The 137,725-nt window shown below is 38.9% G+C and overlaps 1 protein-coding gene across 1 annotated transcript; it reads left to right on the forward strand.

The window, feature by feature from the left end:
* Positions 1 to 37,855: 37,855 nt before the first annotated feature.
* LOC128659242 (oocyte zinc finger protein XlCOF6-like) lies at positions 37,856 to 101,677 on the forward strand. Its single transcript, XM_053712917.1, has 2 exons — positions 37,856 to 37,869; positions 99,519 to 101,677. Exon 2 carries the CDS (start codon positions 99,527 to 99,529, stop codon positions 101,627 to 101,629), a length of 2,103 nt encoding a protein of 700 aa, XP_053568892.1. The 5' UTR covers positions 37,856 to 37,869; positions 99,519 to 99,526; the 3' UTR covers positions 101,630 to 101,677.
* Positions 101,678 to 137,725: the final 36,048 nt, after the last annotated feature.

The raw sequence follows: 137,725 nt of genomic DNA on the forward strand, positions 1-137,725 counted from the left end.
TATAAGTGATTGCCGAGCTATCAATATTGTATGCGTCACTTTAAAATCGCAATAATAATTCAGAACTTCCCGTCTGCCATCTGTAGTATTGTATATATAAGTGATTGCCGAGATGTCAATATTGTATGCGTCCCTTTCAAATCGCAATAATAATTCCGAACTTCCCGTCTGCCATCTGTAGTATTGTATATATAAGTGATTGCCGAGCTGTCAATATTGTATGCGTCCCTTTCAAATCGCAATAATAATTCCGAACTTCCCGTCTGCCATCTGTAGTATTGTATATATAAGTGATTGCCGAGCTGTCAATATTGTATGCGTCCATTTCAAATCGCAATAATAATTCCGAACTTCCCGTCTGCCATCTGTAGTATTGTATATATAAGTGATTGCCGAGCTATCAATATTGTATGCGTCACTTTAAAATCGCAATAATAATTCAGAACTTCCCGTCTGCCATCTGTAGTATTGTATATATAAGTGATTGCCGAGATGTCAATATTGTATGCGTCCCTTTCAAATCGCAATAATAATTCCGAACTTCCCGTCTGCCATCTGTAGTATTGTATATATAAGTGATTGCCGAGCTGTCAATATTGTATGCGTCCCTTTCAAATCGCAATAATAATTCCGAACTTCCCGTCTGCCATCTGTAGTATTGTATATATAAGTGATTGCCGAGCTGTCAATATTGTATGCGTCCCATTCAAATCGCACTAATGCTGAATAACTTCCGGCTGTCATCTGTAGTATTGTATATATAAGTGATTGCCGAGCTGTCAATATTGTATGCGTCCCTTTCAAATCGCAATAATAATTCCGAACTTCCCGTCTGCCATCTGTAGTATTGTATATATAAGTGATTGCCGAGCTGTCAATATTGTATGCGTCCCATTCAAATCGCACTAATGCTGAATAACTTCCGGCTGTCATCTGTAGTATTGTATATATAAGTGATTGCCGAGATGTCAATATTGTATGCGTCCCATTGAAATGGCACTAATACTGAATAACTTCCGGCTGTCATCTGTAGTATTATATATATAAGTGATTTGCGATCTGACAATATTTATTAATTGTCCCACTGAAATCGCCCTAATAATGCTGTTCCAAACTGTTCTTTACGTATATGTTGTATTGTAGTATTGCGTGTTAAAGTTCAGAAAGGGGCGGTACAGTCGTGAATCTGTGATGTGTATGGTTGAATCTTCTAATGACGTCATGATATTATTAACCTGCCTATGTAGTTCTGAAATCCTCATTGTGCTGTTGTATTTGACTACATTGTTATTGTGTGCTGAATAAAATCTAAATGTGTGCTTTGTGGTTGCGTGATGGGTGATGCGTGTTATGTACATATACGTATATGTTGTGATTGTGTCCCACATATGCTGACTTCTATATAGCGGTCTGGCATTGTTCTTCCTTCCCATAAAGTGACATCTGTAATCTGGTGTAATGATGTTCTTGTTGTACGTAATTCCTAATGGTTTATTGTGATGGAATCATGATGTTAAAAGTACAGTAAAATCCATATGTTCTGTTTTGTGATTCCTATAGAGAATGTAATGTGTTTCTTTCATGTAATTAGCAAGAGTCCATGAGCTAGTGACGTATGGGATATACATTCCTACCAGGAGGGGCAAAGTTTCCCAAACCTCAAAATGCCTATAAATACACCCCTCACCACACCCACAATTCAGTTTTACAAACTTTGCCTCCGATGGAGGTGGTGAAGTAAGTTTGTGCTAGATTCTACGTTGATATGCGCTCCGCAGCAAGTTGGAGCCCGGTTTTCCTCTCAGCGTGCAGTGAATGTCAGAGGGATGTGAGGAGAGTATTGCCTATTTGAATGCAGTGATCTCCTTCTAAGGGGTCTATTTCATAGGTTCTCTGTTATCGGTCGTAGAGATTCATCTCTTACCTCCCTTTTCAGATCGACGATATACTCTTATATATACCATTACCTCTGCTGATTCTCGTTTCAGTACTGGTTTGGCTATCTGCTATATGTAGATGAGTGTCCTGGGGTAAGTAAGTCTTATTTTCTGTGACACTCCTAGCTATGGTTGGGCACTTTGTTTATAAAGTTCTAAATATATGTATTCAAACATTTATTTGCCTTGACTCAGAATGTTCAACTTTCCTTATTTTCAGACAGTCAGTTTCATATTTGGGATAATGCATTTTAATTTAACATTTTTCTTACCTTAAAATTTGACTTTTTCCCTGTGGGCTGTTAGGCTCGCAGGGGCTGAAAATGCTTCATTTTATTGCATCATTCTTGGCGCGGACTTTTTTGGCGCAAAAAATTCTATTTCCGTTTCCGGCGTCATACTTGTCGCCGGAAGTTGCGTCATTTTTTTGACGTTATTTTGCGCCAAAAAATGTCGGCGTTCCGGATTTGGCGTAATTTTTGGCGCCAAAAAGCATTTAGGCGCCAAATAATGTGGGCGTCTTATTTGGCGCGAAAAAATATGGGCGTCACTTTTGTCTCCACATTATTTAAGTCTCATTTTTTCTTGCTTCTGGTTGCTAGAAGCTTGTTCTTTGGCATTTTTTCCCATTCCTGAAACTGTCATTTAAGGAATTTGATCAATTTTGCTTTATATATATGTTGTTTTTTTTTTTCTCTTACATATTGCAAGATGTCTCACGTTGCATCTGAGTCAGAAGATACTACAGGAAAATCGCTGTCAAGTGCTGAATCTACCAAAGCTAAGTGTATCTGCTGTAAACTTTTGGTAGCTATTCCTCCAGCTGTTGTTTGTATTGATTGTCATGACAAACTTGTTAAAGCAGATAATATTTCCTTTAGTAAAGTACCATTGCCTGTTGCAGTTCCTTCAACATCTAAGGTGCAGAATGTTCCTGATAATATAAGAGATTTTGTTTCTGAATCCATAAGAAGGCTATGTCTGTTATTTCTCCTTCTAGTAAACGTAAAAAATCTTTTAAAACTTCTCTCCCTACAGATGAATTTTTAACTGAACATCATCATTCTGATTCTGATGATTCCTCTGGTTCAGAGGATTCTGTCTCAGAGGTTGATGCTGATAAATCTTCATATTTATTTAAAATGGAATTTATTCGTTCTTTACTTAAAGAAGTCCTAATTGCTTTAGAAATAGAGGATTCTGGTCCTCTTGATACTAAATCTAAACGTTTAAATAAGGTTTTTAAATCTCCTGTAGTTATTCCAGAAGTTTTTTCCTGTCCCTGATGCTATTTCTGCAGTAATTTCCAAAGAATGGGATAATTTGGGTAATTCATTTACTCCTTCTAAACGTTTTAAGCAATTATATCCTGTGCCGTCTGACAGATTAGAATTTTGGGACAAGATCCCTAAAGTTGATGGGGCTATTTCTACCCTTGCTAAACGTACTACTATTCCTACGTCAGATGGTACTTCGTTTAAGGATCCTCTAGATAGGAAAATTGAGTCCTTTCTAAGAAAAGCTTATCTGTGTTCAGGTAATCTTCTTAGACCTGCTATATCTTTGGCTGATGTTGCTGCAGCTTCAACTTTTTGGTTGGAAACTTTAGCGCAACAAGTAACACATCGTGATTCTCATGATATTATTATTCTTCTTCAACATGCTAATAATTTTATCTGTGATGCCATTTTTGATATTATCAGAGTTGATGTCAGGTTTATGTCTCTAGCTATTTTAGCTAGAAGAGCTTTATGGCTTAAAACTTGGAATGCTGATATGGCTTCTAAATCAACTTTACTTTCCATTTCTTTCCAGGGTAACAAATTATTTGGTTCTCAGTTGGATTCCATTATTTCAACTGTTACTGGTGGGAAAGGAACTTTTTTACCACAGGATAAAAAATCTAAAGGTAAAAACAGGGCTAATAATCGTTTTCGTTCCTTTCGTTTCAACAAAGAACAAAAGCCTGATCCTTCATCCTCAGGAGCAGTTTCAGTTTGGAGACCATCTCCAGTCTGGAATAAATCCAAGCCAGCTAGAAAGGCAAAGCCTGCTTCTAAGTCCACATGAAGGTGCGGCCCTCATTCCAGCTCAACTGGTAGGGGGCAGGTTACGTTTTTTCAAGGAAATTTGGATCAATTCTGTTCACAATCTTTGGATTCAGAGCATTGTTTCAGAAGGGTACAGAATTGGTTTCAAGTTGAGACCTCCTGCAAAGAGATTTTTTCTTTCCCGTGTCCCAGTAAATCCAGTAAAAGCTCAAGCATTTCTGAAATGTGTTTCAGATCTAGAGTTGACTGGAGTAATTATGCCAGTTCCAGTTCCGGAACAGGGGATGGGGTTTTATTCAAATCTCTTCATTGTACCAAAGAAGGAGAATTCTTTCAGACCAGTTCTGGATCTAAAAATATTGAATCGTTATGTAAGGATACCAACGTTCAAGATGGTAACTGTAAGGACTATCTTACCTTTTGTTCAGCAAGGGAATTATATGTCCACAATAGATTTACAGGATGCATATCTGCATATTCCGATTCATCCAGATCATTATCAGTTCCTGAGATTCTCGTTTCTGGACAAGCATTACCAGTTTGTGGCTCTGCCGTTTGGCCTAGCTACAGCTCCAAGAATTTTTACAAAGGTTCTCGGTGCCCTGCTGTCTGTAATCAGAGAACAGGGTATTGTGGTATTTCCTTATTTGGACGATATCTTGGTACTTGCTCAGTCTTTACATTTAGCAGAATCTCATACGAATCGACTTGTGTTGTTTCTTCAAGATCATGGTTGGAGAATCAATTTACAAAAAAGTTCTTTGATTCCTCAGACAAGGGTAATCTTTCTGGGTTTCCAGATGGATTCAGTGTCCATGACTCTGTCTTTAACAGACAAGAGACGTCTAAAGTTGATTACAGCTTGTCGAAACCTTCAGTCACAATCATTCCCTTCGGTAGCCTTATGCATGGAAATTCTAGGTCTTATGACTGCTGCATCGGACGCGATCCCCTTTGCTCGTTTTCACATGCGACCTCTTCAGCTCTGTATGCTGAAGCAATGGTGCAAGGATTACACGAAGATATCTCAATTAATATCTTTAAAACCGATTGTTCGACACTCTCTAACATGGTGGACAGATCACCATCGTTTAATTCAGGGGGCTTCTTTTGTGCTTCCGACCTGGACTGTAATTTCAACAGATGCAAGTCTCACAGGTTGGGGAGCTGTGTGGGGATCTCTGACGGCACAAGGAGTTTGGGAATCTCAGGAGGTGAGATTACCGATCAATATTTTGGAACTCCGTGCAATTTTCAGAGCTCTTCAGTTTTGGCCTCTTCTGAAGAGAGAATCGTTCATTTGTTTTCAGACAGACAATGTCACAACTGTGGCATACATCAATCATCAAGGAGGGACTCACAGTCCTCTGGCTATGAAAGAAGTATCTCGAATTTTGGTTTGGGCGGAATCCAGCTCCTGTCTAATCTCTGCGGTTCATATCCCAGGTGTAGACAATTGGGAAGCGGATTATCTCAGTCGCCAAACGTTGCATCCGGGCGAATGGTCTCTTCACCCAGAGGTATTTCTTCAGATTGTTCAAATGTGGGAACTTCCAGAAATAGATCTGATGGCGTCCCATCTAAACAAGAAACTTCCCAGGTATCTGTCCAGATCCCGGGATCCTCAGGCGGAGGCAGTGGATGCATTATCACTTCCTTGGAAGTATCATCCTGCCTATATCTTTCCGCCTCTAGTTCTTCTTCCAAGGGTAATCTCCAAGATTCTGAAGGAATGCTCGTTTGTTCTGCTGGTAGCTCCGGCATGGCCTCACAGGTTTTGGTATGCGGATCTTGTCCGGATGGCCTCTTGCCAACCGTGGACTCTTCCGTTAAGACCAGACCTTCTGTCACAAGGTCCTTTTTTCCATCAGGATCTGAAATTCTTAAATTTAAAGGTATGGAGATTGAACGCTTGATTCTTGGTCAAAGAGGTTTCTCTGACTCTGTGATTAATACTATGTTACAGGCTCGTAAATCTGTATCTCGAGAGATATATTATAGAGTCTGGAAGACTTATATTTCTTGGTGTCTTTCTCATCATTTTTCCTGGCATTCTTTTAGAATACCGAGAATTTTACAGTTCCTTCAGGATGGTTTAGATAAGGGTTTGTCCGCAAGTTCTTTGAAGGGACAAATCTCTGCTCTTTCTGTTCTTTTTCACAGAAAGATTGCTATTCTTCCTGATATTCATTGTTTTGTACAAGCTTTGGTTCGTATAAAACCTGTCATTAAGTCAATTTCTCCTCCTTGGAGTTTGAATTTGGTTCTGGGAGCTCTTCAAGCTCCTCCGTTTGAACCTATGCATTCATTGGACATTAAATTACTTTCTTGGAAAGTTTTGTTCCTTTTGGCCATCTCTTCTGCCAGAAGAGTTTCTGAATTATCTGCTCTTTCTTGTGAGTCTCCTTTTCTGATTTTTCATCAGGATAAGGCGGTGTTGCGAACTTCTTTTGAATTTTTACCTAAAGTTGTGAATTCCAACAACATTACTAGAGAAATTGTGGTTCCTTCATTATGTCCTAATCCTAAGAATTCTAAGGAGAAATCGTTACATTCTTTGGATGTTGTTAGAGCTTTGAAATATTATGTTGAAGCTACTAAGTCTTTCCGAAAGACTTCTAGTTTATTTGTTATCTTTTCCGGTTCTAGAAAAGGCCAGAAAGCTTCTGCCATTTCTTTGGCATCTTGGTTGAAATCTTTAATTCATCTTGCCTATGTTGAGTCGGGTAAAACTCCGCCTCAGAGAATTACAGCTCATTCTACTAGGTCAGTTTCTACTTCCTGGGCGTTTAGGAATGAAGCTTCGGTTGACCAGATCTGCAAAGCAGCAACTTGGTCCTCTTTGCATACTTTTACTAAATTCTATCATTTTGATGTATTTTCTTCTTCTGAAGCAGTTTTTGGTAGAAAAGTACTTCAGGCAGCGGTTTCAGTTTGAATCTTCTGCTTATGTTTTTCGTTAAACTTTATTTTGGGTGTGGATTATTTTCAGCAGGAATTGGCTGTCTTTATTTTATCCCTCCCTCTCTAGTGACTCTTGTGTGGAAAGATCCACATCTTGGGTAGTCATTATCCCATACGTCACTAGCTCATGGACTCTTGCTAATTACATGAAAGAAAACATAATTTATGTAAGAACTTACCTGATAAATTCATTTCTTTCATATTAGCAAGAGTCCATGAGGCCCGCCCTTTTTTGGGGTGGTTATGATTTTTGTATAAAGCACAATTATTCCAATTCCTTATTTTATATGCTTTCGCACTTTTTTATCACCCCACTTCTTGGCTATTCGTTAAACTGAATTGTGGGTGTGGTGAGGGGTGTATTTATAGGCATTTTGAGGTTTGGGAAACTTTGCCCCTCCTGGTAGGAATGTATATCCCATACGTCACTAGCTCATGGACTCTTGCTAATATGAAAGAAATGAATTTATCAGGTAAGTTCTTACATAAATTATGTTTTTTCCCCCATCATTTGAATGCACATGTATGAGTGAATGTTAAAAGTAATGTATGTGCATCCATGAGTGATCATGTGTTAAGCCTATGTAGATATGCTGTTGCTTCAAGCATATGAGTTGAATAACTGAAATGCAATAATAAAGGTAAATGAGAATTGTTTCCCATTGTGTAGTGTTTGTGAATCCTGAAAAGTTGGTAGTGAGAAAGATGAGGCGCTGGAGAATTGACCCTGCTAGACTAATGTATTCCCCTCTAAGAAAACAGTGGTTGATATGTAGTGAATGTAGTCCAGCGCTAGATTAGCACGGGTAGAGTATTTAGTTAAATTCTATAATTCGAATATATTGTATTTTGTGATTGGATAAATGTTTAATGTATGTACTGCAATGTTGTTATTATATATTTATTGTAGGTAATCCTAAGTATTTATCAACATTCAGTTAATAAAAAGATATAAACAGGTATATACAACTGATATATATAAACTTGTTGTCTAATGTGAACTTCTTATCTATATATATAAAAACTAATAAAACATTTGTATAATTAGACAGAAATTTAATAACTTGTTAAAAGCATACATAAAATAAAAAGGGACGTCTCCCTTATAACATCGATTTCATCAGAGAAAACAATTGAATAACTGTAGTATATATTTCAGCTATTTGATAATCAGGTACCTGTTATATAGTGTAACAAATGATAATGTCCAGAAATTGGATTAAAAAAACTTAAAGATCCAAACGAGATGACCTCCCCGCTATTGTGGCGGGTGTGTGTTACCGGTCCGTTAGTGAGAGACTGGTATTTAAAAATATGTCATGTGACTTTTCCTACGTCACGTCACACTTGTGATCGTAGCTGTTTCAATATAGTTGTAATGTGACCAGTGATCCTTGATATTCTGTCAAGTGCTTATTATGTTGCAATTTTTTTAAACTTTAATCTGTATGTGTATCAGAAGGTGTATTCCCCTATTCCGTGTGTAATTAGGGAGTCTTGGGGGAGATTGCAACTTACGCTGGTCTCTTGGCACACCTGATTTCTCTTTTAGTGTGGTCTTTGCGGTCACATTCAGTGACTTGGATGTTAAACTTTGCGGTCACGTGCAGTGACTATAATGCAATCCTCGCAGTGTGGACTTGGCGGTCACTTGTAGTGGTGGGAATTGAACTTGTGACCTTTAGGGTAAGAGATGGAGATCTTAACCATTAGGCTATGTGTATCTCACTTTCTGTGTTAGCTTAGTGGACTTGGCGGTCACTTGTAGTGACTGTAATGAGGTCTTTGCGGTCACGGAGGTGACTAGTGGTGGGGTCTTTGCGGTCACAAGTGGTGACTAGGAGTAGAATCTTTAGCGGACATCAGTGATGTTATACAGCAAGGTCTTTGCAGTCACAGATTGTGACTTGCATGTATTAACTTGCGGTTGTATCTTTGCGGTCACAGATTGTGACTTAAAAGTGGTCTTTGCGGTCACTAACAGTGGTGACTTAGAGGAAATCTTTGCGGTCACTAGTAGTGACTAACAGAATGATCTGTATCGTTGGAGATCAAAGTAAAACTTGGCAATCTCTCTGTGCAACTTAGTAGAGCTGATTAGAAACAAATGCAGGTTGTAACAACGTCCAGCTGCAATGTTGCAGGAGGTAATCAGCAAAGGAAGTCTTGTAGTAGTTTTCTTTCCTTTCTTGGCAATTATAACAGCAATCAAAATAAAAACATAAAGTGCAGAGTGACAACAGTGTCAAGGTCAACGCGTTTCGCCCTTAGGCTTTATCAAGACATGTTTGTCTGTGTCACCTGAGTCTATATATAGGGCTTAACTGGTTTGGATTGGCTATTCTATGTAATTTAATTAAAGGTGGAAAGTATAGATATATGGAAATTCAATATAAAGGTGGAATTATATAGTTGTGTGTGTCTACAAGAAGCTTATTGTTCTTCATTTGTTTTTGTTCTTTGTGTTGTAATAAATGAAAGAGAATGAATAGATCCTAGAAAGGTTCTTGTAAGAATGCAATAAACATTATTTAGAGAGTTCTAAATATATCTATATAATGTATGTATTTGTATTGATTTTGATGTGCTTATAGTTGCTTGAATATTGAGCATATGTTAATTTTTAAATATATAAAACAAATAGAAATTATAAGTAAAGATTTTTTTAAAATAAAAAAGTTATGACTTAATGAGTAATTTTTCAAAAAAAAATAAAAAAATAATAATAAAAATTTTTTAAAACTGTTTTCAGTATTCCCTTTTGTGATTGAACTCATGACCTTTTGGTAATTGAGCCGAGGGTATTATCCACTAAACCACATCTACCTCAACATTGTATATAGTGAAATACATGTATTAGTGAAAGTATATGTATATACACACATATATGTTTATATACATTTATATTTACAAAATGGTTTTGTTTGTATAAATGAAGACCATAGAGAAAGAAGTGATGATATTCATAAGAGACTAAAATCTATATAGATAGTTTTTAGTGGTAGTAAAGGATGTTTAGTAGCATTTACCTGAACCAACAAAGGAATGTGGTGGGAATTGAACTCATGACCTTTAGGGTTAGAGAGAGAGAGATCTTAACCATTAGGCTATGTGTATCTCACTTTCTGTGTTAGCATAGAATGGAGGTATTTATATATATTAGTATGATGTAAAATTATTATAAGAAAGGGGAAATATCTAGCTCTGAATTTAAGCCAGTTGGAAATAGTGTGTCCATATTGTAGATCATTTTTGCTTCTAACTTCAATAATTGATTTTCTAAATTACCCCCTCTCCAATTAAGTTTTATCTTGGCTAGACCCCAGAATTTAAAATGTTTGAGATTGTTATTGTGAATGTCCCTAAAATGAGAATAGAGATGTGTGTCAAGAGTGCCTCTATCAATGCATGACAGATGTTCCCTAATTCTATCGCGGAGGGTTCTTGTCGTTTCACCTATATAGTACTTTTTACATGAACATTCAATTATGTATATAATTCCTTTGTCTTGACATCTGATTGTTTCATCAATTCTGTATTTAAAGTTATTCACTTCTATTTCTTTTAGTTTGCTGCTGTATTTACAGGATCGGCATCCAAAGCATGGAAAGAAGCCTTTTATTTTATTTCCTTCTAAGCTTATATCTTGATTTCTTGTTTTTAGTGGTTTCAATTCGCTTGGCGCTAGTTTATTTTTTAAATTTTTTGCTCTTCTGTATATGATTTTTGGAAATTGTGTTACTTTATCCCCTATTATGGGATCCGTCTGTACTATGTGCCAGTGTTTTTTAAGTATTTTGTTTATTAATTTGTTATTGCAGTTGTAATCTGTAATAAATGACACATTTACCTCATTCTTTGTATCACCATGGCCTCTACTTTGTTTATTTCTATAAGATAGTAGATCTTTGCGGTCTATTTTATCTACCTCTTCCCTTGCTTGGTGTATTATTTTATCCTCATACCCTCTTTCTTTAAATTTATTTTCTAAGATTGTTATTTGTCTTTCATAGTCTAATTGTTTTGAACAATTCCTTTTAATACGCAGATATTGACCTTTGGGTATGTTATTTTTCCACCTTTCTAGGTGGCAGCTTTTGTAGTGTATGAAATTATTAGCGTCTACTTCTTTGAAATGGGTAGACGTATTTAATTGGTTATCAATAATTTCTATATCTAGATCTAGGAAGACAATTTTGTGTTTACTGAAAGTATATGTAAAGTTAATATTCATATCATTATTGTTCATGTCATTGATTAACATTTCTAATTCTGACAGTTCCCCTTTCCATATAAAAATAACATCGTCTATGTACCTCTTGTAGAGTACAAGATTTGCACCCAGCTCATGCCTAGGGAAGAAAGATTCTTCCCAATATCCCATAAAGAGATTGGCATAGCTGGGTGCAAATCTTGTACCCATAGCTGTCCCAGTCCTTTGTCTATAGAACTTGCCCTCAAAAGAGAAATAATTTTGTTCAAGTATAAATCTGATACCATTTAATATGAACTCTTGTTGTTCTTTCTTTAGAGTGGTATCTTTATCAAGATATTTTCTAACAGATTCTATGCCCAATTCATGATTAATTATCGTATATAAGGAGGTCACATCACATGTTACTAGAGTGTAGTTGTGTTCCCATTTAATATTATTTAAAATTTGAAGTATTTCTGTAGTATCTTTGAGGTATGAAGGTAATTCTTTAACATATGTTTGGAGATATCCGTCTATATATTTTGATAAGTTAGAGGTTAGGGAGTCAATACCTGATATTATTGGTCTACCTGGGGGATTGGTGGAATTTTTATGTACCTTAGGTAGGTAATAGAACACAGGGATTTTAGTTATTTTTGGTAGCAGGAAGCCATATTCTTTATCATTTAGTATATCTTTATCTTTAGCTTCATCGATTAATTTCATGAATTTAAGTGAGTACTTCTTTGTAGGATCAAGTTTTAGTATTTCATATGTGTTGGTATCACCCAATAGTCGATGTGCTTCTTCTGTGTATTGGGATCTGTTCATTATTACAACTCCTCCCCCCTTGTCTGCAGGTTTTATGATTATGTTAGGGTCTGACTGTAAATTTTTTAAAGTTTTTCTTTCTGTGAAAGTTAAATTGTTAGATCTATTTTTTGTATTTGCTTTTTTAATGTCTCTTTGTACCAATCTCTCAAACATTTCTAAGTTTCTCCCTTTCTCATTCACCGGATAAAAGGTTGACTTAGGTTTTAAGTTAGAGTGTTTAAATGTGGTTGATGTTGGGGTTGAATTGATAGATTGTGTTTGCCAATTTCTTTCTATTGGATTCTTGAGGAAATACCTCTTAAGTGTAAGTTTTCTAACAAATTGACTCACATTGATGTGAGTATTAAATTTGTTCATTGTAGCTGAGGGGGCAAAGCTTAAACCTAAGTTGAGGACTCTTTTTTCTTCCTCTGTTAAAACTTTATTACTTATATTAAAGATTCCATTAGTAGGTGTTATTTGACTCTCTTTGTGTCCCTTTCTCTTTCGCCCTCCTCTAGACCCTCTCTGTTTCTTTTTCTTTCCCTTTGTGGTGGGCCTATATTGTACTCTGTGTCTTTTGAAGTCCCTGGTGTCGGATGGCGTAACTCTAAAAAATCACTCTCATTTGTCTGGTTCTCATTTTTATATGTATCTGTATTTAATGGTTCAAATCGATTTGATGTTCTAATTCTCCATTCGTTATTTTGTTGATCATATGAGTTATAGTGTCTAGGTCTTTCCCACTCATCATCTCTTCTATCATAATATTGTCTTTGTCTGTCTGAATGTGATCTTTCGTTATATCTTCTATCCCATTGTTCCCAAGAGTTGTATCTGTTATAGTTTCTATATTCAGATCTATCTTGGGTTTGTTTGTAATATTGGTCATTTTGTGATATACTTCTATTTTGTCCAAATTGTCTGTCTCTGGTATGGTTGTATTGTGATCTTATTTGATTGGGTCTGTTATATGTTCTCAAATTATAGTGTATATTAGATGAATATTGATCATCATATCTATTTCTGGACCGATGATTAGGTCTATAATTTGTCCTTTCTCTAAGTTTTGTGTTTTCTTTTGGTTTTATATTCTCTCTTGTGTTTTGTATTTCAGTGTTAGGGTTCTCATCTATGTGTATTGGCTCTGTGTCTGAATAATCATCCTTATCCCTGTTTAGTTTTCTCCATTTTACCTCTTGTAATTCATTGTTTAGACTAATTAGTTTAGCCATGATTTCCCTTTGTCTATTTTTATATTCTTGGTGTTCTTTTTTATCAATCAATTTATTTTTTAACAGTGCAATATTTTTCTCAATTAATTCTAGTGATTCCTCACGTGATTTTTTTAAAATATTTAAAAAAGTGAGTGATGCTGTTTCAAGTGCCCCCTCCCATTCTTTTCTTAAACTATCCCTTAGTTCAAAAGTGCAAATCTTTTTTAGTCTCAAACCTCTCGGTATTATTTTCATATTTATATATTTTTCTAGGAAACTAAGTTCAGTCTTTTGTTTTAGTTCGCTAGTTAAATTTTTTTCTAGTTCACCCATGATTGTGTTTAGGTCATAATATTCAGTGTGTGTGTTATGACTTTCTTTTTCAGTTATTTCTTTAAGTATTTTATCCCTCCACATAAAAATATCATCTTCCATTCTGAAGCTGCCTCAAACTTTAGTGTAATGGAACACTTGAGAGGATAGGAGATTAAACTGGTAGTGAGAAAGATGAGGCGCTGGAGAATTGACCCTGCTAGACTAATGTATTCCCCTCTAAGAAAACAGTGGTTGATATGTAGTGAATGTAGTCCAGCGCTAGATTAGCACGGGTAGAGTATTTAGTTAAATTCTATAATTCGAATATATTGTATTTTGTGATTGGATAAATGTTTAATGTATGTACTGCAATGTTGTTATTATATATTTATTGTAGGTAATCCTAAGTATTTATCAACATTCAGTTAATAAAAAGATATAAACAGGTATATACAACTGATATATATAAACTTGTTGTCTAATGTGAACTTCTTATCTATATATATAAAAACTAATAAAACATTTGTATAATTAGACAGAAATTTAATAACTTGTTAAAAGCATACATAAAATAAAAAGGGACGTCTCCCTTATAACATCGATTTCATCAGAGAAAACAATTGAATAACTGTAGTATATATTTCAGCTATTTGATAATCAGGTACCTGTTATATAGTGTAACAAATGATAATGTCCAGAAATTGGATTAAAAAAACTTAAAGATCCAAACGAGATGACCTCCCCGCTATTGTGGCGGGTGTGTGTTACCGGTCCGTTAGTGAGAGACTGGTATTTAAAAATATGTCATGTGACTTTTCCTACGTCACGTCACACTTGTGATCGTAGCTGTTTCAATATAGTTGTAATGTGACCAGTGATCCTTGATATTCTGTCAAGTGCTTATTATGTTGCAATTTTTTTAAACTTTAATCTGTATGTGTATCAGAAGGTGTATTCCCCTATTCCGTGTGTAATTAGGGAGTCTTGGGGGAGATTGCAACTTACGCTGGTCTCTTGGCACACCTGATTTCTCTTTTAGTGTGGTCTTTGCGGTCACATTCAGTGACTTGGATGTTAAACTTTGCGGTCACGTGCAGTGACTATAATGCAATCCTCGCAGTGTGGACTTGGCGGTCACTTGTAGTGGTGGGAATTGAACTTGTGACCTTTAGGGTAAGAGATGGAGATCTTAACCATTAGGCTATGTGTATCTCACTTTCTGTGTTAGCTTAGTGGACTTGGCGGTCACTTGTAGTGACTGTAATGAGGTCTTTGCGGTCACGGAGGTGACTAGTGGTGGGGTCTTTGCGGTCACAAGTGGTGACTAGGAGTAGAATCTTTAGCGGACATCAGTGATGTTATACAGCAAGGTCTTTGCAGTCACAGATTGTGACTTGCATGTATTAACTTGCGGTTGTATCTTTGCGGTCACAGATTGTGACTTAAAAGTGGTCTTTGCGGTCACTAACAGTGGTGACTTAGAGGAAATCTTTGCGGTCACTAGTAGTGACTAACAGAATGATCTGTATCGTTGGAGATCAAAGTAAAACTTGGCAATCTCTCTGTGCAACTTAGTAGAGCTGATTAGAAACAAATGCAGGTTGTAACAACGTCCAGCTGCAATGTTGCAGGAGGTAATCAGCAAAGGAAGTCTTGTAGTAGTTTTCTTTCCTTTCTTGGCAATTATAACAGCAATCAAAATAAAAACATAAAGTGCAGAGTGACAACAGTGTCAAGGTCAACGCGTTTCGCCCTTAGGCTTTATCAAGACATGTTTGTCTGTGTCACCTGAGTCTATATATAGGGCTTAACTGGTTTGGATTGGCTATTCTATGTAATTTAATTAAAGGTGGAAAGTATAGATATATGGAAATTCAATATAAAGGTGGAATTATATAGTTGTGTGTGTCTACAAGAAGCTTATTGTTCTTCATTTGTTTTTGTTCTTTGTGTTGTAATAAATGAAAGAGAATGAATAGATCCTAGAAAGGTTCTTGTAAGAATGCAATAAACATTATTTAGAGAGTTCTAAATATATCTATATAATGTATGTATTTGTATTGATTTTGATGTGCTTATAGTTGCTTGAATATTGAGCATATGTTAATTTTTAAATATATAAAACAAATAGAAATTATAAGTAAAGATTTTTTTAAAATAAAAAAGTTATGACTTAATGAGTAATTTTTCAAAAAAAAATAAAAAAATAATAATAAAAAAATTTTAAAACTGTTTTCAGTATTCCCTTTTGTGATTGAACTCATGACCTTTTGGTAATTGAGCCGAGGGTATTATCCACTAAACCACATCTACCTCAACATTGTATATAGTGAAATACATGTATTAGTGAAAGTATATGTATATACACACACATATATGTTTATATACATTTATATTTACAAAATGGTTTTGTTTGTATAAATGAAGACCATAGAGAAAGAAGTGATGATATTCATAAGAGACTAAAATCTATATAGATAGTTTTTAGTGGTAGTAAAGGATGTTTAGTAGCATTTACCTGAACCAACAAAGGAATGTGGTGGGAATTGAACTCATGACCTTTAGGGTTAGAGAGAGAGAGATCTTAACCATTAGGCTATGTGTATCTCACTTTCTGTGTTAGCATAGAATGGAGGTATTTATATATATTAGTATGATGTAAAATTATTATAAGAAAGGGGAAATATCTAGCTCTGAATTTAAGCCAGTTGGAAATAGTGTGTCCATATTGTAGATCATTTTTGCTTCTAACTTCAATAATTGATTTTCTAAATTACCCCCTCTCCAATTAAGTTTTATCTTGGCTAGACCCCAGAATTTAAAATGTTTGAGATTGTTATTGTGAATGTCCCTAAAATGAGAATAGAGATGTGTGTCAAGAGTGCCTCTATCAATGCATGACAGATGTTCCCTAATTCTATCGCGGAGGGTTCTTGTCGTTTCACCTATATAGTACTTTTTACATGAACATTCAATTATGTATATAATTCCTTTGTCTTGACATCTGATTGTTTCATCAATTCTGTATTTAAAGTTATTCACTTCTATTTCTTTTAGTTTGCTGCTGTATTTACAGGATCGGCATCCAAAGCATGGAAAGAAGCCTTTTATTTTATTTCCTTCTAAGCTTATATCTTGATTTCTTGTTTTTAGTGGTTTCAATTCGCTTGGCGCTAGTTTATTTTTTAAATTTTTTGCTCTTCTGTATATGATTTTTGGAAATTGTGTTACTTTATCCCCTATTATGGGATCCGTCTGTACTATGTGCCAGTGTTTTTTAAGTATTTTGTTTATTAATTTGTTATTGCAGTTGTAATCTGTAATAAATGACACATTTACCTCATTCTTTGTATCACCATGGCCTCTACTTTGTTTATTTCTATAAGATAGTAGATCTTTGCGGTCTATTTTATCTACCTCTTCCCTTGCTTGGTGTATTATTTTATCCTCATACCCTCTTTCTTTAAATTTATTTTCTAAGATTGTTATTTGTCTTTCATAGTCTAATTGTTTTGAACAATTCCTTTTAATACGCAGATATTGACCTTTGGGTATGTTATTTTTCCACCTTTCTAGGTGGCAGCTTTTGTAGTGTATGAAATTATTAGCGTCTACTTCTTTGAAATGGGTAGACGTATTTAATTGGTTATCAATAATTTCTATATCTAGATCTAGGAAGACAATTTTTTGTTTACTGAAAGTATATGTAAAGTTAATATTCATATCATTATTGTTCATGTCATTGATTAACATTTCTAATTCTGACAGTTCCCCTTTCCATATAAAAATAACATCGTCTATGTACCTCTTGTAGAGTACAAGATTTGCACCCAGCTCATGCCTAGGGAAGAAAGATTCTTCCCAATATCCCATAAAGAGATTGGCATAGCTGGGTGCAAATCTTGTACCCATAGCTGTCCCAGTCCTTTGTCTATAGAACTTGCCCTCAAAAGAGAAATAATTTTGTTCAAGTATAAATCTGATACCATTTAATATGAACTCTTGTTGTTCTTTCTTTAGAGTGGTATCTTTATCAAGATATTTTCTAACAGATTCTATGCCCAATTCATGATTAATTATCGTATATAAGGAGGTCACATCACATGTTACAAGAGTGTAGTTGTGTTCCCATTTAATATTATTTAAAATTTGAAGTATTTCTGTAGTATCTTTGAGGTATGAAGGTAATTCTTTAACATATGTTTGGAGATATCCGTCTATATATTTTGATAAGTTAGAGGTTAGGGAGTCAATACCTGATATTATTGGTCTACCTGGGGGATTGGTGGAATTTTTATGTACCTTAGGTAGGTAATAGAACACAGGGATTTTAGTTATTTTTGGTAGCAGGAAGCCATATTCTTTATCATTTAGTATATCTTTATCTTTAGCTTCATCGATTAATTTCATGAATTTAAGTGAGTACTTCTTTGTAGGATCAAGTTTTAGTATTTCATATGTGTTGGTATCACCCAATAGTCGATGTGCTTCTTCTGTGTATTGGGATCTGTTCATTATTACAACTCCTCCCCCCTTGTCTGCAGGTTTTATGATTATGTTAGGGTCTGACTGTAAATTTTTTAAAGTTTTTCTTTCTGTGAAAGTTAAATTGTTAGATCTATTTTTTGTATTTGCTTTTTTAATGTCTCTTTGTACCAATCTCTCAAACATTTCTAAGTTTCTCCCTTTCTCATTCACCGGATAAAAGGTTGACTTAGGTTTTAAGTTAGAGTGTTTAAATGTGGTTGATGTTGGGGTTGAATTGATAGATTGTGTTTGCCAATTTCTTTCTATTGGATTCTTGAGGAAATACCTCTTAAGTGTAAGTTTTCTAACAAATTGACTCACATTGATGTGAGTATTAAATTTGTTCATTGTAGCTGAGGGGGCAAAGCTTAAACCTAAGTTGAGGACTCTTTTTTCTTCCTCTGTTAAAACTTTATTACTTATATTAAAGATTCCATTAGTAGGTGTTATTTGACTCTCTTTGTGTCCCTTTCTCTTTCGCCCTCCTCTAGACCCTCTCTGTTTCTTTTTCTTTCCCTTTGTGGTGGGCCTATATTGTACTCTGTATCTTTTGAAGTCCCTGGTGTCGGATGGCGTAACTCTAAAAAATCACTCTCATTTGTCTGGTTCTCATTTTTATATGTATCTGTATTTAATGGTTCAAATCGATTTGATGTTCTAATTCTCCATTCGTTATTTTGTTGATCATATGAGTTATAGTGTCTAGGTCTTTCCCACTCATCATCTCTTCTATCATAATATTGTCTTTGTCTGTCTGAATGTGATCTTTCGTTATATCTTCTATCCCATTGTTCCCAAGAGTTGTATCTGTTATAGTTTCTATATTCAGATCTATCTTGGGTTTGTTTGTAATATTGGTCATTTTGTGATATACTTCTATTTTGTCCAAATTGTCTGTCTCTGGTATGGTTGTATTGTGATCTTATTTGATTGGGTCTGTTATATGTTCTCAAATTATAGTGTATATTAGATGAATATTGATCATCATATCTATTTCTGGACCGATGATTAGGTCTATAATTTGTCCTTTCTCTAAGTTTTGTATTTTCTTTTGGTTTTATATTCTCTCTTGTGTTTTGTATTTCAGTGTTAGGGTTCTTATCTATGTGTATTGGCTCTGTGTCTGAATAATCATCCTTATCCCTGTTTAGTTTTCTCCATTTTACCTCTTGTAATTCATTGTTTAGACTAATTAGTTTAGCCATGATTTCCCTTTGTCTATTTTTATATTCTTGGTGTTCTTTTTTATCAATCAATTTATTTTTTAACAGTGCAATATTTTTCTCAATTAATTCTAGTGATTCCTCACGTGATTTTTTTAAAATATTTAAAAAAGTGAGTGATGCTGTTTCAAGTGCCCCCTCCCATTCTTTTCTTAAACTATCCCTTAGTTCAAAAGTGCAATTCTTTTTTAGTCTCAAACCTCTCAGTATTATTTTCATATTTATATATTTTTCTAGGAAACTAAGTTCAGTCTTTTGTTTTAGTTCGCTAGTTAAATTTTTTTCTAGTTCACCCATGATTGTGTTTAGGTCATAATATTCAGTGTGTGTGTTATGACTTTCTTTTTCAGTTATTTCTTTAAGTATTTTATCCCTCCACATAAAAATATCATCTTCCATTCTGAAGCTGCCTCAAACTTTAGTGTAATGGAACACTTGAGAGGATAGGAGATTAAACTGGTAGTGAGAAAGATGAGGCGCTGGAGAATTGACCCTGCTAGACTAATGTATTCCCCTCTAAGAAAACAGTGGTTGATATGTAGTGAATGTAGTCCAGCGCTAGATTAGCACGGGTAGAGTATTTAGTTAAATTCTATAATTCGAATATATTGTATTTTGTGATTGGATAAATGTTTAATGTATGTACTGCAATGTTGTTATTATATATTTATTGTAGGTAATCCTAAGTATTTATCAACATTCAGTTAATAAAAAGATATAAACAGGTATATACAACTGATATATATAAACTTGTTGTCTAATGTGAACTTCTTATCTATATATATAAAAACTAATAAAACATTTGTATAATTAGACAGAAATTTAATAACTTGTTAAAAGCATACATAAAATAAAAAGGGACGTCTCCCTTATAACATCGATTTCATCAGAGAAAACAATTGAATAACTGTAGTATATATTTCAGCTATTTGATAATCAGGTACCTGTTATATAGTGTAACAAATGATAACTATCTATATAGATTTTAGTCTCTTATGAATATCATCACTTCTTTCTCTATGGTCTTCATTTATACAAACAAAACCATTTTGTAAATATAAATGTATATAAACATATATGTGTGTGTATATACATATACTTTCACTAATACATGTATTTCACTATATACAATGTTGAGGTAGATGTGGTTTAGTGGATAATACCCTCGGCTCAATTACCAAAAGGTCATGAGTTCAATCACAAAAGGGAATACTGAAAACAGTTTTAAAATTTTTTTATTATTATTTTTTTATTTTTTTTGAAAAATTACTCATTAAGTCATAACTTTTTTATTTTAAAAAAATCTTTACTTATAATTTCTATTTGTTTTATATATTTAAAAATTAACATATGCTCAATATTCAAGCAACTATAAGCACATCAAAATCAATACAAATACATACATTATATAGATATATTTAGAACTCTCTAAATAATGTTTATTGCATTCTTACAAGAACCTTTCTAGGATCTATTCATTCTCTTTCATTTATTACAACACAAAGAACAAAAACAAATGAAGAACAATAAGCTTCTTGTAGACACACACAACTATATAATTCCACCTTTATATTGAATTTCCATATATCTATACTTTCCACCTTTAATTAAATTACATAGAATAGCCAATCCAAACCAGTTAAGCCCTATATATAGACTCAGGTGACACAGACAAACATGTCTTGATAAAGCCTAAGGGCGAAACGCGTTGACCTTGACACTGTTGTCACTCTGCACTTTATGTTTTTATTTTGATTGCTGTTATAATTGCCAAGAAAGGAAAGAAAACTACTACAAGACTTCCTTTGCTGATTACCTCCTGCAACATTGCAGCTGGACGTTGTTACAACCTGCATTTGTTTCTAATCAGCTCTACTAAGTTGCACAGAGAGATTGCCAAGTTTTACTTTGATCTCCAACGATACAGATCATTCTGTTAGTCACTACTAGTGACCGCAAAGATTTCCTCTAAGTCACCACTGTTAGTGACCGCAAAGACCACTTTTAAGTCACAATCTGTGACCGCAAAGATACAACCGCAAGTTAATACATGCAAGTCACAATCTGTGACTGCAAAGACCTTGCTGTATAACATCACTGATGTCCGCTAAAGATTCTACTCCTAGTCACCACTTGTGACCGCAAAGACCCCACCACTAGTCACCTCCGTGACCGCAAAGACCTCATTACAGTCACTACAAGTGACCGCCAAGTCCACTAAGCTAACACAGAAAGTGAGATACACATAGCCTAATGGTTAAGATCTCCATCTCTTACCCTAAAGGTCACAAGTTCAATTCCCACCACTACAAGTGACCGCCAAGTCCACACTGCGAGGATTGCATTATAGTCACTGCACGTGACCGCAAAGTTTAACATCCAAGTCACTGAATGTGACCGCAAAGACCACACTAAAAGAGAAATCAGGTGTGCCAAGAGACCAGCGTAAGTTGCAATCTCCCCCAAGACTCCCTAATTACACACGGAATAGGGGAATACACCTTCTGATACACATACAGATTAAAGTTTAAAAAAATTGCAACATAATAAGCACTTGACAGAATATCAAGGATCACTGGTCACATTACAACTATATTGAAACAGCTACGATCACAAGTGTGACGTGACGTAGGAAAAGTCACATGACATATTTTTAAATACCAGTCTCTCACTAACGGACCGGTAACACACACCCGCCACAATAGCGGGGAGGTCATCTCGTTTGGATCTTTAAGTTTTTTTAATCCAATTTCTGGACATTATCATTTGTTACACTATATAACAGGTACCTGATTATCAAATAGCTGAAATATATACTACAGTTATTCAATTGTTTTCTCTGATGAAATCGATGTTATAAGGGAGACGTCCCTTTTTATTTTATGTATGCTTTTAACAAGTTATTAAATTTCTGTCTAATTATACAAATGTTTTATTAGTTTTTATATATATAGATAAGAAGTTCACATTAGACAACAAGTTTATATATATCAGTTGTATATACCTGTTTATATCTTTTTATTAACTGAATGTTGATAAATACTTAGGATTACCTACAATAAATATATAATAACAACATTGCAGTACATACATTAAACATTTATCCAATCACAAAATACAATATATTCGAATTATAGAATTTAACTAAATACTCTACCCGTGCTAATCTAGCGCTGGACTACATTCACTACATATCAACCACTGTTTTCTTAGAGGGGAATACATTAGTCTAGCAGGGTCAATTCTCCAGCGCCTCATCTTTCTCACTACCAGTTTAATCTCCTATCCTCTCAAGTGTTCCATTACACTAAAGTTTGAGGCAGCTTCAGAATGGAAGATGATATTTTTATGTGGAGGGATAAAATACTTAAAGAAATAACTGAAAAAGAAAGTCATAACACACACACTGAATATTATGACCTAAACACAATCATGGGTGAACTAGAAAAAAATTTAACTAGCGAACTAAAACAAAAGACTGAACTTAGTTTCCTAGAAAAATATATAAATATGAAAATAATACCGAGAGGTTTGAGACTAAAAAAGAATTGCACTTTTGAACTAAGGGATAGTTTAAGAAAAGAATGGGAGGGGGCACTTGAAACAGCATCACTCACTTTTTTAAATATTTTAAAAAAATCACGTGAGGAATCACTAGAATTAATTGAGAAAAATATTGCACTGTTAAAAAATAAATTGATTGATAAAAAAGAACACCAAGAATATAAAAATAGACAAAGGGAAATCATGGCTAAACTAATTAGTCTAAACAATGAATTACAAGAGGTAAAATGGAGAAAACTAAACAGGGATAAGGATGATTATTCAGACACAGAGCCAATACACATAGATGAGAACCCTAACACTGAAATACAAAACACAAGAGAGAATATAAAACCAAAAGAAAATACAAAACTTAGAGAAAGGACAAATTATAGACCTAATCATCGGTCCAGAAATAGATATGATGATCAATATTCATCTAATATACACTATAATTTGAGAACATATAACAGACCCAATCAAATAAGATCACAATACAACCATACCAGAGACAGACAATTTGGACAAAATAGAAGTATATCACAAAATGACCAATATTACAAACAAACCCAAGATAGATCTGAATATAGAAACTATAACAGATACAACTCTTGGGAACAATGGGATAGAAGATATAACGAAAGATCACATTCAGACAGACAAAGACAATATTATGATAGAAGAGATGATGAGTGGGAAAGACCTAGACACTATAACTCATATGATCAACAAAATAACGAATGGAGAATTAGAACATCAAATCGATTTGAACCATTAAATACAGATACATATAAAAATGAGAACCAGACAAATGAGAGTGATTTTTTAGAGTTACGCCATCCGACACCAGGGACTTCAAAAGATACAGAGTACAATATAGGCCCACCACAAAGGGAAAGAAAAAGAAACAGAGAGGGTCTAGAGGAGGGCGAAAGAGAAAGGGACACAAAGAGAGTCAAATAACACCTACTAATGGAATCTTTAATATAAGTAATAAAGTTTTAACAGAGGAAGAAAAAAAGAGTCCTCAACTTAGGTTTAAGCTTTGCCCCCTCAGCTACAATGAACAAATTTAATACTCACATCAATGTGAGTCAATTTGTTAGAAAACTTACACTTAAGAGGTATTTCCTCAAGAATCCAATAGAAAGAAATTGGCAAACACAATCTATCAATTCAACCCCAACATCAACCACATTTAAACACTCTAACTTAAAACCTAAGTCAACCTTTTATCCGGTGAATGAGAAAGGGAGAAACTTAGAAATGTTTGAGAGATTGGTACAAAGAGACATTAAAAAAGCAAATACAAAAAATAGATCTAACAATTTAACTTTCACAGAAAGAAAAACTTTAAAAAATTTACAGTCAGACCCTAACATAATCATAAAACCTGCAGACAAGGGGGGAGGAGTTGTAATAATGAACAGATCCCAATACACAGAAGAAGCACATCGACTATTGGGTGATACCAACACATATGAAATACTAAAACTTGATCCTACAAAGAAGTACTCACTTAAATTCATGAAATTAATCGATGAAGCTAAAGATAAAGATATACTAAATGATAAAGAATATGGCTTCCTGCTACCAAAAATAACTAAAATCCCTGTGTTCTATTACCTACCTAAGGTACATAAAAATTCCACCAATCCCCCAGGTAGACCAATAATATCAGGTATTGACTCCCTAACCTCTAACTTATCAAAATATATAGACGGATATCTCCAAACATATGTTAAAGAATTACCTTCATACCTCAAAGATACTACAGAAATACTTCAAATTTTAAATAATATTAAATGGGAACACAACTACACTCTTGTAACATGTGATGTGACCTCCTTATATACGATAATTAATCATGAATTGGGCATAGAATCTGTTAGAAAATATCTTGATAAAGATACCACTCTAAAGAAAGAACAACAAGAGTTCATATTAAATGGTATCAGATTTATACTTGAACAAAATTATTTCTCTTTTGAGGGCAAGTTCTATAGACAAAGGACTGGGACAGCTATGGGTACAAGATTTGCACCCAGCTATGCCAATCTCTTTATGGGATATTGGGAAGAATCTTTCTTCCCTAGGCATGAGCTGGGTGCAAATCTTGTACTCTACAAGAGGTACATAGACGATGTTATTTTTATATGGAAAGGGGAACTGTCAGAATTAGAAATGTTAATCAATGACATGAACAATAATGATATGAATATTAACTTTACATATACTTTCAGTAAACAAAAAATTGTCTTCCTAGATCTAGATATAGAAATTATTGATAACCAATTAAATACGTCTACCCATTTCAAAGAAGTAGACGCTAATAATTTCATACACTACAAAAGCTGCCACCTAGAAAGGTGGAAAAATAACATACCCAAAGGTCAATATCTGCGTATTAAAAGGAATTGTTCAAAACAATTAGACTATGAAAGACAAATAACAATCTTAGAAAATAAATTTAAAGAAAGAGGGTATGAGGATAAAATAATACACCAAGCAAGGGAAGAGGTAGATAAAATAGACCGCAAAGATCTACTATCTTATAGAAATAAACAAAGTAGAGGCCATGGTGATACAAAGAATGAGGTAAATGTGTCATTTATTACAGATTACAACTGCAATAACAAATTAATAAACAAAATACTTAAAAAACACTGGCACATAGTACAGACGGATCCCATAATAGGGGATAAAGTAACACAATTTCCAAAAATCATATACAGAAGAGCAAAAAATTTAAAAAATAAACTAGCGCCAAGCGAATTGAAACCACTAAAAACAAGAAATCAAGATATAAGCTTAGAAGGAAATAAAATAAAAGGCTTCTTTCCATGCTTTGGATGCCGATCCTGTAAATACAGCAGCAAACTAAAAGAAATAGAAGTGAATAACTTTAAATACAGAATTGATGAAACAATCAGATGTCAAGACAAAGGAATTATATACATAATTGAATGTTCATGTAAAAAGTACTATATAGGTGAAACGACAAGAACCCTCCGCGATAGAATTAGGGAACATCTGTCATGCATTGATAGAGGCACTCTTGACACACATCTCTATTCTCATTTTAGGGACATTCACAATAACAATCTCAAACATTTTAAATTCTGGGGTCTAGCCAAGATAAAACTTAATTGGAGAGGGGGTAATTTAGAAAATCAATTATTGAAGTTAGAAGCAAAAATGATCTACAATATGGACACACTATTTCCAACTGGCTTAAATTCAGAGCTAGATATTTCCCCTTTCTTATAATAATTTTACATCATACTAATATATATAAATACCTCCATTCTATGCTAACACAGAAAGTGAGATACACATAGCCTAATGGTTAAGATCTCTCTCTCTCTAACCCTAAAGGTCATGAGTTCAATTCCCACCACATTCCTTTGTTGGTTCAGGTAAATGCTACTAAACATCCTTTACTACCACTAAAAACTATCTATATAGATTTTAGTCTCTTATGAATATCATCACTTCTTTCTCTATGGTCTTCATTTATACAAACAAAACCATTTTGTAAATATAAATGTATATAAACATATATGTGTGTGTATATACATATACTTTCACTAATACATGTATTTCACTATATACAATGTTGAGGTAGATGTGGTTTAGTGGATAATACCCTCGGCTCAATTACCAAAAGGTCATGAGTTCAATCACAAAAGGGAATACTGAAAACAGTTTTAAAATTTTTTTATTATTATTTTTTTATTTTTTTTTGAAAAATTACTCATTAAGTCATAACTTTTTTATTTTAAAAAAATCTTTACTTATAATTTCTATTTGTTTTATATATTTAAAAATTAACATATGCTCAATATTCAAGCAACTATAAGCACATCAAAATCAATACAAATACATACATTATATAGATATATTTAGAACTCTCTAAATAATGTTTTTTGCATTCTTACAAGAACCTTTCTAGGATCTATTCATTCTCTTTCATTTATTACAACACAAAGAACAAAAACAAATGAAGAACAATAAGCTTCTTGTAGACACACACAACTATATAATTCCACCTTTATATTGAATTTCCATATATCTATACTTTCCACCTTTAATTAAATTACATAGAATAGCCAATCCAAACCAGTTAAGCCCTATATATAGACTCAGGTGACACAGACAAACATGTCTTGATAAAGCCTAAGGGCGAAACGCGTTGACCTTGACACTGTTGTCACTCTGCACTTTATGTTTTTATTTTGATTGCTGTTATAATTGCCAAGAAAGGAAAGAAAACTACTACAAGACTTCCTTTGCTGATTACCTCCTGCAACATTGCAGCTGGACGTTGTTACAACCTGCATTTGTTTCTAATCAGCTCTACTAAGTTGCACAGAGAGATTGCCAAGTTTTACTTTGATCTCCAACGATACAGATCATTCTGTTAGTCACTACTAGTGACCGCAAAGATTTCCTCTAAGTCACCACTGTTAGTGACCGCAAAGACCACTTTTAAGTCACAATCTGTGACCGCAAAGATACAACCGCAAGTTAATACATGCAAGTCACAATCTGTGACTGCAAAGACCTTGCTGTATAACATCACTGATGTCCGCTAAAGATTCTACTCCTAGTCACCACTTGTGACCGCAAAGACCCCACCACTAGTCACCTCCGTGACCGCAAAGACCTCATTACAGTCACTACAAGTGACCGCCAAGTCCACTAAGCTAACACAGAAAGTGAGATACACATAGCCTAATGGTTAAGATCTCCATCTCTTACCCTAAAGGTCACAAGTTCAATTCCCACCACTACAAGTGACCGCCAAGTCCACACTGCGAGGATTGCATTATAGTCACTGCACGTGACCGCAAAGTTTAACATCCAAGTCACTGAATGTGACCGCAAAGACCACACTAAAAGAGAAATCAGGTGTGCCAAGAGACCAGCGTAAGTTGCAATCTCCCCCAAGACTCCCTAATTACACACGGAATAGGGGAATACACCTTCTGATACACATACAGATTAAAGTTTAAAAAAATTGCAACATAATAAGCACTTGACAGAATATCAAGGATCACTGGTCACATTACAACTATATTGAAACAGCTACGATCACAAGTGTGACGTGACGTAGGAAAAGTCACATGACATATTTTTAAATACCAGTCTCTCACTAACGGACCGGTAACACACACCCGCCACAATAGCGGGGAGGTCATCTCGTTTGGATCTTTAAGTTTTTTTAATCCAATTTCTGGACATTATCATTTGTTACACTATATAACAGGTACCTGATTATCAAATAGCTGAAATATATACTACAGTTATTCAATTGTTTTCTCTGATGAAATCGATGTTATAAGGGAGACGTCCCTTTTTATTTTATGTATGCTTTTAACAAGTTATTAAATTTCTGTCTAATTATACAAATGTTTTATTAGTTTTTATATATATAGATAAGAAGTTCACATTAGACAACAAGTTTATATATATCAGTTGTATATACCTGTTTATATCTTTTTATTAACTGAATGTTGATAAATACTTAGGATTACCTACAATAAATATATAATAACAACATTGCAGTACATACATTAAACATTTATCCAATCACAAAATACAATATATTCGAATTATAGAATTTAACTAAATACTCTACCCGTGCTAATCTAGCGCTGGACTACATTCACTACATATCAATCCTGAAAAGTTGACATTATTTTTGTGTCCGTTTAAATGTAATATTTTTTTAAATAAAAGTTTGTTACTAGTGATGTTGATTTGTAGTTGATGTAATATAAAAGTTTTAAACAATTTAATGGTGTTGTGAATATTCAAACAGTAAAATCCATAAATCCACCATAGGGAAATAGTCATTTCTTGATCTATTTATCATAGCTGGGTCTAACGCATGAAATCATGTCTTTTCTAGCGCTGGTATTTGGAGTTTTTCTGTCTACGCTATTTGCGTGCGTTAGGGAAATGAGGGTTTCCCGTGCACAAGCACGTCTTCCCAATAGAAGTCAATGGAGGCTCTAAAAATTGGTAAATTGGTAAAAGACTGGTTTTCCTCGTAAAGTGAGTGACGTCATGAGCTTGTGTGAAAAAGTAACTAAATCGTGTTCTTTTTGTGATAAATAAATATTTTGGGTATGTCATGTGGTGTATATTGTTTGTATGCATCGATGAGTGTATGTTTGTGATAATGTTATTAGTTAGATGTAGGTATATGAGGGTCTTTTCCCGTGTGTCAATGTAAGTCAATGGGAAAATGGATTTGTGTTGTTTTTTTTCTAACACCCGAGATCTCGCAACTTTAATCCTTTGTATTTTGATGAAAAATTATTAAATCTTAAAAATAAATATAGTGTAGTGTTTGTATGAGTGTAAGTGTAGTTTGTGTAATATTTGTTTTGTGATTCGTGGATGTTTATTTTGTCGGTATATGTTTACTACTGGGTCTGAGGTGTCGGTAGATATTTGAGCGTTAGGTGATTTTGGAGTGTCGGTAACTGAACTCGAAATACCAGAGTCCGTAAGAAACCAGCGTTAGGGGCCTCTAACGCGGGTTTTCACGGCTAATGCCAAACTCCAAATCTAGGCCTTAGTATTTTGTAGTGTAATCTACCTTTACCTGAGCCCAGCTTGTGTTCCTATTGCAAGCCTCTATTTGGATTACAATTTAAAGTTTCTATCTATTCTCAGTGGAAGTGGACTTTAACCTTTTATCACCTACTACTGAATTTATTTGCCAGTTTTCAGAAAAGGAAGTCAGTGTGAATTTTTCGCTACAGTTTCCTAATATCCACTAAACCTTTCTCACCTGCACTACTACTTGTGCTGAATCAGCACTGAATCTGCAGCAGCAGCTGCAAACTGCCACTTCTCCCTCTGCTGCAGCTAGTTTCAGCTTACAGAGCCTCAAGCATCAGACAGGAGTTTGCTGCACAGATCTGCTCACTTCTCAATACTCTCCCCCTGCTTTGTTTGCAAGTACCGTTCAGGAGTAACGGCTATCATTTTCAGCTGACCGGAGGGCGGATTAATCAACCTGAACCGCAAGTATCTTTTGTTGCTTTTCTTACAAAGTATCATTTCCATACTTAGTTGAATAACTGCAAGCAAGTCTAATCCTCTTAAAGTGATACTCCACAGTTAAATGTTACCATACTAAGAGGTGCTGTAAGACTTTGTGTTATAAAATCCTATTGGAGTTATAAGGATTACCAATTTCCTGAATTGACATTCTCAGCGCTCTGTATCTTTGTATCTGTTTTCAGGCTGCAACATATTAATTGAAGTATTCGATAAACTGTTTATGCTACTATTTTACACATACCATATGTGTTTTCAGTGTTCTTAATTAAGGAACATTTGAATCAATCCTCATAGGGATATTTGATCATCATATTGATTTGCACTATTCTTACTGGGATTTCACTCCTCAATAGTGAACTCTTATTTGAAACAGTGATACATTTAAACATTGTTTCTCTGCAATTGAGTTCCAGAATCTAAAGTCAATTAAGTTTGAGATAACCTCACAGTATGAGATAGAGATTGTGTCAGATTGTGAATATCTATGTGTGAGTTTGTGCTTATGTGCTATTATACATAGTGTGCTGTGCTATTATACATAGTGTGCTGTGCCTGGGTTATTATACATAGTGTGCTGTGTTATTATACATAGTGTGCTGTGTTATTATACATAGTGTGCTGTGCTATTATACATAGTGTGCTGTGTTATTATACATAGTGTGCTGTGCTATTATACATAGTGTGCTGTGCTATTATACATAGTGTGCTGTGCCTGGGTTATTATACATAGTGTGCTGTGTTATTATACATAGTGTGCTGTGTTATTATACATAGTGTGCTGTGCTATTATACATAGTGTGCTGTGTTATTATACATAGTGTGCTGTGCTATTATACATAGTGTGCTGTGCTATTATACATAGTGTGCTGTGTTATTATACATAGTGTGCTGTGTTATACATAGTGTGCTGTGCTATTATACATAGTGTGCTGTGCTATTATACATAGTGTGCTGTGCCTGGGTTATTATACATAGTGTGCTGTGCTATTATACATAGTGTGCTGTGTTATTATACATAGTGTGCTGTGTTATTATACATAGTGTGCTGTGTTATTATACATAGTGTGCTGTGTTATTATACATAGTGTGCTGTGTTATTATACATAGTGTGCTGTGTTATTATACATAGTGTGCTGTGTTATTATACATAGTGTGCCTGTGCTATTATACATAGTGTGCTGTGTTATTATACATAGTATGCTGTGTTATTATACATAGTGTGCTGTGTTATTATACATAGTGTGCTGTGTTATTATACATAGTGTGCTGTGCTATTATACATAGTGTGCTGTGTTATTATACATAGTGTGCTGTGTTATTATACATAGTGTGCTAGCAGACATAACAACTAAATTACAGTAGTTGTTATGTCTGCTAGCTTTTTTTAAATTTATTACTCACTATGCCCCAAAAATATTTTAACACTTTGGAACTAAATATCTCCAAAGCTACTGAATACATGCACATAGGCTGAATTTTTTTTCAAGAAACCCTAGAAGGTTGATAGGTTTTACCTCAGATTTGAAAGTTTTTTTTGGCTACAAATAACATATTGATCATGTTACCCAGAGTTTTTTAGGGATTTTGAAAAGTTGGCTTACAGTAATTTGTTTTACAAGAAAACCTTATGCTATTTTTAGCAGAAGACCAGCTCCTGACATATAGCTTCTTATAATCCTCAGTTTCATATATTTTAAAATACAAATTAAATTAAAAGCAAAAACAAACAAAACTTAAATGCATAAGTTTCAAACAATACACAGATTTTTTTTATTTTTTTTTACTACTATGCAGGTTATGGCACAATAAGTAAATTATTACAGTGCTAGATCCACATCTCTGACAGTGGGCAAGACTTATCAGAGAAGTTAAAGCAGATTTACTGGTTGACCAACTATATGCTGGGACTTAACATGCACCCTCTTTATTACATTGTCATGTGTGTAAATCTGACCTCATGACACTATAAGTGCAAAGTCCAGAGTCGCTGGATAAAAGCATATTTTACTGGCTGACAGGTTGGGGAAAAAAACACAGAAGCTGGCTTACCCTTCTCTCCGGAACCCTTCCAGCTGCAACAGATGTCACATGATTATGCAGGGAGAGAAGAATTTGCACTAGAATAAGATTTGTAGTTGTAGAACTGTTTTAACTGTTAGTGACACTAATAGGTTAAAACAGTTCTACAACAACAACTACAAATCATATTATAGTGTAAATTCTTCTCTCCCTGCATAACTTAATTGTGAGCTGCTTTAGACCAAATGTTTAATTAGCAACTCTCTCAGGGACACCTTACCCCCCTCCATCTGTCCTGGCAGGTTTCAAAGAGTTACATATGTACAGGGCTAGCTGTCTGGACAAGGATAGAAGCTTTGGTTTTGGTTTTCCTGTCCTGTGCTATTTCTAAATAAGCAGACAAGTAGTGTTACTGACAATGGAGGGTGGGGGGTCAAACACCACTGGCTCTATTTTAACCCTGATACTAATCAGCCTGCTTTTACACTGCACGATGCTGGGCAGAGAGAGACTGTAGATTAGATGCACAGGGACTGTGCTGCTAACTCTCACTGTGGGCTGACAAATGTAATGAGCATAGGAGTAGGACATATAAAAATCATGTGACCGGGCTACTTGTTAACACTCACAGTTTCAGCAGCTAGAAGTTCAATCTGTTCAGGCAACGCATCTACCTGCATTAAACATCTACTTCTCGTTCTCTGGGCCAGTTCACACAATTCTAACTGCAGCTACACAAGGCATCCTTGCGGCAAGCTCCTCCCCCCCCCCTTTCAAAGCCCTCTCATAAAATTTAATACTGCTTGAGCGCGGGAATTAAAATGTAAAAATAAATAAAATGGGGAGAATAGATTAAAAAAAATCAAACCATCTTAAGCTCATTTTTCCTATCCTTTGATGTAATGGGTCATGGGTGAAGGGCAGTTGGCTGGCCTACCTTACCATGCGGCAGCTCCACAATCTAGCCCACTGTCTCCCGCACAATCCCAGGATGCACAGTCTCAGAGTCTCAAAGACACAGTCACAGTGTCACACGTTACCTTCCCGCCAGGCTGAGGCTCCGGCAGCCGCAGTACTAGGAAGGAAGTGGAACACGCCTCCAGGCCAGTCAATCCAGAGTGCACCAATCACTTCTCTTCATGTGCTGACACTCTGGACCTGATTGGTTCCCCAAGTCCCGAGGCTGCTTGAAGAAAAGCCTCCGGGAGCATAATGGGACGGGCGAGGAGCTAGCTATAAGCAGTAACACTTGGTGGCGCTAGTTCCCTCTGCTCACTGATATGCAAATCCATGTAGCGCGATGGAGGGCAGCTGAACGTCTCACAGCCTCTCCATTGCGCAACATGGTGTGTAAATTTATGCAACTTTCCCAAAAAATATGAGATTTTCTTCTTTTTTTTTTAATATTATTAAAAATCTTTTCCTCTTACATTTGCAGGTGCGGCACTGACTCACCTGCCTCCTATGAGGGCACGTCACTGGTTATTATACATAGTTTGCCGTGTTATTATACATAGTGTGCTGTGCTATTATACATAGTGTGCTGTGCTATTATACATAGTGTGCTGTGTTATTATACATAGTGTGTTGTGTTATTATACATAGTGTGCTGTGCTATTATACATAGTGTGTTGTGTTATTATACATAGTGTGTTGTGTTATTATACATAGTGTGCTGTGCTATTATACATAGTGTGCTGTGCTATTATACAGTGTGCTGTGTTATTATACATAGTGTGCTGTGCTATTATACAGTGTGTTGTGTTATTATACATAGTGTGCTGTGTTATTATACATAGTGTGTTGTGTTATTATACATAGTGTGTTGTGTTATTATACATAGTGTGCTGTGCTATTATACATAGTGTGCTGTGCTATTATACATAGTGTGTTGTGTTATTATACATAGTGTGCTATGTTATTATACATAGTGTGCTGTGTTATTATACATAGTGTGCTGTGCTATTATACATAGTGTGCTGTGCTATTATACATAGTGTGCTGTGTTATTATACATAGTGTGCTGTGTTATTATACATAGTGTGCTGTGTTATTATACATAGTGTGCTGTGTTATTATACATAGTGTGTTGTGTTATTATACATAGTGTGCTGTGTTATTATACATAGTGTGCTGTGTTATTATACATAGTGTGTTGTGCTATTATACATAGTGTGCTGTGTTATTATACATAGTGTGCTGTGTTATTATACATAGTGTGCTGTGTTATTATACATAGTGTGCTGTGTTATTATACATAGTGTGCTGTGTTATTATACATAGTGTGCTGTGCTATGATACATAGGGTGCTGTGTTATTATACATAGTGTGCTGTGCTATTATACATAGTGTGCTGTGTTATTATACATAGTGTGCTGTGCCTGTGCTATTATACATAGTGTGCTGTGCTATTATACATAGTGTGCTGTGTTATTATACATAGTGTGCTGTGTTATTATACATAGTGTGCTGTGCTATTATACATAGTGTGCTGTGCCTGTGTTATTATACATAGTGTGCTGTGCTATTATACATAGTGTGCTGTGCCTGTGTTATTATACATAGTGTACTGTGTTATTATACATAGTGTGCTGTGTTATTATACATAGTGTGCTGTGCTATTATACATAGTGTGCTGTGTTATTATACATAGTGTGCTGTGTTATTATACATAGTGTGCTGTGTTATTATACATAGTGTGCTGTGCTATTATACATAGTGTGCTGTGTTATTATACATAGTGTGCTGTGTTATTATACATAGTGTGCTGTGCTATTATACATAGTGTGCTGTGTTATTATACATAGTGTGCTGTGCCTGTGTTATTATACATAGTGTGCTGTGCTATTATACATAGTGTGCTGTGCCTGGGTTATTATACATAGTGTGCTGTGTTATTATACATAGTGTGATGTGTTATTATACATAGTGTGACGTGTTATTATACATAGTGTCTTGTGCTATTATACATAGTGTGCTGTGTTATTATACATAGTGTGCCGTGTTATTATACATAGTGTGCTGTGCTATTATACATAGTGTGCTGTGTTATTATACATAGTGTACTGTGCCTGTGTTATTATACATAGTGTGCTGTGTTATTATACATAGTGTGCTGTGCCTGTGTTATTATACATAGTGTGCTGTGTTATTATACATAGTGTGCTGTGCTATTATACATAGTGTGCTGTGCTATTATACATAGTGTCCTGTGCTATTATACATAGTGTGCTGTGTTATTATACATAGTGTGCTGTGCTATTATACATAGTGTGCTGTGCCTGTGCTATTATGCATAGAGTGCTGTGCTATTATACATAGTGTGCTGTGCTATTATACATAGTGTGCTGTGCTATTATACATAGTGTGCTGTGCTATTATACATAGTGTGCTGTGCTATTATACATAGTGTGCTGTGTTATTATACATAGTGTGCTGTGCTATTATACATAGTGTGCCGTGTTATTATACATAGTGTGCCGTGTTATTATACATAGTGTGCAGTGTTATTATACATAGTGTGCCGTGCTATTATACATAGTGTGCCGTGTTATTATACATAGTGTGCTGTGTTATTATACATAGTGTGCTGTGCTATTATACATAGTGTGCTGTGTTATTATACATAGTTTGCTGTGTTATTATACATAGTGTGCTGTGTTATTATACATAGTGTGCTGTGCTATTATACATAGTGTGCTGTGCTATTATACATAGTGTGCTGTGTTATTATACATAGTGTGCTGTGCTATTATACATAGTGTGCTGTGTTATTATACATAGTGTGCTGTGTTATTATACATAGTGTGCTGTGCTATTATACATAGTGTGCTGTGTTATTATACATAGTGTGCTGTGTTATTATACATAGTGTGCTGTGCTATTATACATAGTGTGCTGTGCTAATATACATAGTGTGCTGTGCTATTATACATAGTGTGCTGTGTTATTATACATAGTGTGCTGTGTTATTATACATAGTGTGCTGTGTTATTATACATAGTGTGCTGTGTTATTATACATAGTGTGCTGTGCTAATATACATAGTGTGCTGTGCTATTATACATAGTGTGCTGTGTTATTATACATAGTGTGCTGTGTTATTATACATAGTGTGCTGTGCTATTATACGTAGTGTGCTGTGTTATTATACATAGTGTGCTGTGTTATTATACATAGTGTGCTGTGCCTGGGTTATTATACATAGTGTGCTGTGTTATTATACATAGTGTGCTGTGCACGGCGCATGAATGTTTGGGTTTGGTCTGAACTAAATGGGGCAACCCTAGTCTTACTCTATATAAGCTTTCTCTCTCTTTAAAGTGCGGTGTAAAGAAAAAACAACTTGAGGACACTGTACAAATGCACAGATATCCTTATATAGTATTAAAGGGTCACTACAGTTTTATATTTTGTATAGTTTTCCACTTTTAAATAACATTTATTTATGATTTTTTTATTTGCTGTGATTTTGGTAACTTTTTTTATTTATATTAGTTATTGTAACAAATATTTTATTTTAAGAACTGTCTATAAAAAATCTACATAATCAAGAAGGGTTATAAATGAAAAAATAGAGAGATAAGGTAATTAGGTCTGCTCTCCTTGGAAGCTCAGCCCATTGCATTGGGTTGTGGGTTCAGTTAACAGAAACAGCTATTACATATTAAAAATAAACCTAAAAGTACACTTTCTCACACATTTTATACTCTGCAGCTGGTATAAGAAGTCATTAGGAACACTTCTAATGGAGACCATTTTACACTGCACTGCCCCTTTAGTTGATTATATACACTTTACATAGATACAATGTAGCAGTCTGTACCAGGTAATGTGATAATAAGCTCTGTGTTAATCCCTGTGCTACTGAAGGGGTTAATAAATACTATGCATTTATCTGTGATCAGTAAAAAAACACAAAACTACAATAAGAAATGAATGCCCTATTGCTTACATATAACTTAGTTAAAATCAGCTCCAGAGCAGTTATGCACAACTAGCAGTTAGCTAAACACATATGTGTGTACCCACCAATCCCCAGCTAGCCCCCAATAGTGTAGGATATTTACATATTAATGTCAACAAAGGATACAAAGAAAAACAGTTAATTTGAAAATAGAAGTTAATTTAAAGGTACAGTCTACTCCAGAAAGTTTATTGTTTTAAAAAAAAAAAGATAATCCCTTTATTACCCATTCACCAGTTTTGCATAACCAACACAGTTATATTAATACACTTTTTACCTCTGTGATTACCTTGTATCTAAGCCTTTGTAAACTGCCCCCTATCTCAGTGCTTTTGTGATAGAATTGCATTTTAGCCAATCTACGGGAGTGAGCACAATGTTATCTATATTGCACATATGAATTAGCACTGTGTAGCTGTGAAAAAAATGTCAAAATACACTAAGATAAGAGGCGGCCTTCAAGGGCTTAGAAAATAGCATATGAGCCTACCTAGCTTTAGTTTTCAACAAAGAATACCAAGAGGACAAAGCAAATTTAATGATAAAAGTAAATTGGAAATGTGTTTATAAAAATTACATCCTCTACCTGACTCATGTGCTTTGTCTTTCTTATCCCTTTAAAGAGTTAACTCCATGTGCACCTCACTCTGTTGGTGAAGGGGTTAAATATGAGCACTGAGAAGCTTTCTGTGCTAGTGAAGGGGTTAATATAAAGTGCAGCTCTCAGTACTAGTGAAAGTGCTAATATATATTGTGTAGCTTTATGTATATAGTGTAGCTGTAATGTACTAGTAGAGGATATGACTGTGACAATGGGCTCAGTTACTAAATTTTATGAATTTACAGATTTAAACAATGTTAAAAAGCGTCCAATTTGTCTTTGAAATGGTTGCATATTTTCTTTTGTCTGATTGGCTGCTGATTAACATGTGACTTTTAAGCATGTATTCTGGGAGATGTAGTCCAGTATTGAATATTGTTCTCCTCCCATTTTCTTCCTGTGGAGCTGTAGCTGGGTGAGTGAGGCAGGCTGTGTGTGATTAAACGTTTTTGTCACATTCTAGTCTTCTTAAAAAGTTTATAATTGTTATAAATGTTGTCCTTTTAGTGCATGTTATTCATCTGCTTGTGCCAGTCAATGGGATACTTAGTGCTGTTCAACTCTTTGTGTTAGTGAAGGGTTAATACACACAGTGTAGCTCTCTATGCTAGTGAAGGGTTAATACACACTGTGCAGCTCTCTGTGCTAGTGAAGGGTTAATACACACTGTGCAGCTCTCTGTGCTAGTGAAGGGTTAATACACACTGTGCTGCTCTCTGTGCTTGTGAAGGGTTAATACACACTGTGCTGCTCTCTGTGTTAGTGAAGGGTTAATGCACACTGTGCTGCTCTCTGTGTTAGTGAAGGGTTAATACACACTGTGCTGCTCTCTGTGCTAGCGAAGGGTTAATACACACTGTGCTGCTCTCTGTGCTAGTGAAGGGTTAATACACACTGTACACCTCTCTTTGCTGGTGAAGGGTCAATATACACTGCGCTGCTCTCTGTGCTAGTGAAGGGTTTATACACACTGTGCAGCTCTCTGTGCTAGTGAAGGGTTAATACACACTGTGCAGCTATTTGTGCTAGTGAAGGGTTTATACCCACAGTGCTGTTCTCTGTGCTAGTGAAGGGTTAATACACACTGTGCTGTACTCTGTGGTGTTAGTGAAGGGTTAATATACACTGTGCTGCTCTCTTTGCTAGTGAAGGGTTAATATACACTGTGCAGCTCTCTGTGCTAGTGAAGGGTTGATACACACTGTGCAGCTCTCTGTGCTAGTGAAGGGGTTAATACACACTGTGCTGCTCTATTTGCTAGTGAAGGGTTAATACACACTGTACTGCTCTCTGTGCTAGTGAAGGGTTAAAACACACTGTACTGCTCTCTATTCTAGTGAAGGGTTAATATACACTGTGCTGCTCTCTTTGCTAATGAAAGGTTAATACACACTGTGCTGCTCTCTTTGCTAGTGAAGGGTTAATACACACTGTGCTGTACTCTGTGTTAGTGAAGGGTTAATACACACTGTGCAGCTCTCTGTGCTAGTGAGAGGTTATTACTCTGTGCTAGTGAAGGGTAAATACACACGGTGCAGCTATTTGTGCTAGTGAAGGATTAATATACACTGTGCTGCTCTCTGTGCTACTGATGGGTTAATACCCACAGTGCTGTTCTCTGTGCTAGTGAAGGGTTAATATACACTGTGCTGCTCTCTGTGCTAGTGAAGGGTTAATACACATTGTGCTGTACTCTGTGTTAGTGAAGGGTTAATATACACTGTGCAGCTCTCTGTGCTAGTGAAGGGTTAATACACACTGTGCTGTACTCTGTTAGTGAAGGGTTAATACACACTGTGCTGCTCTCTGTGCTAGTGAAGGGTTAATACACACTGTGCAGCTCTCTGTGCTAGTGAAGGGTTAATATACACTATGCTGCTCTCTGTGCTAGTGAGAGGTTAATACCCACAGTGCTGTTCTCTGTGCTAGTGAAGGGTTAGTATACACTGTGCTGCTCCCTTTGCTAGTGAAGGGTTAATATACACTGTGCTGCTCTCTTTGCTAATGAAGGGTTAATACACACTGTGCTGTTCTCTGTGCTAGTGAAGGGTTAATACACACTGTGCTGCTCTCTGTGCTAGTGAAGGGTTAATACACACCGCTCTGCTCTGTGCTAGTGAAGGGTTAATACACACTGTGCTGCTCTCCGTGCTAGTGAAGGGTTGATACACACTGTGCTGCTCTCTGTGCTAGTGAAGGGTTAATACACACTGTGCTGCTCTCTGTGCTAGTGAAGGGTTAATACACACTGTGCTGCTCTCCGTGCTAGTGAAGGGTTGATACACACTGTGCTGCTCTCCGTGCTAGTGAAGGGTTGATACACACTGTGCTGCTCTCTGTGCTAGTGAAGGGTTAATACACACTGTGCTGCTCTCTGTGCTAGTGAAGGGTTAATACACACTGTGCAGCTCTCTGTGCTAGTGAAGGGTTAATACACACTTTGCAGCTCTCTGTGCTAGTGAAGGGTTAATACACACTGTGCTGCTCTCTGTGCTAGTGAGAGGTTATTACCCACAGTTCTGTTCTCTGTACTAGTGAAGGGTTACTATACACTGTGCTGCTCTCTTTGCTAGTGAAGGGTTAATACACACTGTTCTGCTCTCTGTGCTAGTGAAGGGTTAATACACACTGTGCAGCTCTCTGTGCTAGTGAAGGGTTAATACACACTGTGCTGCTCTCTGTGCTAGTGAAGGGTTAATACACACTGTGCAGCTCTCTGTGCTAGTGAAGGGTTAATACACACTGTGCTGCTCTCTGTGCTAGTGAAGGGTTAATACACACTGTGCTGCTTTCTGTGCTAGTGAAGGGTTAATACACACTGTGCTGCTCTCTGTGCTAGTGAAGGGTTAATACACTCTGTGCTAGTGAAGGGTTAATACACACTGTCCTGCTTTCTGTGCTAGTGAAGGGTTAATACACACTGTGCTGCTCTCTGTGCTAGTGAAGGGTTAATACACACCGTGCTGCTCTCTGTTCTAGTGAAGGGTTAATACACACTGTGCTGCTCTCTGTGCTAATGAAGGGTTAATACACACTGTGCTGCTCTCTATGCTAATGAAGGGTTAATACACGTGCTGCTCTCTGTGCTAGTGAAGGGTTAATACACACTGTGCTGCTCTCTGTACTAGTGAAGGGTTAATACACACTGTGCTGCTCTTTGTGCTAGCGAAGGGTTAATACACAGTGTGCAGCTCTCTGTGCTAGTGAAGGGTTAATACACACTGTGGTAGGGAAGGGTTAATACACACTGTGCTAGTGAAGGGTTAATACACACTGTGCTGCTCTCTGTGCTAGTGAAGGGTTAATACACACTGTGCTAGTGAAGGGTTAATACACACTGTGCTGCTCTCTGTGCTAGTGAAGGGTTAATACACACTGTGCTGCTCTCTGTTCTAGTGAAGGGTTAATACACACTGTGCTGCTCTTTGTGCTAGTGAAGGGTTAATACACACTGTGCTGCTCTTTGTGCTAGTGAAGGGTTAATACACACTGTGCTGCTCTCTGTGCTAGTGAAGGGTTAATACACACTGTGCAGCTTTCTGTGTTAGTGAAGGGTTAATACACACTGTGCTGCTCTCTGTGCTAGTGAAGGGTTAATCTACACTGTGCTGCTCTCTTTGCTAATGAAGGGTTAATACATACAGCTCTGCTCTCTGTGCTAGTGAGAGGTTATTACCCACAGTTCTGTTCTCTGTACTAGTGAAGGATTAATATACACTGTGCTGCTCTCTTTGCTAGTGAAGGGTTAATATACACTGTGCTGCTCTCTTTGCTAGTGAAGGGTTAATACACACTGTGCAGCTCTCTGTGCTAGTGAAGGGTTAATACACACTGTGCTGCTCTCTGTGCTAGTGAAGGGTTAATACACACTGTGCTGCTCTCTGTGCTAGTGAAGGGTTAATACACACTGTGCTGCTCTCTGTGCTAGTGAAGGGTTAATACACACTGTACAGCTCTCTGTACTAGTGAAGGGTTAATACACACTGTGCAGCTCTCTGTGCTAGTGAAGGGTTAATACACACTGTGCTGCTCTCTGTGCTAGTGAGGGATTAATACACACTGTGCTGCTCTCTGTGCTAGTGAAGGGTTAATACACACTGTGCTGCTCTCTGTGCTAGTGAAGGGTTAATAAACTCTTTGCTAGTGAAGGGTTAATACACTCTGTGCTGCTCTCTGTGCTAATGAAGGGTTAATACACACTGTGCTGCTCTCTGTGCTAGTGAAGGGTTAATACACTCTTTGCTAGTGAAGGGTTAATACACACTGTGCTGCTCTCTGTGCTAGTGAAGGGTTAATACACTCTTTGCTAGTGAAGGTTTAATACACACTGTGCTGCTCTCGGTGCTAGTGAAGGGTTAGTACACACTGTGCTGATTTATGTGCTAGTGAAGGGTTAATACACACTGTGCTGCTCTCTGTGCTAGTGAGAGGTTAATACCCACAGTGCTGTTCTCTGTGCTAGTGAAGGGTTAATACACACCGTGCTGCTCTCTGTGCTAGTGAAGGGTTAATACACACTGTGCTGCTCTCTGTGCTAGTGAAGGGTTAATACACACTGTGCTGCTCTCTGTACTAGTGAAGGGTTAATACACACCACCTTATGCTGATTGTCACATTCTCTGTGGTTTTGTGTATTCTCAGATAGTATTGTCATTTGTTTTATATTCTGTCTGTTATTTGTTTTATATCTCTTGTTACTTTACTGGTCTGTGTTTTATTAATATCTCTCTGTTTCCTATTGTCATGTGTTTGTATATGTGAATATATAATCCATTAGCAAAAAAACTTACTTTAACCCCTTAAGAAACGGGGAATTCAGACTTAAAGGGACATGAAACCCAAAAAAAATTCTGTCATGATTCAGATAGAGAATCAATTCACTTCTAGTAATTAATTTGCTTCTTTCTCTTGTTATCCTTTGCTGAAAGCTTTTTCTAGGAAAGCTCAAGAGCAGCTTAGAGCAGTGTTTTTCAACCAGTGTGCCGTGAGAGATCCTCAGGTGTGCCACAGCAGACTGACAACAGTGTGACATATTTTTAAAATTTTGCTTGTTTTTTACTCTGGGCCGTTTTTTTTATTTTGTGAGATGATGACTGAGCAGCGGCAGCTCGCCTATATATATATATATAGTGAAACAAAAAAATTATGAGCAGCAAACTTTGCTCACAAACACAAAGTCCAGGTTAGTATAGTGTGCTAAGGGAGGCTGTCACCTTCGCGACATGCAGTGTTAACAGGTCCAAAGTGTATGTGTAGATGTTGATACCATCCCCTAATAGAACAAGGCAACGATTATCCTCTGTTATGTAGTGCTGATCATAGGCTTTATAAGCAGAGAAACGTTTTCACATAACTGTTTAAGGCATAGATTGTTATGTAAATCCAGTAGTTTACTTCCAACCACAGAATAAAATTCACCTTTGCTGTTAATTCCACACACACTGCCTGCTTCTGCAGTTAACAACAGGGAGACAAATAAGGAACACAATTGCCGATTTTTTCAGAATAAACCGCTTCTGCAATTAACAACAGGGTGATTAGTATATCATACCCTCCTGTCAGCTACTGTGTAAGCTGCAAAGCAGATAGCGGTAGACAGATTAGAAAGCTGCAAAGTCCTTGGCTCCAGTAAGCCGGATCAGTCATATAGAAAATAACAGAATAACAGTGCCAATAGTGCAAATTCGTACTCACAGTACCGGGGATCTGTTGTTAGGTGATTCCGGATAGTAATCCTCAATGCCGGGTGCATGACATGCAACTAGATGCCGGGAAAACACTGCTCAGCCTCTCACGATAGCACACTCCTCCTCCTCCAATCAATCAAAGTCAGCAGGGTCAACTGGAGCCCAAATCGGCCCGGAGAAGCCAGCGGAAGTGGAGTCCCAGTACTCCACAAAGTAAGATTAGGAAAAAAAAGAGTATCCAATGCTAATCCAAGGAAAGGGATAAAAAGTTACTCCAGTTCCATATTAAAAAATGTAAAAAAGCCTTTATTTAGAAATTTCCAAGTGGTAAAACAAGTCACAAAATCATATTAGCATAGAGAACATAAAAGAAGGTCTGACCGGTTTCGGCACCAAGTGGCCGTAGTCATAGACTGATAACAGGTGTTCAGAACAGAGCACCTGATATACCTGTTAACCACTCCCCAAGTGGGAGTGGTATAGTGAAACATAGTTAAAAACAGAATTGTATCTCTAAGCATTAGAGAAGAGGGATGTAACATGTATAGAAAACATGTAAGTGGAGATAAATAGAACACATGTGAGAAAAGAGATAACAAACAGATGAATCATCCTTCCACTAAGTTTAAACCCACCCTAGTCACAGCCTTCTCTAACCAGTTCAATAAAGTTTGTAAGGTAATAGAGAAAAATTTGCCTATTCTTCGTGGTGACACTGTATTAAGGGAAATTATGGATGATGGCTGTAATTTTATTTACAAACGTAATTTGACCTTGGGTAACATACTGTCCCCTAGTATGCTGCCACAAAAGGATAGTGGTAGCTCCTGGCTTAAGGTAAAGGGGACATACAAGTGTGGTAAAAGAACATGTAAGTCATGTGACCACATGTATGTCTCTAAAACATTTACCTCAGCCCGTACGTCAGAAGCTTTTGACACTAGAGGTTGCATTAAATGTGGCAGTAAATATGTCATATATTTAATCGAGTGTACCCAGTGTAACAGACAATACGTGGGAAGAACCACTAGGCCTGTGGGCAAGCGGATCAGGGAGCATCTTTCATATGTTTCACAAGAAAGGGCTGTCTCTGCCTTGTCTAAGCATTTTTTAGATGTCCATTCGGGAGATGTTGGAAGCCTCAGGTGGCAGGCTATAGAGCAGGTGTCCAGACCGCCAAGAGGGGGCAATGTATTCCATATTCTCTCTAGTCAGAAGATCTACTGGATACACAGGCTCGGTAGCCTGCTACCTGGGGGTTTCAACTCCGAATTTGACATCATTAATTTCTGGCACAGATAGTGTTTGTTTCAGTTAAATACCACTGTCCGATGGAAACAAATATGTATATACAGATAATATTGGGTTCCTCTTAGCTGGAGAATATGGTGACCAGTGAGATTGTCTATACCCATCACGCCTTTAATAAAGTTCAAATTGTATAATAAGTTTAGTTAAGGAGTATTTATTAATTCCTTACAGACATCGAATAGTTTAAAATATATATGTGTATTTTTTACTGTCTTTATCTATTAGGTATTTTACAGTTTGATCAAGTATGCTTATTTAAAATTGTATATGTATATTTGCCTCTGTAATATCGCTGATATCTTTAGTAACTGTTTAGCATATTGCTGTAGTTGCTTATTTGTTTAATTATATATATATTTTTTTTTTCTCACATGTGTTCTATTTATCTCCACTTACATGTTTTCTATACATGTTACATCCCTCTTCTCTAATGCTTAGAGATACAATTGTGTTTTTAACTATGTTTCACTATACCACTCCCACTTGGGGAGTGGTTAACAGGTATATCAGGTGCTCTGTTCTGAACACCTGTTATCAGTCTATGACTACGGCCACTTGGTGCCGAAACCGGTCAGACCTTCTTTTATGTTCTCTATGCTAATATGATTTTGTGACTTGTTTTACCTCTTGGAAATTTCTAAATAAAGGCTTTTTTACATTTTTTAATATGGAACTGGAGTAACTTTTTATCCCTTTCCTTGGATTAGCATTGGATAATCATTTTTTTCCTAATATATATATAGTGTTCCACATATAACACTTTTCCCAGTTTGCGGAGGGGGGGGGGGGTAGGGAAGTGCGGAGGTGTCGCTCTTTCAAATTTTTAAATATTGGAAGGTATGGGACAGGCTCATCAGGCAGACAGGCAGGCATCATTTACAACCATAACATATTGACATTCATTCACAGACAATCATTATGATTGTTTGTGAATGAATGTCAATAAGTCACGTATAGTTTGTAGATGGCATGACAGCACAGTACAGTGTGTGTGTGTGTGTGTATATATATATATATACTGTATTAGGCTACAATGTGTGATTTTGTAAAATTTTGGGATGGTGGTGTGCCGCAGGATTTTTTAATGTAAAAAAGTGTGCCACGGCAAAAAAAAGGTTGAAAATCACTGGCTTAGAGCCTAGGTTCTAGCTGTTGATTGGTAGCTGCATATATATATTGATTGTGATTGGCTTACCCATAAGTTAAGTTAGAAACCATTAGTGCATTGCTACTAATTCAACAAATGATACCAAGAGAAGGAAACAAATGAGTTAATAGAAGTAAATTAGAAAGTTGTTTAAAATTGTATTTTCTATTTGAATCATGAAAGAAAAAAATTTGGGTTTCATAAGTGCTGTTCCCGGCCAGCCTGAAGGCTCGTGCGGAATGGAGTTTGATAATTCGGCCCCTAAAACTTCCCCAAAAGACCAGAGCATTTTTGCCATTTAAACAGAAATAGAGCCTTGTTTTTTTTTTTTCTTTACCTATTAAAACTATATATTTATTTTTAGTAGACAACCCAGAGTATTGATCTAGGCCCATTTTGCTATATTTATTTCCACAATTTCATCCCCAAATGAGATCAAATAAAAAATTGTTAACTTTTTCACAAACTTCATAGTTAAGGTTTTTATTAAAAAGTATTGCTACTCCTTTTTTCCTAGATTTGCGGGGGTTGCAATATCATCTCCCACCCATTTCATCTTAAGTTTCTCCATTTCTTGTAAATTAAGATGGCTCTCTTGGATACCAGCAATATCTGGATTATTTTTACCTAGGTGTTTGATAATAAGATTCCTCTTAAATGGGGACGTAATACCCCCCACATTCCATGATAAGATGTTTACTCCTCTGGATATCTGACCTTGAATTTAACAAGACAATAGGTGAAAAGGGAAGAGAGCGCGTGTGAGGGGGAGAAGGAGGAGAAAGAAAGATAATCCCACCCTCCAAAACTGATGATCCCAGACATTCCATTATAGCTGAAGGTCCCTCATGCAGCCTAATATTCACACTAGCATTGGCCATTCTAGCTATGTGCTGTGATAATATTGTATAGGGCTAAATACATTTTGATTATTGTTCTTAAAATGATCTGCTATACATTAATGTATTTTATTAACCTATTGAATCAGCTAGTGCTATTGGGCTTATGAAGATTCTTTTAACCCTTTCACTACCGGGACTTCCAGACAAAACTTGCCCAAAATACCAGAGAATTTTTAGCATTTTTGCTATCACTCCATTTAAACAGAAATAGAGCCTTGTTTTCTTTTATTTACCTATCAAATCTATATATATTTTAAGTAGACAACCCAAGGTCTTGATCTATGCCCATTTTGGTATATTTCATGCCACCATTTCACCGCCAAATGCCATCAAATAAAAGAAATTGGTACTTTTTTCACAAACTTTGGGTTTCTCACATAAATTATTTATATTCTGCTTGTGCAATTATGGCACAAATGTTTGTAAAAGTTTCTCTGGGATCCTTTAAAAGCAGACATATATGGCTTTGTCATTGCTTTTTGGTAATTAGAAGACCGCTAATTGCAGCTGTGCCCCACACTTCTATTATTCCCGGCAGTGAAAGGGTTAATTAGGTAGCTTAAAAGGTTAATGTTAGCTTTAGTGTAGAGATTAGCCTCCTACCTGACACTCCCCACCCCCTGATCCCTACCTGAACCCTCCCAAACGGACACTTCCCTCTCCCATCCCCCACTGGTAACCCCCATCTTAGGTACTAGCAGACAGTCTGCCAGTATGAAAAAATATGTTTTTTTTTTATATTTCTCCAGTGTAGGATCTTCCCTTATCCCCCAACCTCCCTGACCCCCCCTGAAACAGCTCTCTAAACCTCCCCCCTCTTACTGTTAGGCGCCATTTTAGGTACTGGCAGCTGTCTGTCATTCCATATAAAACCATTTATTTTAATTATTTTTTTTTCTGTTTATTAGGCTTTTTTTTAATATTTGTTGTAGGTAGTTTTTAGCCAGCTCCCGCCCCATCTGGGATTTTTAGTTAGGGGATCCCCCCACACCCCCAGATCACATTTTCAGTAGCAAAGCTGCCCCATCCCTAACTGTCTCTACTTCCTTTGCTTAAAGGGACAGTTAAGTCCAAAAAAACTTTCATGATTTAAATAGGGCATGCAATTTTAAACAACTTCCCAATTTACTTTTATCACCAATTTTGCTTTGTTCTCTTGGTATTCTTAGTTGAAAGCTAAACCTAGGAGGTTCATATGCTAATTTCTTAGACCTTGAAGACTGCCTCTAATCTGAATACATTTTGACCACTAGAGGGCATTAGTTCACATGTTTCATATAGATAACATTGAGCTCATGCACGTAAAGTGACCTAGGAGTGAGCACTGATTGGCTAAACTGCATGTCTGTCAAAAGAACTGGAATAAGGGGGCAGTCAGCAGAGGCTTAGATACAAGATAATTACAGAGGTAAAATGTGTATTATTATAACTGTGTTGGCTATGCAAAACTGGGGAATGGGTAATAAAGGGATTATCTTTCTTTTTAAACATCAAAAATGCTGGTGTTGACTGTCCCTTTTAAATGTTTCCACAATGTAGGGACCCTCTCACTTCCTCCCGTCCCCTTCCCACCTCTCCTGCTGGGCCACCCACCCGACTTCCTCCCGCAGGCTCCAGCAGAAGATCGTTACAGACGGTGACACACGCAGTGTCACCGTCTTTAATGATCAGGCATCTGCCCTCATATGGAGGCGATGCACTGATCGCGCTCTGGCTGCATATGCGGGAGATGCCTGCATCTTCAGGAGCTCCAGATCTTGGCTGTAGCTTAACAGCCATGATTGCTGGAGCCTCCTGAAGCAACAAAGTATATATACATTGTGCGGTACGATAGCCAAAGTACCGCACAACGTAACTATATATGGCGTATTGGGTGAAGGGGTTAAAAGAAATAGTGATGCTTCATTAAAATAGTCAAATATTAAGGTTTCATATTTAGTAAATATTTTTAATTTAGCAGGGTATAAAACTGTAGCTTGAAAGCTAGATTCAATGAATTTAGAACAAAAGGGTGCCATCTCCCGTCTTTTATTTGACATCTCTGCAGAGAAGTCTAGAAATACCCTGCCTGATCAATAAAAAACGATTTGTCTATACATTCTCATCTGTATTTTCTCTAAAAAAACAATATACATTCCTTAATAAATATATATATATATATATATATATATATATATATATATATATATATATATATATATATATAATTGTGTGTGTGTCTGTGTTAGTATGTGTATATACACAAACGCGTAAATATTAAAATATATATATATATATATATATATAAAAAATTATTATTTATTTTTTGGTTGTAGCATTTCAAACCATTTTTTTTACTTTATATTTTATTGATTTTAAAATTAGGGATACATCTGTGTACCATTCGGTACACAACATCACAGACAATAAGCAACATACAAAAAATAAGATAACATTTAGATCTCACGTATATCAACTCCATAAAGGAGTTATATATTAACACAGTAGGTTAAGTATTCTGTACCAAAAAACAAAAAAGGGGGGAAAGTCGGTGGGAAGCTGGGACAGAAAGGGTGATGGAAAAATCTGCTGCATAAGGTAGGTGTGGGTTCTTGGAGGGTGGTATTATCAAGAGAGGAGTTTGATGAGGAAAAGAAGGGCCAGGGGGGTTGGGGGATGCCTCCTTAGGTGTCTAAGCTAGGTAGCCAATGAGTGTTGAACATGGTTTGCCAGTCGGTCCATATCATTTCAAACAGGTCTGAGTTTTCTAAGGAGTAGAACACATTTTTTTCCATGTAGTAAAAATACACCATAACTTTAATTATTTTTGGCCAGGAGGGGGGGTTTAGTTTTTTCCATGATCTGGAAATGGAAAGTTTTTTTAGCTGAAAAGAGGTATATGCATAAGTATCCATGGTGCTTAGGTAGTTTGTAGGAACCTAAATGAAAGAGGGCCACTTCCGGAGACTTAGGAAGGGGGATCCCTAGTCTGGATAGTGTAATGAAACAAGTGTCCGAAAGTGGTTTGAGTTTCTGGCAACCCCACCAAATCTGTATCATATCACCTATGTGGTCGCAGTTTCTCCAACATTTAGGAGAAGCAGTAGGAAACAATTTAGCTAATCTGGCTGGAACATAATACCAGTGTGGGGGTAACTTAAAATTTGTCTCATATATGGTAATACAGTGGATTGTTTATTTAGTTAGAGTGTATGTTGCCAGACCTGAGTGGGAACAGATATATTCAATTTTTGTTCCCATTTCAATATGTGTGGAGCTTTATCAATAGGCGACAACCCTTCCATTAAACTATAGTGAATTGACATAGGTTTGCCTAGACTAAACCCCTGCTGCCATCTAGATTCCCACAATGTTAGCTGAAGGGGAGGAATGGGCTTAAATCCCCAACTAGTTAATAGGTTAATTACTTGATATTCAAAAACCAAATACGGTGGCACCTGTGTGGATTGCCTAATTTGGTCTAGTTTAACAAAATGCCCCTGTGAAGAGGTGGACCATAGGTCTCATACCCTTTTTGAAGCCCAAACAGACCCACATTGCAGTGTGAGAGTCAGGAAGGCCTGTGAGAAGGCCTGATAAAGTAGTTATGGGAGAGGGATGGGGAGCTATCAGTTTATAATGCCAAATCTGATCCCATGATGAGAGGCATTCTTTAATTATTAGGTTGTTGATAGACAAATTTCTACGGCAATGTGGCGGGGTCCAAATGAGATCATGTAAGTAAATGTTAAATGGTAGTGGGGCCTGCTCAATTCCATTTACTATGAAAGTCTTTGACTCCCCATTGAGAAATATGAGTGAGCATCGCCGCCTCAAAATATTTAGAGATAGATATGGAGGCAACCCCTCCATGTAGTCTAGGGTACTGCAACATTTTGTGGACTATATGTGGAGGTTTCCCCTGCCATATGTACTTCGTATATTCACTTTGGAACTGTAACACCATTTTTTTGGGTACCCGAATTGGGAGGCACCGGAATAAATAGGTTAGTTTAGGAAGATAGCTAATTTTAAGGGCTGCAATGCATCCCAGCCAGGAAATGGAGTTTGAGTGCCAAATTTGCTTAAAGGCACAGTCTACACCAGAATTTTTATTGTTTTAAAAGATAGATAATCCCTTTATTACCCATTCCCCAGTTTTGCATAACCAACACAGTTATATTAATATACTTTTTGTAATTATCTTGTATCTAAGCCTCTGCAAACTACCCCTTTATTACAGTTCTTTTGACAGACTTGCAGTTTAGCCAATCAGTGCCTGCTCCCAGATAACTTCACGTGCAGGAGCACAGGGTTATCTATATGAAATACATGAACTAACACCCTCTAGTGGTGAAAAACTGTTAAAATGCATTCTAAAAATAGGTGGCTTTCAAGGTTTAAGAAATTAGCATATGAAAGAAAGAAACTGAAAGTTAAATGGGTTGCAGAAATTGTAGCGACACCTTGCAATAAGCGTAAGCGTTGTGTGGCCATCATCATAAATAGCTTACATATAAAATTTTGAAGCAAGAATGCGATCCTCAGGGTAGGTTTATAGTCCTGCAGATGCAGATAGAGGGTGTAAAGTGGACTCTTTGTAGCATATATGGCCCCAATAAATTTGAGAAATATTTCTGGCAAAAGATTCAACAGAAACTTATGCCCCATCTGGATCAGAACCTGATTATAGCTGGGGACATGAACTTTACTCTGTATCCGGAGATGGATAGGTCTAGAGTCAGATGCCGCCAGTCAAATAACTGAGAAGCCAAGTTCTTTAGGAATTATGTTAAAACATTAAAACTGAAAGACATTTGGTGGTTACAACACCTGGATGATCGGGAATATACTTGTGAGTCTAAGACTCACAGGAGCTTTTCGTGTATTGATTTATTCTTGATAGGTGCACAAGTAGCTAGGTTTGAGATGGAAACCAAGATTTCTGACATTATTCTTTCTGACCACGCTATTATCAGCCTCAAGGTCTGGGCGGACACAAAAATTAGAAGCCCGGGGAACTCGTTCCGTTTCCCAGCATATATGAGTCAAAATATCCACTTTTCAAATTGGCTGAAATCAAGGTGGCATGAGTACTGTGATCAGAATGCAGAATATAAGAATAAATCAGAAATTTTTTGGGAGGCAGGGAAAGCAGTCATGCGAGGAGAAATCAAGGCATACATGGTCAAATTAACGCATAAATATAGAGCGAGAGAGGCACAGCTGGCTAATCAGCTCAGAAATGCATACAGGGAGTGCAGAATTATTAGGCAAATGAGTATTTTGACCACATCATCCTCTTTATGCATGTTGTCTTACTCCAAGCTGTATAGGCTCGAAAGCCTACTACCAATTAAGCATATTAGGTGATGTGCATCTCTGTAATGAGAAGGGGTGTGGTCTAATGACATCAACACCCTATATCAGGTGTGCATAATTATTAGGCAACTTCCTTTCCTTTGGCAAAATGGGTCAAAAGAAGGACTTGACAGGCTCAGAAAAGTCAAAAATAGTGAGATATCTTGCAGAGGGATGCAGCACTCTTAAAATTGCAAAGCTTCTGAAGCGTGATCATCGAACAATCAAGCGTTTCAAAATAGTCAACAGGGTCGCAAGAAGCGTGTGGAAAAACCAAGGCGCAAAATAACTGCCCATGAACTGAGAAAAGTCAAGCGTGCAGCTGCCAAGATGCCACTTGCCACCAGTTTGGCCATATTTCAGAGCTGCAACATCACTGGAGTGCCCAAAAGCACAAGGTGTGCAATACTCAGAGACATGGCCAAGGTAAGAAAGGCTGAAAGACGACCACCACTGAACAAGACACACAAGCTGAAACGTCAAGACTGAGCCAAGAAATATCTCAAGACTGATTTTTCTAAGGTTTTATGGACTGATGAAATGAGAGTGAGTCTTGATGGGCCAGATGGATGGGCCGTGGCTGGATTGGTAAAGGGCAGAGAGCTCCAGTCCAACTCAGACGCCAGCTAGGTGGAGGTGGAGTACTGGTTTGGGCTGGTATCATCAAAGATGAGCTTGTGGGGCCTTTTCGGGTTGAGGATGGAGTCAAGCTCAACTCCCAGTCGTACTGCCAGTTTCTGGAAGACACCTTCTTCAAGCAGTGGTACAGGAAGACGTCTGCATCCTTCAAGAAAAACATGATTTTCATGCAGGACAATGCTCCATCACACGCGTCCAAGTACTCCACAGCGTGGCTGGCAAGAAAGGGTATAAAAGAAGAAAATCTAATGACATGGCCTCCTTGTTCACCTGATCTGAACCCCATTGAGAACCTGTGGTCCATCATCAAATGTGAGATTTACAAGGAGGGAAAACAGTACACCTCTCTGAACAGTGTCTGGGAGGCTGTGGTTACTGCTGCACGCAATGTTGATGGTGAACAGATCAAAACACTGACAGAATCCATGGATGGCAGGCTTTTGAGTGTCCTTGCAAAGAAAGGTGGCTATATTGGTCACTGATTTGTTTTTGTTTTGTTTTTGAATGTCAGAAATGTATATTTGTGAATGTTGAGATGTTATATTGGTTTCATTGGTAAAAATAAATAATCGAAATGGGTATATATTTGTTTTTTGTTAAGTTGCCTAATAATTATGCACAGTAATAGTCACCTGCACACACAGATATCCCCCTAAAATAGCTATAACTAAAAACAAACTAAAAACTACTTCCAAAACTATTCAGCTTTGATATTAATGAGTTTTTTGGGTTCATTGAGAACATGGTTGTTGTTCAATAATAAAATTAATCCTCAAAAATACAACTTGCCTAATAATTCTGCACTCCCTGTATAATATATATCTTCAGTCCCCGAGTAAAGATACCTGGAGCAAATATATATTATCCAAAACAGAACGAGAGGATTTCTTCAGAGAAAAATGGGCAGGGGAGGATCTCAAGGCTAGGGCTATGTACCAAGGGTATCGGGGGGTTTCCGCCAAACACCTGGTAAAGATAACAAAGTTTCGGAAAAAGAAAAATTTTATATCAGCAATTAAAGACGGGACTAAAATTATCACCCAAACTACAGACATCAGAGAGGCATTCTTAAAATATTATCATAATATCTATACTAGTGGGGGAATAAATGAGAGCGCAAAGGCGCAATTTTGGGATAAAATCAAATTACCTCACATATCTCTTGAGGAACTGAATCAAATTAATGCAGCGATAACGGAGGCAGAGATAGTTAAGGTAATACAAAAGACAAAAACAGGCAAAGCCCCAGGCCCGGATGGCCTTTCAATCGAAATTCTATAAAATCTTATCAGAAACAGTAGGTGCCACATTAGAGAATCTATACAATGACTAATTTTTAAGACATGCTCTGAAGTCCCCTTATTTCTCTGATTCAGTTGTTACCCTCATTCACAAGAAGGGGAAAAGCCCAGACAAATTATCAGCTTACCACCCAATCTCCCTGTTAAACCAGGATTATAAAATTATTATGTCAATCATTGCCGATAGACTAAAAAGAGTTGTAAGTAAATTGATACACACAGATCAGGTGGGCTTTATTCCGAACAGGAATTCTGTCCGCAATATGAGAAGAGTCTTAACAGTGTTGGACCACTTTCACCGGGTCGGCCAGCTGGGCAGTGAGGACTATCTTAATATTAGGAACAAGGATTTAGCGTTAATCACCGTAGATGCTGAAAAAGCCTTTGATTCTATTGAGTGGGACCATCTCATAACCTCCCTTGAAAACTTTGGTTTTTCTGGCCAGTTGGTTGATCTGGTGAAGGTGGTCTATAACAAACCAAGATCGCAGCTCCTGGTGAATGGGGAACTAACGCAACATATTACTCTAGAAAAAGGAACACGTCAAGGCTGCCCATTATCTTCACTGCTATTTGATCTTGCCCTGGAGCCTTTGGCGGTATATATTAGACAAACATTACAACTAGTTAAGATAGGCAGGGAGAGTTTACTCATATCACTGTATGCAGACAATATACTCCTTTATCTGCAGAACACTATAGAATCTATTCCACGATTTATTAAAATCATCACGGAGTTCATCGCTTTTTCAGGGTATAAAGTTAATTCTAAAAAATCGGAGTTATTATGGGTTAATAAAACAAGGCAAAGTGCAAATCATATCTTTAGAGAAGTTAAAGTCATTAATTATCTAGGGATTAAGATTGCTAGAAACCCTAGTGATTGGTACCGATTAAATTATAGTGAACTCTTTGATAATATCCAATTTGATTTAAACAAATAGAATCTACATTATTTGCATGATAATCAAAACAATCTTATTTCCGAAAATCTTGTTTTTCATACAAAATCTTCCCATATTTGTCACCAGGAAAGATATAGACAAATATAATAAAGCTTGCACCTTTTTATTTGGGGGAAAAAGAGACCAAGAATATCTCTTGATAAAATGAGTAATTCAAAACAATATGCAGGGTTCTCTATCCCCAATATTAAGTACTACGATCTAACAGCGCTGGCAAAATTTGGTATAGATTGGCTTACCAAATCAGACTATGTAACGTATTACAATCTAGACACTGAGCTGATTAGGCCTTTTAGCCCACAAGGCATGTTACACTGCCCGTATAGGAAGCTACCACAGAATGTAAGCGTGATGTTAACATTTGCCAACATCATCAAAGGGTGGCAGCAATATTGTACCCTAGTTGGGCAGGAATTTCGTGTGTCTCTGTATCTACCTATTATTGGCTGCGTTGATTTTTCCACCAGGTCTTAACTATAGACTGTTTTCTGAATGGGGAGAGAAAGGCCTGAGTCAATTTGTTCAGTTGAAAGATGATAGGGACGGGCAGACTCTAACCTTTCAGAGCCTGGCAGAGCAATACCATCTTTCAGCTAATAATTTTTATGCATATCTGCAGGCGCGCCATTATATTGAAAAACTCAATAGAGAAGTGGACATTGTAATATTTTAGTTCAACTGTAAATTTCATTATCTAATAAAATGTTATGGATTGTAAAAAAAAAAAAAAAAAAAAAGAAATTAGCATATGAACCTCCTAGGTTAAGCTTTCAACTAAGAATACCAAGAGCACAAAGCAAAATTGTTGATAAAAGTAAATTGGAAAATTGTTTAAAATGACATGCCCTATCTGAATCATGAAAGTTTATTTTGGCCTAGACTGTCACTTTAAGTGTTCTCAGCTCAGTTAGCAAGGGGCGGTAATTTGAGTTTTTAATTTGGGGAATATATTTAGGATTTGGGGAATATATTTAGGAATAATTTAATTCCTAAATGTGTTATATGGTTTTCTTTTGCTATAAAATTGTATTTATAGTGTAAGTATTTAGGTAGGTCTACCCTCTAGTAAAGATTTCAGTTTTGTTATGATTCGATTTGTAATAAAAGAGGTTACTAAATGTCTCAAGGATCTCTAGCAATCTAGGTATAATCTGTAGTGGCTTAGTGGAGAGGATCGTAGTGTCGTTGGCAAACAGTGCAATCTTATGTACCGTGCCATGCAATGTGAATTTCCTGATTTGTGCTGCTAAGGGCTCTATTGCTAAAGTTAATAGCAAGGAAGACAAGGGACAGCCATGCCAAGTACCGTTGGTAATAGGAATATTTTTAATGTGCTGCCTAAAACTGTGGAATTACCCCCTGCACTGTGCTAGGTTCTTTGCTGTGTCTCATGGCATCAGAACAAGGCTCCCATTGGAGCCTATGGAAGCTCACTCTCGTGAGGACAAGGCTTCCAGGCAATGTGAACGGGAGGTTGCGTTTGCATTGCACCTAATTTGTAATTTGCGTATGCTGGTATTACTCACAAAAGCGCAAATTTGCACTCCACTCATTATCTAAGCCAAAGTTTGATGCCTAGGATTCTACTTCATTAGATTAGTGGAATTGGGATGACTCTGCTGAGGAGTGTTGAGCTGTCATTGTAAAGGGAGCATTGTAATTGTAATGTTACATGTATGTGACTTTGTATGTGTGTTTATGTTTGTGTGTGACTGTGTACGTGTGTTTATATTTGTATGTGTATTCCTCTGTATCCTACTAGCTCCCCAGAAAGGCAAGACACCTAGTATGTCTTGAGGTTCAAATATAATAAGAGAAAGATAAAGATCTAGGGAGCGCCTCAGAGGTGGGCAGGGATAATACTGGAATGACACTATACTGATTAAAGGTTAATAATAGTGATAATACACAAATTTATTAATGCATACACAATGGTAAAAAATTAAAAGAGGTAAAAATGACCAATGGGATAGTTCCTCAGCATAAAAATTATACATAAAAATACATACAAGAAAATATTCATGGATCCATGTATACAATAAATTAAAAACATATGGCCATCATAGATAAAATGTGCAGTCTTAGATAAATATATATATGATTACCTCGGTTAGGAGGAATATAGCACCATCAGAGAAATCTTATAGAGTTGTTCTCAAATAACATTCTAAAATAACAATCTTAAATGGCTAATATAAAGAATATAAAATATATAAAATATCAATAGTCAATAAATTAGTGTTTCCACATATGGTGTGTGATCCCTGAATGACAGGGTGTGAATAATATTCCAAGTTCCTTCAGGACGATCAAGTCCTATAACAAGTCTGTCCTGTGAGGGAAAGATGATGTGAAGGTGTCCAAACCGATGATAAAACTGTGTCTTTTAAAATGTTGATGATAAAACTGTGTTTTAAAGTGTAGCAAAAAATAGTGAAAAAAGGATGAGGTATGTAGTGAAAAAATTAAAAATATAAAAACGTAGTAAAAATATAAATCCAAAGTGATCACTCTAAAGCGCAATTGTAAACACAATTGAAAAATTGAAAGGAGTTGATGAAGTGCTCGTGTTAGTGTCCTAAGATCCAAAAGTTAGAATCCTTAAATCCAAAAGACAAAAAAATCCCCAGTGTACATGTGGAATACAAATAACAAATAGTGCAATATTGCTGAGATAGACCTATAACTAAATGAAATAAGGCTTACCATAAATAGCCAACACGTTTCGGCCCTTCCTTGGGCCTTTTTCAAGACTGTATTTTACTACTTTTTTTAATTTTTTCACTACATACCTCGTCTTTTTTTTTCACTATTTTTTGCTACACTATTTTTTTTGCTACACTTTAAAACACAGTTTTATCATCAACATTTTAAAAGACACAGTTTTATCATCGGTTTGGACACCTTCACATCATCTTTCCCTCACAGGACAGACTTGTTATAGGACTTGATCGTCCTGAAGGAACTTGGAATATTATTCACACCCTGTCATTCAGGGATCACACACCATATGTGGAAACACTAATTTATTGACTATTGATATTTTATATTTTATATATTTTATATTCTTTATATTAGCCATTTAAGATTGTTATTTTAGAATGTTATTTGGGAACAACTCTATAAGATTTCTCTGATGGTGCTATATTCCTCCTAACTGAGGTAATCATATATATATTTATCTAAGACTGCACATTTTATCTATGACGGCCATATGTTTTTAATTTATTGTATACATGGATCCATGAATATTTTCTTGTATGTATTTTTATGTATAATTTTTATGCTGAGGAACTATCCCATTGGTCATTTTTACCTCTTTTCATTTTTTACCATTGTGTATGCATTAATAAATTTGTGTATTATCACTATTATTAACCTTTAATCAGTATAGTGTCATTCCAGTATTATCCCTGCCCACCTCTGAGGCGCTCCCTAGATCTTTCTCTTTCTCTTATTATATTTGTATGTGTGTAAGCATGTGTGTGTATATGTGCATGTGTTTTTGTACATATGTGTATCTTTGTATATGTGCATGTGTGTATATATTATGTGGGTGTGTGTGTGTGTGTGTATATGTATATATATATATATATATATATATATATATATATATATATATATATATATATATATATATATATATATATATATATATACAAAGTCAAAATTAAAGGACCACTCAATGCAGTAGAACTGCATAATTAACAAGTGCACAATAAAAAGACAATTACACCTACTCTGAATTTCAAATAAGCAGTAGAGTTATTTTTCGGACAAATTTATTTTTTCTCCCATTTTCCAGCCCCCTATCATGTGACAGACATCAACCAATCACAGACTTGTATATGTATAGCCTGTGAGCTTGTGCACATGCTCAGTAGCATTTTTTTCCCTAGAAGGTGTATATAAAAATATTGTGCAAAATTTGATAATGGAAGTAAAGTGTCTATAAACTGTATGTTCTTTCTGAATCATAAAAGTTTATTTCGATTTGAGTGTCCCTTTAAACATGCATGATTCAGATAGAGCATTTCTTTTTAGGACACTTTAAATTAACTTCTTTTGGATGTGCTTTGTCTTCTTTGTATCCCTTGTTTAAATAGAATATACACATAGCCTACACTAGTGGGAGCAAGCTGCTGATTGGGGCCTGCACACATTTATCTCTTGTGATTGACTAACTAGATGTGTTCAGCTAGCTCCCAGGAGTGTATTGCTGCTCCTATATATGTATCTCATATGTATCTAGTAACAGGTTAATATTATACATCTGATTGCAACTAAATTATGTTAAAATAACAATTCCCATCAATAAAAACATAATATAATGCTGTATCCTGAGATATTTTGGATATTTTAGGACACAGCACAACATTTAAATAAACCTTTTGTTTCCTCCTTTCTTATCCATATGATAATCACAACCTGAGTGGGAGGCAGGGACTCTGTATTCATGTGACACCAGAGGGGACAATAAACATCTATATGAGAACAAAAGTCCAGGTGTGACCCTCTCATTGTCTCCCAACTGACAAGTTGTACTCATGTGAGTCACACAGAGAAAGGTGACACTCCCACATTAGTATAAATATCTGTGTAACACTCAGTGATATCACAGGAGGAACCAGAGAGACTTCATACTTACAGAGCTTCTGCTAAACGGTAATATGCAAAACCTGACATAAATCTTTATTAACAGCCTCACACTGTGTTTTATATAATGACTAGTCCTAAAGCCCGTTACACATGCCATTTTTTGCAGTACAGCGGTCCCACCCTTTGCTCTCTCTCCCCCTCTTTTGCTTACTCTCCCCCCTCTCTTTTGCTCACTCTCCCCCCTCTCTTTTGCTCACTCTCCCCCCTGTCTTTTGCTCACTCTCCCCCCTCTCTTTTTCTCACTCTCCCTCCTCTCCTTTGCGCTCTCTCTCTCCCCCCTCTTTTTTACGCTCTCTCTCCCCCCCTCTCTTTTGCGCTCTCTCTCTCCCCCCTCTTTTTTACGCTCTCTCTCCCCCCTCTCTTTCTTTCATGTAATTAGCAAGAGTCCATGAGCTAGTGACGTATGGGATATACATTCCTACCAGGAGGGGCAAAGTTTCCCAAACCTTAAAATGCCTATAAATACACCCCTCACCACACCCACAATTCAGTTTTATAAACTTTGCCTCCTATGGAGGTGGTGAAGTAAGTTTGTGCTAGATTCTACGTTGATATGCGCTCCGCAGCAGGTTGGAGCCCGGTTTTCCTCTCAGCGTGCAGTGAATGTCAGAGGGATGTGAGGAGAGTATTGCCTATTTTGAATGCAGTGATCTCCTTCTACGGGGTCTGTTTCATAGGTTCTCTGTTATCGGTCGTAGAGATTCATCTCTTACCTCCCTTTTCAGATCGACGATATACTCTTATTTATATACCATTACCTCTGCTGATTTTCGTTTCAGTACTGGTTTGGCTTTCTACAAACATGTAGATGATGTGTCCTGGAGTAAGTAAGTCGTATTTTCTGTGACACTCTAAGCTATGGTTGGGCACTTTGTTTATAAAGTTCTAAATATATGTATTCAAACATTTATTTGCCTTGACTCAGGATGTTCAACATTCCTTATTTTCAGACAGTCAGTTTCATATTTGGGATAATGCACTTGAATCAATTATTTTTCTTACCTTAAAAATTTGACTTTTTTTCCCTGTGGGCTGTTAGGCTCGCGGGGGCTGAAAATGCTTCATTTTATTGCGTCATTCTTGGCGCAGACTTTTTTGGCGCAAAAAATCTTTTCCGTTTCCGGCGTCATACGTGTCGCCGGAAGTTGCGTCATTTTTGACGTTCTTTTGCGCCAAAGATGTCGGCGTCCCGTATGTGGCATCATTTTTGGCGCCAAAAAGCATTTAGGCGCCAAATAATGTGGGCGTCTTATTTGGCGCTAAAAAATATGGGCGTCGCTTTTGTCTCCACATTATTTAAGTCTCATTTTTTCTTTGCTTCTGGTTGCTAGAAGCTTGTTCATTGGCATTTTTTTCCCATTCCTGAAACTGTCATTTAAGGAATTTGATCAATTTTGCTTTATATGTTGTTTTTTCTCTTACATATTGCAAGATGTCTCACGTTGCATCTGAGTCAGAAGATACTACAGGAAAATCGCTGTCTGGTGCTGGAACTACCAAAGCTAAGTGTATCTGCTGTAAACTTTTGGTAGCTATTCCTCCAGCTGTTGTTTGTATTAATTGTCATGACAAACTTGTTAATGCAGATAATATTTCCTTTAGTAATGTACCATTACCTGTTGCAGTTCCATCAACATCTAATGTTCAGAATGTTCCTGATAACATAAGAGATTTTGTTTCTGAATCCATCAAGAAGGCTATGTCTGTTATTCCTCCTTCTAGTAAACATAAAAAATCTTTTAAAACTTCTCTTTATACAGATGAATTTTTAAATGAACATCATCATTCTGATTCTGATGACTCTTCTGGTTCAGAGGATTCTGTCTCAGAGATTGATGCTGATAAATCTTCATATTTATTTAAAATGGAATTTATTCGTTCTTTACTTAAAGAAGTACTAATTGCTTTAGAAATTGAGGATTCTGGTCCTCTTGATACTAATTCTAAACGTTTAGATAAGGTCTTTAAATCTCCTGTGGTTATTCCAGAAGTTTTTCCTGTTCCTAGTGCCTCTTGCCATCCGTGGACTCTTCCGCTAAGATCAGACCTTCTGTCACAAGGTCCTTTTTTCCATCAGGATCTCAAATCCTTAAATTTAAAGGTATGGAGATTGAACGCTTGATTCTTGGTCAAAGAGGTTTCTCTGACTCTGTGATTAATACTATGTTACAGGCTCGTAAATCTGTATCCAGAAAGATATATTATAGAGTCTGGAAGACTTATATTTCTTGGTGTCTTTCTCATCATTTTTCTTGGCATTCTTTTAGAATTCCGAGAATTTTACAGTTTCTTCAGGATGGTTTAGATAAAGGTTTATCCGCAAGTTCTTTGAAAGGACAAATCTCTGCTCTTTCTGTTCTTTTTCACAGAAAGATTGCTAATCTTCCTGATATTCATTGTTTTGTACAAGCTTTGGTTCGTATAAAACCTGTCATTAAGTCAATTTCTCCTCCTTGGAGTTTGAATTTGGTTCTGGGGGCTCTTCAAGCTCCTCCGTTTGAACCTATGCATTCATTGGACATTAAATTACTTTCTTGGAAAGTTTTGTTCCTTTTGGCGATCTCTTCTGCCAGAAGAGTCTCTGAATTATCTGCTCTTTCTTGTGAGTCTCCTTTTCTGATTTCTTTCATGTAATTAGCAAGAGTCCATGAGCTAGTGACGTATGGGATATACATTCCTACCAGGAGGGGCAAAGTTTCCCAAACCTCAAAATGCCTATAAATACACCCCTCACCACACCCACAAATCAGTTTTTACAAACTTTGCCTCCTATGGAGGTGGTGAAGTAAGTTTGTGCTAGATTCTACGTTGATATGCGCTCCGCAGCAGGTTGGAGCCCGGTTTTCCTCTCAGCGTGCAGTGAATGTCAGAGGGATGTGAGGAGAGTATTGCCTATTTGAATGCAATGATCTCCTTCTACGGGGTCTATTTCATAGGTTCTCTGTTATCGGTCGTAGAGATTCATCTCTTACCTCCCTTTTCAGATCGACGATATACTCTTATATATACCATTACCTCTGCTGATTTTCGTTTCAGTACTGGTTTGGCTTTCTACAAACATGTAGATGAGTGTCCTGGGGTAAGTAAGTCTTATTTTCTGTGACACTCTAAGCTATGGTTGGGCACTTTTTTATAAAGTTCTAAATATATGTATTCAAACTTTATTTGCCTTGACTCAGGATGTTCAACATTCCTTATTTTCAGACAGTCAGTTTCATATTTGGGATAATGCATTGAATCAATCTTTTTTTCTTACCTTAAAAATTTGACTTTTTCCCTGTGGGCTGTTAGGCTCGCAGGGGCTGAAAATGCTTCATTTTATTGCGTCATTCTTGGCGCAGACTTTTTTGGCGCAAAAAATCTTTTCTGTTTCCGGCGTCATACGTGTCGCCGGAAGTTGCGTCATTTTTTGACGTTCTTTTGTGCCAAAAATATCGGCGTTCCTGATGTGGCGTCATTTTTGGCGCCAAAGGCATTTAGGCACCAAATAATGTGGGCGTCTTATTTGGCGCTAAAAAATATGGGCGTCGCTTTTTGTCTCCACATTATTTAAGTCTTATTTTTCATTGCTTCTGGTTGCTAGAAGCTTGTTTCTTGGCATTTTTTCCCATTCCTGAAACTGTCATTTAAGGAATTTGATCAATTTTGCTTTATATGTTGTTTTTTCTCTTACATATTGCAAGATGTCTCACGTTGCATCTGAGTCAGAAGATACTTCAGGAAAATCGCTGCCTAGTGCTGGAACTACCAAAGCTAAGTGTATCTGCTGTAAACTTTTGGTAGCTATTCCTCCAGCTGTTGTTTGTATTAATTGTCATGACAAACTTGTTAATGCAGATAATATTTCCTTTAGTAATGTACCATTACCTGTTGCAGTTCCATCAACATCTAATGTTCAGAGTGTTCCTGATAACATAAGAGATTTTGTTTCTGAATCCATTAAGAAGGCTATGTCTGTTATTCCTCCTTCTAGTAAACATAAAAAATCTTTTAAAACTTCTCTTTATACAGATGAATTTTTAAATGAACATCATCATTCTGATTCTAATGACTCTTCTGGTTCAGAGGATTCTGTCTCAGAGGTTGATGCTGATAAATCTTCATATTTATTTAAAATGGAATTTATTCGTTCTTTGCTTAAAGAAGTACTAATTGCTTTAGAAATTGAGGATTCTGGTCCTCTTGATACTAAATCTAAACGTTTAGATAAGGTCTTTAAATCTCCTGTGGTTATTCCAGAAGTTTTTCCTGTTCCTGGTGCTATTTCTGAAGTAATTTCCAGAGAATGGAATAATTTGGGTAATTCATTTACTCCTTCTAAACGTTTTAAGCAATTATATCCTGTGCCGTCTGATAGATTAGAATTTTGGGACAAAATCCCTAAGGTTGATGGGGCTATTTCTACCCTTGCTAAACGTACTACTATTCCTACGTCAGATGGTACTTCGTTTAAGGATCCTTTAGATAGGAAAATTGAATCCTTTCTAAGAAAAGCTTATCTGTGTTCAGGTAATCTTCTTAGACCTGCTATATCATTGGCTGATGTTGCTGCAGCTTCAACTTTTTGGTTGGAATCTTTAGCGCAACAAGTAACAGATCATGATTCTCATAATATTATTATTCTTCCGCAACATGCTAATAATTTTATCTGTGATGCCATTTTTGATATTATCAGAGTTGATGTCAGGTTTATGTCTCTAGCTATTTTAGCTAGAAGAGCTTTATGGCTTAAAACTTGGAATGCTGATATGTCTTCTAAATCGACTCTACTTTCCATTTCTTTCCAGGGTAACAAATTATTTGGTTCTCAATTGGATTCTATTATCTCAACTGTTACTGGTGGGAAAGGAACTTTTTTACCACAGGATAAAAAATCTAAAGGTAAAAACAGGGCTAATAATCGTTTTCGTTCCTTTCGTTTCAACAAAGAACAAAAGCCTGATCCTTCTTCCTCAGGAGCAGTTTCAGTTTGGAAACCATCTCCAGTCTGGAATAAATCCAAGCCTTCTAGAAAAGCAAAGCCAGCTTCTAAGTCCACATGAAGGTGCGGCCCTCATTCCAGCTCAGCTGGTAGGGGGCAGGTTACGTTTTTTCAAAGAAATTTGGATCAATTCTGTTCACAATCTTTATATTCAGAACATTGTTTCAGAAGGGTACAGAATTGGTTTCAAGATAAGACCTCCTGCAAAGAGATTTTTTCTTTCCCATGTCCCAGTAAATCCAGTGAAAGCTCAAGCATTTCTGAAATGTGTTTCAGATCTAGAGTTGGCTGGAGTAATTATGCCAGTTCCAGTTCTGGAACAGGGACTGGGGTTTTATTCGAATCTCTTCATTGTACCAAAGAAGGAGAATTCCTTCAGACCAGTTCTGGATCTAAAAATATTGAATCGCTATGTAAGGATACCAACATTCAAAATGGTAACTGTAAGGACTATCTTGCCTTTTGTTCAGCAAGGGCATTATATGTCCACGATAGATTTACAGGATGCATATCTACATATTCCGATTCATCCAGTTCACTATCAGTTCCTGAGATTCTCTTTCCTGGACAAGCATTACCAGTTTGTGGCTCTGCCGTTTGGCCTAGCTACAGCCCCAAGAATTTTTACAAAGGTTCTCGGTGCCCTTCTGTCTGTAATCAGAGAACAGGGTATTGTGGTATTTCCTTATTTGGACGATATCTTGGTACTTGCTCAGTCTTTACATTTAGCAGAATCTCATACGAATCGACTTGTGTTGTTTCTTCAAGATCATGGTTGGAGGATCAATTCACTAAAAAGTTCATTGATTCCTCAGACAAGGGTAACCTTTCTGGGTTTCCAGATAGATTCAGTGTCCATGACTCTGTCTTTGACAGACAAGAGACGTCTAAAATTGATTTCAGCTTGTCGAAACCTTCAGTCACAATCATTCCCTTCGGTAGCCTTATGCATGGAAATTCTAGGTCTTATGACTGCTGCATCGGACGCGATCCCCTTTGCTCGTTTTCACATGCGACCTCTTCAGCTCTGTATGCTGAATCAATGGTGCAGGGATTACACAAAGATATCTCAATTAATATCTTTAAAACCGATTATACGACACTCTCTGACGTGGTGGACAGATCACCATTGTTTAATTCAGGGGGCTTCTTTTGTTCTTCCGACCTGGACTGTAATTTCAACAGATGCAAGTCTTACAGGTTGGGGAGCTGTGTGGGGATCTCTGACGGCACAAGGAGTTTGGGAATCTCAGGAGGTGAGATTACCGATCAATATTTTGGAACTCTGTGCAATTTTCAGAGCTCTTCAGTCTTGGCCTCTTCTGAAGAGAGAATCGTTCATTTGTTTTCAGACAGACAATGTCACAACTGTGGCATACATCAATCATCAAGGAGGGACTCGCAGTCCTCTGGCTATGAAAGAAGTATCTCGAATTCTGGTTTGGGCGGAATCCAGCTCCTGTCTAATCTCTGCAGTTCATATCCCAGGTATAGACAATTGGGAAGCGGATTATCTCAGTCGCCAAACGTTGCATCCGGGCGAATGGTCTCTTCACCCAGAGGTATTTCTTCAGATTGTTCAAATGTGGGAACTTCCAGAAATAGATCTGATGGCGTCTCATCTAAACAAGAAACTTCCCAGGTATCTGTCCAGATCCCGGGATCCTCAGGTGGAGGCAGTGGATGCATTATCACTTCCTTGGAAGTATCATCCTGCCTATATCTTTCCGCCTCTAGTTCTTCTTCCAAGAGTAATCTCCAAGATTCTGAAGGAATGCTCGTTTGTTCTGCTGGTAGCTCTGGCATGGCCTCACAGGTTTTGGTATGCGGATCTTGTCCGGATGGCCTCTTGCCAACCGTGGACTCTTCCGTTAAGACCAGACCTTCTGTCGCAAGGTCCTTTTTTCCATCAGGATCTCAAATCCTTAAATTTAAAGGTATGGAGATTGAACGCTTGATTCTTGGTCAAAGAGGTTTCTCTGACTCTGTGATTAATACTATGTTACAGGCTCGTAAATCTGTTTCTAGAGAGATATATTATAGAGTCTGGAAGACTTATATTTCTTGGTGTCTTTCTCATCATTTTTCTTGGCATTCTTTTAGAATTCCGAGAATTTTACAGTTTCTTCAGGATGGTTTAGATAAAGGTTTGTCCGCAAGTTCCTTGAAAGGAAAAATCTCTGCTCTTTCTGTTCTTTTTCACAGAAAGATTGCTAATCTTCCTGATATTCATTGTTTTGTACAAGCTTTGGTTCGTATAAAACCTGTCATTAAGTCAATTTCTCCTCCTTGGAGTTTGAATTTGGTTCTGGGGACTCTTCAAGCTCCTCCTTTTGAACCCATGCATTCATTGGACATTAAATTACTTTCTTGGAAAGTTTTGTTCCTTTTGGCGATCTCTTCTGCCAGAAGAGTCTCTGAATTATCTGCTCTTTCTTGTGAGTCTCCTTTTCTGATTTTTCATCAGGATAAGGCGGTGTTGCGAACTTCTTTTGAATTTTTACCTAAGGTTGTGAATTCCAACAACATTAGTAGAGAAATTGTGGTTCCTTCATTATGTCCTAATCCTAAGAATTCTAAGGAGAAATCGTTGCATTCTTTGGATGTTGTTAAAGCTTTGAAATATTATGTTGAAGCTACTAAGTCTTTTCGAAAGACTTCTAGTCTATTTGTTATCTTTTCCGGTTCTAGAAAAGGCCAGAAAGCTTCTGCCATTTCTTTGGCATCTTGGTTGAAATCTTTAATTCATCATGCCTATGTTGAGTCGGGTAAAACTCAGCCTCAAAGGATTACAGCTCATTCTACTAGGTCAGTTTCTACTTCCTGGGCGTTTAGGAATGAAGCTTCGGTTGATCAGATTTGCAAAGCAGCAACTTGGTCCTCTTTGCATACTTTTACTAAATTCTACCATTTTGATGTGTTTTCTTCTTCTGAAGCAGTTTTTGGTAGAAAAGTACTTCAGGCAGCGGTTTCAGTTTGAATCTTCTGCTTATGTTTTTCATTAAACTTTATTTTGGGTGTGGATTATTTTCAGCAGGAATTGGCTGTCTTTATTTTATCCCTCCCTCTCTAGTGACTCTTGCGTGGAAAGATCCACATCTTTGGTAGTCATTATCCCATACGTCACTAGCTCATGGACTCTTGCTAATTACATGAAAGAAAACATAATTTAAGAACTTACCTGGTAAATTCATTTCTTTCATATTAGCAAGAGTCCATGAGGCCCACCCTTTTTGTGGTGGTTATGATTTTTTTGTATAAAGCACAATTATTCCAATTCCTTATTTTATATGCTTTCGCACTTTTTTCTTATCACCCCACTTCTTGGCTATTCGTTAAACTGATTTGTGGGTGTGGTGAGGGGTGTATTTATAGGCATTTTGAGGTTTGGGAAACTTTGCTCCTCCTGGTAGGAATGTATATCCCATACGTCACTAGCTCATGGACTCTTGCTAATATGAAAGAAATGAATTTATCAGGTAAGTTCTTACATAATTTTTCATCAGGATAAGGCGGTGTTGCGAACTTCTTTTGAATTTTTTTTTTTTTTTTTTAAATATTCTTTTTATTGAAGACAAAGAAAAAGCAATAAGGTTACATGCATATTATCACGAAGCCATATAGACATGAGAATATACAGGGATGTAAAATTATACATAAGCTAGATCTGTAGGAATGTTTATGATACACAAACTTGCCAGTGAAATATATTCAAAATTCTCAAAGTAAGTCAAGTATAAACAATAGTTATGGCATATATTTCACAATATGTAAATAGCAAATGGTCTTCATGTGTCTTCCTTATTTTTTTTTTTTTTTAATAACACAGCAAAACAAGTTTTTGTAATATATAAGTAGTGTGGTAAAATTGAACATACTAAACTTAAAACTTGTAATTCAATTTGTAAGTGAAGCTTAACAGTTTCGCTTGACAAGGTAGTAGAAATAGTCAATTTTATAGTAAAGTGAAAAGCTACACATAGAAACATAGAAAATAGATGGGATAGGTTGCGGTACTGGTTAGAAAGACTGCATAGTTAGGCCTCCTTACCTAGGAGGAACATTATAAGATGGGGGGGGGGGGAGGAGGTGGTCATTGGAATGTGAATTGAAATTTAGACTAAAAACCATGTCTAGAGGATAATTGTTAATAGTAAGGATTAACAAAGGAGTAGCTGGGCGTTTGATTAAGGTGTGTATGATAGAATATGCTTCACATTATTATAATATCTGGTAAGAGACTAGTAGTCAAAGGAAGCGTATAAAATATAGGGCATCCATTAGATAGAAAAGCTGCATAGTTGTCCCTCTTAGTATAGAGGGTGCATTATATTATAGTGGGGGGGGGGGGTAGGGGGTATTTTGTTAAATAGGAGATATATTAAGGAGGGGGAGGAGGGGGGGGAGGTGGTAAGTTGAGTATGTTGGGCCAAATATTTAAGTAAAGCGCCATATTACATAAAAGGGAATAACAATGGTGCAGGACCTGCCTGCTCTAACAACTGTGTAAGGGAAACTGTGTATATGACTTCTAGGCCTTTTTACTGAATTGTTGACATCATTTAGGCAAGGGCTATATGTAAGTTGGAGCGCTAAACAAATGGGCCAAAGGTAATAGACTTAGTAGGGCACGGGGTATGGTTGCAATTGTGGGAATCATGTAAAGGTGATATATTTAGAGTGGATCATGCTCTGGAACAGAAAAAATTGGGACATTTACATAGATTGTATGCTAGGGCACAAATAGACTATAGTAGTTAGGATGGGACCAGCTTAAAGTGCAATACATATAGCTATGCATAATTGTCCCCAGAGCAACGTGGAATCTAAAGTTGAAGTTGAGGCAGAATGAACTGCAAGGTGGAGCATACCAAATGTTAGGACGCAGCCTCGGCCGCTGGCTACGTCTGTACTGTATAGAAATAAATAAACCCACTATATAGCTGCACTAATGTAGTGTGTAGACTTTATAAGTATTCTACATGTCCCCATTCACAATTCTGCCAGATTAAGAAGTATATACAACAGCAGGACCCATCTAATAAAACATATAGCATCTCTGAACACTTCAGTACAGTAACAGCAGGAGGGATGCACTGAGAAAACACACATTGCATACATATGTCATATTAAAAACAAACATAACTCTATAAGCAGCGATTGTGATATAACGTGTGCAGCACACCAAACCTTCACATAGACCTAACGTGCAAGACATAGCTTAAGCTGTCATGTGGTGCCACAATGCCCAGGGTATCACAACAAGTAGAAATGTATTTGTATGATAAACTATAGCAGGCCATAGCTCCATAGTGAACACAATAAATAGCAGGTCAATATACACATGTGAATCTATAGCGGTATTCCATTGTGACATCCTAATATAACAAGTGAAAGACACAGGACACTGAAATAATTATGGAGGACTTGATGACCTAAGGCAGCGATGCAAGTCAAAATGGTTATATGATGGTGTTAACTATATCAAGGTGAGGAACACAGACACCATGCAACCTTGTAGTAATCAGTAGTAGCATCGCTGCCCTTCAAGATCATGGTCAGTTTTTTGTTAGGCAATGTGATCAAAGTCGTTAGACATGAGTCCCATGCGTAAGTAAAGTTCACCTCCAGCTCACTGCAAGAGTCTCCGCGACCCGAGCCCACACTGTCATGGCCAAAAAGAAGGGAAAGCAAAGAGCCTCCAGGGTCCCACTGTGGTTCCGACTTATAGATGCAGCCAACTTTAAGCAGATGAGGAGAGCCTCTCCAGCTCTCCCAATGTTGAAGCAACCAAACTCCACAGCCATCCGATGTAAGTATCGGGAGAAGGTCCCATAACTGTTTAGCTGTGCGGTAAGTAAGTGATCCGGTGTCGGGAACCGAGATTCCAGATCTCGCCAGCTCCGCTGTGACTGCAGCTCTGAGTGTCACTCCTCCGTTAGGCGCAGACTCGCCTTCTGTAGCTCGCATTGCTGTGTGCTCTGTTATCCGATGCTCAGTCTCTTGACATGCCGAGCTTTCAGCCGGATTCCTAGCAAGGTCCGGGGTGCACAGCAAGCATTGAAGCTCCGGCTCAGCTCGGCTAGTCACCGCTCCGCCCGCTGTGTGTAAGCTTTCTTCCGTCCAAGCACCTTCCTCAATTGTAGGTCCGAGCGACTCGTGGGAAGTGGCGGTAAACGCCTGTTGATATGAGTCTAGGAGTTTGCGGATTTCAGCTAGGATCCAGAGGGTGTTTGCCATTAGAAACTATGTAGTTGGTCCACGTGGTCACAAATATGGCTGCTGTCTGCGTGTAGGAGTTACAGTCAGACCATTAATCACTGTCGTATGAGCTTACAAAGATGGTCTCCTCTCCTTTTCTTAGTCATGCTATTAGTGCATAGTAACATAGGGCATAATTTGTATTAAATTAGCACCATTTTACAGAGTTTGAAGTATTTAGAAGTAATTAAAGTCGGAGCTCTGAAAACATGCGTCTATTCCTCTAGGCTGTTGGCTCCGCCCCCCTTCTTTTGAATTTTTACCTAAAGTTGTGAATTCCAACAACATTAGTAGAGAAATTGTGGTTCCTTCATTATGTCCTAATCCTAAGAATTCTAAGGAGAAATCGTTGCATTCTTTGGATGTTGTTAGAGCTTTGAAATATTATGTTGAAGCTTCTAAGTCTTTCCGAAAGACTTCTAGTCTATTTGTTATCTTTTCCGGTTCTAGAAAAGGCCAGAAAGCTTCTGCCATTTCTTTGGCATCTTGGTTGAAATCTTTAATTCATCATGCCTATGTCGAGTCGGGTAAAACTCCGCCTCAAAGGATTACAGCTCATTCTACTAGGTCAGTTTCTACTTCCTGGGCGTTTAGGAATGAAGCTTCGGTTGATCAGATTTGCAAAGCAGCAACTTGGTCCTCTTTGCATACTTTTACTAAATTCTAACATTTTGATGTATTTTCTTCTTCTGAAGCAGTTTTTGGTAGAAAAGTACTTCAGGCAGCGGTTTCAGTTTGAATCTTCTGTTTATGTTTTTCATTAAACTTTATTTTGGGTGTGGATTATTTTCAGCAGGAATTGGCTGTCTTTATTTTATCCCTCCCTCTCTAGTGACTCTTGCGTGGAAAGATCCACATCTTGGGTAGTCATTATCCCATACGTCACTAGCTCATGGACTCTTGCTAATTACATGAAAGAAAACATAATTTATGTAAGAACTTACCTGATAAATTCATTTCTTTCATATTAGCAAGAGTCCATGAGGCCCGCCCTTTTTTGTGGTGGTTATGATTTTTTTGTATAAAGCACAATTATTCCAATTCCTTATTTTATATGCTTTCACACTTTTTTCTTATCACCCCACTTCTTGGCTATTCGTTAAACTGAATTGTGGGTGTGGTGAGGGGTGTATTTATAGGCATTTTAAGGTTTGGGAAACTTTGCCCCTCCTGGTAGGAATGTATATCCCATACGTCACTAGCTCATGGACTCTTGCTAATATGAAAGAAATGAATTTATCAGGTAAGTTCTTACATAAATTATGTTTTTGCGCTCTCTCTCCCCCCTCTCTTTTGTGCTCTCTCTCCCCCCTCTCTTTTGTGCTCTCTCTCCCCCCTCTTTTGTGCTCTCTCTCCCCCCTCTTTTGTGCTCTCTCTCCCCCCTCTTTTGTGCTCTCTCTACCCCCTCTCTTTTGCGCGCTCTCTCCCCCCTCTCTTTTGCGCTCTCTCTTCCCCTCTCTTTTGCTCTCTCTCCCCCCCTCTCTTTTCCGCTCTCCCCCCTCTCTTTTTCGCTCTCTCTCCCCCTCTCTTTTGCGCTCTCTCTCCCCCTCTCTATTGCTCTCTCTCCCCCTCTCTATTGCTCTCTCTCCCCCCTCTCTATTGCTCTCTCACCCCCTCTCTATTGCTCTCTCTCCCCCTCTCTATTGTTCTCTCTCACCCCCTCTCTATTTTTCTCTCTTCGCCCTCTCTATTGTTCTCTCTCCGCCCTCTCTATCGTTCTCTCTCCGCCCTCTCTATTGTTCTCTCTCCGCCCTCTCTATTGCTCTCTCTCCCCCCTCTCTATTGCTCTCTCTCCCCCCTCTCTATTGCTCTCTCTCCCCCCTCTCTATTGCTCTCTCTCCCCCCTCTCTATTGCTCTCTCTCCCCCCCCTCTCTATTGCTCTCTCTCCCCCCTCTCTATTGCTCTCTCTCCCCCCTCTCTATTGCTCTCTCTCCCCCCTCTCTATTGCTCTCTCTCCCCCCTCTCTATTGCTCTCTCTCCCCCTCTCTTTTGCGCTCTCTCTCTTACCCTCTCTTTTGATCTCTCTCTATCCCCTCTCTTTTCCACACTCTCTCCCCCCTCTCTTTGCACGCTCTCTCTCCCCCTCTCTTTTGCACTCTCCCCCCTCTCTTTTGCGCTCTCCCCCCTCTCTTTTGCGATCTCCCCCCTCTCTTTTGCGCTCTCTCCCCCTCTCTTTTGCAATCTCTCCCCCTCTCTTTTGCGCTTTCTCTCCATCCCTCTCTTTTGCTCTCTCTCTCTCCCCCTTACTTTTGCTCTCTCTCTCTCCCCCCCTCTCTATTGTTCTCTCTCTCCGCCCTCTCTCGTGCCAGCCCCGCCCCTGCCACATCTGGTCACGCCACTTCCGGCCATGCCAACTTTTGCTGCACCGTGCTGCAAACAGCACATCAGGTAAGGCCAGGTGTGTTTGTCCTTGCACTGTCTCTACTGCACATGACAGCTTCGGACAAACACACTTGGCCTTTTATATTATAGGATGAGAAAATATTATGTATTTTGTTATGATAAAGATAAATGATTTTACGTCATATAAAAAACTGAGTTTGTGTAAAACAAAAACTCAACTGTACTTATTTAATTTGTTTTCTATATGTTTCATGCTGTGCTGATGAATTTATTGTTAGTTCTTTGATTCAAAAAGCTAATTTAATACTTAATGATTAATAGCAGTTTTCAAGCTTGAGGAGGTCTGTCCAATACTACTGTGATGAGACCAATCTCGCCACTGTGCATTGGAGGAGCCTGGTTGCCCGCCTGCTGCCTTTAGACTATGGCCCCATGTTGAAACACTTGCTTTTCCCCTGCAAAGACACGAAAGCAGGGTCATTCAGTACTTGCCCTATTTGAACAGTGATACCCAAGATAGCTATGCCATGTAGCCCATTTGTATAATGAAAGACTATGTGAAAGACTTTGGCTCCATGGCAATTGAACTGTATTTCTCTGCCTGTGATAATTACATCAACCATTGTGTAAGGTAATTGTATCAACCATTGTGTAAGGTAATTGTATCCCAGGCAGAGGTGAGGATTTTGTGTGGGAGGGTCTGAGTGTATTGTATATGCTTATCGATTGTTTTACAAAACCTTGTGGGTGGTACTAATGTGTAAGAATGTGTATTTAAGAACAATAAACACACAGCTGTGGCTGATATCTGCTTGACCCTCACCACGGAGCTTTGACTCGTGCTTGGGGGGAGGGAGAGGGGAAATTTACTGTATGCTGTTAGAGACTGATTGCCAGGAGTGTAAGCCGCTGGAGTGCTTTTTCTGTTCAGCTGCTAGCAGCTATTCGTGAGGTTCTGGTTCGGGAGTTTGGTGTTCTGCGGTAGCTGCCTGTGCCTCTGGAAGGGAAGATCTACTAAACAGCGGTTTAACCCTTTTATGCTTGGGGGTGCCGTAACAATTGGTGGCAGCGACGGGATCATTCCCACAGCCAGAAGGACAGCTACAGGAGACACCATTCGTGGATTTACAAGTTGGGGGCAACACATGTCCCAGTACAGCGACCCTAAAAGCAACAGAATGGAACCAGCAGTGTTATACAAGGAGGACCTGGATGGCCGGGATGCATTAAGGAAAGGCATCTGGTACTAGGCCCTGGATAATGTACAATACCAGCGGGGTGAGAGCCTCCCCAGTGAAGAGCAGCGGTGACAGAAGTGGCCCTGTGGATGCCCTTCCTGGGAGAGCAGCCCCTGGAGGAATGGGTGAAGGAACTAGAGCACCGGGTATGGCAGGAGCTATGGCTGGAGGATGCCTACCAGGTCGCTCTGGTGGTATATGGCACAGTATATACCCTGGACAGCCAAGCATGACAAACCAGAGGGAGAGGAGTTTGATGGTCCTGGCTTGTTATGGGAGTCCTTTGCAGAGCCTGACTTCGGGAGCCCTGCGCAGACCAGACTTCAAGACATTTTCTACGGGAGGAACGCTAGGCATGACTGGGATGACCCCCATGAGGTAGTACAAGACCTGGCTCACTTAGCAGCCCTGGAGTGGGAACTGGAGCAGGACTACCGAGATCTCTTCCACTCCATTGGGAAGGCTCAGCAGGACAGCAAGGTGAAAGACCCAGATCCAGACCCATTCAGCTGGGAAGATATTGTGGAGATTTACTGGGAAGGACCCCAGGTGGCCAGTGGAGATGGGACCGAGGTCTCTCCACCGGTTCTGCAGGGAATTGGGAGCCCAGTCTCCATTCCCCAGCGGCAGGCTGAGTTGCAGGGGGCAGAGACAGTTGGTCTTGTCCCCCAGCAGCAGAGGGATATGCAGGTAATTGGGAGCCCAGTCTCCATTCCCCAGCGGCAGGCTGAGTAACAGGGGGCAGAGACAGTTGGTCCTGTCCCCCAGCAGCAGAGTGATATGCAGGGAATTGGGAGCCCAGTCTCCATTCCCCAGTGGCTGGAAGTAAGTATGAGAGAGGAGCTTGATACCCCTTCTCGCCAGCGGCAGCTTAATGCACCAGGGGGAGACAGTAAGCCCCACAACCGTGCAGATGGGACCGTGGTCTCTGCTCTTACAGCACAGGGGGTAGGAACAGTTGGTCCTGTCCCTCAGCAACAGGGCTGGTTAGCCAGAGGAGAGACAGTCGGTCTCCCCCCACAGCAGCATGGTACTTTGTCCAAAGGGGAGATGATCGGTCTCCCCCTCCAGCAGCACAGCTATGTATCCAAAGGGGAGACAGTCGGTCTCCTCCAGCAAACAGGCTCCCACCAGGCTACTTTCGCGGTAGTGCTGGCACCCGGGTAGAGTACTGCTGGTCTGCCCACCTCTTATGGATTGTTTTACAAAACCCTGTGGGTGGTACCAATGTGTAAGAATGTGTATTTAAGAACAATAAACACACAGCTCTGGCTGATATCTTCTTGACCCTCACCACAGAGCTTTGACTCGTGCTTGGGGGGAGGGAGAGGGGAAATTTACTGTATGCTGTTAGAGACTGATTGCCAGGAGTGTAAGCCGCTGGAGTGCTTTTTCTGTTCAGCTGCTAGCAGCTATTCGTGAGGTTCCGGTTCGGGAGTTTGGTGTTCTGCGGTAGCAGCCTGTGCCTCTGGAAGGGAAGATCTACTAAACAGCGGTTTAACCCTTTTATGCTTGGGGGTGCCGTAACAACTACAGTTGTGGGGGTTGCTTTGATCCTGTTATCCAATGAGTAATAGATTTTTAAGTATCAGCCAATTAGAATCCTGTATTTCCCTATAGGTTTATAGTTAACTGTAGAGCCCAGATAAACCATTTTCATTTAATATTAGTGTGAAGCTGCTATTTGCTGCAGTAATAAATATCACTCAGCTTATGGCCCTGTTGTATCAGTCTCATCACATATACTGATCTAATCATAAATATCTTGTGATCTGCATATTATTTTATTTCTAATGAGGTTATTTTATAATACATTTCTTATTTCTATTAGCTGCACCTGTTTATCATCAGAACTTGTATCCCACTAATCTGTGACTGGTTCTTGTTGTTAGTAAAGACCTTAGTAAGTGTATTCTGCACCTTCAGCTGCTGTTTGTGTCACATGATCACAGACTTAAAGGGACAGTGTCCTGTATATTTGGTTTTCACTTAAAAGAACAAGAAACCCCTAATGTTTTTCATCACTTAAATAAATAATACAATTTTAAACAACTTTCCAATTTACTTCTATTATGATATTTGCTTAATTCTCTAGATATCTTGTATTGAAGCAGCAGCAATGCACTACTGGGAGCTAGCTGAGCACAAAAAGTGAGCCAATAGCAAGAGGCTTGTATGTAGTGCCACTAATCAGCAGCTAGCGCACCATAGTGCATTATATGCTTTGTCACAAAGGTCCTCAAGTTAAGCAGATTTGGTAATAGAAGGAAATTGGAAAGTTGTTTAAATTTGAATAATAAAAGTGTAATTGTGACTTTGCTGTCCCTTTAATGTGTTTCTAATGACTTGTTTTACCGGTGTATAAAATAGTATAAAGTGTATGGGAAATGTCACCTTTAGGTTTAGTTTTTATGTGAAATAACTGTTTGCTGTTTGTAATTTATTTTCATTATTAAATTTTACACAGCCTTTTAAATGACCTGAGGCTCCGGCTCCTACTTAGCATATGCAGGAGTTTACATTATATAAAAACATGAGTCTGTTATTGGCTGATAGCTGTCACATGGTACAGGTGCAGAACTACATTTATCAGAAAACAATCTTTGCTCTTTTTAAATTCATAGTAAGTTTTATTGCATTGTATTTTTATTATGCACCTGTGGTTTTGTAATTCTCTATTTTATGATCCTTTTTAAATGGACTGAACTTGTCAAAAAACATCTCATCATATTATCACTCTATGTAAACACAAACACTTCCTTTTCTTTTCTATATCTAATATAGCAATTGAAATGAACATTTTAGTGCCTATCTCTCTCATACCCAATTGCAGTGTGATTTAAGACAGCACAGTATTGACCAAGAGAAGTTAAAGGACAGGGGGTGGAGCACATGACAAATACAAAATGTCTGACTGAGAAATAGTAGGAAGTAAAATACCAATACTGCAGTATCCAATTTAACTTATATTTAAACAAATTATATTTAACATTTATTTCAGGAGAAAATATTGTTTCATATAAATGACAGAAAACAAAGATTATAATATACAGGTATACCCCGCTCATACAGTGGGTTAGGGACCGGAGCGCCGCTGTAAAGTGAAAACCGCCTTAAAGTGAAACAAGGCAGTTTTAGCTTTCTTTTCACTTGCCAGTGTGTTTAAAAACTTGAAAACACAATTGAACTAACATATATTAGGGGTGCAATAGTGCTACGTTTAGTTTAACACTAGCACAGCACAGTATTCAATAAATGCGGTACCTGTGACTATTACTGTAGTAAAATTTGCAGACTATAGCACTGAGACACAGATTGCACTGTAATGCTGTAAACAAAGTGAACTAAGCATAGGAAAATGGTGCCAGTCACTTTTCTCGCAATCTCACAATATTTACAGCACTGTTTCAAAATCCTTGGAGGTTGAACTTCAGCTCCACAAAGTGCTGTATTAGCGAAGCGCTGTAAAGTGAAGCGCTGTAAAGTGAGGTATACCTGTATTTGTAAAGTTGTGCTATGGCCTCACTCATAAATAGATTTTCTACCATTATGTTGTATAGATCTGGGAAGATTCATATTTAAAGTGATAGTAAACACCCAACATGTTATTGTTTGATAAAATAGATCATCCCTTTATTTACTATTCCCTAGTTTTGCATAACCAACACTGTTATAGAAATATACTTTTTACCTCTGTAATTACCTTGAATCTAAGTTTCTGCAGACTGCCTCCTTATCTCAGACCTTTTGACAGACTTACATTTCAGGCAATTTGTGCTGACTCTTAAATACCTCCATGTGCATGAGCACAATGTTATTTATATGAAACACATGAACTAACACCCTCTAGCTGTGAAAACATGTTCTAGGGCTTAGAAATTAGCATAGGAGCCTCCTAGGATTAGCTTTCAACTAAGAATACCAAGAGAACAAAGCAAATTTGATGATAAAAGTAAATGAGAAAGTTGTTTAAAATTACATGCCCTGGTATTCTCGAGTTCCGGAGGAGGAGCGTAGGTGTGTGGTCACTTGTAACACCTGCTCTGTTTTTTCTCCTCAAGCTATTGGCAAGATGCCTCGCGCCTAAACCCTCAGACCTAGGACGGCTTGGGTTGTTCATACTCCATCAGTCCTGGAACTCCACAAAGTGCCAGAACATAGCACTGAGCTGCGGGCTGCAGCAGCTGTAAAGGACTGGTTTTTACCTGGTAGAGGTGTACCATACAATAAAGGTGTCTCCTTCATAAAAAAAAAACTCTCTCTACCTTCAAAGATAATACAAATTTGCCTCTCTCTCCCCCCTCCCACGATTGCTGTGTGAGGGGGGTTAATCTCCACCTCATTGCCATTCCTAACTACAAGGCTAAGATAAGGAGGGTATCTGTCAGCTCTGTAAACCCCTTTCGGGCTGTAACCCTCTACGGGCCATCTCTAGCAGGTCTGATAAGCTCCTGGCAAATGGCGCTTACGTTGAAGCTGTATTCTCCCCTGTCCTGGATGCTTCTTTGGCTTTTTCCCGTCCCTTGTTCTGCGGACGTGAACTAGGGACCTGTGTGTCTTTCGCCGGCACTGCAAGGAAAACTGAAAGGAGGAAGAAGGCTGTGAGGTATATTTTACTATGGCTCCTCTGCTCCCTCCCACTGGTGCTGCGTGAGGGTTGGGGGACCGACCTCAGTCTACAGACTGTTTCTACAACTTTTGCCGGTACTCTCACACCTGGCTTACCTGCCGGTTATCTGTGCCAACAGCCCTGAACGACGCTGACTTTTTCTCCTTGTTTTATTCAACCTCCCCTCCCACCGGTGCTGCGTGAGGGGAGTGGACTGGTTTCAGTCTTCCAGCTGTTTCTTCAACTCCGGCTGTTACTCTCTCAACTGGCCTTTCATCCGGGTGATCTCTGGCCTCAATCCTGTACGACGCTGACCTCCTTGTTCTGTCTGGTTCCAGTTTCCCATCTGGCTGAGGCTGCTCAAGGGGAGGGTTGCTTCTGAACACGAACCTTGGGACTTGATATGGTATTGTACTGAACTTCCTTTTTTTTCAGACTTATTGGTTCTTCCTTGCCCTCACTATCTATTTTTTTTGTGGTCATATGGACTATTACCCCCCTCTTTTACTAAAAGCTAAGTTTGATAAAGACTATCCCCTGAATCCCCCTTCAGGCTTAAACTGCACTGGATTTCCCTACTAATTAATTAGGATGTTTCATTAAGATGGCAGTACCTGGAGGAAGGGGTTAGAAGGACAGAACAAGAGGTGGGGTATATGGTAAAAAGGGATAAGGAGAAACTTGAAGAGTATAGCATTAGGCTATAATCCCACAACTCACTGTGCATTTTGATTGCTGTTTTTGAATACTCTATAAAATCATTAGGCTACTCAATTGTTGGTCTGCTGGAACACTGTATTAGGAAAACTAATCTCTATGTCTTTTCTGTCCGATAAGACTCAGCTGTTTACCTTATTAACATTGTTAAAATTGTATTTTAGCTAACTATGTTTACTTCTAACTTTTTTAGGGGTATAGGGTAAAAAGGGATAAGGAGAAACTTGAAGAGTACAGCATTAGGCTATAATCCCACAACTTACTCTGTATCTTGATTGCTGTTCCTGAATATTCTTTAAAATCATTAGGCTACTCAATTGTCGGTCTGTTGGAACATTGTATAAGGAAAACTAATTTCTCTCTCTTTTCTGTCAGATAAGGCTTAGCTGTTTACCTCATTAACATTGTTAAAATGGTATTTTAGCTAACTATGTTTATTTCTAACTTTTATATTTATATACTGCTTTAATATTGCTAAATACTGAAAGGTCCTTGCTATATTTGCAACTCCTTATCTCGGTGCAATTCTATCTTGCTATTTGTTAAAGGGCCTAAATGTGATATCCCTAATACATACATACCTGCATGATCAGTCCTGGTGTTCCTATATTTCTATTTGCCCTAGAGATCTCAAATTGTTAACTTAAATCTTTTAAGATTAGTATTATATAATGTAACCTAGGTCAAGACTCTGATCTTAGAGTTACCTTCCAGGGCTGACCCGGTCAGCCCTGATTGGGTACTGCTACCTCAGTGGGGGTTCTACTTCATTGGCCTCATAACGGTTTTCTTTGCCTACCTCCATAACCGCTTTTCTTAACCTATTCACGCCGGTTTGCTCTGACTTTTCGGTAATTCACGATTATTCACTTTTTTTTTCTTTCCTTTCACATATCACAGACATCCTCCCTTTCCTTCCACTTTATTCCTGAGAGGGTTAATCTCCCCTCTCTCCAACTCACTCTATATTCACTAGGATACTTAATCCCTTTCTTTTTTTTCCTTTTCCTTTAACCATTACACAATTTCATTGCTTCTGCACTGACATCACCCTGTTAACTCACGAGCACATGGACAAATTTTTGCACTCTCACCCTAAAATGTCACCTTCCATCATGGCGGCTAGACAGAGAGACAAGAGGAATAAGAGTACCTTTGATGTCCCCATTGAGGTGCAGACACCTTCTGGCAATCCTCAGATTCCAATGGAACCTACTGATATTCATTCCTTAGTTCTTAATATTTCTGAACCTCTTTCACCTAAGTTTGAAACTCTTAAAAATGACATTAAACTAGATATTGCACATTTAGCTACAGAAATCAAACAATTTGCGGGTAGGCTCACGGAAGTAGAGCAAAGAATATCCGATCTTGAAGATATCACTATAGGACAGAATGCCAAGCTTGAAGCTTCAACTAGTACTCTTGTTACGTTGCAGAATAAAATAGAAGACTTAGAGAATCGTGCACGAAGAAATAATCTCAGAATAATAGGGGTCCCTGAAGAGAAACAGTTTGAGGATTTACATAAATTACTTACAATCACACTTCCTCAGCTCCTCAAGATTCCTGAAGCTTTTCCTAAAATGGCTATAGAAAGAGCACATAGAATAGGACCAATGGCCCTGACTAAAACTAATTTGAGGCCCAGACCAGTTACTGCTAAATTTTTGAATTACCAAGACAAGGTTACTTTTTTACAATCTTTTCATAAACACCAACTTATCTTTTTGGGGGAAGCCAAAATCCTTTTATTTCAGGATTATTCAGCAGAAACGGCCATGAAAAGAAGGGAATTAGCCCCAATATGCACAAAATTCATTTGGCAGGGACTACGAGCAACTATATTGCACCCTGTGAGACTTAAAGTGCTCTTAGATAATAATATACTTTTTTTTTATACAGCTACAGAAGCAGGAAGCTTCTATGCTGAAAAGTTTGCTTCAGATTAATTATGGATACAGTTGGTACAAATGGTATAATTGATTTTTTTTGTTTTCTAAGTGTATTCCTATGATAGGGGCCTTTGAGCATAGGGTATTAGAGGGCTTTGGTGGTATAGCTTCTCTGATTATCATTATTTTTTTTCTCTCCCCCCCCTAAAGGATGGCTATGAGAAGTAGAGTTAAATTTACCTCCTGGAATATAGGAGGTCCTACGTCACCTATTAAAAGGAAAACAATAATATCATATTTAAAGAAAATTAACACTTCCATCGCCTTTTCACAAGAAACCCACTTGAAAGCTGAAGAGGTTCTTAAGCTTAAATCCTCCTTGGTCAAATATTTTTTTTTTCTCTCCTAGTATTAAGAGGAAGGGGGGTGGCTATTCTTATTGGAAAAAATATTTATTATGAGATCTTGCAGGTCGACCCACATCATGAGGGGAGATTAATTTTGCTAAAAATTAAAATTGCTAATATCCTTTTTACGCTCTGTAATATATATGCTCCTAAGGTCTTCAATCCATCCTTTTGGGGAAACATTACAGGCTAGGCTCATGACATGTGCAGAGGGTTATTTAATCATGGGAGGTGATTTTAATATGGCTCCACAGTATCCTTTAGATAGACTTGGACAAGATCCTGTTTCTAAAAAAACTAAGAGATAAAATAGAATCTAAATTTTCTCCAGGATCTTTAGTAACTTGAAAGTTTGTGATGTATGGAGATCACAAAATCCTGATAATTGCGATTTTACTTGCCTCGCAAAAGCACACAAGTCACTTTGAAGGATAGATCTATTCTTACTTGATGAAAGGTTATGTAAATCAAAAGTTCTTGCCCAAATACTACCTATCGGTATCTCTGATCATGCCCCTATTTGTCTGGATTTCCAGTCTCTTGACTCAATACGAATGAATAATCGATTCTCATTTCCCATATTTCTTGCTACAGATATTAAATTTAAAAACTGTCTGGAAGACAAATTTAAGGAGTTTGCCTATTTCAATGATGAATACATGTCTCGTCCTGCACTATTCTGGGAAAATGCTAAAGCAGTTCTAAGGGGGGAAATACTAGCTTATAGCGTGTTGAGGACTAAAAAACTTAAGCGGAGGGAGGGGGAGCTACTGCGAGCAGTCTCAAATGCATATAACCATTACTTAATTGAAAAAACATCACGGCATTGGGAGACAGAGATTCCTTCTTATTACACAAATCAGCACAGAAGGATATTAGGGTTCAAGCAAAATTTTACCGGTATGGAAATAAGACCGGGAAACTTAGCAAAACTTGTTAAATGTGAGAAAGGCTTTCAGCTGATAGATTCTATATATGCGGAAGGTCAAACTCTTAAAAGGTCTGAAGAACTTCTACAAGTCTTTTCCAATTACTATACTGACCTATATTCTTTAGAACCTCAAATACCCAGGAACGGGAGGAATTCTGGTGCAAAATCTCTTTCCCTTCATTAGAACTTGATGTGTTGAAAGATCTTTACGCTCCTATAACTGAGATAGAAGTGTTTAAAGCAATCCAAAAACTGCCTCATAACAAAGCACCAGGCCCAGATGCACTTCCTAACAAATTTTATAAAATGACACATTCCACTATAACACCTTATCTAACCTCGCTATTTAACTATATATACATAGAGGGTAATGAACCTACAGTTAACTTTGCCGCTTCTTATACTACCCTGATATTAAAACAAGGGAAAGACCCGACAAAGAAGGAGTCCTATAGGCCCATTGCTCTGCTGAACACAGATTACAAACTGTTAACTTCTATATTAGCACAAAGGCTTCAATCTATTCTTCCTTCTATTATTCATACAGATCAAGCCGGTTTCCTGAAGAATAGAAATTCCGCTGCTAAAATAAGGGAACTCCTTCTTGCTATAGATTATTTTAAAACAATGGGGGATCACGATCAGGAGGGGAGAGAGGATTCCCCTGACATGGCAATAATATCCATAGATGCTGAAAAAGCCTTTGATTCAGTTCACTATGATCATCTTCTATTTACTCTGGATCAATTTGGTCTGAGAGGAAATTTTATTAAATTTATTAGTAACCTCTATTAAAAGGCCGCTACGAAGATGCTGGTGAATGGGTATATGTCACAGGATATAAAACTGCAGCGAGGAACCAGGCAGGGATGCCCTCTCTCTCCGCTCTTTTTCGACATTTCCATTGAACCACTTGCCATAATAGTAAGGCAGCAACTTGAGGGAATTAAAATAGGCAAGAAGGAGCTGAAGATTGTGCTTTATGCGGATGATGTTATCATATACATGGCTAACACCCGTATAAATATACCCAAGCTCCTGTTAATAATACAACAGTTTGGATCTTTCTCGGGTATAAGGTTAACAACACAAACTCTGAATTATTTTGGATTAAGCAGACAGAGGATTCTTTGGTGAATTTGCCTTTTTCTATAGTTCAGGACTCTTTTCGGTATCTGGGCATCATTATTTCTTCTAGTCCTGATACTTGGTATTCCTTTAACATCACTCCAATTTCAAATAAAATTAAAGACACTCTTAAAAACTGGCAAAATCTATCTCTCTCCTTGTCTGGGCGAAGAGCCGCTTATAAGATGATTATCCTCCCCAAAGTGCTGTATATTCTTCAAAATATCCAGCTGTTTCTAAAGCGGAAGGATATTGATCATCTCAACTCTATCTTGAGATAATTTATTTGGCAAAAAAGAAGGCCCAGAATATCTTAAACTCTCGCTCCCCTTGAAACATGGCGGCTAAGCCTTTCCGGATTTTAGGGTTTACAATCAAGTTTTCTTAGCACATATAGTAACCGATTGGTTATCTTCTCAGAACTATGTTACAAATAATGATCTTGGAAAAACTTAACCTACCCTTTTTATCCAGAGGCACTTATACATTGTGACATTAGTCTTATTCCGTCTAAAATAAAAAACCTGAAATCTATATATAACCCAATCCTCGCTTGGAAAAAGATCTGTAACTCATTGGCTCTAGAACACTGTGTCTCAAGGTATATCCCATTTCTGGGTAATCCTCAGTTCCAAGCAGGATTGCATACAATAATTTACTCAGATTGGAAATCAGTAGGCCTATGCAATATACATCAGATATTAGACTTTGATAGAAGATGTGTTAAATCATTTGATTTTCTCAGAATGGAATTTAACCTCCCACATAAAAATTTCTTCGCATACTTACAGGCGAGACACTATGCTCTTAAACTCACAAATGATTTTGGCTGGAATTGGTCTTTGGGGAGTATTGGGAACTGGCTTGCCCTAGCCAAAACTGGACATATGTCAATCACCCCTGGTTACTATACTTGGGTGTCTGCCGGGGGTATAACTAACCTTGAAAAGATCCAGACAAACTGGGCTGTACTGATAAAGCAAAACTTGGACCCTAAATTACCCTATCTTTCAATTCAAGAGACTGCTCGAGTAGCTCTCTCCTCCTCATGGAGGGAATCTCATTTGAAATTACTTTACATGTCTTATTTTACCTCAGATAAGGGACTTAAATGCGGAAATAGCAGCTTTATTGTATGCCCAAAATGTTCCTTTCCCTCGGCAGATCTTCTGCACATGTTATGGGCCTGTCCAAAAATTAGGAATTTCTGGATTAAACTTCAATTTTGGCTGAATAAAATAATGGATACTCGCTGCCTGACTTTGTCGCCAATAACTATAGTCTTTCTTTTGTGCAACACAGGGAATAAGAAAGTTAAAACTAAAATTATCAACATGACCATACTAGCTGCCAGATACCTAATTTTCAAGAAATGGAAATTAAGAACAATCCCTAGCATATTAGAAATTAAGAATTGTTTAAAGAAACAATGCATTCTTGAACAAGTTGATACCAACTTAGACAATGAGCAGGATTTTAGGAGATTTTTTGCTAAATGGTCGTTATTTATAAAAGCTCTCCCCCCCCAGCGAAATTGACTATTTAATATATCCTTTCAGAAATTTAGAACTGATTGTGTTGGATCTGTGGTAACATACTTTTCATTACAATAGTCTTCTCCCCCCCCCCCCTTTTTTTTTTTTTCTCATTCTGTTTTGTTTTTGTTTTGGTGTGGTTCTGTTTGTCCCAAATAGGTCATAAATATGGAAAAAACCCAATTCAGATACAGAAAATGATTCTCGCTTATTTAGGTATTAAGTGGACGAGCCCGTATCTTGTTTTAACTTTGGTTCTGTTTACTACTTGTTATTATGGCCTGGCGTGTTGTATATACATATTACATAGTGGTGGCGGTTTCGGGGTGATCCCGGTGGAGCGGAGGCACTTCCAGAGTGTCATTTTAAAGCTCTCGGTCCCCAGATTTCACAGTCCAAAAATCAGCATGATTCGTTACTGGGGACTGGAGTTACAGTCCGTTGAAGTTACGGGGTTAGGGGTGTCCAAAACTCCCGGTTCCGAAAGGAGCTTCCCTCCGGTAATTTACCCACCTCTTGTCCTCCCTAGGGGCTACTAATCCCCAAAAGAGTGGAGCTCTGGGGCACATGGTTGCTGGAGAGACCAGGGGTAAAGTTAGCGGGTGTCCTGCTGTCCTGTAGCCGACCGGGAGCTCCAGGAGCCTGGACAGCCTGAGAGGGGTTAGGCAGGTGTCTGTTGTGAGGTGGCCGACCGGGAGTTCCAGGAGCCCGGACCTGCCTAGGAGGGTTTTCCTGGTCATACACCAGCTCTTTTCTAAAGAAGTTTGGAACACAAATCCATGCAACCAAAAGCTTCCAGAGATTGTGGTTGCTCTGAGGAGCCCAGAATCACTGAGAAACAACAGGGGTGAGGTTGTAGGGGGGGGGGTGGGTAGCCTTAGCCATCTGGTATCCGTGACATCTCCCCCCCTCCAGTTCGGCAGACCCGGCTAGACCCTTAACGGGTCGGCCTAGGGCTGTCCGACGGTGGCCCTCCACTTCTCGGTTGCTGAGAGAGGTTATACCATCTCCCCTGATCTTGGGGCATCCTGGGGGGTTCCTGGAGGTGTTTATACCCTGCGCCCTGGGCGCAGGGATAGTCACATAATGCAAAGTCCCAAACAAGTTTGCTAAGGCCGGCTCCCAAACAATTGCTGTTCCACACGTTCCAGTGTCCTTAAATTCCATGGCCAAACTGTCTCCCTCTGTGACACTCTGTTGAGTACTGGCTGACCCACCCACAAACAAAGCCAGTACCGGTTTCCCGCTGGTATACCCACCCCAGAATGTAGGTTGAGGTTGCTCCTTGGTGGGGCAGGCAAGACTCGGGTGCCCAAACTGGTGGCACCAACTGCATGAGCGGGTACCCCCCTGGCCTGCCCCCTGTGAGATATACTCCAGGACAAGAAAAGGGTATATAGACTCTGCCAAGCTACTGAGGGGAGAGACCGTCTGTCTCTTCTCACGGGAAGGAGATCTACTGCTGGGGAGGGAGATCTGCTACCTCTGCTCCATGGGAAACTGTGCTGCCGCTGGGGAGGGAGACCGGCTGTCTTTGCTCCCTGTACGGGGTTCTTCCGCTGGGGAGAGAGACCAACTGTCTCCTCTCCCAGAAAGGGATTCGGCTGCTGGGGAGAGAAATCGATGCCCGTCTCTCCCTGAAAGGGCTTCTCTGAAAGGCGAGGGAGGACGACTACCTCCACTCCCAGGGGATGGCTCTGCCGCTGGGGAGAGAGGCCGGCTGTCTCCTCTGCCAGGAAGGGGTTCTCTTTACGGGGAGGGAGGACAACTACCTCCACTCCCAGGGGATGGCTCTGCCGCTTGGGAGAGAGGCCGACTGTCTCCTCTCCCAGGAAGGTGTTCTCTTTACGAGGAGGGAGGATGAATACCTCCGCTCCCAGGGGATGGCTCTGCCACTGGGGAGAGAGACCGAAGGTCTCCTCTCCCGGCTCCTGGCTCTGCCGCTGGGGAGAGAGACCGATTGTCTCCTCTCCCAGGAAGGGGCTCTGTTTACGGGGAGGGAGGATGACTACCTCTGCTCCCAGGGGATGGCTCTGCCACTGGGGAGAGAGACCAACTGTCTCCTCTCCCGGGAAGGGGTTCTGTTTACGGGGAGGGAGGATGACTACCTCTGCTCCCAGGGGATGGCTCTGCCGCTGGGGAGAGAGACTGACTGTCTCCTCTCCCGGCTCCTGGCTCTGCCGCTGGGGAGAGAGACCGACTGTCTCCACGGGAAGGGGTTCTGCTGCTGGGGAGAGTTATTGACATCCATCTCTACCTGCAAGGGGTTCTCTGTAAGGGGAGGGAGGACGACTACCTCCGCTCCCAGGTCTCCTGGAGCTGTTACAGGTGCTGGGCAGAGGCCGGCGGCTCTCTGCCCTGTTGTCAGCACTTCTGCTGGGGTGGCTCCCTTGTCCAAGTCTATAAGCTCAGAGCCAGACTGCTGATCAGGATCCCTCAGCCCTGGTTCCCTTTTTCTTTGCTGCCACTCCTCCACGGTCGATCTCCATGAATCCCAGAGGGCTGCACCACAGATCTGTATGCCCCTGGCACGCTGCTTTGCGAGATCGAGCAGCCTCTTGTATTCCTTGACCAGTGCCTCTTCCTGGTCAATTATAAAATCCAGATCGTCCAGCAGCCAGGTCTCCTCCAAGAAATCCAGCAGTTCCTCTTGGAGCCCAGAGATATCCTCCAGACCCTGGTCTGTCTCACTCCCAAACTGTGGGTCCTCTGTCCTTTTTGTAAACAGTAATCCAGGGCCGCCAAAGCCCTCTGTGGGGGAGCCTTCCTCCAGCCATGGCTGCGCTTGCATAGCGAGGCATTGGAGGGCCCGATAGCCGTCCTCCACCCACATCTCTTGCTGGATCAGTCTATGTAGAACAGCTAGCCATTCCTTCTTTGGCTGTTCTCCCAGGAAAGGCAGTCTCACGGTCCACCGAACCCGGAATCTCGTGTCATTCGTGGGGAGGACCTTTCCATTTTCCAGCTCCTGTTGCAGAGCCTCCAACCAAAGGTCTCGGAGGGCAAGGTTCTTCCATACCAGAACTTCCTGTTCCGAACAAGGATCCTTTGTTCCAGTCAGCATCTTTTCTACTCTCCCTAGGAACTCTGCCTCCATATTTACCGGCTACTGTGGTACGTCTCCTCTGTCAGCAGAAACTGTGTGAAAGAAGCAGATCCCACCGCTGCCACCAATGTGCCGGATACCCCCATCTACCCTGACTGGGTAGCTCCGCCAAAAGGGGTCCTGCTTCCTCCCTGCCGACTGCAGCTATGTAGCTGGCAAGTGACCACAGCCTGTAGCCACCCCTGATGCCCGACAGCACCAGTACTCTGGGTCCCACCCTGTGGCAGACTCCAGCTCCCCAGGCTAGGTAGATCTTCCAGCGTGTCCTTCCTCTGCCTGGAACAGGCTGCTATGTAGCTCAGGAAAGTGATTTTAGCTGGAGCAAACCCAAATAACTAGACAGCCTAGCATTCAGGTTAAACAGGAACTGATTTTATTGAGAAACATACACTCCTTTTATACACACAACTGATCTTGATAAGATGCTGAAGAATGCCCCAATTTTCCCGCCATTCCCGCCCCTCCAGCCTGACCGGCGCCTCCATAGGAGCCACAGTCCCACATAATCTCAATATATAGGGGTGGCGTTTTTTGAGGTGATCCCGGCGGCACTTCCAGGGTGTCATTTTAAAGCTCTTGGTCCCCAGATTTCACAGTCCAAAAATCAGCATGATTCGTTACTGGGGACCGGAGTTACAGTCCATTGAAGTTATGGGGTTAGGGGTGTCCAAAACCCCCAGTTCCCAAAGGAGCTCTGCTCCGGTAATTTACCTACCTCTTGTCCTCCCTAGGGGCTACTAATCCCCAAAAGAGCGGAGCTCTGGGGCACATGGTTGCTGGAGCGACCAGGGGTAAAGTTAGCAGGTGTCCTGCTGTCCTGTAGCCGACCGGGAGTTCCAGGAGCCTGGACAGCCTGAGAGGGGTTAGGCGGGTGTCTGTTGTGAGGCGGCCGACCGGGAGTTCCAGGAGCCCGGCCAGCCTAGGAGGGTTTTCCTGGTCATACACCAGCTCTTTTCTAAAGAAGTTTGGAACACAAAACCGTGCAACCAAAAGCTTCCAGAGATTGTGGTTGCTCTGAGGAGCCCCAAACCACTGAGAAACAACAGGGGTGAGGTTGTAGGGGGGTGGGGGGTAGCCTTAGCCATCTGGTATCTGTGACAGTCATACACTCTTCTTATCCCTCTGACAAACACTGTACTCTGAGAGGAATTGGCCTTCAATATGCTGAGAAACGCTTATCATATAAGAAAAATCAAGCACAAACTTACTTCACCACCTCCATAGAACACAAAGTTTGTAAAACTGAGTTGTGGGTGTGGTGGGAGGTGTATTTATAGGTATTTTGAGGTTTGGGAAACTTTGCTCCTCCTGGTAGGAATGTATATCCTATACGTCACTAGCTCATGGACTCTTGCCAATTACATGAAAGAAAATACTGCTCCCCTCTCTGTCCTTTTAGACCGATGATGTCCAACAACTGGCTAACCTCAACCTCAGACTTCTGAGCTTAGAACACCTGCAACTCCAACTTCCTCTGCCCTGACCTCGCTCATGGAACACCTATGACTACACTTTAATGACTACCTTGTTCCCAGTGAGTGTTCCCTACCCCAGAACCGCCCTTGATTTGTGTGCTTAATTTTGCAGTAAATATTATTAAACTAATAAAGTTTTTGGCTGTTTATATAAATTAAACAACCACAGCTGAGAGCTTAAAAGTATTGTAAAGTCACTGCTTCTTACCCTCTGAAAACATCTCACACTGATTAATAGTCTGTGATAATTAGTGATGTCGCGAACTTAAAAATTTCGGTTCGCGAACGTCGGACTCGAACTTCCGCTACTGTTCACGAGCCGCCATTGACTTCAATAGGTAGGCGAACTTTAAAACCCACAAGGACTCTTTCTAGCCACAATAGTGATGGAAAAGTTGTTTCAAGGGCACTAACACCTGGACTCTGGCATGCCGGAGGGGGATCCATGGCAAAACTCCCACAGAAAATTACATAGTTGATGCAGAGTCTGGTTTTAACCCATAAAGTGCCTAAATCACCTAACATTTCTAAATTGTTTGGAATAAAGTGCTTTAAAACATCATGTATGATGTTGTACCGATCAGGTAGTGTAAGGGTTACGCCCGCTTCACAGTGACAGACCAAACTCCCCGTGTAACGCACCACAAACAACCGCAAACAGTCCATTTGCACAACCACGAGATAGATAGATTTGATAGATACATAGATTACATAGATTAATAGATGTAATATACATATGATAGTGATAGATACAAATAACATAGATCAATAGATGCAATATACATTTGATAGATACGAATATCATAGATCAATAGATGCAATATACATTTGATAGATACGAATTACATAGATCAATAGATGCAATATACATTTGATAGATACGAATTACATAGATCAATAGATGCAATATACATTTGATAGATACGATTGATAGTTAGATAGATTCGATAGATAAATAGATAGATTTGAAAGATATATAATTTCCCTGACAGAGTATAACAATAAGACATGAGGTCTTGGACCCGTGGTGTGTTAAGTAGTACTATTCTTAGCAGTTTACTACTACCTGTTACTCCACCTATCGGGGGAGATCTATATGGCCTGCATTTTTGGAACAGGGAGATGGAAGAAGATGATTGGTCTGTCCTCCTACTTCAAATTTGTCCTAAACACAAGTGGCTTTCTCAAAACAGTCCGGCCAACGAGATAGATAGATTTGATAGATAGATATACATAGATTGATAGTTAGATAGAATTGATAGAAGATAAATAGATAGATTTGATAGATATATAATTACCCTGACAAAGTATAATAATAAAACATGCGGTCTGGGACCCATGGTAACTAGGTTGTGTTAAGTAGTACTATTCTTAGCACTTTCATCCCTGTTACTCCCCCTATCGGGGGAGGTCTGTATGTCCTGCATGATTAGCCTAACCAAGTACAACAATAAAAAATGTTGACTGGGAACCATGGTAACTAGGTTGTGTTTAGTAGTACTTTTCTTAGCACTTTCATCCCTGTTACTCCCCCTATCGGGGGAGGTCTATATGTCCTGCATGATTAGCCTAACCAAGTACAACAATAAAAAATGTGGTCTGGGAACCATGGTAACTAGGTTGTGTTAAGTAGTACTATTCTTACCACTTTCATCCCTGTTACTCCCCCTATCGGTGGAGGTCTATATGGCCTGCATGATCTATAATTATACTAACAAAGTACAACAATAGGACATACCATGTGGTCTTGGACCGTATGATTCTTTCAGGTATACCTGTTGCAGTGGTCCTGACCCTGCATTCTTGCTGCAACTCTCCCTGCAAGAGAGATCTGTTACCGAATCTGTGTGCTGGTGTGCAAAGAACTGGCCTGCCTGAAAGGAGCATCGATTTTAGGAACCCGGTGATAATTTTTAGGAACCGGGAGATGGAAAAGGATGCTTGGACACCCAGTACAGGTCGTTCTCCTTCAGCCTTTTTATATGAGGCTCCAGGACCCTCAACAGGCACAACAGCATGAAACACCACATATGCCATCCTTTAGCACAATAGAGTACAGGTATTGCATTGATTATAGGAACCCGGAGAAAATTTTTAGGAACTGGGAGATGGAAAAAGACTCTTTGACATCCAGCACAGGTCGTTCTCCTTACGCCTTTTTATACGAGGCTCCAGGACCATCAACGGGCACAACAGCATGAAACACCACATATGCCATCCTTTTGCACAATAGAGTACAGGTATTGCATTGATTAATGATTATAGGAACCCGGAGATAATTTTTAGGAACCGGGAGATGGAAGAAGATGCTTTGACATCCAGCACAGGTCGTTCTCCTTACGCCTTTTTATACGAGGCTCCAGGACCATCAACAGGCACAACAGCATGAAACACTACATATGCCATCCTTTTGCACAATAGAGTACAGGTATTGCATTGATTAATGATTATAGGAACCCAGAGATAATTTTTAGGAACCGGGAGATGGAAAAAGATGCTTTGACATCCAGCACAGGTCGTTCTCCTTCCGCCTTTTTATACAAGGCTCCAGGACCATCAACAGGCACAACAGCATGAAACACCACATATGCCATCCTTTTGCACAATAGAGTACAGGTATGGCATTGTTTTTAGGAACCCGGAGATAATTTTTAGGAACTGGGAGATGGAAAAAGATGCTTGTTCGGTCCTCCTACTTCAAATTTGGGGCACTGCGCGTGGAATCTACTGTGCCACCAGATATGAGTGGTGTGTTAATGAGTACTATTCTTAACAGTTTAATCACTGTTATGTGCCTTTTTTTTTTTTTTTTGTAGCCACAGTGCATCACCATAGCCCAGACAAATTAGGTAATGTCCAAATGCCTGAAAAATAAGTTATTGTTGCAGCCGTAAGCTTTAGCAGCGGCAATAAAAATTAATGTTTGTAAAACAGTTAGAAAGTGCACTAAAACCTTTGAGGATTGAACACTAGTTGTTGGCGGATAAGTCACGCAAGTCATCCACCATTCGAAGATAATATACAGCAGCGTGTGTACCATTTGCAGCCCAAGGCAGCTCATCTCATGGCCTTTTTTACTCAAATGTATCGCCCAATGTCAGTCCCTTCGGGATCCATCCCTCATTCATTTTAATAAAGGTGAGATAATCAAGACTTTTTTGACCTAGGCGACTTCTCTTCTCAGTGACAAAACCTCCTGCTGCACTGAAGGTCCTTTCTGAAAGGACACTTGAAGCGGGGCAGGCCAGAAGTTCGATTGCAAATTGGGATAGCTCAGGCCACAGGTCAAACCTGCACACCCAGTATTCAATGGGTTCATCGCTCCTAAGAGTGTTGAGATCCGCAGTAAATGCTAGGTAGTCTGATACCTATCGGTTTAGTCTTTCTCTGAGGCTGGATCCCGAAGGGCTGTGGCGATGCATAGGAGTTAAAAAGGTCTGCATGTCCTCCATCAACAACACGTCTGGAAAGCATGCTGTCCTTGCCGGCGTGGTCGTGGGAGGAGTAGTATTAATTTAATCTCTTGCCCTGTTAGATTCCCGTTGTGCTGCTGTGACATCACCCTTATATGCTGTGTAAAGCATAGTTTTTAATTTATTTTTGAACTGCTCCATCCTTTCCGACTTGCGGGAAATTGGTAAAATTTCAGTTACTTTATGCTTATGCCTGGGGTCTAGTAGGGTGGACACCCAATACAGATCGTTCTCCTTAATCTTTTTTATACGAGGGTCCCTCAACAGGCACGACAGCATGAAAGACCCCATTTGCATAAGGTTGGATGCCGAGCTAGTCATGTCCCGTTCCTCATCCTCACTGATGTCACTGAAGGTATCTTCTTCCCCCCAGCCACGTACAACACCACGGGTACCAGATAGGTGACATCAACGAGCACCCTAGCATGCCTGTTGTGCTTGGTCTTCCTCCTCCTCCTCCTCAAAGCAACATTCCTCTTCTGACTCCTCTTCCTCACAATCCTCTTCCTGCATTGCCACTGTTCCAGCAAGCGATGCTGATAAGGCTGTTTCTGGTGGTGATGGAGACCACAACTCTTCATCTTCCTCTTCACGCTCATCTACGGCCTGATCCAGCACTCTTCGCAGGGCACGCTCCAGGAAGAAAACAAATGGTATGATGTCGCTGATGGTGCCTTCGGTGCGACTGACAAGGTTTGTCACCTCCTCAAAAGGACGCATGAGCCTACAGGCATTGCGCATGAGCATCCAGTAACGTGGATAAAAAATCCCCAGCTCCCCAGAGACTGTCCTTGCACCCCGGTCATACAAATACTTGTTCACAGCTCTTTCTTGTTGGAGCAGGCGGTCGAACATTAGGAGTGTTGAATTCCAACATGTCGGGCTGTCGCAAATTAAGCGCCTCACTGGCAGGTTGTTTCGACGCTGGATATCGAACAAGTGCGCCATGGCCGTGTAGGAACGCCTGAAATGGCCACACACCTTCCTGGCCTGCTTCAGGACGTCCTGTAAGCCTGGGTACTTAAGCACAAAGCGTTGTACAATCAGATTACACACATGTGCCATGCACGGCACATGTGTCAACTTGCCCAATTTCAATGCCGCCACAAAATTACTTCCATTGTCAGAATCAACCTTGCCAATCTCCAGTTGGTGCGGAGTCAGCCACTGATCCACCTGTGCGTTCAGGTAGGACAGGAGTGCCGGTGCGGTGTGACTCTCTGCTTTGAGGCAAGTCAACCCCAAAACGGCGTGACACTGCCGTACCCGGGATGTTGAATAGTACCTGGGAAGCTGGGGGGGTGCCGTTGATGTGGAGCAAGATGCCACAGCAGAAGAGCAATCAGCCGAGGAAGAGGTTATGGAAGAGGATGGAGTAGGAGGAGTAGAGGAGGTAGCAGCAGGCCTGCCTGCAAGTCGTGGCGGTGTCACCAACTCTTCTGCAGAGCCACGCATTCCATGCTTGTCAGCCGCCAGTAGGTTTACCCAATGAGCAGTGTAGGTGATATACCTGCCCTGATCATGCTTTGCAGACCAGCTATCAGTGGTCATATGGACCCTTGCCCCAACGCTGTGTGCCAGACATGACATTACTTCCTTTCGCACAATCGAGTACAGGTTGGGGATTGCCTTTTGAGAAAAAAAAATTCTGCCAGGTACCTTCAACTGCGGTGTCCCAAATAGATACAAATTTTTTGAATGCCTCAGACTCCACCAGCTTGTATGGTAAAAGCTGGCGGGCTAAGAGTTCTGACAAGCCTGCTGTCAGACGCCGGGCAAGGGGGTGGCTTTGGGACATTGGCTTCTTACGCTCAAACATTTCCTTGACAGACACCTGACTGTGGGCAGATGAGCAGGAGCTGCTACGGAAGAGAGACTGAGTGGCGGACGTTTGAGAGGGGGCAAGGAGGACAGCAGTGGTTGACGTGGCTGAAGATGCTGGAGCAGGAGGAGGATGGCGGCTTTCAGTTTGGGTGCTGCTTCTACTCATGTGTTCATCCCATCGGCGTTTGTGATGTGAGACCATGTGCCTTCGCAAAGCAGTTGTACCTAGGTGGGTGTTGGACTTCCCACGACTCAGTTTCTTTTGGCACAGGTTGCAAATGGCATCGCTGTTGTCAGAGGCAGACACACTAAAAAAATGCCACACTGCTGATGAGCTCTGCGATGACGGCATTCTGGTGGTGGCAACAGCATGCGTTGATTGGCGTGCTGTCTGGCTGACCCCGGGTGCCGATGCATGCTGTCTGACTGTGACTGTGCCACTATCTCCTTGCGACGACCTCCCTCTGCTTCCAACCCGTCTCCTCCTCCTGCTCCTCTCTGTCTCCCCATCTGAACTTTCCCCCTCTTCTTCTTCTCCTCTAGCGGGCACCCACATGACATCCACGGACACATCATCATCAACAGCTTCACTTGTATCTGACAAATCAACAAAGGAAGCAGCAGCGGGTACAACATCATCATCATAATCACACCGTACGTCCATGTCTGCAATGCTGCCTGACTGAGACATATCACTGTTATCTACATCCACTGTCAATGATGGTTGCGCATCACTCATTTCATCCAACTGATGTGTCAATAACTCCTCTGACAGATCAAGTGAAGCGGCTGTGGTGCTAGTGTTGATGGTGGCGGCAGGCGGGCGAGTAGCACTGGTCACTTGAGAGATGCCCGAAGCTATGCTGGAGGTGGATGGTGCGTCAAGGTTACGAGCGGAAGCTCTAGAAGATTGGGTGTCCTGTGTTATAAAGTAAACTATTTCATCAGAACTTTTCTGGTTCATGGTACGTGCCCTAACACTGGGCATTATTCTATGGCCAAAGGGAATCACAGCACCACGACTACGACGGCACCTGCAGGGTGGCCTGCCTCTGCCTGTCATTTTTTTTTTTAAATTTAGACTTACACTACTATTAAACAAAATATGAGTGGTGCCACTGGGCAAGTGGGCACAGTATACGCTGTGAGCCTGAAACAAAAAAACTGACTGATGTTTCACTGATGTTTCACAATCAAAATTTTTTAATTTTTTTAAATGTACACTTACAATACTATTAAACAAGATATGAGTGGTGGCACTGGGCAAGTGGGCACAGTATACGCTTTGAGCAGGAAACAAAAAAACAGGCTGATGTTTCACAATCCAAAAAGTTTATTTTATTTTAATGTACACTTACACTACTATTAAACAAGAAGATATGAGTGGTGGCACAGGGGAATTAATCACAGTATATGCTTGCTGTGGGCCTGGCACACAGGCCTGATGGAAAATGAAATTAGATTAAATTTGCAATTAGCAAACTAATGTAGAAGTTTTTATTTTTAAATTTAAAATAATGTTACACCAGATATGAGTGGTGGGGGTGGCACAGAGCAATTAATAACAGTATATGCTGTGTGCCTGAGAGACCCAGGCCTGATGGAAAATGAAATTAGATTACACTAACAAACTAATGTAAATTTGTTTTTTTTATAAATTTACAATAATGTTCCGTTACACCACCAGATATGAGTGGTGGCACAGAAGAATTAATCACAGTATATGCTTGCTGTGGGCCTGGCACAAAAGCCTGATGGAAAATGAAATTAGATTAAACTTGCAATTAGCAAACTAATGTAAAAGTTTTGTTTTTTATATTTAAAATAATGTTACAACATATATGAGTGGTGGGGGTGGCACTGAGCAATTAATAACAGTATATGCTGTGTGCCTGAGAGACCCAGGCCTGATGGAAAATGAAATTAGATTACACTAACAAACTAATGTAAATGTCATTTTTTTTCTTAATTTACAATAATGTTCCGTTACACCACCAGATATAAGTGATGGCACAGAGGAATTAAACAAAAAAGCAGGCTGATGTTTCACAATCCAAAAAGTTTATTTTATTTTAATGTACACTTACACTACTATTAAACAAGAAGATATGAGTGGTGGCACAGGGGAATTAATCACAGTATATGCTTGCTGTGGGTCTGGCACACAGGCCTGATGGAAAATGAAATTAGATTAAACTTGCAATTAGCAAACTAATGTAAAAGTTTTTATTTTTATATTTAAAATAATGTTACACCAGATATGAGTGGTGGGGGTGGCACAGAGCAATTAATAACAGTATATGCTGTGTGCCTGAGAGACCCAGGCCTGATGGAAAATGAAATTAAATTACAATAAAAAACTAATGTAAATTTCTTTTTTTTTTTTTAATTTACAATAATGTTCCGTTACACCACCAGATATGAGTGATGGCACAGAGGAATTAATCACAGTATATGCTTGCTGTGGGCCTGGCACACAGGCCTGATGGAAAATGAAATTAGATTAAACTTGCAATTAGCAAACTAATGTAAAAGTTTTTTTTTAATTTAAAATAATGTTAAACCACCAGATATGACTGGTGCCACAGAGGAATTAATCACAGTATATGCTTGCTGTGGGCCTGGCACACAGGCCTGATGGAAAATGAAATTAGATTAAACTTGCAATTAGCAAACTAATGTAAAAGTTTTTTTTTAATTTAAAATAATGTTAAACCACCAGATATGACTGGTGCCACAGAGGAATTAATCACAGTATATGCTTGCTGTGGGCCTGGCACACAGGCCTGATGGAAAATAAAATTAGATTAAACTTGCAATTAGCAAACTAATGCAAAAGTTTTTTTTTAATTTAAAATAATGTTAAACCACCAGATGTGGGTGGCACAGAGCAATTAATGACAGTATATGCTTGCGGTGGGCCTGGCACACAGGCCTGATGGAAAATGAAATTAGATTAAACTTGCAATTAGCAAACTAATGTAAAATATATATATATTTTTTTAAATATTGTTAAACCAACATGTATGAGTGGTTGCACAGAGCAATTAATCACAGTATATGCTTGCGGTGGGCCTGGCACACAGGCCTGATGGAAAATGAAATTAGATTAAACTTGCAATTAGCAAACTAATGTAAAAGTTTTTTTTTTTTTATTTAAAATAATGTTAAACCACCAGATATGAGTGGTTGCACAGAGCAATTAATAACAGTATATGCTTGCTGTAGGCCTGGCACACAGGCCTGATGGAAAATAAAATTAGATTAAACTTGCAATTAGCAAACTAATGTAAAAGTTTTTTTTTTTTTAAATAATGTTAAACCACCAGATATGAGTGGTGGCAGTGAGCAAGTTGGCACAATATATGCTGTGAGGCTCACACACAGGCTGGTGGCAGGCAGGCAAATGCACGAAAAAAAACGACTGGAGTTCTAGCCCTATGCAAAAATAAAAATAAAAAAATTTTAGCCCTAAAAAGGGCTTTTTGTGGTGCTGTCCTTACAGCAGAGATCAGATGAGTCCTTCAGGACTTTAGTAGAGACTGAATACACTAGCCTAGCTATCAATTTCCCTATAAAATCAGGAGCTGCAACAATAAACCTCCTCTCTCATCAAAAGCTGCATCACAATGATTCTAAAATGGCTGCTGCCCGGGACCTGGGAGGGTCTGGAAGGGAGTGTCTGCTGCTGATTGGCTGTAATGTGTCTGCAGACTGTGAGATACAGGGTCAAAGTTTCCTCAATGATGACGAATAGGGGGCGGATCAAACATCGCATATGTTCGCCCGCAGCGGCGAACGCGAACAAGCTATGTTCGCCGGGAACCGTTCACTGGCAAACAGTTTGGGACATCACTAGTGATAATTAAGACATCATGTTCTCACCTAAATTGTTGAGCATTAACCATGCAGCACTGTATGTGCAGTTGCTTGTGCAATGTTAAATGAGGATGGTGGATGCCACCTCTCTTGCCCAGAATACAGATGTACTTGTTCCCTGGCTGAGAACATTATGCAACATTCTTTGTCGTCATCTTTTTAATTTGTGATTTACAGGTAAATACATTTAAAAATAAACACAAAATGGAAGACATTTTGTTGCGTATAAAAGAATATGATTTTTTATTTAGATGGATTATATTATAAATAATAAATGTTATTTTTCTTTATTTCATTTCTTTTTATGTAGACAAACACATGAATAGTTCATATCCATTCTTCACTACAGGAAGTATCAGAATGATACCACAGACTAAAACATTTTTAGACACTAATGAATATTCACAAACATTGGGGAAATCACAACAGATATTTAAAGGAGATGGTGAATTGTCAGGAACTGGGCAGCAATCATTATGTACAGAGAGTAATTTAGTCATCAAACAAGAGGACAAGAATTATGCATTATCTAGTGAAATTATTATCCCTGAGGATAAGCCACAAACATTTACTGAGTTTTCAAAAAAAATTAAAGAAGAGGAAAGTCTACAGTCTAGCCAAATGATTCATACAAAGGAGAGACCTTTCAAATATACAGAATGCGAGAAAAACTTTAGATATAAGTCTCATCTCCTAGAACATCCTAAAATTCACACAGGAGAGAAATCACACACATGTACTGAGTGCAACAAATGTTTTATACAAATGACAAAACTTATAGCTCATGAAAGGACCCACACAGGGGAGAAATCATTTAGCTGTACAGAGTGTGGAAAAAGTTTTACACAAATAAATAATCTGAAAACTCATAAAAAGAATCACACAGGAGAAAAGCTTTTCACATGTACAGAGTGTGGAAAAAGTTTTACACAAATGGATCATCTGAAAACTCTTGAAAGGATTCACACAGGAGAAAAGCCTTTCACATGTAAAGAGTGTGGAAAAAGTTTTACAAAAACGGATCATCTGAAAACTCATGAAAGGATTCACACAGGAGAAAAGCCTTTCACATGTACACAGTGTGGAAAAAGTTTTACACAAATGGATCATCTGAAAACTCATGAAAGAATTCACACAGGAGAAAAGCCTTTCACATGTAAAGAGTGTGGAAAAAGTTTTACAGAACATAGTAATCTGAGAAAACATGAAAAGATTCACACAGGGCAAAAGCCTTTCACATGTACAGAGTGTGGAAAAAGTTTTATAGAAAATAGTAGTCTGAGAAAACATGAAAAGATTCACACAGGAGAAAAGCCTTTCACATGTACAGAGTGTGGAAAAAGTTTTACACGAATGTATCATCTGAAAACTCATGAAAGGATTCACATAGGAGAAAAGCCTTTCACATGTACAGAGTGTGGAAAAAGTTTTACACGAATGTATCATCTGAAAACTCATGAAAGGATTCACATAGGAGAAAAGCCTTTCACATGTACAGAGTGTGGAAAAAGTTTTATAGAAAATAGTAGTCTGAGAAAGCATGAAAGGAGTCACACAGGGGAAAAGCCTTTCACTTGTACAGAGTGTGGAAAAAGTTTTATAGAAAATAGTAGTCTGAGAAAACATGAAAGGCGTCACACAGGGGAAAAGCCTTTCACATGTACAGAGTGTGGAAAAAGTTTTACACAAATGGATCATCTGAAAACTCATAAAAGGATTCACACAGGAGAAAAGCCTTTCACATGTACAGAGTGTGGAAAAAGTTTTACAAAAATGGATCATCTGAAAACTCATGAAAGGATTCACACAGGAGAAAAGCCTTTCACATGTACAGAGTGTGGAAAAAGTTTTATAGAAAATAGTAGTCTGAAAACTCATGAAAGGATTCACACAGGAGAAAAGCCTTTCACATGTACAGAGTGTGGAAAAAGTTTTACACGAATGTATAATCTGAAAACTCATGAAAGGATTCACACAGGAGAAAAGCCTTTCACATGTAAAGAGTGTGGAAAAAGTTTTATAGAAAATAGTAATCTGAGAAAACATGAAAAGATTCACACAGGGGAAAAGCCTTTAACATGTACAGAGTGTGGAAAAAGTTTTACAGAACATAGTAATCTGAGAAAACATGAAAAGATTCACACAGGGGAAAAGCCTTTCACATGTACAGAGTGTGGAAAAAGTTTTACAGAACATAGTAATCTGAGAAAACATGAAAAGATTCACACAGGGGAAAAGCCTTTCACATGTACAGAGTGTGGAAAAAGTTTTACAGAACATAGTAATCTGAGAAAACATGAAAAGATTCACACACGGGAAAAGCCTTTCACATGTACAGAGTGTAGAAAAAGTTTTACACAAATGATTCATCTGAAAAAGCATCAAAGGATTCACAAGAGAAGAAACCTTTCACATGTTTAGAAAGTGGAAAAAGTTTTTTTATTGAAATCAGGTATCACAAAACACCAAATTCCGCAGCGTATTTGTGGCGAGGCTGATTCGCCTTAGTTATCAAAGGCTAGAGACCGGCAAAAGTAGAATTTTGTGACGTAAGCTTCGATCCGCCGGACTCAGTCCGACACAGATCGATTCTTACGTCACTCCAGATGTTCCGCACACAAGTTCGGCACAATCTGACTACTTTTGCTAGTTATCAAAAAACTAGCAGGTACGCTCGGCACTTTTACGGCCCAGCGTACCTGGTTTTCAATCTGCCGCCCTGGAGGCGGCAGATCCCATAGGAATCAATGGGAGTCTGACCATAGCGAAAGTACAAGTTCGCTGCTGACAGACATCCCAATGATTCCTATGGGAGCTGTCTACACCTAACACCCTAACATGTACCCCGAGTCTAAACACCCCTAATCTGTCCCCCCCTACACCGCCGCAACTAAATAAAGTGTTTACCCCCTAAACCGCCGCTCCCGGAGCCCACCGCCACTATAAGAAATATGTTAACCCCTAAACCGCCGCTCCCTGACCCCGCCGCAACTATAATAAATGTATTAACCCCTAAACTGCCGCTCCCGGACCCTGCTGCAACCTATAATAAATTTATTAACCCCTAATCTGCCCCCCTACACCGTCGCCACCTATAATACATTTATTAACCCATATCCTGCTGATCCCGCACCTCGCCGCAACTAAATAGTTTAACCCCTAAACCGCCGCTCCCTGACCCCGCCGCAACCTATATTAAATTTATTAACCCCTATCCTGCCCCCCCTACACCGTCGCCACCTATAATACATTTATTAACCCCTATCCTGCCCCCCACTACACCGCCGCCACTGTAATAAAATTATTAACCCCTAAACCTAAGTCTAACACTAACCGTAACACCCCCCTAACAGAAATATTATTTAGATTTATTTAATTAATATTTAAATTATGAACTAAATGAATCCTATTTAAAACTAAATACTTACCTATAAAATAAACCCTAATATAGCTACAATATAAATAATAATTATATTGTAGCTATGTTAGGATTTATTTTTATTTTACAGGTAATTTTCAATTTATTTTAACTAGGTACAATAGCTATTAAATATATTTATTAAATAAATTTATCTGTAAAATAAAAACTAACCTAAGTTACATTTACACCTAACACTACACTATACTTTAATAAATTATTCCTATTTAAAACTAAATACTTACCTGTAAAATAAACCCTAAGATGGCTACAATATAATTAATAATTACATTGTAGCTATTTTAGGATTTATATTTATTTTACAGGTAACTTTGTATTTATTTTAGCTAGTTAGAATAGTTATTACATAGTTATTAACTATTTAATAACTACCTAGCTAAAAGAAATACAAAATTACCTGTAAAATAAATCCTAACCTAAGTTACAATTAAACCCAACACTACACTATCATTAATTAAATTAGATAAATTAAATACAAATAACTACAATTAAATAAAATTACATAAACTAACTAAAGTACAAAAAATAAAAAAAGCTAAGTTACAAAAAATAAAAAAAATAGGTTACAAACATTTAAAAAATATTACAACAATTTTAAGATAATTACACCTAATCTAAGCCCCCAATAAAAAAATTCCCTACCCTATTCTACATTAAAAAAGTTCAAAGCTCTTTTACCTTACCAGCCCTTAAAAGGGCCTTTCGTGGGGCATGCCCCAAATAATTCATCTCTTTTGCCTGTAAAAGAAAAATACAACCCCCCCAACATTAAAACCCACCACCCACATACCCCTAATCTAACCCAAACCCCCTTAAAATAACCTAACACTTATCCCCTGAAGATCATCCTACCTTTAGTCATCTTCACTCAGCCGAGCCACCGATGGAACTGAAGAGGAGATCCAGAGCGGCAGAAGTGATCCTCCAAGGGGCGCTGAAGAAATCTTCCATCCGATGAAGTGATCCTCCAGGCGGCGATGAAGAAGTCTTCTATCCGGGCGATGTCATCTTCCAAGCGGGGTCTTCAATCTTCATCCCGCCGACGCGGATCAGCCAATAGAATGTGAGCTCAATCTGATTGGCTGATTCAATCAGCAAATCAGATTTTTCCTACCTTAATTCCGATTGGCTGATAGAATCCTATCAGCCAATCGGAATTGAAGGGATGCCATCTTGAATGACGTCCCTTAAAGGAGCCTTCATTCGTTGGTAGTCCGTCGGGAAAGAAGGATGTTCCGCGTCGGCGGGATGAATATTGAAGACCCGCTTGGAAGATGACATCGCCCGGATAGAAGAATTCTTCAGCGCCGCTTGGAAGATGACATCGCCCGGATAGAAGACTTCTTCAGCGCCGCCTGGAGCATCACTTTATCGGATGGAAGATTTCTTCAGCGCCCCTTGGAGGATCACTTCTGCCGCTCCGGATCTCCTCTTCAGTTCCATCGGTGGCTCGGCTGAGTGAAGACGACTAAAGGTAGGATGATCTTCAGGGGATTAGTGTTAGGTTATTTTAAGGGGGGTTTGGGTTAGATTAGGGGTATGTGGGTGGTGGGTTTTAATGTTGGGGGGGGTTGTATTTTTCTTTTACAGGCAAAAGAGCTGAATTCTTTGGGGCATGCCCCACAAAAGGCCCTTTTAAGGGCTGGTAAGGTAAAAGAGCTTTGAACTTTTTTAATGTAGAATAGGGTAGGGAATTTTTTTTATTTTGGGGGGCTTTGTTATTTTATTAGGGGGCTTAGATTAGGTGTACTTAGCTTAAAATTGTTGTAATATTTTTTAAATGTTTGTAACCTATTTTTTTATTTTTTGTAACTTAGCTTTTTTATTTTTTGTACTTTAGTTAGTTTATGTAATTGTATTTAATTGTAGTTATTTGTATTTAATTTATTTAATGATAGTGTAGTGTTAGGTTTAATTGTAACTTAGGTTAGGATTTATTTTACAGGTAATTTTGTATTTCTTTTAGCTAGGTAGTTATTAAATAGTTAATAACTATTTGATAACTATTTTAACTAGCTAAAATAAATACAAAGTTGCCTGTAAAATAAATATGAATACTAAGATAGCTACAATGTAATTATTAATTATATTGTAGCTATCTTAGGGTTTATTTTACAGGTAAGTATTTAGTTTTAAATAGGAATAATTTATTAAAGTATAGTGTAGTGTTAGGTGTAATTGTAACTTAGGTTAGGATTTATTTTACAGGTAAATTTCTCTTTATTTTAGCTAGGTAAGCTATTAAATAGTTAATTACTATTTAATAGCTATTGTACCTATTTAAAATAAATTGAAAGTTACCTGTAAAATAAAAATAAATCCTAACATAGCTACAATATAATTATTATTTATATTGTAGCTATATTAGGGTTTATTTTATAGGTAAGTATTTAGTTTTAAATAGGATTCATTTAGTTCATAATAGAAATATTATTTAGATTTATTTAATTAATATTTAAGTTAGGGGGGTGTTAGGGTTAGTGTTAGACTTAGGTTTAGGGGTTAAAATTTTTATTACAGTGGCGGCGGTGTAGTGGGGGGCAGGATAGGGGTTAATAAATGTATTCACAGCGTGAAGTGAACCGCAACCTTGACAAATTATGCAGAACCGGAAAACCCTGAATTATTGAAGGGGATAGTTCACCTGGAGTGCCGTAGCCAGTAGCGGTGGATCAAACCGCAAGTGAATACACAAAAGGAAAAAAAATTATGCACACGTCTACCATATGGTATGAATCGCGAGTGCGACATAAACTTTTTCATTGATACATAGTATTAATATCTGTATTATTATCATGTTTTAAATACTATACACAGTGTACTATACTATACTATATATGTACACTATGAATTTGATACTATGTCAATCAAAGAGATACAATGTTTGGTTTTACCCTAGTTCTAATACATGTGCCTAGGCATCGCTTGTAATAACAGTTTAACTTGCTGTAGCATATATTAGAGGGTTATGCCTGATTACACTATATCATGTATGCTCTTTTGAAATTTTTAAAAATACTGACATATAAAATAAGGGTATATGTTTTTTCTATCATGATAAATTTTGTAAAATTTTGTTAAATTTCGTAGAATGTTGTTTTTGCACTGTCAACTCTAACTTTAAATTTAAACTTATATAAGTATTGAGTCACGTTTTAGGAAGTTTATTTATGTGCATGTTTTCTTAAGTTATCTAGCAATTAACAGAAAGTGTCACATTGGATATTGTTTTTACTCTGTTTTTTCCTCTTTTTGGACCTGAGGGGGTTAATATTTGCTGCCTCCTGGGCCTATAAAGAGTTAGAGTATAGACATGGTCGTCAGTCTATGAGTAAGCACACCTGGAGGCGCGAAACATGTTAGACTTTTAGTCTCCTTACTGCCTGTCTGCATGTGTTGTTGTTTTTATTTGGAACCTCAATAAAGCATCACATATGTTTTTATATTTCACGGATTGAAGTAGTGCCTGCCTATTTTTTCCTTTTGTGTATTCACTTGCGGTTTGATCCACCACTACTGGCTACGGCACTCCAGGTGAACAGGTGAACTATCCCCTTCAATAATTCAGGGTTTTCCGGTTCTGCATAATTTGTCAAGGTTGCGGTTCACTTCACGCTGTGAGTACTTTGGATCTCCCTATACCGCTTGACCGGACTTATACAGCAAAATATCAGCAGCATTCTTCTAAGGATCAACGGCTCCAAACATACTGGACTATCAACCATAAAAGTAAGAAAAAATTATTTTTCAACTATTTAAACTGTTTTTGTGAGAGTCTAGTTTTCAAATGTTCTATAAAGGACTATTCATAACCATGTTTATATTGGTCACAATATTTTAAAGCCGTTGTAATTATACACAATATTGCTGATAGGGTTATTAAATTACCCACCGGATTTAGAGAAATAACCTGACACCTGTAAATTCTATCCGCACACATAGCAGACATGGCAGGTGTAGACACTGCAGCTAGTAATCAAGCACAGATTGACCTACCTAACTATGAAATACAAAATGATGAAACAGAGCAAACCACATGGGATATACAATACCAACATGCAGCTTTTGATATAAAAACACGACAGTTATTCTTTGATAAAATCTTTGCTGAAGAGTTGGAGATGGATCAAAAAGATCAGCAGGACATTAAAAAATCTTTTAAAAAATTGGAACACATGTTATGTACGGATCTCAGACTAATGTGGGATGTCATAGCTTTTCAGAAATATAGGGATTGCAAACGTATTCCTAGAGGTTTACGAATAAAAAAGTACCCATCATTTGAATTTGATGAGCAACAAGACCAAGAGGATTGGAATATTGCACTCACTGAGTGCTCCCTTAAGCTAATAGACATCCTTATAAGGGTCAAAGAAAAGAAACGTATGAAACTGGCTGACACTCTAAAATCAGCAAAAGAGTGTCTGAAAAATTATGAAAAAAATAACAAATTTATTACATAGAAAAATAAAATGGATGAGTCCCTAGATAAATTTGATGAAGAACAGGCTGCTAGAAAAGGAAAAAAGTTCTTGCGTGATAAAGAGGACTATGAACAAGATCATGTATATAATTGGGCAGCACTTTGAAGACAAAATACACATAGAAGGTATACCAATGCCAAACAAAAGGGCAATAAAAATTCTGGAAATGCAAATCAGAATGAGATACAACAAGATGGGGGACAACCGAAATCCATATTAAAGAAAAAAGATAACAAGAAAGTGGTGTTCAGTATCGATGAGGGAGAATCCACAGATTCGGAAGCAAGTGCCAGAAGTACTAGTGTTTCTACCAGCTCCTTCTCTTCCCTGTCTTCTCCCTCTGTCTCCCCATCCCGTTCTTCCTTTTTTTTACAGGAATCTTCACTGGAGGATGCAGACGAGGAACCGCAGATGATCAAACCAAAGATAAGAAAAAATCCTCAAAGACATAAAAAAAAACAAAGAAGAAGGAGACGGTGGAAAAACAAAAGGAGAAGAAAAGAGCAAGAAAAAGAAGGGACATTGATTTCAGATTATAGTCCTAATGAGGTTCTATCAACTGATAGTCATGACACCAAATGACTTAATATTGTTAATATATCAGATTATACTCTCAATGATAATGAAATAAATGTTCTCTTAAGAGGTTTGGGATTTGCACCAACTAGAAATTTCTCAGGGTTTTCCACACTACTAGATATTAACAAATTTGTGCGTAAGTTAACTCTCAAGAGATATTTTGCACTAAATAAACAAAGCCAAAACATGACTCCAAGTAGTGTGGCACACCATCAGAAATTTTGTAAAAAAAAGCATAATGATTTTGAAGAAGCATGTACACTTACCACTTTGATTAATATGTATAATGATGATAATCAGCAATAGCAATCATCCACTTTTCCCAAGCCAAAAAAACATAATTCCAATTTTTACCCTACCAATTATAGGGGACCATTTATTAATGCATTTCAAAAGGCTGTACAGAAGGATATTCTTGCTTTGGAAGATGATGTTGTAGCCAATTCTGCCTCCCTTAATCTGACTGCCAATGAGCGTAGAGCTATTAAATCTTTGCAGGAAAATGACAATATAGTCATACGCAATTTGGATAAGGGAGGCAGCATTGTCATTATGAATAAGCAAAATTATTTTGATGAAGCCTATAGACAACTTCTTAATGATAGAACATATCAAAAATTGGATAGGAATTCCACATTAATTTTTAAGAGCGAATTAGAAAAATTGGTTAAAGATGGTATACTGTTGGGCATTTTTGATGAAGGAGATTTTACCACATTAGTGCCAGATAACCCCATTTGTCCTATATTTCATCACGTACCCAAGATTCATAAGGATGCGGGGTGTCCTCCGGGTAGACCAATTGTGGCAGGAATCGGTTCATTATTTGAGCCCCTTTCAGAATGGCTAGATTCCATTTTACAACCAATTGCAATGTCACAGTTGAGCTACCTGCAGGACACCTCGCACCTCCTACTTACATTGGAGGACATACAATGGCAGTCAAATTTCTCATGGGGTGTTATAGATATAGCTTCCCTTTACACCTCTATTCCCCAGGGTCAGGGCATCCAAGCTGTAAAATATTTCATGCAGAGAGATTCACTCTATACACCTGCAGAAATAGACTATATTTGTGAGATATTGAAGTTCTTATTGTCACATAATTATTTTTTGTTTAATAACGAATATTTTATTCAAACTTGCGGCACGGCGATGGGGGCAAAATTTGCCCCCTCGTTTGCCAATATTTATGTTGCGTGGTGGGAACAATTATATCTATATACTCCTAACAATGTTTGGAGTGATAGAATAGCACTTTACGTACGCTACATAGATGATTTGCTTTTTATATTTAATATTCCTTTTAATGATGATATCTTTAGTGAATTTTTATCATATTGTGACAATAATGAAATGAACCTTAAGTTCACAGGAGAATACAACTTGGAACAAGTAAATTACTTAGACCTAACACTCTTAGCAAATGACAATTCATTTACTACCAGAACATATAGAAAGCCTACTGCAGGCAATACAATTTTGCATGCACAGTCACAGCATCCACAGCATTTAATAGAATCAATTCCTAAATCCCAGTTTTTGAGGATTAGACGTAATACTAAGTCTGATGAAATTTATGAGGAACAATCTGCTGAACTAAGAGACAGATTGACTCTAAGGGGATATAAACCTAAAAAAATGGAGAATGTGAGAAATACAGTTAAACATTTAGGTGCTAATACGAATGTTAAATCGAAGCATTTAGATACTGATTTTGATGAGACCATCGTATTTTCTACACCCTTCAGTCAACAATACCAACAAGTGGTTAAAATAATAAAAAAACATCTCAACTTACTTAAGCCTGATGAAATATTACAGCCATTTATCAATAGGTACAAATTTGTGCCAAAAAAGTCCAAAACTTTGGCACAAACATTGTCACCTAGTTTGGTAAAATCTGATAACAAGCTTCAATCCACAACCTGGTTAAATAAAAAAGGTAGTTTCAAATGTGGAACAAGAAGTTGTTTAGCATGTCCTAATATTCTTCAGCAGGATTTTTTCTTATGTCAATTCAATAAGAAAACTTACCCCATTGATTTTTATGCTAATTGTGGTGCAAAATTTGTCATATATCTCCTTACTTGTAATCTTTGTTCTTTATAGTACGTAGGTAGAACTACCCGTACTGTAAGAACACGTTACAATGAACATGTTAGAGATGTAAAAAACTATAGCAAGGATTCCACAGTAGCAGATCATTTTAACAATACTCATTTAACCAATAAAGCTAGTCTATCTTTTCAAGTTATAGACATTGCTCATGTGCCACCTAGAGGTGGCAATAGGGATAAAATCCTAGAGAAAAAGGAACTCTATTGGATCTTAAAATTATGCACACGTCTACCATATGGTATGAATCGCGAGTGCAACATAAACTTTTTCATTGATACATAGTATTAATATCTGTATTATTATCATGTTTTAAATACTATACACAGTGTACTATACTATACTATATATGTACACTATGAATTTGATACTATGTCAATCAAAGAGATACAATGTTTGGTTTTACCCTAGTTCTAATACATGTGCCTAGGCATCGCTTGTAATAACAGCTTAACTTGCTGTAGCATATATTAGAGGGTTATGCCTGATTACACTATATCATGTATGCTCTTTTGAAATTTTTAAAAATACTGACATATAAAATAAGGGTATATGTTTTTTCTATCATGATAAATTTTGTCAAATTTTGTTAAATTTCGTAGAATGTTGTTTTTGCACTGTCAACTCTAACTTTAAATTTAAACTTATATAAGTATTGAGTCACGTTTTAGGACGTTTATTTCTGTGCATGTTTTCTTAAGTTATCTAGCAATTAACAGAAAGTGTCACATTGGATATTGTTTTTACTCTGTTTTTTCCTCTTTTTGGACCTGAGGGGGTTAATATTTGCTGCCTCCTGGGCCTATAAAGAGTTAGAGTATATACATGGACGTCAGTCTATGAGTAAGCGCACCTGGAGGCGCGAAACATGTTAGACTTTTAGTCTCCTTACTGCCTGTCTGCATGTGTTGTTGTTTTTATTTGGAACCTCAATAAAGCATCACATATGTTTTTATATTTCACGGATTGAAGTAGTGCCTGCCTATTTTTTCCTTTTGTTAATAAATGTATTATAGGTGGCGACGGTATAGGGGGGGCAGGATAGGGGTTAATAAATTTAATATAGGTTGCGGCGGGGTCAGGGAGCGGCGGTTTAGGGGTTAAACTATTTATTTAGTTGCGGCGAGGTGCGGGATCAGCAGGATACGGGTTAATAACTTTATTATAGAGGGCGATGGTATAGGGGGGCAGGATAGGGGTTACTAGGTATAATGTAGGTTGCTGCGGTGTCCGGGAGCGGCGGTTTAGGGGTTAATACAGGATGAGCAAGCAAACGCTGAGGATAATTTATCTATTATGCCCTCACATCAATCTGAATTGGCGGTGAGGGAGGGCCTGTCTGAGGGAGAAATTTCTGACACAGGAAAAACTTCTCAGCAGGCAGAGCCTGATATCATTGCATTTAAATTTAAGCTAGAACACCTCCGTGCTCTGCTTAAGGAGGTGCTAGCTACACTTGATGATTATGATCCTTTGGTGACTCCAGAGAAATTATGCAAAATGGACAAATTCTTAGAGGTTCCAGTGCATGCTGATGCGTTTCCGATACCCAAGAGGGTGGCGGATATAGTGACTAAGGAGTGGGAGAAGCCAGGTGTTCCTTTCGTTCCCCCTCCTATATTTAAGAAAATGTTCCCCATAGTTGACCCCAGAAGGGACGCATGGCAGACGGTCCCTAAGGTAGAGGGGGCAGTTTCAACTTTAGCTAAGCGCACAACTATTCCAATAGAGGACAGTTGCGCTTTCAAAGATCCTATGGATAAAAAATTAGAAGGATTGCTTAAGAAAATTTTTGTTCAGCAAGGTTTCCTTCTTCAACCAATTTCGTGCATTATTCCTGTCACCACGGCAGCGTCTTTTTGGTTCGAGGAACTAGAAAATTCGCTCCAGAAGTCATGGACAGGATTCACGCACTGAAGTTGGCTAATTCCTTTATTTTAGATGCCGCTTTTCAATTAGCTAAATTAGCGGCGAAAAATTCAGGTTTTGCAATAGTGGCGCGCAGAGCGCTTTGGCTGAAATCTTGGTCGGCGGATGTGTCGTCCAAAACAAAATTGCTTAATATTCCTTTCAAGGGTAAGACCCTATTCGGGCCGGAATTGAAAGAGATTATTTCAGACATCACTGAGGGAAAGGACCATGCCCTTCCACAGGATAGACCTTTCAAAGCAAAAAATAAGTCTAATTTTCATTCCTTTCGCAATTTCAGGAACGGACCAGCTTCTAACTCTCAAGCCTCTAGACAAGAGAGTAACAATTCCCAGCCCAAACCAGCATGGAAACCATTGCAAGGCTGGAACAAGGGGAAACAGGCCAAGAAGCCTGCTGCTGCTACCAAATCAGTATGAAAGGATAGCCCCCGATCCGGGACCGGATCTGGTAGGGGGCAGACTCTCTCTCTTTGCTCAGGCTTGGGCAAGAGATGTCCCAGACCCCTGGGCTCTAGAGATTGTCTCTCAGGGGTATCTCCTAGAATTCAAGGACCTTCCTCCAAAGGGAAGGTTTCACATTTCTCGCTTGTCTTTAGACCAGACAAAGAGACAGGCATTCTTACATTGCGTAGAAGACCTTTTCAAAATGGGAGTGATTCACCCAGTTCCAAAAGCAGAACAAGGACTGGGTTTTTACTCAAACCTGTTTGTAGTTCCCAAAAAGGAGGGAACGTTCAGGCCAATTCTGGACTTAAAGATCCTAAACAAATTCCTCAAGGTTCCATCATTCAAAATGGAAACAATTCGATCAATTTTACCGATGATCCAGGAGGGTCAATACATGACTTCCGTGGATCTAAAGGATGCATACCTGCATATTCCTATCCACAAAAATCACCATCAGTTCCTAAGGTTCGCCTTTCTGGACAAACATTACCAGTTCGTGGCCCTTCCTTTCGGGTTGGCCACCGCTCCCAGAATTTTCACAAAGGTCCTAGGGTCCCTTCTAGCGGTTCTAAGACCGCGGGGCATTGCAGTAGCACCTTACCTAGACGACATCTTAATACAGGCGTCGTCTTTTCCCAGAGCCAAGGCTCATACAGATGTTGTTCTAGCGTTTCTAAGGTCTCACGGGTGGAAGGTGAACGTAGAAAAGAGTTCTCTGTCCCCGGTCACAAGGGTTCCCTTCCTGGGAACAATAATAGAAAATCTTTCTGACGGAGGTCAGAAAGTCAAAGCTTTCAAATGCTTGTCGAGTTCTTCATGCCATTGCACAGCCGTCTGTGGCTCAGTGCATGGAGGTAATCGGTCTAATGGTTGCGGTGATGGACATAGTCCTGTTTGCCAGAATTCATCTAAGACCACTGCAATTGTGCATGCTCAGGCAGTGGAATGGGGATTATGCAGACTTGTCTCCCCAGATACAAGTGGACCAGAAAACCAGAGACTCGCTCCTCTGGTGGTTGGCTCTGGATCACCTGTCTCAGGGAATGAGTTTCCGCAGACCGGAGTGGATCATTGTCACGACCAACGCCAGTCTTTTAGGCTGGGGCGCGGTCTGGGACTCCCTGAAAGCTCAGGGTCTATGATCTCGGGAAGAATCTCTTCTCCCGATAAACATTTTGGAACTGAGAGCGATATTCAATGCGCTCCTGGCTTGGCCTCAACTAGCGAAGGCCAAATTCATAAGATTTCAGTCGGACAACATGACGACTGTAGCGTACATCAATCATCAGGGAGGAACAAAGAGTTCCCTGGCGATGAGAGAAGTATCCAAGATCATCAAATGGGCGGAGGATCACTCCTGCCATCTATCTGCAATTCACATCCCAGGAGTAGACAACTGGGAGGCGGATTATTTGAGTCGTCGGACTTTCCATCCGGGGGAGTGGGAACTTCACCCGGAGGTCTTTGCCCAGTTAACTCAACTATGGGGCATTCCAGATCTGGATCTGATGGCGTCTCGGCAGAACTCCAAGGTTCCTTGCTACAGGTCCAGGGATCCCAAGGCGATATTGATAGATGCATTAGTGGCGCCTTGGTCGTTCAATCTAGCTTATGTCTTTCCACCGTTTCCTCTCCTTCCCAGGCTATTAGCCAGGATCAAACAGGAAAAGGCTTCGGTAATTCTAATAGCTCCTGCGTGGCCACGCAGGACTTGGTATGCAGACCTGGTGAATATGTCATCGGCTCCACCATGGAAGCTACCTTTGAGACAGGACCTTCTAGTACAAGGTTCATTCGAACATCCAAACCTAGTTTCTCTGCAACTGACTGCTTGGAGATTGAACGCTTGATTCTATCTAAGCGTGGATTTTCGGAATCAGTTATAGATACTCTGGTTCAGGCCAGAAAGCCTGTAACCAGGAGAATTTACCATAAAATATGGCAGAAGTATCTCTGTTAGTGTGAATCCAAGGGTTACTCGTGGAGTAAAATTAGGATTCCAAGGATACTTTCCTTTCTCCAAGAAGGATTGGAGAAAGGTCTGTCAGCTAGTTCTCTAAAAGGACAGATATCTGCTCTGTCTGTCTTGTTACACAAACGTCTGGCAGCCGTGCCAGATGTTCAAGCTTTCGTACAGGCGTTAGTCAGAATTAAGCCTGTCTACAGACCTGTGACTCCACCATGGAGTCTAAATTTAGTTCTTTCAGTTCTTCAAGGGGTTCCGTTTGAACCTTTACATTCCATAGATATTAAGTTACTATCTTGGAAAGTTTTGTTTTTGGTTGCTATTTCTTCTGCTCGAAAAATTTCCGAATTGTCTGCTTTGCAGTGTAATTCACCCTATCTGGTGTTTCATACAGATAAGGTAGTTTTTCGTACCAAGCCTGTTTTTCTTCCAAAGGTGGTTTCCAATAGGAATGTTAACCAGGAAATAGTTGTTCCTTCTCTGTGTCCGAATCCAGTTTCAAAAAAGGAACGTTTGTTGCACAATCTTGATGTGGTTCGTGCTTTAAAATTCTATCTGGAAGCAACAAGGGATTTCAGACAAACATCATCCTTGTTTGTAGTCTATTCTGGCAAGAGGAGAGGTCAGAAAGCTACGGCTACCTCTCTTTCCTTCTGGCTTAAAAGCATCATCCGATTGGCTTATGAGACTGCCGGACGGCAGCCTCCTGAACGTATTACAGCTCACTCTACTAGAGCTGTGGCTTCCACATGGGCTTTCTAGAACGAGGCTTCTGTTGAACAGATATGTAAGGCAGCGACGTGGTCTTCTCTGCATACATTTGCCAAATTTTACAAATTCGATACTTATGCTTCTTCGGAGGCTATTTTTGGGAGAAAGGTTTTGCAAGCAGTGGTGCCTTCCGTTTAGGTTACCTGACTTGTTCCCTCCCTTCATCCGTGTCCTAAAGCTTTGGTATTGGTTCCCACAAGTAAGGATGAAGCCATGGACCGGACACACCAATGTAGGAGAAAACAGAATTTATGTTTACCTGATAAATTTCTTTCTCCTACGGTGTGTCCGGTCCACGGCCCGCCCTGGCTTTTTAGTCAGGTTTAAATTTTTGTATTTTTGTACACTACAGTCACCACTGCACTCTATGGTTCTCCTTTTTCTCCTAACCGTCGGTCGAATGACTGGGGGGCGGAGCTAGAGGGAGGGCTATATGGACAGCTTTGCTGTGTGCTCTCTTTGCCACTTCCTGTAGGGAATGAGAATATCCCACAAGTAAGGATGAAGCCGTGGACCGGACACACCGTAGGAGAAAGAAATTTATCAGGTAAACATAAATTCTGTTTTTTAAATCACCAGCTCCTACTGAGCATGTGCAAGATTTAACAGAATAAGTATATACTATCAATGTGGGATATATAGCTATTTGTAGGGAGAGAGAGTATGTATTCTATAGGGTTAAGTAAATGGAAGGATGTGCTGATCAGTGTTTGCAGCTGTCAGTTTAGGAGAATGAAAGTTGTGTGGGAGACTATCTATAAATGAGGAAATGAGCTTGGGGTGGGTGGTGTAAGGGATGGTGTGGGTTGGAAACTATCTTCCAGAGGATACCTGATTGCAGAGGCCAGTGGGACAGCTGAAATATTCAGGTCTGTGAATTTAAAGTATAATACATATAATCCCATTCTATGGAGTAAAATTACTTTTTAGCGTTAGCTGTCAATAAAGCAGGATCAAACTTATGATGTGACTTCTTAGTAGTTAGTTTATTCCAAAGATGATCTAAAACTAAAAAGGCTTTACGTATATTTCTTTCATGTAATTAGCAAGAGTCCATGAGCTAGTGATGTATGGGATATACATTCCTACCAGGAGGGGCAAAGTTTCCCAAACCTCAAAATGCCTATAAATACACCCCTCACCACACCCACAATTCAGTTTTACAAACTTTGCCTCCCATGGAGGTGGTGAAGTAAGTTTGTGCTAGATTCTACGTTGATATGCGCTTCGCAGCAGGCTGAAGCCCGGTTTTCCTCTCAGAGTGCAGTGAATGTCAGAGGAATGTGCAGAGAGTATTGCCTATTTGAATACAATGGTCTTCCTCTAGGGCAGGGGTCAGCAACCTTTGGCTCCCAGATGTTTTGGAACTACATTTCCCATGATGCTCAGACCGCCTAAAGAGTGTCTCAGCATCATGGGAAATGTAGTTTCAAAACATCTGGGAGCCAAAGGTTGCTGACCCCTGCTCTAGGGGATCTATTTCATAGGTTCTCTGTTATCGGTTGTAGAGATTTCTTCTCCTACCTCCCTTTTCAGATCGACGATATACTCTTATATACCATTACCTCTACTGATTCTCGTTTCAGTACTGGTTTGGCTATCTACTATATGTAGATGAGTGTCCTGGGCTAAATAAGTCTTATTTTTTCTGACACTCTAAGCTATGGTTAGGCACTTTATATGTAAAGTTCTAAATATATGTGTTTAAACTTATATTTGCCATGATTCAGGATAATCAGTATTCCTTCATTCAGACTGTCAGTTTCATTGATTTGGGATAATGCATATGAATATATATTTCTCTTGTTAAGTGTGTTCAGTCCACGGGTCATCCATTACTTATGGGATATATTCTCTTTCCCAACAGGAAGTTGCAAGAGGATCACCCAAGCAGAGCTGCTATATGCTATATAGCTCCTCCCCTCACACGTCATACCCAGTCATTCTCTTGCAACCCTCAACAAAGAAGGAGGTCGCGGGAGGAGTTGGAGTTTTTACTTAATTATTCTTCAATCAAAAGTTTGTTATTTTAAATGGCACCGGAGTGTGCTGTTTTTCTATCTCAGGCAGTATTTGGAAGAAGAAACTGCCTGCGTTTTTCTATGATCTTAGCAGGCGTAACTAAGATCCACTGGCTGTTCTCAACATTCTGATGAGTGGGGTAACTGCAGAACATGGGAATAGCATGCGGGGTCCCCCGCAAATGAGGTATGTGCAGTACAATATTTTCTGGGAATGGAATTGACTAAGAAAACACTGCTGTTACCCGTATGATGTAAGTACAGCCTTAAATGCAGTAGTAGTGACTGGTATCAGGCTGATGAATGTATGCACAGTAGAGTTATTTTCTAGGGACTAGAATTTGACTGAGAAAATACTGTTAATACTGAAATAATGCTTAAGCCTTATCTGCAGTGGAAGCGACTGGTAGCAGGCTTAGTGATAACTTTGCATGACATTAAAAGAAGTCTGTTTTTAAAAAACGTTTACTGGCATGTTATTCGTTTTGTGAGGTACTTTGGTGATAAATTCTTTTGGGCATGAATTTTTTCTTTTTTTCCACATGGCTAACGTATATTTCTGCATAGAAACCGTTATATCAGGTCTCCCACTGTTGTAAATGAGCGGGAGGGGCCTTTTTTAGCGCCTTGTTGCGCAGTTAAAATTCTAGCACAGTCTTCCTGCTTCTTCCTCCTTGATCCAGGACGTCTCTAGAGAGCTCAGGGGTCTTCAAAATTCGTTTTTGAGGGAGGTAATCAGTCACAGCAGACCTGTGACAGTGTGTTAGACTGTGATAAAAACGTTTAATATTAATTTGATATCCGTTTATTTGGGTACTGAGGGGTTAATCATCCTTTTGCTAATGGGTGCAATCCTCTGCTAATTAATACATTTAAAGAATTGTTGACTATAACTGAATTAGTTCTTTGTTATTCAACTGTGTTTTTTAAAAGCGCTGCAGCGTTTTTTATATTGCTTGTGAACTTATTGAAAGTAATTTCCAAGCTTGCTAGCTTCATTGCTAGTCTGTTTAAACATGTCTGATACAGAGGAATCTGCTTGTTCATTATGTTTAAAAGCCGATGTGGAGCCCAATAGAAATATGTGTACCAATTGTATTGATATTACTTTGAATAAAAGTCAATCTGTACCGATAAAGAAATTATCACCAGACAACGAGGGGGCAGTTATGCCGTCTAACTCTCCTCACGTGTCAGTACCTTCGTCTCCCGCTCGGGAAGTGCGTGAGATTGAGGCGCCAAGTACATCAAGGCCCTTACAAATCACTTTACATGATATGGCTAATGTTATGAAAGAAGTATTATACAATATGCCCGAGTTAAGAGGCAAGCGCGACAGCTCTGGGTTAAGGACAGAGCGCGCCGATGACACGAGAGCCATGTCTGATACTGCGTCACAATTTGCAGAACATGAGGACGGAGAGCTTCATTCTGTGGGTGACGGTTCTGATTCGGGGAGACCGGATTCAGAAATTTAAAATTTTAAATTTAAGCTTGAGAACCTCCGCGTGTTGCTAGGGGAGGTGTTAGCGGCTCTGAATGATTGTGACACGGTGGCAATTCCAGAGAAATTATGTAGGCTGGATAAATACTACGCGGTACCGGTGTGTACTGACGTTTTTCCTATACCAAAGAGGCTTACAGAGATTATTAGCAAGGAGTGGGATAGACCCGGTGTGCATTTTAGAAAAATGTTCCCTATAGACGCCACCACACGAGACTTATGGCAGACGGTCCCTAAGGTGGAGGGAGCAGTTTTTACTTTAGCCAAGCGTACCACTATCCCGGTGGAGGATAGCTGTGCTTTCTCAGATCCAATGGATACAAAATTAGAGGGTTATCTTAAGAAAATGTTTGTTCAACAATGTTTTATATTACAGCCTCTTGCATGCATTGCGCCTGTCACTGCTGCAGCGGCATTCTGGTTTGAGTCTCTGGAAGAGGCGATTCGCACAGCACCATTGGATGAGTCTTTGAGCAAGATTAGAACCCTTAAGCTGGCTAATGCGTTTGTTTCGGATGCCGTAGTGCATTTAACCAAACTTACGGCTAAGAATTCCGGATTCGCCATACAGGCGCGCAGAGCGCTATGGCTTAAATCCTGGTCAGCAGATGTAACTTCTAAGTCTAAACTACTAAACATTCCTTTCAAAGGGCAGACCTTATTCGGGCCCGGCTTGAAGGAAATTATTGCTGACATTACTGGAGGTAAGGGCCACACCCTTCCTCAGGACAGGGCCAAATCAAAGGCCAAACAGTCAAATTTTCGTGCCTTTCATAATTTCAAGGCAGGAGCAGCATCAACTTCCTCCGCTCCAAAACAGGAAGGAACTACTGCTCGTTACAGACAGGGTTGGAAAGGCAACCAGTCATGGAACAAGGGCAAGCAGGCCAGAAAGCCTACTTCCGCCCCTAAGACAGCATGAAGACAGGGCCCCCTTTCCGGAGACGGATCTAGTGGGGGGCAGACTTTCTCTCTTCGCCCAGGCTTGGGCAAGAGAAGTACAGGATCCCTGGACGTTGGAGATTATATCTCAGGGATACCTTCTGGATTTCAAAACTTCTCCTCCACAAGGGAGGTTTCATCTGTCAAGGTTATCAACAAACCTAGTAAAGAAAGAGGCATTTCTACAATGTGTACAAGACCTCTTAGTGATGGGAGTGATCCACCCAGTTCCGCGGACGGAACAGGGGCAAGGGTTTTATTCAAATCTGTTTGTGGTTCCCAAGAAAGAGGTAACCTTCAGACCAATCTTAGACTTAAAAATCTTAAACAAATTCCTAAGGGTTCCATCGTTCAAGATGGAAACTATTCGGACCATCCTACCCATGATCCAAGAGGGTCAATATATGACCACAGTGGATTTAAAGGATGCCTACCTTCACATACCGATTCACAAAGATCATTATCGGTACCTAAGGTTTGCCTTTCTAGACAGGCATTACCAGTTTGTAGTGCTTCCCTTCGGGTTAGCCACGGCCCCGAGAATTTTTACAAAGGTTCTGGGCTCACTTCTGGCGGTACTAAGACCACGAGGCATAGCGGTGGCTACGTACCTAGACGACATTCTGATACAAGCGTCAAGTTTTCAAAATACAGAGATAGTTCTAGCATTTCTGAGGTCGCATGGGTGGAAAGTGAACGTGGAAAAGAGTTCTCTGTTACCACTCACAAGGGTCCCTTTTCTAGGGACTCTTATAGATTCTGTAGAGATGAAGATTTACCTGACGGAGTCCAGGTTATCAAAGATTCTCAATGCTTGCCGTGTCCTTCACTCCATTCCAAGCCCATCAGTAGCTCAGTGCATGGAAGTAATCGGCTTAATGGTCGCGGCAATGGACATAGTGCCATTTGCGCGCCTACATCTCAGACCGCTGCAACTATGCATGCTAAGTCAATGGAACGGGGATTACTCAGATCTGTCCCCTTTGCTAAATCTGGACCAGAAGACCAGAGATTCTCTTCTCTGGTGGTTGTCACGGGTTCATCTGTCCAAAGGAATGACTTTTCGCAGACCAGATTGGACGATTGTAACAACAGATGCCAGCTTACTAGGCTGGGGAGCAGTCTGGAACTCCCTGAAGGCTCAGGGATCGTGGACTCAGGAGGAGAAACTCCTCCCGATAAACATTCTAGAATTAAGAGGAATATTCAATGCTCTTCTAGCTTGGCCTCAGTTAGCAACACTGAGGTTCATCAGATTTCAGTCGGACAACATCACGACTGTGGCTTACATCAATCATCAAGGGGGAACCAGGAGTTCCCTAGCGATGTTGGAAGTCTCGAAGATAATTCTCTGGGCAGAGTCTCACTCTTGCCACCTGTCAGCGATCTACATCCCAGGCGTGGAGAACTGGGAGGCGGATTTTCTAAGTCGCCAGACTTTTTATCCGGGGGAGTGGGAACTTCACCCGGAGGTATTTGCTCAACTGATTCATCGTTGGGGCAAACCGGATCTGGATCTCATGGCATCTCGCCAGAACGCCAAGCTTCCTTGTTACGGATCCAGGTCCAGGGACCCGGGAGCGGTGCTGGTAGATGCACTAGCAGCCCCTTGGGTTTTCAACATAGCTTATGTGTTTCCACCTTTTCCGTTGCTACCTCGACTGATTGCCAGGATCAAACAGGAGAGAGCATCAGTGATTCTGATAGAGCCTGCGTGGCCACGCAGGACCTGGTATGCAGACCTAGTGGACATGTCGTCCTGTCCACCATGGTCTCTCTACCCCTGAGGCAGGACCTTCTAATTCAGGGTCCTTTCAACCATCCAAACCTAATTTCTCTGAGGCTGACTGCTTGGAAATTGAACGCTTGATTCTATCAAAGCGTGGTTTTTCGAATTCGGTTATTGATACATTAATACAGGCTCAGAAACCTGTTACCAGAAGAATTTACCACAAGATATGGCGTAAATATTTATATTGGTGTGAATCCAAGAGTTACTCATGGAGTAAGGTTAGGATTCCTAGGATATTGTCTTTTCTACAAGAGGGTTTAGAAAAGGGTTTATCCGCTAGTTCACTAAAGAGACAGATTTCTGCTCTGTCTATTCTTTTACACAAGCGTCTGGCAGAGAATCCAGACGTCCAGGCTTTTTGTGAGGCTTTGGCTAGGATTAAGTCTGTGTTTAAAGCTGTTGCTCCTCCGTGGAGCTTAAACTTGGTTCTTAAAGTTCTTCAGGGTGTTCTGTTTGAACCCCTTCATTCCATTGATATTAAGCTTTTATCTTGGAAAGTTCTGTTTTTGATGGCTATTTCCTCGGCTCGAAGAGTCTCTGAGTTATCTGCCTTACATTGTGATTCTCCTTATCTGATCTTTCATTCAGACAAGGTAGTCCTGCGTACTAAACCTGGGTTTTTACCTAAGGTTGTTTCTAACAGGAATATCAATCAAGAGATTGTTGTTCCATCTTTATGTCCTAATCCTTCTTCAAAGAAGGAACGTCTTTTGCATAATCTAGACATGGTCCGTGCCTTGAAGTTCTACTTACAGGCAACTAAAGATTTTCGACAAACTTCTTCTCTGTTTGTCGTTTACTCTGGACAGAGGAGAGGTCAAAAGGCTTTGGCTACCTCTCTCTCTTTTTGGCTTCGTAGCATAATACGCTTAGCCTATGAGACTGCTAGACAGCAGCCTCCTGAAAGAATTACAGCTCATTCCACTAGAGCTGTGGCTTCCACCTGGGCCTTTAAGAATGAGGCCTCTGTCGAACAGATTTGCAAGGCTGCGACTTGGTCTTCACTTCATACTTTTTCCAAATTTTACAAATTTGACACTTTTGCTTCTTCGGAGGCTGTTTTTGGGAGAAAGGTTCTACAGGCAGTGGTTCCTTCTGTTTAATGTTCCTGCCTTGTCCCTCCCATCATCCGTGTACTTTAGCTTTGGTATTGGTATCCCATAAGTAATGGATGACCCGTGGACTGAACACACTTAACAAGAGAAAACATAATTTATGCTTACCTGATAAATTTATTTCTCTTGTAGTGTGTTCAGTCCACGGCCCGCCCTGTCTATTTGAGGCAGGTTCTAAATTTTAAATTATAACTCCAGTCACCACTGCACCCTATAGTTTCTCCTTTCTCGTCTTGTTTCGGTCGAATGACTGGATATGACCTGTGAGGGGAGGAGCTATATATCAGCTCTGCTTGGGTGATCCTCTTGCAACTTCCTGTTGGGAAGGAGAATATATCCCATAAGTAATGGATGACCCGTGGACTGAACACACTACAAGAGAAATAAATTTATCAGGTAAGCATAAATTATGTTTTTTTCTTACCTTGAAAATTTTCATTTGACTATTTTTTTCCTGCGGGCTGTTAGGATCTTGGGGGCAGAAAATGCTTAATTTTATTGCGCAAACTTTTTGGCGCAAAATTTGGTCATTTCCGGCACCGTAGTTACGTCATTTTTTTGACACATGTGTATTCAGATGTTTTTTTGCGCCAAAAAATGTGGGCGTCGGTTAGAGGATGTGGCGTCATACTTGGCGCCAAAAGATATGGGCGTTGTATTTGGCGTCAATAATGTGGGTGTCATACTTGGCGCCAAAAATGTGGGCGTCTTTTTTGTTCCACTTTTTCTCACATTATTTAAGTCTCATATTTTTGCTGCTTCTGGTTGATAGAGGCTTGTTTGTTTTGCATTTTTCTCCCATTCCTGAAACTGTCATTTAAGGAATTTGATAATTTTGCTTTATATGTTGTTTTTTTCTACATTATTGCAAGATATTTCGCATACTGTTCCTGAATCAGAACATGCTAACGGATTCCTGTTGACTGATATCAGTCCTACCAAAGCTAAGTTCATTTATTTTAATGTTATGAATGTTTATCTTTAGCTATGGTTTGTAATAAGTTATCATGATAAACTTTTACATGCAGAATCTATTAGTATTTATGCTTCATATATTGCTATGCTTTTTACATCTTATGTACAAGATATACTTAGAAATTTATAAGAATATTTTTCTGATTCTATGTTAAAGGCTTTGTTTGACATCCCGCCTTCTAATAAAATTTTTAGGTCTTTTTCAAACTTCTTTTTTAGTTGATGACGTTTCAAATGACCAACAACATACTGAATTATCCTTCTCTGATGGTGTTTTTTCTCATTCAGAATTTTCTTCAACAGATATTGACACTAACAAATCTACTTTTTTATTTTTATTAGAGTATATTTGTTCTTTGTTGAAAAGGTGTTGATTATTTTGGATATTGAGGTAACTAGTTATTTTTCAAGACTAGCTAACATTTTATTTCTGCTTATTAATCTTCTGTGTTTTCAGAGGTTTTTTTCCAGTTCCTTATACTAGGGAATGGAATAGACTGAGAATTTTCTTTTATTCCTTCTTCAAGGGTTTTAAATTATATTCTTTGCCGGCAGTTAGTTTTCAGTTTTGAGGGTTCCCCAATTTAATGGGGCTATCTCTACTCCTGCTAAATATGCTATTCTTTCTAGAGCAAAATAGTATTTATTTTTTTCCTTCAGATGGTTGTATCTTATTTAAGGAAAATTATTTATTTTCAGGTACTTTTCTTGGACCTGTAATTTATTTGGATGATGTTGCAATTGCTTCATTTTTCTGTTTGGATACTTTAAGATCAAGTATCGGATTATGATTTATTTAGCATTGCTAAAGGGACAAAATCTACTACTCATGAAGTTCAGACTAAGTGCTATTGCATTGTCTTGTTATCTTGCATTTGTTGATTATGCAAGTCCAGTGTGTTGACTGGTCCTTTAACTTGATTAACATGCTAATAATTTCATTTGTGTCTTCATTTTGAATATTTTCGCAAATGAGGTTTAATCTATGTCTTTAGCTGTTTTAGCTAGAAGAATTTTGTGATTTCTAAAAAATCCATATTTCTTTTTTTCCAAGGTAATTAATTATTTGGTTCATAATTGGATTCAATTCTTAACTGTTACTCTGGGCTTCAAGATTGAGTTCTAAGACTAAAACTTTAAGCTTATATTAGTTTTGTTGTTCTTACTAAGGAACGAAATCCTAAATTCTTACCCAAGTAACATGTTTTTAATTGGAAGTTTTTTCAGTTCAAAATCAGCTCCCTAAATTTGCATGTATGTGCCGTATTCCAGCTTGGCTGGTAAGGGGCAGGTTAAGACTTTTTTGAAATTTGTTTGGTTCTATTCGGTCCAAATTTCTTAGATTTTGGGTACAGAATAAGATTCAGAGTAAAACCGTCTGTGAGAAGTCTTTTTTTCTCTATTATATTCCAGCTATTCCAGTAAGGTTAACACTTTCCTTAAGTGTGCTTCAGACCTATATATTTTGGGTATTGGTGAAGCGCGGCTGGTCACCCGTTGGGGTTCAAGCGCTGCTCAGACCTGGAGTTTTCTGGGGTATTTATTCCAGTTCCATTTTTAGGAAATAGGTTTTATTCAAGACTAAACATTGTTCTAAAGATAGAAAATCTTTTTGAATTGTCATATAAGTATACCATCTTTTAGAATGGTGTTTATATGGTCTTTTTTGCCTTTTTTGGTCAGTGATGCATTATTTGCTTACAATAGATACAATAGATGCATATCTTCTGTTTTCATTTCAGATTATTTTTATTTTCTGAGATTCTCTTTTTTGACAAACATTACCAATTTGTTGCTTTTCCTTCTGGTCTAGCGACAGTTCTAAGAATCTTTTCAAGGTTCTCAGTGTTCCTTATTTGGACGGTCTCGTGGTACTGGCTCAGTCTTTTTGTTCTGCGGAATCTCATACGATTTAACTTGTTGTTTCCTCAAGTCATGGTTAGAGGATCTTTTTATCAAAGCTCCTTGATTCCTCTCACACAAGGGTAACTTTTTTTTTTAGGTTTCCAGACAGATTGTGTCAATGTCTTTGTCTCTAACAGACAAGTGACAATTTATTGGGTTCCGTTTGTCAGAATCTTCAGTCTCTATTATTTCCTTTAGTTGCTATATATGCAACAAGTTTTAGGTCTCATGGCTGCAGCATTGGATTCAATTACCTTTGCTCATTTTCATAGGAAACCTTTCCAGTTTTTTTATGCTGAATAATGGTGCAGGGATTCTAGGATATCAATTTTTATATCTTTGAATCCTAATGTTTAACTATCTTTGATCGGTGGTTAAGTTCATCATCATTTAGTTCTACGGGTCTCTTCGGTTCTTTCAACCTAGACTATGATCTTTACAGATGCGAGTCTTTCAGGTTGGGAGGCTGTCTGAGGATCTCTGTCAGCACAAGGGGTTTTGGAAATCTCAGGAGGCGAGATTACCACTCAACATTTTGGAACTCTGTGCAATTTTCAGAGTTCTTCAGTTCTGGCCTCTTCTGAAGAGAGAATCGTTTATTTGTTTTCAGACAGACAATGTCACAACCGTGGCATATGTCAATCATCAAGGGGGGACTCACAGTCCTCACGCTATGAAAGAAGTATCTCGGATACTTGTATGGGCGGAATCCAGCTATTGTCTAATTTCTGTGGTTCATATCCCAGGTATAGACAATTGGGAAGCGGATTATCTCAGTCGCCAGATGTTACATCCGGGCGAATGGTCTCTTCATCCAGAGATATTTCTTCAGATTGTTCAAATCTGGGGACTTCCAGAAATAGATCTGATGGCCTCTCATCTAAACAAGAAACTTCTAAGGTATCTGTCCAGATCCAGGGATTCTCAGGCGGAAGCAGTGGACGCGTTGTCGCTTCCTTGGAATTATCATCCTGCTTATATTTTTCCGCCTCTAGTTCTTCTTCCAGAAGTGATTTCCAAAATCCTAATGGAGTGGCCATTTGTACTGCTGGTGACTCCAGCATGGCCTCACAGGTTTTGGTATGCGGATCTCGTTCGGATGGCCAGTTGCCAACCTTGGACACTTCCGTTAAGGCCAGACCTTCTGTCTAAAGGCCCATTTTTTTCCATCAGGATCTCAAATCATTAAATTTGAAGGTATGGAAATTGAACGCTTAATTCTTAGTCACAGAGGTTTTTCTGACTTACATTTCTTGGTGTTCTTCACATAAATTCTCTTGGTTTTCTTTTAGAAATTCCTAGAATTTTACAATTTCTTCAAGATGGTTTGGATAAGGGTTTGTCTGCAAGTTCTTGAAAGGACAAATCTCTGCTCTTTCCGTTCTTTTTCACAGAAAGATTGCTAATCATCCTGATATTCATTGTTTTGTACAGGCTTTGGTTCGTATCAAGCCTGTTATTAAGTCAATCTCTCCTCCTTGGAGTCTCAATTTGGTGCTGAGGGCTTTACAGGCTCCTCCGTTTGAACCTATGCATTCTCTGGACATTAAATTACTTTCTTGGAAAGTATTGTTCCTTTTGGCTATCTCTTCTGCTAGAAGAGTTTCTGAGTTATTTGCTCTTTCTTGTGAATCTCCTTTTCTGATTTTTCATCAGGATAAGGCAGTGTTACGGACTTCATTTAAATTTCTACCTAAGGTTGTGAATTCTAACGACATTAGTAGAGAAATTGTTGTCCCTTCATTGTGTCCAAATCCTAAGAATTCTCTAGAGAGGTTCTTTGCATTCTTTGGATGTAGTTAGAGTTTTGAAATATTATGTTGAAACTTCTAAAGATTTTAGAAAGACTTCTAGTCTATTTGTTATCTTTTCTGGTTCTAGGAAAGGTCAGAAGGCTTCTGCCATTTCTTTGGCGTCCTGGTTTAAATCTTTGATTCATCATGTTTATGTGGAATCGGGTAAAACCCTGCCTCAAAGGATTACGGCTCATTCTACTAGGTCAGTTTCTACTTCCTGGGCTTTTAGGAATGAAGCTTCTGTTGATCAGATTTGCAAAGCAGCAATTTGGTCTTCTTTGCTTATTTTTACTAAATTCTACCATTTTGATGTGTTTTCTTCTTCTGAAGCAGTTTTTGGTAGAAAAGCACTTCAGGCAGCTGTTTCAGTTTTAATCTTATAAAGAAAAAAACTGAAAACATAAGCAAAAGAATCAAACTTTTTGATTTGGGTTGTGGATTATTTTTTTCAGCGGAATTGGCTGTCTTTATCCCTCCCTCTCTAGTGACTCTTGCGTGGAAGTTCCACATCTTGGGTATCTGCTATCCCATACGTCACTAGCTCATGGACTCTTGCTAATTACATGAAAGAAAACATAATTTATGTAAGAACTTACCTGATAAATTCATTTCTTTCATATTAGCAAGAGTCCATGAGGCCCACCCTTTTTGTGGTGTTATGATTTTTTTGTATAAAGCACAATTATTCCAATTCCTTATTTTTTATGCTTTCGCTCCTTTCTTATCACCCCACTTCTTGGCTATTCGTTAAACTGAATTGTGGGTGTCGTGAGGGGTGTATTTATAGGCATTTTGAGGTTTGGGAAACTTTGCCCCTCCTGGTAGGAATGTATATCCCATACGTCACTAGCTCATGGACTCTTGCTAATATGAAAGAAATGAATTTATCAGGTTCAAGTTCTTACATAAATTATGTTTTTTCACAGGAATTCTACCAAGCATAAAGCCAGATTGAGCAATATGAATGAAGAGGTTTACATTTTATTTTCAATTTCTTTGTAATGTTTTAAATTTAAAGTTTGTAATATTTTTTCAATAAGTAGAAGGATCTAAAAGATTAAGGGGATTCCGGGTCTTTCTCTTTCTTAAGATTAAAAGTTATAGTAGAGGAAAAAAAATATAAAGATTTTAAATCCTGTTCAAAGTAGTATTTATTTTATAAAACAAAAGAAAACACAGAGCACATCCCACTCTAAGTGTAACACCATATTTAATGGCACATTACTCAAAGTGTATAAAACACACGTACAAGATAAACAGAATAAAAAAGCACTATCACCAAGTCCGCACAACCTCCTTATCCGGGACATTCGAATTCTGGACGGGGTGACGGTGAATACACCCACAAGCATCAGATGCAAAGGACCCGGACTTAGTGATAGTGCTTTTTTATTCTGTTTATCTTGTACGTGTGTTTTATACACTTTGATTACTGTGCCATTAAATACGGTGTTACACTTAGAGTGGGATGCGCTCTGTGTTTTCTTTTGTTTTTTAGCCTTCAGTACGATCAGGAACACAGCCCTGTATCTTTCACTGGAGCAGCACCCACTCGCCATATTGAACTTTGGGAAGTATTTTTACTCCTTACCATCCTGTTATTTTTCTCAACCTGCATTGCCACTTTTTACTTTTTAATTTTTAATTTTCTTTTTTAATGTGTATAGGCATTTATATTGTACTGTGAGTTATGGACTAGTGCACTATGCGTCCTCTCTAATTTTATACTGTACATAGCCATTGTCGCAGCTGAAATACATACACCCAGGTATACTCAAACTTTATTTGTTTATACGAATCAATAGATCCACTTAAGACTAAAAGTGAAATTTAGTTTCTTTCTGGGAAGCGCAGTTTTTTGGTCTAATTCTTTCTTTGTAGTATTTATTTTATTAAGGTACGTATAAAGACATCTGGCATCATTTGTAGTTGCTTAATATGTTCAACCTCTTTAAAAGGGTGACTAAGATAACTTTCCTTTAAAGTGTTATCCTCATGATATCAGTTTTATTAAAATTAATTTTGTATCCTGAGAACAAACTGTATTCCTGAATAATTTCTAAAATAAAGGGGTGCTATGCTGAGTGCCACTCAGAAAGATCATTAAATTGTCAGTTTAAAAAGATAATACTACATTCTAACCCCTTGTATGGATACTTTTCATTATATGTCACAGATAAATAGCTAATGGCTCAATAGGAATATAGGAGAGGAAAGGAGAGAGTGGACACCATTGTCTTGTCCCTTTCAATAAAAATATTTTTTTAGGTGAGGCAAGTCTATTAGTCAAGTGTAGAATTGCAGAAGTGGCCTTTAAATCTAAAATGATCTCAAGTAGAATAAACATAATCCCATTCTATGGAGTTGAATGCCTTAAAAAAGTAAAAAAGGTTTAAAGGGAAGCGCTAAAACAAAGCCAAAGGTATCAATCACTTAAAATATACATTTATTAAAACATATATATATCACATAAAAGGGACGTCTCCCCAAATATCACTGTAAAAAAATGGTAATCCGAATTAAATATTTATAACAGGTGATCCTATGTTGAGATCGCTATATATAAAATCTATTGCACACTAAGTTAACGGCTCTAAAACAAATGATATATTCAGTTAAATTCAGTTAAAAGTCCAGGAAATAGATAAATACTAAAACCACCAAGCTGCCAAAGAAAGTTATTGAGGTAGAACTGTCGGTCAAAAGTACTCTGAATATTCCACACTTCCTTAAGAGAGATAAATACCCAGCATATTAACAGAGGTAGTATGACTTAAGTTCTTGGCAATTTACTTTACCCACGATCTCCTGATCGTCTGCGGTTCACCTTCCCTGTTCGGTATCCCCCTTGAGTGGATCCGACTTGGGTTTCTCGGCGTCTGACGTCACTGAATAGAGTTCTGGCAAAGGGAAGCGGCCAGAGCTTTGCGCTTATTGTAACTTTCACAGGTGCGGTTCTGTGAAAGTTACAATAAGCACCTGTGAAAGTTACAATAAGCGCAAAGCTCTGGCTGCTTCCCTTTGCCGGAACTCTATTCAGTAACGTCAGACGCCGAGAAACCCAAGTCGGATCCACTCGAGGGGGATACCGAACAGGGAAGGTGAACCGCAGATGATCAGGAGATCTTGGGTAAAGTAAATTGCCAAGAACTTAAGTCATACTACCTCTGTTAATATGCTGGGTATTTATCTCTCTTAAGGAAGTGTGGAATATTCAGAGTACTTTTGACCGACAGTTCTACCTCAATAACTTTCTTTGGCAGCTTGGTGGTTTTAATATTTATCTATTTCCTGGACTTTTAACTGAATTTAACTGAATATATCATTTGTTTTAGAGCTGTTAACTTAGTGTGCAATAGATTTTATATATAGCGATCTCAACATAGGATCACCTGTTATAAATATTTAATTCGGATTACCATTTTTTACAGTGATATTTGGGGAGACGTCCTTTTTATGTGATATATATATGTTTTAATAAATGTATATTTTAAGTGATTGATACCTTTGGCTTTGTTTTAGCGCTTCCCTTTAAACCTTTTTTACTTTTTTATTTCATTTTGTGACAATTATAGGGATATTGTCATTTAGGGGGAGTTTGGTAGTCTCATTTGTCCTAGCGCACCTTAGAGCCATTTTCAATTATATTGAGTTGAATGCCTTTTTAGCCTCGGTTGTCAATAGAGCAGAATCGACCTTATGATGTGATTTATTTGTAGTTGGTTTATTCCAATGATGATCTAAAACTAAAAAGTCTTTACGTATATTTTTCACAGGATTTCTACCCACCATAAACCCAGATTGAGAAATATAAATCAAGAGGTTTCATTTTTTTTTCCAATCTCTTTGCAATGTTATACATTAAAAGTTTGTATTATTTTTTTATTAAGTAGAAGGGTCCATAAGATGAAGGGGATTACGGGTCTTTCTCTTAAAAATTAAAGTTATAGTAGTGTATAATAATCCACCATACAAGGCATTGGAGAGCAAGATCAGACATGCACACAGAATATAGTCCAAGTCTGCTCTGTTTATTATCAACAGTGCTGTGGTTATATAGTATACATCACATATGTTGTAAATTGCTTCATACACGCCCCATTATTGCAACATAATCAGTGGAAAGTTACAGAACTTTAGACATAAGATTGTTTATGTAAAGAACCAAAAACTGGGAAATGCTGACCTTGTTAAAAAGCGAAGACTGAATAAAATGAGACTATGTGAAAGGGACAGTTTACCCAAATCAAGACCTATTTTTAATATAATTAACAATCAAAACTAAACCTATGTGTATGTGGCTTTGTTACTAAATCGTTTTATAAAAAATTCTTATTTTTGTAAAGATCCGTTTTAAGACGCTCATAACGATACCTATTTGGGTTTTTTTGGGGGGCCGTGTGACCACAGGAGCACATGTTCCAGACCCCATGGTGACATTGCTGCTAGAGTGAACACAGACCAGCACTCAATAAATGTGCATCCGTGTTCAGCAGTGATTACTTTTCTGCTGTTATTCTTTGTAAAGGGTACCAAACACACAGGCACTCTGCATATAAGAACAGGCCTTTAGTAGCTAACAGACGTTGTTTAAGGGAGAGTTGACAGGTGTGATCGACATTTTCGTAAGCAATTACTAAAACTAGATGTAATTACCAGGGGTTGTTTAGCAAACTGGTGACCTATAGACTGCATTTTGCTCATTTATTTTCTACAAAAGTTAGACCGGTGGTGGTGATCCCATGGCACGAGTGCCCAAGATGGTAAACAGAAGCACTTGAGCAGTGAGAGACAACTGCTGTAAGGGCAGGGACTGCAAGACATCTGCTGTTTCCAGCTCCTACAAAGCCCCTGTATCCTAGTGCTGCTGGTACACAAATCAATATAAGTGGGATTATCGCGGCTATCGCACCTAAGAGACCGACAGGGTCAGAGTGTGGATATCCAGAAGCTAACTCTGCCTACACATCAATAATCTAACTTTTGGAGTATGCATCATTCTTTGCCCAGTAGCAGGCTTTTTCATAGATGCGGCGGTGCACAATGCTGCTTCAGGCATTCTCCAATAGTTCGATTATTGATGTGTAGGAAGAGTTAGCTTCTGGATGTCCACACTCTGACCCTCCTGGGTGGGATAGCCGCGATAATCCCACTTATATTGATTTGTGTACCAGCAGCATTAGGATACAGGGGATTTGTAGGAGCTGGAAACAGCAGATGTCTTGTGGTCCCTGCACTTACAGCACTTGTCTCTCACTGCTCAATCAGCCTCTCTGCTTACTAGCCTAGACCTTGCTCTGCTCTCCTGGTATCAGCCCTGAGCCCTGGACTGCTCAGAGCCAGTATTTTGTGCACCTCAGCACATAGTGCTTCACATCATAGTTATTCACATCTGTGCACGGCTTATTTACGTATAGAATTTGCTATTGGAGGGGGGAGGCGTGCTAACTTCTCTTTCAGCTCAGCCCTTTCTTTAGGGAGTGTCAGCATTGTTGTAAAAATACACAGGAGAGGCAAATGTAAAAGTATATTTTTACAAATGTACTTTTGAAAAATATTAATCTATATATATTTTGCACAGTTGATGCTTTAACTATCTGTCTATCAAATTTTTCAGGTGACTGCACTGGCCCTTTACGCTAGAAAAGGCATGGTTACGGAAATGTTGACCTTGTTAAAAAGATAAGACTGAATAAAATGAGACTATGTTAATGCTAGAAAAGGCTTGGTTATGATTAACAACCAGATAGGTGGGAGAAGGGGGGGGGGTGCTTTTTTCCCCTTACTTAGTCATATACACTAGAGACACAATATTACACAATGTGATGCTGTGAAATCACCTTTTATACTCTTTTCTCTTGTAAGGTGTATCCAGTCCACGGATTCATCCATTACTTGTGGGATATTCTCCTTCCTAACAGGAAGTGGCAAAGAGAGCACACAGCAGAGCTGTCCATATAGCTCCCCCTCTAGCTCCACCCCCCTGTCATTCTCTTTGCCGGCTCTAAGCAATAGGGTCCCTCTCGGAAGGGTAAAGTGAATGTGGTGTTAGATTTGTAGTTATTTGTTCTACAAGCAAAAGTTTGTTATTTAAAATGGTACCGGTGTGTACTATTTACTCTCCAGCAGAAAAGAGATGAAGATTTCTGCAGAGAGGAAGATGATTTTAGCATGTTGTAACTAAAATCCACTGCTGTTCCCACACAGGACTGAGGAGTACAAGAAAACTTCAGTTGGGGGGAACGGTTTGCAGGTTAGGCTGCAATAAGGTATGTTCAGTCATTTATTTCTAGACAAGACTGTGATAATGCTAGAAAAGGACTGATAAGATCCCCATGAGGGAAGGGTAAGCTTTATTCAGAGACTAGCGGCTAGATTTAGAGTTCGGCGGTAGATGGGCTGTTAACGCCACGCGTGTTTTATGTCTAACGCACGGCATTGTTTGACTCCGGTATTTAGAGTTAATATAAGACCATCTAACGATGCTCCTAACGCGTGTATGTCACACGCGTAATCCTGCCCGCGTTAGACAGTCTCCCATAGAGAACAATGGGAAAGGCAAAAAATAGCTTTTTTCACCTAACACTCGATCTCGCGAGAAATACGCACAGCTCGGTCATATGACGCATACCACATCATGCACAACAATAACACGCCGCAAATGTCACAACATCAATCAATCAACAAAGCACACAAGCATTACACATTCACAAGCGGGGGAAGTTTTAATACTATTTATACGGGGAATACGCATATACTTTAAGATGCGGAAAATCGCACAATAACAACAAGGATTAAAAAATATATACATACACTAAAAAAAAAATCGCATTCAATATCATTATATATTATGAAAAACATACATATACAACACTTCACGAAGAACACACCATCGCAAATTCACATTTAAAAAGAATACTATTGGACAATGTTAGAGAAAACGACCACTATGACATCATCGCATTCTACACATTCCACAAATACCAACTCAAAATGAGCATGCGCAAATTAACACACCTAATACACATTGCAATAATATTAATTGCTAATAAAGCACACCTGAACACTAATTACAATGGAAATTGGGACATCATTAAACATTTACACAGGGTATATAAGCACCACACAAGCAGGGCTTCTTTGACTGTGTTGCTGGTGGGTCTTTGGAGAGTTAAGAATAGAGATTTTGCGATTTTTTGAGAGTGAGTTAGTGTTAGTGTGAGAGAGTCAGTTGGTAGTGTTAGCGTGAGAGAGTCAGTTGGTAGTGTTAGCGTGAGATAGTCAGTTGGTAGTGTTAGCGTGAGAGAGTGAGTGAGTTAGTGGGAGGTAGCGGGAGTGGGAGAGAGTCTGTTAGTGGGAGCGTGAGTGAGTTAGTGGGAGTTATTAGTGATAGTTGTTAGTGTGAGCGTCAGTTAGTGGTAGTTAGTGAGCGTTAGTGGGAGTGTTTGTTATTGAGAATTAGAAGTAGTGTTAGTTAGCGAGCGAGTGATTTATCTGTACACTTAACACATTTACACGCAAACACATTCAATACATACATACACTTATCAATAACACTACATACACTCCATACCCCCTACCCCCTCATACTACACTCCATACCCCATTCCTTGTAGTCCCATTCCCTTTCATCCCATTTACTCTTATCCCATACCCCATACCCATCCCATACCCATCCCCTAGTTACATTTAGTTTACATATCCTCCTTTTAGTCTTATTCTTTTCGTTTATTTAAATACTCCTTACCCTCTTTGTTTTTTTTTACATCCCTCACACTTTAAGCACCTTTTTTGTCTTTTTAGTTCTTTATTTTGACCCCCTTTCATTTCATCACACTCACTTTTTTTTGATTATTTGGGGTTTAGTTTAGGGAGGAGATGGAGGCCAGGCAGGGGACAGGTAGAGGGGGGAGTAGAGGGAGGGGGAGAGGAACAGGGCAGGAAGGGGGGCAGGAAGGGGGGCAGGAAGCGGGGGTGGAAGCGGTGGGTGGACCCAGCCACTTGGTTCAAGATGAACAAGTGGCTGGGCCCACCCACCGCTTCCACCCCCGCTTCCTGCCCCCCTTCCTGCCCCCCTTCCTGCCCTGTTCCTCTCCCCCTCCCTCTCCTCCCCCCTCTACCTGTCCCCTGCCTGGCCTCCATCTCCTCCCTAAACTAAACCCCAAATAATCAAAAAAAAGTGAGTGTGATGAAATGAAAGGGGGTCAAAATAAAGAACTAAAAAGACAAAAAGGTGCTTAAAGTGTGAGGGATGTAAAAAAAACAAAGAGGGTAAGGAGTATTTAAATAAACGAAAAGAATAAGACTAAAAGGAGGATATGTAAACTAAATGTAACTAGGGGATGGGTATGGGATGGGTATGGGGTATGGGATAAGAGTAAATGGGATGAAAGGGAATGGGACTACAAGGAATGGGGTATGGAGTGTAGTATGGGGGTAGGGGGTATGGAGTGTATGTAGTGTTATTGATAAGTGTATGTATGTATTGAATGTGTTTGCGTGTAAATGTGTTAAGTGTACAGATAAATCACTCGCTCGCTAACTACCACTACTTCTAATTCTCAATAACAAACACTCCCACTAACGCTCACTAACTACCACTAACTGACGCTCACACTAACAACTATCACTAATAACTCCCACTAACTCACTCACGCTCCCACTAACAGACTCTCTCCCACTCCCTCTACTCCACTAACTCACTCACTCTCTCACGCTAACACTACCAACTGACTATCTCACGCTAACACTACCAACTGACTCTCTCACGCTAACACTACCAACTGACTCTCACTAACACTAACTCACTCTCAAAAATCGCAAATCTCTATTCTTAAATCTCCAAAGACCAGCAACACAGTCAAAGAAGCCTGCTTGTGTGGTGCTTATATACCCTGTGTAAATGTTTAATGATGTCCCAATTTCCATTGTAATTAGTGTTCAGGTGTGCTTTATTAGCAATTAATATTATTGCAATGTGTATTAGTGTGTTAATTTGCGCATGCTCATTTGAGTTGGTATTTGTGGAATGTGTAGAATGCGATGATGTCATAGTGGTCGTTTTCTTAACATTGTCCAAAGTATTCTTTTTAAATGTGAATTTGCGATGGTGTGTTCTTCGTGAAGTGTTGTATATGTATGTTTTTCATATATATAATGATATTGAATGCGATTTTTTTTTAGTGTATGTATATATTTTTTAATCCTTGTTGTTATTGTGCGATTTTCCGCATCTTAAAGTATATGCGTATTCCCCGTATAAATAGTATTAAAACTTCCCCCGCTTGTGAATGTGTAATGCTTGTGTGCTTTGTTGATTGATTGATGTTGTGACATTTGCGGCGTGTTATTGTTGTGCATGATGTGGTATGCGTCATATGACCGAGCTGTGCGTATTCTCGCGAGATCGAGTGTTAGGTGAAAAAAGCTATTTTTTGCCTTTCCCATTGTTCTCTATGGGAGACTGTCTAACGCGGGCAGGATTACGCGTGTGACATACACGCGTTAGGAGCATCGTTAGATGGTCTTATATTAACTCTAAATACCGGAGTCAAACAATGCCGTGCGTTAGACATAAAACACGCGTGGCGTTAACAGCCCATCTACCGCCGAACTCTAAATCTAGCCGTAGTCTCTGAATAAAGCTTACCCTTCCCTCATGGGGATCTTATCAGTCCTTTTCTAGCATTATCACAGTCTTGTCTAGAAATAAATGACTGAACATACCTTATTGCAGCCTAACCTGCAAACCGTTCCCCCCAACTGAAGTTTTCTGTACTCCTCAGTCCTGTGTGGGAACAGCAGTGGATTTTAGTTACAACATGCTAAATCATCTTCCTCTCTGCAGAAATCTTCATCTCTTTTGCTGGAGAGTAAATAGTACACACCGGTACCATTTTAAATAACAAAAACTTTTTTGTTAGAACAAATAACTACAAATCTAACACACATTCACTTTACCCTTCCGAGAGGGACCCTATTGCTTAGAGCCGGCAAAGAGAATGACAGGGGGGTGGAGCTAGAGGGGGAGCTATATGGACAGCTCTGCTGTGTGCTCTCTTGCCACTTCCTGTTAGGAAGGAGAATATCCCACAAGTAATGGATGAATCCGTGGACTGGATACACCTTACAAGAGAAAAAGAGTATAAAGGTGATTTCACAGCATCACATTGTGTAATATTGTGCTCTAGTGTATATGACTAAGTAAGGGGAAAAAAGCACCCCCCCCCCTTCTCACCTATCAGGTTGTTAATCATAACCAAGCTTTTCTAGCATTAACATAGTCTCATTTTTATTCAGTCTTATTTTTTAACAAGGTCAACATTTCGCGTAACCATGCCTTTTCTAGCGTAAAGGGCCAGTGCAGTCACCTGAAAAATTTGATAGACAGATAGTTTAAAGCATCAACTGTGCAAAATATATATAGATTAATATTTTTCAAAAGTACATTTGTAAAAATATACTTTTACATTTGCCTCTCTGTGTATTTTTACAACAATGCTGACACCCTAAAGAAAGGGCTGAGCTGAAAGAGAAGTTAGCACGCTCCCCCCCTCCAATAGCAAATTCTATACGTAAATAACCGTGCACAGATGAATAACTATGATGTGAAGCACTATGTGCTGAGGTGCACAAAATACTGGCTCTGAGCAGTCCAGGGCTCAGGGCTGATACCAGGAGAGCAGAGCAAGGTCTAGGCTAGTAAGCAGAGAGGCTGATTGAGCAGTGAGAG

The sequence above is a fragment of the Bombina bombina genome, chromosome 5 (assembly GCF_027579735.1).
Source record: "Bombina bombina isolate aBomBom1 chromosome 5, aBomBom1.pri, whole genome shotgun sequence".
Lineage (NCBI taxonomy): Eukaryota > Metazoa > Chordata > Amphibia > Anura > Bombinatoridae > Bombina > Bombina bombina.

Bases quoted from the DNA above. Each gene is read 5' to 3' on its own strand.
- LOC128659242 (XM_053712917.1), top strand. From the start codon at position 99,527: ATGAATAGTTCATATCCATTCTTCACTACAGGAAGTATCAGAATGATA.